General features: G+C 37.6%; 1 protein-coding gene and 1 pseudogene across 2 annotated transcripts; one reads left to right on the forward strand and one right to left on the reverse strand.

Annotated features, from left to right (window-relative positions):
• Nucleotides 1-18,415: 18,415 nt before the first annotated feature.
• Nucleotides 18,416-93,065, reverse strand: LOC149263995 (serine/threonine-protein kinase AFC2 pseudogene; annotated as a pseudogene).
• A 12,219-nt stretch (nucleotides 93,066-105,284) lies between these two features.
• LOC149263996 (uncharacterized) lies at nucleotides 105,285-117,137 on the forward strand. 2 transcript variants are annotated; one of them, XM_089427219.1, is made up of 15 exons: nucleotides 105,285-106,259; nucleotides 106,573-106,808; nucleotides 106,896-106,980; nucleotides 107,079-107,203; nucleotides 107,325-107,366; nucleotides 107,480-107,720; nucleotides 107,872-108,361; nucleotides 111,803-111,863; nucleotides 112,093-112,167; nucleotides 112,494-112,776; nucleotides 112,898-112,994; nucleotides 113,118-113,220; nucleotides 113,909-114,274; nucleotides 114,370-114,681; nucleotides 114,833-117,137. In XM_089427219.1, exons 2-15 carry the CDS (start codon nucleotides 106,728-106,730, stop codon nucleotides 116,894-116,896), a joined length of 4,425 nt encoding a protein of 1,474 aa, XP_089283345.1. In that variant the 5' UTR covers nucleotides 105,285-106,259; nucleotides 106,573-106,727; the 3' UTR covers nucleotides 116,897-117,137. The 2 variants fall into 2 exon arrangements, with proteins under 2 accessions (XP_089283345.1, XP_089283352.1); XM_089427226.1 differs by having other exon boundaries at nucleotides 106,896-106,953.
• The last annotated feature ends 27,042 nt before the right edge of the window (nucleotides 117,138-144,179 follow it).

A 144,179-nucleotide genomic window follows, 5' to 3' on the forward strand; every position in this document is an offset into this window, starting at 1 on the left:
TTTCCACCACATAAGGTCTGATCCATCTTGTCCTTAGCTTGCCCTTGAAGTCTTTAAACCTGGAATCATATAACAATGCCCAGTCTCTTTGAAATTGCTTCTCCTTGATGTTCTTGTCATGCCAAATCTTCCTTTGAAGCTGAACTATCTCTGTATGTAGGAGGGTCTGCATTTTAAATTCATCCAAGCCATTCAAATGTAACATCCTTTCTTTCTGTGCATGACTGAGATCTAAATCTAGTTGGGCTGCCATCCTAAATGTGCTATATTCAAATTCAATGGAAAGCACAACCTTTTTACCATAGACCAGCTCATAGGGTGTAAATCCAGTGGTGGTCTTCCATGATGTATTATAGGCTGAGGTGGCCTCAACTAGTCTCTCTGCCCAATCCTTCCTGTTACTGCTCACTACCTTGGTTAAGATGTTCTCTAGTGCCCTATTGGTCACCTCCACTTGCCCATTAGCTTGTGAATGATAAGGAGTGGAGGTCCTATGCTTGATTTTGTGATTGTTGAGCAGTTCTTCATTCATGCTGGAGGTAAACTGGCTGCCTTGGTCTATGACTAGCTCTCTAGGGTACCCAAATTTGTAGAATATATTCTCCCTTAGGAACTCAGCCACCTTCTCTTCTGTTGTTGCCTTAATTGCTTTGGTTTCAACCCACTTAGTCAAATAATCAATTTGATAGGCCCAATGAAGTCCATGCCCCACTTGTTAAATGGCTCAAAAGTCACTTGAGGTTGTAGGGGAATTTCATCTCTTGGAGTAGGCTTTCCCAGCCTCTGGCACTGATCACACTGACTAATATACTTTTTCACATCCTGATGAAGATTAGGCCAATAATAGCCTACTTTCAACACTTTGAATGTTGTCCTTTTCATTACAAAGTGACCTCCACAAGGCCCATCATGATAGGTTAGAAGGATGTCAAAGACTTCCTCTTCCCTTACACACCTTCTTAAGATTTGATCTGGGCCAAGTTTGAACAGATTGCCCCTAATCCAGGTGAAGGGGGTGCTCTTTCTGACTATCTTGCTCTTTTCTTTGGAGGGAAAGTTTGGTGGGAACTGTGATGATACCAGATAGTTTTCTATATCAGCAAACCATGGGGAGAGAACTGAAATAGAAAACAAATGCTCATCTGGTAACTGGTCATCCACCATTCCTTCTTCACCTATAGGCAGATTCATTCTAGATAGAAAGTCAGCAACAACATTTTCCTTTCCAGGCTTATCAACAATAGTTATATCAAACTATTGTAATAGAAGCAACCATCTTATGATTCTAGCATTCACATCTGGTTTGTTCATTAAATATTTGATTGCAGCATGATCATTATGCACAAATTTTTGATAGCCTGTAATGTAATGCATAATTTGTTCAATGAATGCACAACAACCAGGAGTTCCTTTTCAGTCACAGTATAGTTTAGCTCAGCCTTTGATAGGTTCTTACTAATAAAATAGATGGCATAGGGCAATATATCCTCTTCCTGACCTAAGGCTGCTCATATGGATTTGTGTGAGGCATCAGCATGAATATGAAAAGGGAGGGCCCAATTTGGGCCTCTAAAGATTGGTGCGGTGGTTAAACTACCCTTTAGAATGTCTAAGGTCTCTTAACAGCTCTTTGACCATGTAAACTCAGAATCTTTGGCCAACAATCCAAACAAAGGAGAGGCCAACTTGCTAAAGTCCTTTATGAATCTTCGGTAGTATCCAGCCAATCCTAAGAAACTTCTGACATCTCTCTACTTTTGTGGAGGTGGGACCCTTTGGATGATTGCTATTTTGTTTGGGTCCACTTGCAGTCCTTGCTGAGATATTGAATGACCTAGCACAGTCCCTTCAATCATTAAGAATTCACACTTTTCTGTACTGAGAGACAAATTCATTTCAATGCATTTGTGTAATACCTTTCCTAGGTTAGTCAGGGCTTCTTGGAAATCACAGCCATAAGGTGTAAAATCATCCATATAGATTTCCACAGCATCATGTACTAATTCAGCAAAAATACTTAAGACTGCTCTCCAGAAAGTGACAGGAGCATTGCTTAGGCCAAAAGGAAGGACCCTATAAGCAAAAGTACCCCAAGGATAAGTGAATGTGGTCTTATCCTGGTCTTCTGAGCAGATTTGGATTTGGTTATACCCACTGAATCCATCTAGGAAAGAAAAGAAGTTCTTCCCTGCCACGCCATCTAGCACTTAGTCAATGAAGGGTAGGGGAAAATGATCCTTCTTTGTGGCTTTGTTCAACTCCCTATAATCAACACAAATCCTCCACTTACCATTTTTCTTGGGAACTAACACTAAAGGAGAGACCCACTCACTGTCTAAGATAGGGTAAATGAATCCTGCATCTAGTAGTTTTTTCAGTTCTTCTTTGACTATGTCTTTAAGAGCTGGATTCATCCTTATTTGTGGTTTCCTAACTGGCCTAAAACCTTCTTTGATGTATATGTGGTGAGTACACACTAAGGGGTGTACTCCCTTCATTTCTTTATAACTCCAAGCGAAGGCTTCTAGGTTCTCTCTCAACAGTAGCATAGCTTTTCTTCTTCTAAAGCAGAAAGAGATGGGTTGATATTCAAAGTTTTATCTGGGCCAAAATCTATGGTTTTGAGACGGAGTGGGTAGGAATTGGCCAAGCATAAGTCAATTGGATGATTGTTATGGGTTTCTTACTTCTTCTTCTAATGGCAGTGAACTAGGAGTTGGACTCTAGAGAAGGTGTCAATTAAGTCATCCTCATCTTACTTTACTCCTCTTATGATTGCTTCCAAAGTATAAAGTTGGGCATAATAAACCTCATCCTCTTCCTCCTCCTCCAACCATAAAGGTAAATCATGCTCTAGGGTAGGTTGAGCAGGATGATATGGGACTAATTGTTTGGACATATGCCCATTCTTGATTGTCATATTCCTAGCTCTGTAGCTAATGTAAGCATCAAATGTGGCCAACCATGGCCTCCCAAGGATGAGAAGGTAACCAATAAGCTTAGCCTTAGGCTGTAGAACTAGGAAATCTGCAGGGTACTCCCAAGAGTCAATGGGGGCCATCACATCCTCCACAATTCCCTTAGAGGTGACTGTGGAATGGTCTGCAAGTTGAAGAACTATTGTGATCTTCCTTAATGACCCTTGGAGGTTGAGCTTGAGCATGGTGTCCATGGTCATCACATTAATGGCATCCCCAACATCAATCAGAGTGTGTGGGACAATGGTGTCATTGATGTGCACATCTACTACAGGGCTTCTAGGGTCCAAATATTTTGGACATATTACCTGCCCCAACATTAAGTCAGACAACTGCCCAATGACATTAATGGTAGGGGCATCCCTTTTTCTTCTTCCTGATCGTTTTAAGCACTTTTCCTTAATCAGCTTATTGTAAATAGGATCATCTTTGATTGCCTGGAGAAGGGGGAGCTTTACACATAGATTTTTCATTTCTCCCAAAAGTTCAGTTTCTTCTGGGGTAGGCTGGAGTGGTTGGGTTAATCTTTGAGGAAAGGGTGGATTTACTCTAAGGTTACTTTCCTCTCTTTCTTCATCAACCTCCCTATGTGGAGAGGGAGGTTGGTTGTCTGGGAGAATTCTCCCATATCTTAGGTTGATCTCCTAGATTTATACAGCATAAGTTGGGTATGATGTTTCTCCATTTTATGCTTGTTGAGCCTGGCTATTGTTTGGGTTCAGATTTGGTTGGGTAGGCATCTGGGGTTGCTTAGGTGGAGCACTGTGCAGGAGTTGTGGTTGGGTAGGTGGTGGAGGCAATAGGGCTGGAACACTATTGAATTTGGGCCTCCACCCCTGAGGTGGGGTATTCCACTGATGTTGTGATTGAACATAAGGTTGAAATGATTGGTTGGCTGGCTGGGATTGATACTGAGATGCATAGGACCAAGAAGGGGGTGTAGACCAGGATGGATGAGTAGGGGGTCCCCAAGAAGGTATAGTTGTGGTTTGGTTGGGGTTGTAATATGCATGGGATGGCCCTTGCATACCCTGCTAGTATGGTCTAGGCCCAGGAGGTCTCCTTTGGTTGATGTAGCAAAGTTTCTCTGTGACCCCTTCAGCTCCTTGATATACAGCTTTGAGTCCAGGTAAAGAAGGGCACTTGTCTGTGGAGTGGTTTTCTTCACATACTAAGCAAATCTTAATACAATTCAATGGAAATTCATTCCTAGGATGCCTCCTGGTGCATCTAGGGAAAAAGATGGCCAAGGCTCTCTCTGCTTCCTCTTGCTTGCTTTTGATGTTCATGGTGCCCAATTGAAAGGCAAGGGTTTGCATCATGTCACTTTTGAAATCTTCCAGCATATTTCCAATTTCACCCTTGATGGATAAGTTATAAGATGATGTACTAGCCATAGGTTGACTACCCCTACCCTTTCTCCTAGCTGCCCTAGAATGGTTTATAAAGACAACCTTAATATCCTCATAGGGTAATTGGTAGACATCTCCTCCTACTATCATATTTAAGGTATCCATAAGGTATTCCCTTACTCCTCTAAGCAAGACCAGCTTTAGTGGCTCAGGGTCAAGTGTGCACTAGCCCTTTTGTAACTAAGCTGGAATATTTCATCATAGTCTTCTAGGGATTCATCCTAGCCTATGGTCCTCCTAAAAATCTCTTCTTTAGTGTCCTTTGACCTACAGTATTCCCTATATTTGTTGTTAAAAGTATGTTGCATCTGATCCCAAGTTGTGATTCTATCTCCAGGTAAACCCATGAACCAGCGCAATGCTGCATCCTTGAGGGTAGATGGGAATGGTTTTAACTTTTTCTCATCATCTGTATAGTCATAGGTTCGGCATATAATAGAAAATTCAAATAGGAAAGTGTCATGGTCCTCTGTGGTCAGGCCATGGAAATGAGGTACAACAGAGGGGCTTATATTCTTCATCTTAGTGTCCCCATTGGTTTCCCTGATGGGGAAGGCACTCTCAATTCTCTCTCTATCTCCCCTGTCATTTTGGTTTCCGGCCATTGGTTCAGTAGGAATGGTTTCTTCCTCTTCTTCTTCTTCTATAGGTTCCTCAAATAGGTAAGGTTTCTCACCTGAAGGGTCTTCCAATTCACCGTCACTGAAGAAGATAGAAGGTTGCCTATTGGATGCAATGGGGGTATTTGACAAGAATTTCCCTGAATTGTCCCTAATCCTACGAGGCATGAAAGGAAATGTTTTTGGGTGGTTTTTTGTAAGATTTTGCTAAATCTAGAAATTACTTTGCAGAATAGAAAGGAAAGTAGTTAATGACAACTGAAAGAAAGAAAGGAACTAGATTACTTTTTTAGAAATAAACTAATGGGAGAGAACTCAGGATAAGGAGTAAAAGAAAAGAAAATTGAAGACTAGAAATAGAAGAAAGTAGTAATTACTTCTACTTACACACCTCCCCGACAACGGTGCCAAAAAGTGATGAGCCTAGGTATTGCAACAATAATGTTGCAACTCCCAGAGCTACCAACTTTACTTATCAACCTGGAGTTCATACAAACTTGGAGGTGACAGTGTTATATGCACAAGTAGAAGTGAAGGTCCTGTCTGTTGTCACTTTTTGTCCGGAAAGAGACCCCAGGGGTTCCAAGCCAAACTTCTATAGGGTCAGAAGAAGCTTAGTTCTTTGGTGGAAGAAGAGAAAACCTTATTCTAAGAGAGAGCTAATCTACTACAGAAATGAGGAAAACAACATGAAATGCTAAACTTATACCATAACCTAACTAACTAATTAAACATCTATGCTAAGAAAAATTGCTAAATTAACACTAACCTAATGCTAATTATCTAAGTTGCAGAAGTAAAAGCATCAAAACTAGACTAAGGGGTAAGAAAAGGAAACTAAGTTAAGTATGTCTTTAAGCGGAAGAGCAGTCGGAGGACGAAATTGGGGAAAGAAGAACGTGAGGGAGCAACAACAATGAGAACCATTGGATCAATCGGGTGAAAGGCAAATGAACGGCATTAATTGGAATTTTATTTATGAAAATAATGGCAATTAGGAGAAAAGGAAGGTGAAAGGTCACAGGTTGCATGTGAGGAGAAAAATGAAGGAAAATAATGGAAAATGAAGAAAATAGAGGCCTCATTCATAAAAAGGCTTCTGAGGATCAGTTGGTAAGCTTTTTGACAGGTTTTGGTGGAGCTCTCTTCTATTCTCTCTCTCATACTCTTGGATACTTAGAGTTTTCTTGGAGCACTCTTGGAGGGTGTGGCATACTTGGATTTTTGGAGCAAGAAGGAAAAGGAAGAGTAGGAAATTGGAGCAAGAAGGAAAAACGGAAAATGAGTAGGAAATTGCAAATCTTCAATGAGGGCATTAGGATCTCTATCGTTAGCGAAAACCTAAATAGCAGCTTAGGCAATTCATATCAATCGTTGGATCATCAACGGTCCAGATCGCGTCGGCAGCGACAGAAGACTTCGCCGATCAGCGATCGCCGATATTGCATCGGCAGGTCATATCGCATCGGAGTATCGGCGGGTCGGAGCAGCGGAGCATCGGCGGTATCGGCGACTCCATGAGGACCGTCCATCGTGCATCCGGATCAACGGCATAGATTGCATCGCAATATCGCAATCGGCATTATCAATGAGATAGGGGCTTTTATGTTTGCGATGAGCAATCGCCGATATCGCTATCGGCGATTCTAAAGGGGCAGGGCTTTAACATATGTTGTGTGGCGATGCGATGGGCCGGACCCGATAGCAATTCAGCGCTCCATTTCATAATATTTCAGATCCGCGCCCTTCGCGTTTTTAATGTTTTTTATGTATTTTCTTTGTATAAAGAAAATATAAAGGGAAGCCTTGGGCAGATGCCGATTGTGATGGGTTTTGGATCCGATGGGATTCGAAAGTAAAATATATATATTCTTCAAGTCCGCCAGAGCCATTTTTCATGATTTTGCAGCTGTTTTATGTATATTGTTCAAATATTAAAAAACAGAGGATCGGCCAGCTTAAGGTATGCGTCGCAGCCCAAATGACGGACCCGATAAATGATTAAGCCATGAATGAACCTTGTGAAGTCCAAGTGAAGCATTAATGGGTGGGAATGAGCAGTTTGGCAGCGTTTCACTGTTTAAAAGCAACACAGTCATGACTAAGCCGTTTCAATGTTCAGCAGCCACATTTAATCAACATTATGGCCGAGGAGGAGCAGGACACCGCCGATCAAATCAGAGCATTCAATGGTTATGGGTTTCACCCATATTTCATTCCACCTGCCCAAAGGACCGCAGAGAGCCAGAGGGGGGCAAATCCATTTACAACACGGCCAGATTTTTATCAGTGGCCCATATCTAATTGTAAATGTGGTTGGTGATCATTTATTGACTCCTCCATGCATAGCTTAGCAGAGCAATTTTGTAAACAAACTCTATATATACCCAGAACAGAGATGTAATGGATTGATGAGTGTTAGATGAAGAGAACCCTGTTGTAAGGTTCAACTTCTGGAGACTGTAACTACTTTGTAACCTGCAGCGTCTGGTCTTCATTTCCAGCTAATGCAAGCTTCTTTTGTTGTTTATTGCTCACTTTCCACTTCTCTTTCTTGTTCCAGGCTGTGCCTGTTTGCATTTGTTCTATTGCTGTGAATGTTTAGCATCAGAGGGGCTGTCATCCCACCTCTGTGTTAGGATTTAGCATGTATCATAGAACATGTGTGCAGGTTTCTGTTGTTTAATGCATAGAGAGCTGTCATCCTGTCTGTGCATTAGAAACTAGATTTACAGACCTCTTAACTGGTTGCAGCCGGCCATCACAGGGTCCTGTGCATCTGCTGGTGTGGTCAGTCTTCTCCATTATCACCTTATCCTCAAACTATGAGTAATAGGTGGTTAAAAGCCTTGTAGTCTGGGGGTGTTCACCCATGTCTGGGTTCAATCATAGTAGAAGTGGTTATCTGGCTTGAATATGCAGCATTTGTTCCATTCATCCACCATTTATCCAACTATATTTGGTTGAATTTGTAATGTTCCCGAGCATCACCGATATGCAACCTAGGTGAGTTTCTTGGGGTGATAACAAGATCAACAACTACAACAGAGCCTGCAAGGGTTTGGTCTCGTGGCCAGCGAACGGTCTGCTAAGTCGTTCATGCCACTGTGCAGGTCACAAGTTCAAGTCTCGTCTTAACTGAGGGTCGTTCTTGCGGGATGGGCAGTTCCTCCTAGAGGTTATAATGGCAGCCGGTGGGATTCAACCCCATGTAATGCGAGTATGATACCACTGCTATTGCCGATTCCGCTAGTCAACAAAAAAAAAACAACAACAATTACAATAGTTTTTCTTGTAGGTACACAGTTGCATGTATTTTTTCCTCACTAGTTTTGGCATTCATGGCACATGTATGTAGTTTCTTAGTTACGATTTGTCACTGGCATGTAGGATTGCCTAGATTGATAGTGGATTTGCCTAGACTTTCCATTTCTTGAATAGCCATGGAGATTGTGGGTTTATTTCCTTGTTTTGTTTTGGTTGGTTATCATGTTTCCTTAGCTTGGGTTGAGTTATTAGTTCCTAGAAGCCTTGGTTGGAAAAATGCTCTCGAAGCCCTTTAACTGCTTGGGTTGAGTTACTAGTCTCGTAGCATTAGTTGGAAAAATTCTCTCGAAGTCCTTTAACAACTTGGCTTGAGTTATTAGTCCTGGAAGCCTTGGTTGGACAAACGCTCTAGAAGACCTTGGTGGGTTGAGTTACTAGTCCTAGAAGCCTTGGTTGGACAAACTCTTTGGAAGCTCAACAACAATTATGGGTTTAGTTACTAGTCCTGGAGCCTTGGTTGGAAAAACGCTCTAGAGCCCAGAAGCAGTCATGGGTTTAGTTACTAGCACTGGGAGCCGGGTTGGAACAAACAATCTGGAGCCCTGTAACGTTGGGATAGAGACTGATCATATGATGGTTTTGGTGATGTCTGACCATGAGGTGGAATCATTACTTGATGGGTTGAGGTGGATGGCCTCTAGAAGCCCTGAATGGTTTTGGATTAATAAGTTCTATGAGATCCCACATTCATGCTTGGAATATGGCATGGGGGTGAATGGCTGAAAAGAGATTTGGCTCATCCATTCTATGGTCAGGTGGAATGTGGAAGTCGCTTCCCGAGTTTGGATTTTGCATCATTATTGAAAGGTTATTTCTCCTGGTATTCCTATTAGTATTATGATGGATTATATGTGGTTTATATGGCTATGATTTCATGGATATTCCTGCCCCTATTATGCTAGTTATTTATATGTTTTATGACAATAGCTATGTATGGATCTCATCATGTTTGTACTTATATATGAATGAACAATGTATTTATGACCTAATGGATGGAATGGCAGTTAAAGTGATAAGAAAACAATGCTTCATGGTGAATCTTAGATAACTATGAGACCCCTATGATCAGATATGTTATTTACACATGTAGGTTGCAAATTTACTAAGTGTTTGAAAAAATGTTTGCTATGGCTAGTAGGGGTCCAATCAAGGTCTTGAACAATTTTTTTCTCTAGTACTATCATTTCCCTGTTATTTTACTGATTTGAAGAGATGGTTCAATTCTGGGCAGTGCCCTAGGCTCTAGGCCTAAAAAAGTGTCTCAAATCCTAAAGTCACTGACATAACATTGACAAATTGGGTCTCTAGTCATTGTCAGGCAAGCCTATGAGAGTGACTATAGGGTTATAGTCGCATGCATTGCTTGTCATGGGAGTGAATTTGGGTTTAATTCATATAAACATTAGGTTAGCTCATGGGTTGGGCACCTGGAGTGGTGGGTTAGCTCCTAGGGGTCATAAAGCACCTGATGGAGGTTTGTCTGTTGTGTTTCCATTGATTCCATTTCCTTAAGGTTACCTAGGAGGTTGAATCATATCATAGTAGCCTCTTATCGCATTTTTACCCTAGATGGTCGATTTCTTAGGTAGATGTGGGAGGAGGATGTTACAGAGTGGTATTAGAGCATGGTTGTGCTCTCCTTGGGCTATGTGTTGATTATGCTTTCATGTTCATTTCATATGTGTTCCTTATGGATGTAGTCCATGTGATTGTTTCATTTTCATGGTGTTGATCATGGTTGTAGTAATGTCACCATGTGAAGGTTGAAGGTGTTGTTGTGGAGTATGTATTCCTATGTGTATAGTTGATTATGCAGTTGTCATGCACATATTGGTTATAGTTATGCATGCAAAGTAGGTCATACATGCCTTGTGAAGTCATGGTATTCAATTTAGGTCATCATGATGCTATTGGTTGTTATGATGCTAATGTATTGGCTGAGATAGAGCAGGAGATGTAGATCATCATAATGAGGTTGCAGCAGTAGACTTTGGGGTAAGAGAAGATCATCATACAGGTATTGTATGTTTGGCATGTAGGTATGTAAGTTAAGGATTGTCATATGCATTAGGTTTATACACATTAGGTTTATGTAAATGTCTTTTGATGTTATGGTTACATTCATGATAAATGTTAGTTGATTAGTGTATGTATATGCACATGTGTCGGATAGTCAAGAATTATAGTAACATGTAGTTGTATGAATTGCTATTGTTGTTTTATATTAGATAACCTTATGATTATGTTATATGATGTTGATGAGTATGTTATAGGTTAACTTGTTGTTGTTATATGACAGTTAGCTTGAAAATTAGGTTATATGTTGTCGATGAGCATGATATATAACTTATGGTTGTTATATTCTAGTAACTTGATGATTAGGGTTATTTCATTAAGATATTGATGTCATATGTATCATGCTAAATTGGATTGGCCTATGCAGATGGTTAGGGTTACGACATTCAGGTATGAGTTGACTTATTGTGTTGCATTGTGTGTTACTAATCTAGACCGATCGTACATATGTGATTGCTATGCATAAATGATAAATTATTATGAGTTTATGATGTGAACATGTTAGTTAGTTAGTGTTATGGATATTGTGATCTTATTTATGTTTGAGTTGACATGTTGTAAAGTTATATCTTGCTAACTAGATTGATTGTGCAAACAAGATAGCCTCCCCTGAGATACATTAAGGTATGAGCTTTCTTATGTCATCTATTTAGTGTTTGAATGTTTGATTATGTCATCTATTTGGTGTTTGAGTGTTTGGTGTCTATTATGTTGTCTAGTTGATTTATTTAACATGGTATGTTTACAAGTTGGTTGAATGTTTGATGAATTGCATAATATGAGTATGTGTTTATAAGGTTTCTTGCCGAAATGATCTTGTTTTAAGAGGATTGTACTAACACATATGTGTTGAGACAGTTGATATGTACTTGAGTATAGTAGGTGACAGTTGTAGCATTGCATCTAAGGACTATGAGTTGACTATGAATTATAAGATGATTGTTAGTCTTGGTAAAGGTGGATTTCAAATTGATAGATATGATTGTATTGATATTTGGAACATGTGGTTGACATGTGTGAACAGTGGCAAGGTAACATGATAGGTATTAGTATGACAAGGTAACACTTGATGTATTTATATAACTAACAGTTGGGTGATGTGACAGTACATAGTGAGCCTCAATTGCAATAAGGTAAAAAGGGTAAAAGAAAGGAATTGGACAAGAATTCTTTTGGCTATGTTTAGAAACCCTAATTCCAAACGAATTAGTGCCTTGCATACAAGGAATCTTTTGGATATGTTCTATAGTCATGAACTTATACTTGATAGGTATATTAGCCAGTCTCTAGTTGCAGGAGGATCTGTCAAGGGAATTGGAGTCCCTTGAGAGATGGCGTGGATGTGTTCAGTTGCAAGCAATGTGCTTGGAACAACAAGGTAAGGTAACCAGTGTATTGTTATGTTTATTTATGCACTGACAATTATGTGTTGATGGAAGTATGATGCAAGGGATTACATGGCAAAGAGATTGCCACAAAATCTTGAAGAAGGCTCGGGTTGAGCTTTCCTTGGGAACCATGGGGATTGAGTCATGGTGTTTGTTGCTAGTCTTGTGCTTTTGGTCTTTTGGTGCTTTGTTGTGCTTGATTGTAGTTTTGTTTGCATCTTGTGCATGGCCATGCCACTTGGGTTGTGGTGTCATTATTGGTTTCATGGTTTCCTTCTTAGTTGTTTCTTGTCTTGCCTTTTATGTTTTGAGTGTCTTGGGAATTGGTTGGGGAAGAGGAAAGTTGATGGAGCTCGGGGAGAGTTGTGTGGCACCCAACAAGTAATGTAAGAACTCAGATGAAGCTTTGTGCATGAGTAAGCGCAGCGGAAGGTAAGACTATGACAGTCGGTTGGACTAGTTGGGTCCATTGTGGTAAACAGACGATGGCAATACAAACATGAGAAAGGTAACCAGAAAAGGTAAAGTAAATGGACCTAAGATGTTGGATGGCTTGACTAAGTTGGGAATGGTGGTTCTCAATGTTGTGCATGAATAAAGGAAGTTCTCTTAACCTTGACCTTGATATCTAGTATTTATGTTGTGATCATGATTGCTTTATGCTAATGATTATATGCATATATGTATGTATGTAAGTTGTTATCTAATAGGGTCATCATGGATCATGATTTTTTTATGCTAATGTTCATGTAAATGTATGTATGTTTCTATGTATCTATGTCACTATCCGATAGGGTCATCAAGAATCATTATAGTGGAGGAATGATTGCTTCCACAAGCAAATGACATGAAGAGGTTCCTAGTCTTATGAGGAATCAATTGGGAAGAGTAGTCATGACAAATATATGAGGTCAGTATCATGTGGTTAGAGTTTATATTATGTGATTATATTATGTATATGTTGTGGACATGTTATACAAAGGGATACATCAGCGAACTGAAAGCAATGTGGTCTGCGACATGCTAGGATAAGCATGAATAAGGCACTCGAAGCAAGGTTTCTTGGTAAGGACAATGTGGTTTTGGATGTGTGGTATTATTTTTGTGCATATGTTCTATATGTTGTACATGTTGCAACTGTGATGATTGTACGCATGCAGTATTGTGCATATGTAGTGCGTGTGAATGTTGTTTTTGTAATATTATGCACAGGGTGTTAGTACGAATAGTGTTATATGAATGTTGCATATTCAGTGCTAGGTATATATGGTGCTATTTACATGTTTGATATACGGTGTTGTGTACATATTGTACTGTGTGCATGATGAATATGCGGTGTTGTATGCATATGGTTCTTTGCACGTATTAGATATGCAGTGTTGTGTACAAATGATGTTGTGTACATGTTGCATATGCAGTGTTATGTAAATGTGGTGTTGCGTGCATGTTGTACATGTGGTGCTATGTGCATATGGTGTGGTATGCATGATTGTACAAGTGGTGTTGTGTGCATGTGGTGTTGTGTACATGTTGTACAAGTGGTGCTATGTTTAGGTGGTGTTGTGTACATGTCGTGCATGTGGCGCTCTGTACATGTGGTGTTGTGCACATGTCGTGCATGTGGTACTATGTACATGTGGTATAATGTACACATTGTACAATTGGTGTAGTGTACATGTGGCATTGTGTACACGTTGTGCAGGTGGCGTCATGTACACGTTGTGCAGGTGGTGCAGTGTACAAGTGGTACCGTGTACATGTTGTACATATGGTACTGGTGCACGTGTGGTATTGTGTGCATGTCATACATGTTGTGTTGAGGGCATGTGGTACTATGTATGTGCATTATGTACGTGCATGTATTGTATGGTGTTATACATCGAGTATAGATGTATTGTGTTGTGTTGTATGCCAAGTGTAAGTGTATGTATTGTGTTATGCAATAGATGTAGGCATATGTATTGTATTTTATACACTAGGTGTAGGTGTATGTGTTGTATGTCAGGTGTAGGTGCATGTATTGCATGGAGTTGTATGTTGTGTGTGGTTGTATGCCAAGTGTAGGTGTATGTATTGTGTTATGCAATAGATGTAGGCATATGTATTGTATTTTATACACTAGGTGTAGGTGTATGTGTTGTATGTTAGGTTTAGGTGCATGTATTGCATGGAGTTGTATGTTGTGTGTGGTTATATGTGTGTGATGCACATTATGTATATGTGCCTCTGGTTAAGGAGAAGGCACTAGGTGTTTGTTTGGTGTGGCAACCAATCTGGTGTGCGTATGAAATAAGAACAAAGGTAGAAGTAAGGATCCATAAAAGATAAGTATCGGTATTTTATTTCAGCTTTATTATACATGTGGTTTATGATTATGGTTTATGATGATTACGGGCAATCTATGATTCTGGTATATGATGGTTACATGTGAATTATGATTCTGGTTTATGATGGTTACATGTGATTTATGATTTTGATGGTTATGTTTTGAGCTAACCCAATGTGATATTTTTATACATGTTGATTTGGTCAAATATGTTAGTTTTATTTGTTGTGATAGGAAGCAAACAAGATTGCAAATGTACCTTGTTGATGAGCTACCGATGAGGTATGATGTGAATTTATTTCAATTTATTTTAAATCTAATGGAAGTTATGTGCTTGGTATAGGAATGCATGAAATGTCTGGTTGGGTGTTTGAAATCAACTGCAAGAATTTGCAACAACAAAAGGAATTGGAAAATGTAGCAGTATGCTAGTAAAGCATTCAAGAACATGGCCATTATGGGACACTAGTACCCAATAGTGTCCATTGATTTCCATGAGAATGCTATGACCATTATGATGGTTTTAAGGCAGGGATATGCCTTTGTTTTTGTATCTTCTGATGTGAGGAAGCCTTTCCAAGAAATGGATTGCCTGAGATGGGGGTGCCAGCGAAACTTGGAAGGTGAATGACTGCATGGAAGGGGTTCATCAGATTGCCTGAGGGACTGTGTAGCAGAGAAGGGAAGGTCGGGGATGGATTTGTTTTGGTCATTAGAATTTCCAGATGGAATCAAATGCACATTTGGAGGGCGCCCTAAACACAATGAGTTGGTAACTGTTCATGGAGAGGACAAGTGGCGCAGGATTATAACACTGGACATTGGATGCAGATTTGACTTTGATAGTGGATTTTGGACTTCCTGGGAAGGAGGTGAATCTTGGTATTACTTGAGGGTGGAGGTGTGAGCCTCTGGATTCCCTTGTTGTGGATGCAAGCATCGTATATTTTTATTTGTTGGTTGATCAAATGTGTATATGTGTATATTATTGTAAATACTATATCGAGTTGGATTTATAAAGCTCCATAGACAGTATGGTTATTTGTTGGTTGAAGAAAATGTGTATGTGTATATGTGCTTATTGTAAATACCATAATGAGTTGTGTTATAAAGCTCCAGTAAATGGTATGTTTGTCATGTTTTAGCAGATGGTCATTGTAAATACTGCAACGAGTTGTGTTATAAAGCTCCATGGGTAGTATGTTTTGTTTTCAGCAGTCTTGTTGGTTATAGGTATTATTGAACACCAAGGATGGTGTTCCCCCAAGGGGGAGGGTTTTGTAATAGCCCTGGTAAAAACTCATGTAAAAATATATAAAGCCACGGATGATGGGACAAATATTCCAAGATGAATGGTGGGGGAAACATCCTAATGGGTGTTGATTCGATTATTATGGCTAAGGAAATTGGAAAAGGCAATTGCTAAGATTTTGGAAAGGCATGAGGCATTAATTGGAATTTCATTTACGAAAATAATGGAAATTAGGAGAAAAGGAAGGTGAAAATTCATAGGTTGCATGTGAGGATGAAAATGAAGGGAAATAATGGAAAATGAAGAAAAGAGAGGCCTCATTCTTAAAAGGGATTTTGAGGATCATTTGGTAAGCTTTTTGGCAGGTTTTGATCTAGCTCTCCTCTATTTTCTCTCTCTCATACTCTTGGATTCTTAGAGTTTTCTTGGATCATTCTTGGAGGGTGTGGAATACTTGGATTTTTAAAGCAATAAGGAAAACAAAGAGTAGTAAATCACAATAGGGCATCAGGATCAGCAGCTACAACATGTTTTTTGCAGGTACCGAGTTGCATGTATGTTTTCCTCACTATTTTTGGCATGCATGGCACATGCATGTGGTTTCTTAGTTATGATCTCTCACTGGCATGGAGTATTGCCTAGATTGACTGTGGATTTGCTTAGCCTTGCCATTGACTAGTTAGCCATGGAGATTGTGGTTTTATTTCCTTGTTTTGTTTTAGTTGGTTCTCATGTTTCCTTAGCTTGGGTTGAGTTATTAGTTCCTGGAAGCCTTGGTTGGACAAATGCTCTGGAAGCCCTGTAATGACTTGGGTTAAGTTACTAGTCCCATATCCTTGGTTGGAAAAAACCTCTAAAAGCCCTTTAACAACTTGGGTTGAGTTATTAGTCCTAAAAGCCTTGGTTGGAAAAACGCTCTAGAAGCCCAAAATTAGTTGTGGGTTGAGTTACTAGTCCTAGGAGCTGGGTTGGAATAAACACTTTGGAGCCCTGGAAGGTTGGGGATAGAGACCAATCAGATGATGGTTTTGGTGATGTCTGACGTGAGGTGGAATCATTGTTTGATGGGTTGAGGTGGATGGCCTTTGGAAGCCCTAGATGGTTTTTGATTGATGTGTTCTATGAGATCCCACATTCATGCTTGGAATATGGCACGGGGGTGAATGGATAAAGAGAGATTTGGCCCAGCCATTCTATAGTCGGGTGGAATGTGGAAACCCCATCCCGGGTTTGGATTTTTCATCATTAATGAAAGGTCATTTATCCTGGAATTCCTATCAGTATTATGATGTATTATATGTGGTTTATATGGTTGTGATTTTATGTGGTTTTTACTTATATATGAATGAACAATGTAAATATGACCTAATGGATGGAATGGCAGTTAAAGTGATAAGAAAACAATTCTTCATGGAAAATCTCAGATAAGTATGAGACCCCTATGGTCAGATCTGTTATTTACACTTGTAGGTTGCATATTTACTAAGTGTTTGACAGAATGTATGTTATGGCTAGTAGGGGTCCAATCAAGGTATTGAACAAATTTTTTTCTCTAGTACTGTCACTTCCATGTTATTTTACTGATTTGAAGAGATGTTTCAATTTTGGGTAGTGACCTGGGCTCTGGGCCTGAAAAAGTGGCTCAAATCCATATTCCTTGGCATAACACTCACAAATTGGGTCTCTGGTCACTGGCAAGCAAACCTGTGAGAGTGAAAATAGGGTTATAGTCGCATGCATGCCTTGTCATAGGAGAAACTTTGGGTTTAATTCATCTAAATGCTAGGTTAACTCAAGGGTTAGGCACCTGGAATGGTGGATTAACTCATGGGGGTCCTGAAGCACCTAAGGGAGATATGTGTGCTGTTTTTCTGTCGATTCCATTTCTTTAAGGTTACCTAGGACGTTGAATCATATTGTAGTAGCCTCTCATCACATGTTTACCCCGGCTGGCCAATTGCTTATGTAGATGTCGGAGGAGGGTGTTACAGAATTAGCAGTGATATTGGCAATTAAAATCCTTATACTTCAATGCCATTCTCAATAAGGAGAAATGATAATTTAGTTGTATAATAATATGGTTGAATATTTTTTTCAAAGCTCTAAAGCATGAATATAGTAGTGACACCTGAAAGAACAAGAAGTGTTTTCCAAACACCATTTTTTCCAAATAAAATATCAGTGTCCACTCTATTTCCTACCATGCATATATCTACCTTTTTTAGTTCATCATAAAAAGTGATGACTTTCTTTAAACAAAAGGCTACTTTTGAGAAAATCCTTTTATTGTATCAACCATTGAACCACATCCTACCCATTCTTGTGCGTCATTAAAATGACCAACAACTATAGGTTTTAACCCTATATAGAAATTACCTACAAATAGATTCTTAAGACAAAAAATTATACAATGGTGAGAACATAAAATATACACAGATATTTTCTCCTGGAACCCAAACTAAGAAAACTAGATTGATTTTTCATTATATTCCTTTCAATGTCATAATACATTATATGCATGTCAAATAATTCATAAACCCCAATCCATTAACCCTAGATTAATGCATAACCATAGTTCCCTTAACCAGATATACAAAATACCATGGGAAAAAACCATCCTACATGAAAACCATGGGTAGGTTTGCCCACCATCCTTTGTTCTAGCCCCTATCCTTGGGTCCGCATATAAAAAAATAAAAATAAAAACATGGGGCACTACCCCTGACCCCTTGCAAGGGGGCGGTAGCCCCCTACAAATCCCCTTTCAGGGGGGGTGTTGCCTCACACCCCCCCCCCCCCCCCACGCCCCTGTGCCCAATGTAACGTAACAACTCTTAGAGCTAGTTGTGGAAAGAATATAACACAAACCCAACAACAACATCACAATTGGTAGTAATAAAAAGGCATCCCAAGTCTTCTCGAATGCATAGTGTTTCATACAAAATTCCCATAGTCAAGATAAATAATTAACAGATTGAATACTTTCTCTTGAAGATGCTCCTTTAATCTTGTCCCCTGTCAAAAATACTTTGTAGATCATGCATCTACTTTCCTATTTAGATGTTTTGGAAATGGCCCCAATACCTTTTCCATCATGGAAAGATGCTCCATATTTTCATGTATTTGAAACAAAGTTTCCCCCACGCAAAGCTCCACAAGTATGAATCCAATACTATAGAAATTTTCATGATATCTCCATCCAAGATCTAAAATCACTTTAGGTTCTATATAATTCCTTGTAGAAATTATAGAATTATGATTATGGTCCTAAAATGTAGCACTTCCAAAACCACTTAAGCTTTATTACAGTTGATTTTGGAAATCTCATGTAACATGTTACATCTTGTGAAAGCCACGTGAGAGCCTCTTCAATCCATTCTTATAATATGGAACCTTCTTGTACTCTGATGATGCAAAAATTATATTTTCAGTCTTCAAATCTATGTGAATAAGATGCAAGGGGTTCATATATGCCACAAACTCCAAAAGTTATTTTCCAAGCTCCCGAGCAATATCAATGGGAAATGGACAGTAATTCTTTTTCCTTAGAAAATAATATAAACTCGGTCCAAATTTCTCAAGAACAATGCAAATATGATTGTCATAGTCTCTAGTTCCGCATCTAAACACACCTTGTACCACTTCTATCATAATAATAACCTTCATGGGACACATCAATTTCAACCATTGTTGCTTCATGATATCTCTATAATCCACAAACAATTTTGACAGTCACAAATTCTCTTGTTTCCCGATCTCAACATTCCAAAACCTAGCCAAAATTTCCTTCCCCATTTTTGTTGAGTATTTTGTCTGACCATAATAATGGAAAATGTATTTTGTGTGCTATTAATAATGGCAAGTGTCCCACGAAGCTATTAACATTCCACGTTTTTTGATATGGCCCACCATGAAGTAAGACAAGGATTTTGTAATGCATGCCATGGTTGTCAAACCAGATCTTGATCCTTTTTCATGGATGTCCTTCGGAATCACCCATCGATTCCTTATCCATAGTAGTATCCATTAGAGTGTCAATCTCCACTAGGAAGGCCTCCTACATACAACTACCTAAGACAAATATTTTGTGCAATGTTCAAGCCATGAAAATGAATGAATGCTTCTGAATCCATTACGATGACATTCATTCCTTAGGTTTTTGTCTACTATGAGCTTAAAAAATGCATTAGCTATGGCGATCGACTAATAGTCCATTGTTAAAAGTACTATGCGTGTTCATTGGTCCTCCATTCTTTGTAGCTACCATTGGTAAACCATGTGCAGTTGTCTTAATGAAAATGAGATGTTTACAATAGACATTGTTATAAAAAAATAAAAGATCACCCAAAATTTGAATCGAGAACACTTAAAAGAAATTACAAACAAAACTCTTACAAGATTGGTACCACTAGCTAATCTTGTACCTTTCTCTCATATGTTTGTAAGTGTTTTTCAAAACTTTCTTAATTGTGCCAAACCCTCTTAGAATTTGGGTAAATCTAGTGAAAAATGTGGTGTGGAAGCTTAAAGAGGGATATATGGAAAAAATCTGATCCTTTTCAACATAGGATAACATATAGATGAAGATGTCAATAACCTCATATTATTTTTTTTCACAGTGATTCCATAAACACTTGTATTAATGTTGGATTAGCATCTAAATGAAATATAGAAAATTCATTCATTTCACTAACAGACATACCCAGAAATCCCTCAATTATTGTTGGCTCATATATTTGTAAGTGTTTTTCAAAGCTTTCTTAATTGTGCCAAACCCTCTTAGAATTTGGGTAAATCTAGTGAAAAAAGTGGTGTGGAAGCTTAAAGAGGGACATATGGAAAAAATCCAATCCTTTTCAGCACAGGATAACATATATATGAAGATGTCAATAACCTAATTTTTTTTTTCACGATGATGCCATAAACACTTGTATTAATGTTGGATTAATGAAATATAGAAAATTCATTCATTGGTACCACTGGCTAATCTTATAACTTTTGCTCATATGTTTGTAAGCGTTTTTCAAAGCTTTCTTAATTGTGCCAAATCCTCTTAAAATTTGGGTAAATATAGTGAAAAAAGTGGTGTGGAAGCTTAAAGAGGGACAGATGGAAAAAATCCAATCCTTTTCAGCACAGGATAACATATATATGAAGATGTCAATAACCTCATATTTTTTTCACAATGATGCCATAAACCCTTGTATTAATGTTGGATTAGAATCTAAATGAAATATAGAAAATTCATTCATTTCACTAACAGACATACCTAGAACTCCCTCAATTGTTGTTGCCGCATATGTTTGTAAGTGTTTTTCAAAGCTTTCTTAATTATGTCAAACCCTCTTAGAATTTGGGTAAATCTAGTGAAAAAGGTGGCGTGGAAGCTTAAAGAGGGATATATGGAAAAAATCCAATCCTTTTCAACACAGGATAACATATATATGAAGATGTCAATAACCTCATATTATTTTTTTTCACAATGATGCCATAAACACTTGCATTAATGTTGGATTAACATCTAAATGAAATATAGAAAATTCATTCATTGGTACCACTGGCTAATCTTGTACCTTTGGCTCATATGTTTGTAAGTGTTTTTCAAATCTTTCTTGATTGAGCCAAGCCCTCTTAGAATTTGGGTAAATCTAGTGAAAAAAGTGGTGTGGAAGCTTAAAGAGGGATATATGGAAAAAAATCCTGTCCTTTTCAGCACAGGATAACATATATATGAAGCTGTCAATAACCTCATATTATTTTTTTTCACAGTGATGCCATAAACAATTGTATTAATGTTCTATTAGCATCTAAATTAAATATAGAAAAGTCATTCATTTCACTAACAAACATACCCAGAACTCCCTCAATTGTTGTTGAATGTTTGGAAACATTAACTCTGTAATCTACTGATTGGGACTGAGTGGATAGATTTACATACATTAATAGGTAAACCGCCCCAATATAAGTGCTCTTTCTTGGCCAACTTTGGATCAAAACATGCCTTCTCAACCCCAAATCATGAGAATGAAATATTGTTACAGCTACCCTGTTCATATCCTAATGCCCACTGCCTAGAGGACTAATGTCTGATGTAAGGTTTATTAACTAACTTAAGATTACAAAACATGGTTGTTCAAGAATCTTCCCTATTTTGAAAAATTTATTGGTTAAGGTGTTACAAATAAATACATTTGGGGTAATTCACCATTTCAATTTACAACTTGAAAACCTCCCAAATAGTGTAGATGAAATGGTCTAAAAGAAACCCCTATCAACCATTTCATTGGGAGTTTCTTTGCAATAATCATGTTTCAAACTTATCATAAAAATTTAATTACGTTGATCTTGGAAGAAAAGAATAAATGGAATTAACATGAAAGAGGCCCATAGCTCAAGGTTGACATAATTGATAATAAATAATTAATATAATAGGCATTGTGTAGTAATGGAAAATGAAATCAAGTAGGGGAAAGAGTGAAATGACAAGCATACTAGAAGTTGCAAATATATTTCCTTCATCCCTAATAAATTTGAGAATTAAAAGTATTTTACCTCATAATTTGTTTAGTTACTTATAGTTGTTGAATATGACTGTTAGAGGCAAAAATATTAGAAACAACCAATGTAATTAAAGAACGTTGGGTTGATGAAATTGAATGTTGATGTTGATAGAGATATGTTGTTGGTGTCTTAAACTAATATTGAGGTTGTGTACATACTTAAAGGAAAGAATGTTGAAACCACCCTGAAACAAGAGGATTATAAGCTAATATTGGAGAGTGGATCCCTTTCTTTTTTGTTGGCATGTTGTTGCAACTAATGTTAGAATCATGAACCATAAACTCGTATCTAACACAATTCTATCTATGTGAATAATTTTTATTGAAGTTGAACATAGAAATAAATGATTGGATTCCCGACCATTCATGGATGCCATTAACCAATGCAAGACAACCCATCATTGATGTCAATGAGTGTCAACGTTCAAGAGTGCATTCTAACATGTATGAATGGATGTGCTGAAGTTGAGTCACCTATGGGACCTAGAAATCAATATACATTAATGTATTCCCCTATTTTTAGTGAGGAATTCTACCATTAATGTATGCAAACTCCAAGGCACTTAAAAAACATCTCTTATCTTGGTCTTAGATAAGGTGCTTAAGTCAATGGGATGAGATCTATTGGAAGGTAGACCTTAAGGAATCCCACATCAGCCAACTTGAGTATAAAACCAAGAATATTTGAAGAACCATTGAAACCAAAACGAACTTACAATTTATTGTGAAACTTGCATGCCAGTTGCCTGGTTTTCAAACAAGATTCATGTCTAGTTGTGTCGGTGCCTATTTTTCACAACTATACTTATTTTTATCTTTACTATTTTATTCATTTATTTACTATACTGTCCTACACACTTGAAAAAGAACATTCTCCTTCAAGTGTAGGAGTATTTCCAATGAAGCCATGTGTGTTATAGGATAACAAGTATACTCATACTTAGGTTTGAAAGATAGGATTAAATGTATACCAGAGCATGAGAAACAAATTGCAATGGATGATGTGGTGTCAAGAGTTGTTGAAGAAGAGAGTGGTATTTTGGCTTAATGATTGTCTGGAACCAAATTTCAATGTAGTCATAATGCTCCTGGCTCTCTTACTCATCTGGTCCACTCAACATGTCCTCCTTTTTCATGTAATACAGATCTTTTTCCATTAGATGGTTGGTCTCTTTTGTAAATGGTGAATCTATGAATGTTAGGAACTCCTCTTCCTATGTTCCAATGGTTGTTATTCATTAGATTCATCCCATGAATATTTAGTCTCTACAACAAATTAACATGGATGATCAAAGAAGGATTTTAGCTCTTCTAGTAAAGGTGACTCATGGATATCTCATTATTCTACCACTTCTAGAGGGGAAGATATGTTCATGATTGCTACCAAGATTTGTTCTTCCTGAGATGTCGAAAATTTTCCAATTGTTGCTAAAATTCGAGAGATCTCCTTGAGGATCATTCTTCAAACGCTTAATCAATCTTGAGCTCTTCTTTCTAGTTGATAATTCTTTGTCTGGCACATATATTAGTATGTGGGGGGTTCTTACAACATCCAAATAAAAAACTCTTAAAGAAGTAAATGAAATATACTAAAAGAAAACAATCTCAATGAAAATATTGTCATGTATTTGGACACTCTCATGCTACTAAGATCTAGTGTCACTAGTTATTTATTCATCACGAGTTAACTTCTTCCTTCCCATGAATCAAACTAAAAAAAGACACACTTGCACAGAAACACACCAAAACAACACAACGAGGCTTTGGATAATCCCACTAACGTGGATGCAGTAGGTTAGGACCCTTTTCAGAAATTTTGAAACAAGGTCGTCCTTGCATCTTACAGTTTCTCCTCCCTTAACTCATAATTATTAGCAAAAATTAAGAAAATAATACCAATTATTTAATTTATTTATATCACCTCCTCAACAATGATTCCAAAAATGTTGCTCAAACTAAATGTATTATATTTCCAACGTTTAACTATCAAACTATGATCATAATACTTGGAGATGTAAGCAAAATATATGCAAGATTAAATCTGAATATAATATAATATAATGTTGGCAGCTACTACTAGAAATTAACAATCAAATAACATGTCCTTAAAAGGAAAGAATGAATGAGAATCAACACAAACTGAAACTAAAGATCGTTCGTCTGTTCCTGTCTCAAATCCCCTGGCACAACCTCGAAATCCAATCTTTCACTACAAGATAGAGTTCATGCATTTAATAGCAGGTTGGACTTGAAGACATGAAGGATTATAGTTCTTGTGGTTAGTTTCTCGAAATAAAATATTGGAATTAAAGCCAAGGCATAAAAACATAAAGCTATGTGAAAGCAATAAAGACAAATTAACATAAACTAAGCTAACAATATAAAAAGGCATATCATTACCCAAGATTAACAGATCATTCTCAACCTAATTAATGTTGCCAATAACACTTGAATCAACTAAGATTATATGGAAAATATTAGGAACAAGCAACATTCATTAAGGTGAAAATCGACATCGTTTAGAAGAAGGGAAACACACTAGTTTGTTGCCTCCATGAATCTCTTATAACCTACCTATCCCAAACCTCTTACAAAATGAATGAATAACAACTCCCAACTCTATTCTAAATCTTGATATTTGTACAAAGGGGCCATTAGGGTGGATCAAAGCCAATCTCCCAATCTCAAAATTGTCTAACTATGAGATAGATACAAATTAGCAAATTAAATCATCCAAAGTAAGATTGGGTGATTTGCTCCCCAAAATACAAATGAGATACAACATATCATTTCCATAATTCCTCATGGCTAAGATTTGTTCCGCGTTTATGGTGATGACCACTAATTTTGTACTTTCCTCAAATTTGGGCACTATTTTTAATTATGGGAAAAATTATGCATTTTAGGCATATTGATGTTAAAGAACCAAGAATATCTATCAAGCCAAACTGAATTTTGGAAAACGATCTACAACTTAAGCAATTTGTCATACTGGGAACAAAACCCATGTTCCAAAATTGTCATATTCACCTTCATTGCCTCAAGAATAACTCCCAATTTTGATTGTGTGGAAACTTTGACATGTAACGTTCCTTTTGAGTTGGAGATTCACACCTGCAACCTAGGTGTGATATGAATAACATACAATTATTTTAATACCTTTTCCTTCAAAACCCATGTGGAAAAATTTCTTCTAGAATGGTGTAAATATGATAACCATGATTAGGTATTAGAACTGAACTATCGGTATAGGAACTGAGCTAAATAATTTTTCATTAGCAAAAACAGCTTAAAATTCATTTAATATATAAGAGAGGTAGGAATTAATGATTATAAGCAACATTTACCTCAAAATGTGTGTCTAAGGGTTTTGGGTTCAAGTGGCTCAGAATGTGTAATAACATGGGAAATATGTGGTTTCAATTGTAGTTTGTGAGCGTCCCCCACAATGGGTGCTTGAGCCCAACGTTTTCCATTGTCATGATAGGGCTAAGTGGGAGAAAAGACCACATGTCCCATCATTTAAACTCTTTGCACAATTTGTTAAATTCCCCTATGTTCAACACATTAACTCGGCCTTGGTTGTTGTACACAGGATCTTGTTCAGCTTTTTGGCTCATCATTACACTACATCATTACATGGGGAGGTTAATCTCAGCTATGAACGAGAGTGGCATCATGGATAGTCAGCATCCTTCCTCAAACTCATTTTTGTTTTCAGCATGTCATCTTGCAAGTCAATTCTTAGTATTATTTATGCCATATACCTTCATTTCGTCTATACAAGGCCTACATGGATGCCATACTAATAGTATCTTCCCATTCTCTAGTTGGACCATTTCTTGGTCGGTTTTGGTCTTCTTAGTGGTGGTGAGTTAGCATCAAAAAAAAATTATCAACTAGCCACCTTCAGCCTCCCATGTCCGCACGGTGGCTTTGGAGTCTCAGTAGGCCTCCTAGGTTTACCTTCATGTCTCGAATTTCTCGAAGCATTATCTTCTTTCTCACAATTTGTGAGTAATCTTGATCTCATTCAGGCTAAATGTAAATCACTAGTTGGTTTCTAGTGGCTCCATTCCTCGAATTTGGACCTCGACTCCATCTCAATGATTAAAAGCCCAGGGGTCGTTAAGGCTCACCGGGGTCCTCTGTCCTCTACTTGTTTTGGGCTTCATAGTGATTGCAAGCTCAGGGTGGTGGTTAAAGGTTCAACTATATCTGGAAAGAAATAGCAACTCTTGGTTCATGGTTCATGGCTCCTTCATGGGTATATATGCTCAAGTGGAAGAACAAATATAGTGTGGGGTCCACGTGCCTTGGACTCTTGGGCTCTATCGACCTAAGTCCTCGGCAACCTAGTGCATAAAAATTCCAGGTTCCATAATGGTCATAATTATTTTCGTAATTTATCATGAGTAGTTTATTTCTGTTTTGACTCTGTATGGATAGCTCTGCAGAACAAAGCCAGTATGATTGTAACCTCTTGAAGTTTATTATGGGATCAAGCAATTTTTATTTTTGTTTTTTGAACTTCTCAAGCGAGACATATGTAATCTTAAACTACTCAATATGTGCTACTAGGCTAGTTTCCCTACAGGAAAGCCAGTGGTACAAAGAACCATCTTTTGGAATGCTCTCCTTCGGTAATAAAATTTTGAACCTTACACAAAAAAAGTGTTGGTTGTGAGAAATAAAAAGGCTAAATGAAGTATGGGAAAATGTAACAAAATGAGAGGCCAACACCCATAGTGTCTCCACCCAATTTACACTAGAAGAAACTAGATCCCATAGTGTCTCAACCTACAATCTAGCAAGAATCCATAACACACCATGCCTCCACCTAATAGCTCTCACAAGAATCTAGAGTCCACCTTTAAGTTCTCCACCTGTGAGAACACCAAGAGAAGTCCCATAGTACCCAGTGTCTCCACCTGATAAGTATGATTCCAGAGTCCATTTTTGCTATTACTTCTCAATCATCTCAACTTCTCATACATTGATAATGTGCAGATTTATTCCTGCAACACAACCATCTTGCATTGATCTTATCATGTGCTCCTCAACATTCTTACACTTGTTATGTTTTTTTTCCACTACATCACTCTTCTCTTCTCATTTATTCTGAATTACCCGTCACGTGAGAGTCTCACCCCTCTAAATACCTTCCTTGATTTCCTCTTATGTGTTGAATAGTGATCCCCAAAAATGGATAATTATTTGGGCTCATTCAACCTCCTAATTCGAATTAATCCACCATTCTCATTAGTTTATTGCATGTTTTTTATTATATTTATGCTAATAGAGTGAATTGGGTTAGTCATTATGCCAACAAGTCTAATGGGTGCTTTGTGTAGCCTTTTTGGTCAACTTGGAGACAAAATTGAAGGTTTTAATGAGCACTTGGCAGCTAAATTTGTGGGAGAACAAGGGAGAGGATTTGTAGGAAGGTGTCCCCTTCATTTATGGGCCCTTACCTCGAATTCTCCACCATCAGCTTGGAGTTCAAAGGCCACCAAATCAATTAGCACAAGGGCAGCCAAGCAAGTCAAGTAGGACTGCTGTTAACTACAAGTTTTGGGCAGCCGAGTCCCTAAAGTTTAGGAGGACTGTTGGGGTCCTCAATTTGTATAAATATGAAGGCTTATGGCCTCATTTTGGTTAGCTGGTAGTTAGTCATTTCATAGTCTTGTTGTAGTCATTTTGTAGTTCGATTTTTAGGCAATAGATTAGTTTTGCTGTCAGCTCATTTTCAAGTTCTCCTTGTGGACAGTCTTGATGTAACTCTTCATTTCTTGATCAATAAAGATGAATCCAGCTTTGCACCAGCTCTAAATCTCTCTTAGGAGGTTGTATCTCTTGGGGTTGGGCCCATCCCAAGCGCCCAGTACCTCCTTTGTTTACTTTCATGTGTCTTTGCTGCATTCTTAGAGTAAAATCTGCTATTTAGATTTAAAACTTGTTGTGTTATTTAGGTTGCTTTTGATGATTAAAGTAGATTTTCATGTTCAGATTGATTTGGATAGATTAATAACATAAAGGATCCTTGGAAAAAGGGGCTCAAGCACCTATGATCTTACCTCTCCCTCAGTGGGATCGTGAGTTGGGACAAAGGTGACCTTGCTGCCCACAAAAACGCTATTTTGCTTCACCATGCAAGTATTAGTGTTGGATTTTTAGTTGTCAAACTTGATATCAGTTTTGACTGCATGCTTAGGGTTATGATTGCTTAGTTGCATAGTTAGTTCATCTGATTTTGTGCAAATAAACTTCTGTCCCATTTCTTTTGCTATTATCTAGGTCAGATTAGGTCAAGGTAATTAGGTTCTTGATTTTCCAAGTCTTCATTTGTTAAATTCGAAAAATAACTTGCAGAGCACCTGTTATCCTTCTCTATCTACCCATAATCCATCAGATAATCTGCTCCAACCCTTAGTCCATGATTCGTACCCTTCATTTGCCATACTTTCCCCACCTTGCCCTAATTCCTACATTCTTGTGCATCATCGCTTCCTCCATCCTTGAACAAATCCAATCGCTCCTTAGCCTCATCCACCAAGTCCTAGACCTCTTCACACCCCTATTTCACCTCCATACTCATTCATCCATCTTTTTCCCTCCATCCATGCTCCAAAATCCCATTTCGAAACATCCTGTAGAAGAATTACAGAACATCCTGTAGAAATCCTGAACATCTTGTAGAACCCCTGCAGACTTCCTGTAGAAGCTCATAAACATGGTTTCTTGGCAGCCAAACTTTGTGAGACTCTCTGGAAGGGTGTTAGGGACCCCTTAGACCCTCTCTGAACCTTCCCAACCTTTCCCAAGCATTTCTCCTCCTTGATCCACCTCTGCACAGTCAAAAATAGTTAGAAGCACATGCATGATAATTCCAACAACTTAATCAAAAATACAAAAAGATGTTTTCTTCAGATAGTGATAGCTTAGACATTTGCATTTTACCTTCATAGAAGTAATGGCATCTCTTTCAGTAGTTTGCATGCTCTCCTTTGCGTCAGTAGGACTAGCTGGTAGAATTAGGGTTTGCTAGGGTTTGCGTTTCTTTTTGGCTTTCAATTTCTTTTTGCAATTAGATTAGTTTCCTTCGAGTTAGCTTTCATCCATCAATTAAAAAGCTTCTTCTAAGAGCTCATAGAAGTTGGCTTAAGCTCCTAGTGGACTTGTGCCAGCTGACCAAGTGACAGCTGTGGCAAGAGCTAGTACTTGTGCATACAGCACCGTCACTTCCAAGTTTGTTACGAACTACCGGGTTGATAAAATTAAAGAAGGGAGTTCTAGGAGTTGTAGCATTATTGCTACAATACTGGAGCCCACCATCTTTTTGGCACCGTTGCCGGGGAAGCGTCAGAGTATTGGTGATTGCCGCTTTTCTTCTATTTTCCACTACAATCTTCTGCTAAGTAGTTTATTTCATTTCCATTATGCAATTTCGTTTATGCAAAAGTAGATTAGCCTTTCCCGCTTTCACAGATTAGCATTTCAATTCCGCAATTTCATTTCTGCAAGCGTAGATTAGCATTTCAATTCTGCAAGCGTAGACTAGCATTTCATTCCTGCAATTTCATTTGAGCAAAATAGATTAGTCCTTTCCTGCTTTCATTTCAATTCCGCATTTTCATTTTAGCAAGATAGCTAGTTGCAGTTCAATCTATTTCAGTTTTGCAGGTAGAAGTAGAAAAAATCAGAAATCAACCAAAAGGATTTCATTTCCTGCCTTGTAGGAGTAGAGATAAGTTAGAAAAATGATTGCACAACACCCCCACTGCTTCACACAGCCAACATTCTCTCTTCTTCGATGGTTGTGATTAAAGAACCCTTAGGTGGACAACAAGACATATTTGAAGAACCTCAAGGGAAGAAGAAGAATAAACCATTCCTCTAGAGCAAATGGCTACAAGCAGAAATGTTGGGAGCAGTCCCTTGTCCAAAGACGAATTTGAAAATCATATGGAAGATTTCAAGAGTGATATGAGGCAGTTTCTTGCCATGCAACTGGATACCTTACAGATCCAAAGGAAGCAAGAGGAAGCCAAGAGGGCTTTGAACATCTTCTGTCCTAGGTGCACTAGAAAGCATCCTAGGAACGAATGTCCAATGCACTCCCTAGAAGTGTGTTTCATCTGTGAAGAATACCATCCTACGAATCAGTGCCCTTCCTTGCCCGAAATTAAAGCTGCATATCAGAGAACCAAAGGAGCCACTGAATCACTCTGTTATATGAACCAAAGGAGTCTGCATAGACCTAGATCTTACCAGCATGAACTGCAAGGGACACCCAAGACCTATTATGACCTCTATCAAGCCACTTTCATGCCTTCTTGGGGTCCCCCTGCTCATCCTTCCTGGTTCACACCTCCTCCTTGTTCCTTCATAGATCCATATTATGCCCAACCAGCTGCTCATTCGTTTCACTCTTATGCTCAGCCACAGCCTCAGTGGAATGCACCTCATCAAGGGTGGAGGCCTCAGTACAACACTCCTCCCACTTATTTTCCTCCACCACCTGCTCAACCGCAACCATCACCTCCTCCTCCACCAAGGCAACCCCAAATACCTACCCTACCACAACCCCATCCGCATCCATCTCAAATCTACACCCCCACTCAGCTACCCATACCACCATTTCCAAACCTGTCCATTGGAGTAGCTCAACACAATTGCAATGCTGGGACACAACATGTCCAAATGACTCCTCTTGAGCTCAATGATCTTCACCATAGCTCAGGAAGAGTATTGCAAAAAAGAGACTATATTGAAAGCATTGAAGGACCACATCAGGCAAAAGAAGATTCAGAAGAGGAAATCAAAGAGCCATGGGCTTTACTTGATGAAGAGAAGACATCAGAAGCAGAGATAAAGAAAGATCCCTCATGGTTACCATCAAATATTCCATGTATTCAAGAGAAAGATCAGCAAAAAGAGGAAGATGAGAAAGTCATGTTAGAGGGTGACATGAAACATGATCTAGATCAGCAAAAGAACCAAGGATATCAGAGCTATATTGAGATATGGTTTCAGAAGGTCACTAAGTTGCAGCAGTACTCTCTTCTTCAGCTATGTTTGATCCCTTCAAAGTCAAATCATTTGGTCTCTGAGATCTGGATAGCTGTCAAAGCATGCATTTCAAGCCTCCACATCAGTTTATCTCTAATCTTGATGTGCACATGGCTCCATTGGAAGTATTCTTATACTTGAGAACGATTTTGTTTTTCAAGTAGGGTAGGGTAGAAAAAAAGAAAAAAGAAAAAAAGAGAAAAAAGAAAAAGAAAAAATGAAAAAAGAGGAAAATAGAAATCTAAGGTGAAAACCTCCTTGGAGGCGCCTTAGATTGGCTCATTGATTGAAAACCTCCATGAGGCGGTCAATGGGTTGGGAAAAAAGAGAAAAGAGAATAAGATCTCTGGGTGAAAACCTCCCTTGGAGGCGCCCAGGGCGGGCAATTAGGGTGAAAACCTCCATGAGGCACCCTAGTTGTTTTTCAAAAAAAAAAAGAGAAAAAAGAAAAAGAAAAATAAATCTAATTTTCATTGAATAATTTCAAGTTGCAGCAATGACATTGCAGGTCAGGAGGATCACTCAAAACAAAGACAAAGGAGTTTTTGTGCCTTCTAGAGGAAGTTCTATATTTCTATAGGAAACATCCTGTAGAACCTTCAAGCGAGCCATATTTGATTTTGGAAGGGGATCTAAAGCTTGGAATCCATTGGTTATGCCTGCAAGCATCCATGTTCCCATTCCTCACCCTTTTACATCATCTTTTCGACCTCATTGTGCTTCTTCCTTGTGCTTCTACAGGAAGTTCCTGTAGAAATTGTAGGAAGCTAGAAATGGATTTCAAAAAGGTGGTTTGGCGAACATGGTAGCTTCCTCAAGGGTTCAGAATTCCTCCTGCACTTTTCAAACTCCTCCTCCATCATCTCCATGCCTGCATCACAACCCAAGCTCAGTTTTTCATACCATGCAACAAAACTGCAAAATGCCTTGAAGCAAAAATACCTAGAACAGAATTTGTTTCTTCCATAACTTGAAAACCATGCATCCATTTGAAAAACAATTTTACGGGGAATTGTACAGGGGTGATGGCAACATGCCTGAGCAGTTTCAGCCAATTCCGGTGCACGGTTTCCAAGAAATTATCCTCCATCACCATCAGCCATTTTTGCATTTTCTCCATATCCGTGCATCCGTTTCAAAACCTGTTTCATGGGGAGATGCACATGGGTGATAGTAGCCTACCCAAGTAGTTTTAGCCAATTTCGATGCACGGTTTCTGAGAAATTGATCTCTGAAATCTTCAGCCATTTTCCATTTTTCTCGAAATTTGTGCATCCATTGATCACAATTTCGCTATGGGAGGTGCATCATGATGATAGGAACATGCTCGGAAATTTTCAGATCGATCTGGTTTACCGTTTGGGAGCAATGGCGAAAACAAGTTCTGGTCCTGTGAAAATTCAGTAGCAGCAGCTTGAAGGTGCAGATCTGAACGTGGAAATGAACTCCTGCAGCATGCATCCGGCCAGAGGACACCTGCACAAGGAAAACAACCAAAAATTAGCAGCCAAGCCACATGCAACCACAAAAACCAGTGCATGCAGCAAATGACAGGTCACAACAGCCATTTGACTTCAGGTACATGACTAAACTCGTTCCTCTGATTGCATGAATGTAATTTGAAAACTGTGTAAACAATGAGATGGTTGTGGTTAAAAGAATCAGTGGCCAACCAACTGGCCACCCTCATCTAGTTCAACAGCGCTCGGTGGGTGGATACGACACGTGTGCTCAGCCATCTCAGGAGGAAATCTGGAAACAAGCAGTGGTGACCGTTTAAACTTCAGCGTGATTGATGGACGTGATTACAGGCAAAGAACAAATAGTTAAACACTGCAGTGGGGACCGACAGTCTGCATGGGGCCAACGTGTAGTTGGCCAGCTCACCCTCCATCAATGAAAATCTTCATAAACAGCCATCGAACTCTCACAGCTATTGTTTCTAGTTTATCCTCGTCCTTGCAGCTGCAACAAGCTCCATAGCAGCAAACCAAGCTTTCTTGGCCATTTTCTTTTAAAAACCCTCCTGCTTATCAGCGTTCTACAGGAAGAAGTTCTCCAGGAAGTACGACACAGCTTTCAAAAGCAGAGAAAATGGATTTTTCTTCGACAAATTGGAGTTTCGAAGAGAGGTAGGCTTGAAAAACGCCATACCTGTGCATGAAATTTCAAAAGGTGGTAAATTAAATTGTTTGGAGTAGGAAAAGTTAAAACAAGTCTTCCTGTGGGTCAAAATAGCAGTTTACTTGTGGTTTCATGAAATTTCTTCGTTGGTTCTGCATCAATATTCTCCTCCATAGTTCCTGTTAAAACATTTTTTCTCTTGTAGAAAAGATAAATCACTGTTAGGGCTAACCTGTGTGAAAATTGTGAATTTTACATGGTTATATGTATGCTGGTGGGTGTGAAAATTAAGCTCTGCACTCTGTCTGTGAGAGCCTAATTTCATTTTGACAGTCAAGTTTTGGGGCAGCAGCAGCAATATAACCAGGGAATTGGTGAAAAGGGAGATACAAACATCTGAGAAACCCTGTCTTGAGAATCAAAGGAGGAAACCATACATAGAATTCCCCTTCTGATCAGAGCACAAGCCAAAACAGAGCATTATATCTGAATTCTGGCCAAGGAACTCACTTCATCCAGCAGTGAGGAAAGGGAGCACATTGAGGCAGAAGAGAAAGCCAGGGGTAAGGAAACCCAAGACAGACCGCCACAGGAAAAGCCACAGGTAAAGCAACAGGAAAAGCTAGAGGAAAAGCAAGAAAAACGACAAGTTGCTGAGTCCAAAGCTGTGGGTGGAGTAAAAACACAGACGCCAAGGGAGAAGCGGTTGCAAACCCGGGCAGAGAGGACTGAGAATGTCCAAACAAATAAGGGCACACCCAAGGCAACCAAAACACAAGTCAAAGAGAAGGCACCCCCAGCTAAGCAAGCCAAATCAAAGAAAACTGTTTCTACAGGAAGCCAACTGACTGATTCTACAGGAAGCCAGAAAACGACCTCCCAGCACAAGCAAAAGGGTCCCTACCAAGTTCCCAGGCATCCTCACATCCATCCCCTCCATGAACACTCATTTTTTTTAGGGTTCAAGCACAATTTAGTCATGGTTCAACCTTCTACAGGAAGCTACAGGACTTTCTACAGGAAGTTCTGTATTTTTACCAGAAACATCTTGTAGAAGCCTTTGGGCAGGCCAGAATCAAGTATGGAGAGGGATTTGAAGCTTGACGTTTGTTGAGGAGGCATGCAGCCACTCTTTTCTTCCCTCCTCCACTGATTTCATCTCCTTTCACCACCATTGCCACCATCAGATTGAGTATATTTGCACAATCATACCAAAGCTGAGAATTCTCTAGAAAAAGGAGCAAGTAGTGGGAAGAACAAAGAAGCATGGTTTCATGACAGAGAAAAGGACATCACTTCAGAAGCTTGGCATGACAGGGAGGCCACCAAGGCCATCAAAGATGAGGAGATAGATTGGTTGCTCAAAGGATGAGCAACACTTTCAGTAGGGGGGTGATGATGAGCCCCAAAAATGGATAATTATTTGGGCTCATTCAACCTCCTAATTCGACTTAATCCACCATTCTCATTAGTTTATTGCATGTTTTTTATTATATTTATGCTAATAGAGTGAATTGGGTTAGTCATTATGCCAACAAGTCTAATGGGTGCTTTGTGTAGCCTTTTTGGTCAACTTGGAGACAAAATTGAAGGTTTTAATGAGCACTTGGCAGCCAAATTCGTGGGAGAACAAGGGAGAGGATTTGTAGGAAGGTGTCCCCTTAATTTATGGGCCCTTACCTCGAATTCTCCACCATCAGCTCGGAGTTCAAAGGCCACCAAATCAATTAGCACAAGGGCAGCCAAGCAAGTCAAGTAGGACTGCTGTTAACTACAAGTTTTGGGCAGCCGAGTCCCTAAAGTTTAGGAGGACTGTTGGGGTCCTCAATTTGTATAAATATGAAGGCTTAGGGCCTCATTTTGGTTAGCTTGTAGTTAGTCATTTCATAGTCTTGTTGTAGTCATTTTGTAGTTCGATTTTTAGGCAATAGATTAGTTTTGATGTCAACTCATTTTCAAGTTCTCCTTGTGGACAGTCTTGATGTAACTCTTCATTTCTTGATCAATAAAGATGAATCCAGCTTTGCACCAGCTCTAAATCTCTCTTAGGAGGCTGTAGCTCTTGGGGTTGGGCCCATCTCAAGCGCCCAGTACCTCCTTTGTTTACTTTCATGTGTCTTTGCTGCATTCTTAGAGTAAAATCTGCTATTTAAATTTAAAACTTGTTGTGTTATTTAGGTTGCTTTTGATGATTAAAGTAGATTTTCATGTTCAGATTGATTTGGATAGATTAATAACATAAAGGATCCTTGGAAAAATGGGCTCAAGCACCTCTGATCTTACCTCTCCCTCAGTGGGATCATGAGTTGGGACAAAGGTGACCTTGCTGCCCACAAAAACGTTGTTTTGCTTCACCATGCAAGTATTAGTGTTGGATTTTTAGTTGTCAAACTTGATATCAGTTTTGACTGCATGCTTAGTGTTATGATTGCTTAGTTGCATAGTTAGTTCATCTGATTTTGTGCAAATAAACTTCTATCCCATTTCTTTTGCTATTATCTAGGTCAGATTAGGTCAAGGTAATTAGGTTCTTTATTTTCCAAGTCTTCATTTGTTAAATTCGAAAAATAACTTGCAGAGCACCTGTTATCCTTCTCTATCTACCCATAATCCATCAGATAATCTACTCCAACCCTTAGTCCATGATTCGTACCCTTCATTTGCCATACTTTCCCCACCTTGCCCTAATTCCTACATTCTTGTGCATCATCGCTTCCTCCATCCTTGAACAAATCCAATCGCTCCTTAGCCTCATCCACCAAGTCCTAGACCTCTTCACACCCCTATTTCACCTCCATACTCATTCCTCCATCTTTTTCCCTCCATCCATGCTCCAAAATCCCATTTCGAAACATCTTGTAGAAGAATTACAGAACATCCTATAGAAATCCTGAACATCCTGTAGAACCCCTGCAGACTTCCTGTAGAAGCTCATAAACACGGTTTCTTGGCAGCCAAACTTTGTGAGACTCTCTGGAAGGGTGTTAGGGACCCCTTAGACCCTCTCTGAACCTTCCCAACCTTTCCCAAGCATTTCTCCTCCTTGATCCACCTCTGCACAGTCAAAAATAGTTAGAAGCACATGCATGATAATTCCAACAACTTAATCAAAAATACAAAAAGATGTTTTCTTCAGATAGTGATAGCTTAGACATTTGCATTTTACCTTCATAGAAGTAATGGCATCTCTTTCAGTAGTTTGCATGCTCTCCTTTGCGTCAGTAGGACTAGCTGGTAGAATTAGGGTTTGCTAGGGTTTGCGTTTCTTTTTGGCTTTCAGTTTCTTTTTGCAATTAGATTAGCTTCCTTCGAGTTAGCTTTCATCCATCAATTAAAAAGCTTCTTCTAAGAGCTCATAGAAGTTGGCTTAAGCTCCTAGTGGACTTGTGCCAGCTGACCAAGTGACAGCTGCGGCAAGAGCTAGTACTTGTGCATACAGCACCGTCGCTTCCAAGTTTGTTACGAACTACCGGGTTGATAAAATTAAAGAAGGGAGTTCTAGGAGTTGTAGCATTATTGCTACAATACTGGAGCCCACCAAATAGCACGCCCATCCCATAGGTCTGGCTCATCCTTTTCTGAGGAACCCATACACCAATTTTAATGCTTGTACAACCATTTTTAAATGCAACAAGGATATAGGTGGAGATAAGTTGCAACATTCAAAGTTTGGCTATTTTTCCAAGCCATTCCCAAGCAACTTCTCCTTCCAAGCTCTGAATATATGTCCTCTCTCTCAGTCTAGTCATCATTTATAATTTACATCAATTTACATGATCAAATTCCTATAATAATATTTACATAAAATGTGAAAAAAAGGGTTGTTATAGACCCCAACCCCTTAGAGGAACATCGTCCTCGGTATTATATACTAGAACATAATTCAACCATTCTCTATACCAAACACAAAATTCACAGTGAACTTTATACACAAACAACTCCCTTTACATTTTCTTACTTAGAAAACAAAAATGGTTATGATACCCTCATTTGCTTAGCCATCTCCCAAGTGGCCTCATCTAGTACAAAGTGCCTCCACTGCACCTTGACTTGCTCAATTACTCAATTCCAGAGCTCGATTTTCCTCTGATCCAGAATGCACATTGGCTCTAGTTGGAATTCTCCCCCAAATTCCACCTATATCATAAACTAAATAACAACATGATTAGCATCATGTACATAATTTTTAAGCAAAGAGATATGAAAGAAATCATGAGCCTTTACTATAGGTGGCAAGGCCAATTTGTAGGCCACTAGCCCCACTCTTCTAATGATTTGAAATGGTCCACAAAACCTAGGTGTTAGCTTTGCACAAGACACAATATTTAATGATATTTTCCTTGGTCTGGTGTGGAGGTAAACATGTTCCTCCACTTGGAACCTTTTGTGCATTCTCTGATGATATGCATAGCTCTTTTGCTTGTCCTAAGTTGTTTTTAAATTTTTTCTGATAACACGATTTCTTGTTCCATTTCCTTTAACATATTAGGCCTGATGTGACTCTATTCACTGGATCGTTCTAGCCGATAGTTGTGTTGAATTTTCTATCATAAACAGCCTCAAATGAACTCACCTTCAATAATTATTGGTACGTGTTGTTGTAGAAAAACTCTACCACGAGAAGAATCACTTCCCACCTATTTGGTTGATGCATGAAATACATCCTTAGCATGTCTTCCAAGACCCTATTAACTCTTTTAGTAAACCCATCTATTTGAGGATGGTGCGTTGTGCTGAAGGCTAACTCTGTCCAAAAACCTACAGAAAATGCCTTCCAAAACTTAAATGTGAACTTAGCATCCCTATCTGAGATGATCTTCTTGGGTACATATTTTAATCTCACTATTTCTTTTATAAAAATATGAGCAATATCACTTGCCTGATCAATGAATTTAATAACTACAAAATGAGCTACCTTGCTCAGCTTATCTACCACCACCATTATGGAATCATGTAGCTTATATGTCCTTGGCAGTCTGGTAATGAAGTCCATTGAGATGACTTCCCACTTCCACTTAGGAACAGGGATTGCCTGTAGTAATCATTCTATATTTCTTCATTCCATTTTTACTTGTTAGCACTCCAGGCACTTGTAAATGTACTCCACCACATCCTTCTTCATGTCTAGCCAATAGTACATATTTTTCATGGTTGTTATTATTTTTTGATAACCCAGATGACCGGAATATGGTATTTTATGAAACTCATCATAAATGAGTTTTGTCGTGTCACACATACAAGGTATGTACCATCTTCCTTTGAACTTTAATAGTATATCCCTAATGAGAGAGTATTTCTTTCTCAATGCCCCTTATAGCTCTTTTTGTAAGCGTTCTTACACTTGCAAGTAGTGTTCATCATGCTGATTTACCTCTTTAATCTTTTCTCTAATGTCAATTTCACATGTACTAATAACTGCCACATAAGTTATTTGAGCCTTTTGTTGAGTGCATAAACTACCTTATTTCCTTACCTTTGATGTACTCGATTTCAAAATCAAACTCACTAATTAAGGCTAGCAACCTTACCTATCTCGTATTTAGCTTGGGATAATCAAATAGATACATCAGCCCTCCATGATTTGACATTAGGATAAACTTTCTTCCAAGGAGTTAACTCTCCCACATTTTTAGTGCATGTATTATTGTTGCTAATTCCAAATCACGGGTGACATAATTGCACTCATGTTAGTGCATCTTTCTTGATTCATAACATACAACCTGTCCTTCTTGCATTAGGACTCCATCAGGCTCTTCCTTTCAGGCATCCATGCACACCACATAATCTTTCTCTGGGTCTATTGTCCTCCATATCAATGCATGTGTAAGAAAAATTTTCAATTGCTCAAAATTGGCTTCACATTTTCGTGTCCATTGGAATTTAATTCCTTTTCTTTGCAACATTATGATTAGATGCCCAATATTTGATAGGTTGCAGATGAACCTCCAATAATAACCGACCACTCCCATGAAGGATCTAACTTCTACCACATCTTAACGAGTAAGCCACTCCGTGATGGCTTTAATGGTTTGTGGATCCATTTCTACCCTTTCTTTGGAGACAACGTGCCCCAAATATTGAACTTGGGACTAGAAGAATTCACACTTCCTAAGTTTGGCATAGAGCTTCTTCTCTCTTAGAAATTGCAACATTGCTGCTAAATATTTTTCATGCTACTCCATGATCTTTGAATAAATCAAGATGTCATCGAAAAAAATAGTACAAACTTATCCAAATATGGACCAAGGACATTATTCATTAAACACATAAATGTTACTAGGGAATTTTTTAGTCCAAACAACATAACCACAAATTCATAGTGCCCACACTTGGTTCTAAATGTCATTTTATGAATATCTTCATCTTCGATGAGTACTTGATGGTACCCAGATCTCAATTTGACATTTGAGAATACTACAACTCCTCTCAACTAGTGAAATGGATCATCAATCCTTGACATATGATATATGTTATTGATTGTGGCCTTATTGAGTTGTCTATAATCAATGCACAACCTCAATTTTTTGTCCTTATTCTTTATGAATAACATAGTTTCTCCCATGTCGATACACTAGATATGAAATATCCTTTGTCTAGCATTTCTTTTAACGGTAATTTTATCTCTACCAGTTCTGGTGTACTCATTCAGTATGGAGCTTTTAACATTGGTGTTGATCCTAGCATTAATTCAATTGAGAAGATTATTTCTCTTCTCAGTGGTAGTCCTTGGATCTCTTCAAGGAACACATCACTAAAATGTTTTATTATTGGGTGTTCTTACTCTGTCTCTATTGACCTCTAATTCACTAATCACTTGAATAGTAAATAGTTCACACCCCTTCCTGTTGCACCTCTTTAGTTGCATTGCAGTTGTTTGTCTCACCGTCACAGTTTTTATTTTCCCCTGCAATGCCGTATTTTCCCCTTCTTCATTAAGACACTCTATCAACTTGTTGTAGCATTCAATCTTGGTTTTGTGGGCCATTAGCCAGTCTATCCTTACCATCACATCATACAAGTGCAATGGTAACATGTTTAGATCTGCAGTCATGGCAATGTTATCCATCACAACTATTCATGATTTCACTAGATGTTCAACTCGTTTCTTAGTCCCCGTTGCCAACTGGACTAGCCACGACCTCTCATGGGTTGTGTTCTATAATGCACAACTCTCTCAAATCTTGGGGATAATGTAATTGAAATAATAACTTGGTTCTATCAAAATTGAAGTTGGATGGTTATGAGTCATACCTTCCATCTCATTCATGGATGATTGGTGATCAAACTGCCTTGTTTCCAACGCAGCATAAATTTGTGGCACACTCTGAGCCACACCCTTCAAGGTCTTTGCTTCGTATACATTTACATCCTGGGACCATTCCACTGTCGTTGAGGACTGTCTCTCTATCAATGGTTCTCTCCACGCATCCAAAATTGCATAAATCCTCCTTTGAACCTCTCGATTTCAGCTTTGGCTAGCCAATCGATTCTTATCAGCAATAGTATTTTTCTGTTGATACCCATCCTTGGTGGAAGTGGTAAACTTCACATTCCCTCTTGTAGACTTCCGTCCTTTCCTTTTAAAAATGGGTTTTCTCCTTGTTTTCCAATCACCCCTAAACTTTTCCTTGTGCTTTGATTGCTCGTAGCATTACTTCATTTTCGTGATGGAATCTTCCAATGTTTTAGGCTCATTGAATTCTATTTTTTCCATGAATTCCTAAGGAAGTCCATTGAGAAATCTTTGCTTTCCTTCTCGTGCTTAATGTAAGGTACATTTCTCAACAACTCTAAAATTTGGTTTTATATTCATCAACTATCAACTGCCCAAGTTTATGCTCATAGAATTCCTTGGCCTTGTTGCCATAGTATCTTTTAGATATATACTTTTCCCTAAAATACCTCTCAAATATCCTCTAGGACAACTCTTTTTCTGTGATATCTTTCACATTCCTCAAATCTTCCCACAAGATATCAGCCTTGTCATTCAAGTTGAAGATGGCTACTCTTGCCTTCATCTTCTCAAAGTAATTATGTACTCTGAAATACTTTTTCATCTGTAGCATCCATGCCTCTGCTTCCTCATCTTTCTTCACCTCTCTATCAAAGGTAGGGATTTTTGCCTTCTTAAATTCTTCTAGCATGAGGTCCTTTCCTTTCAACAATGTAAACATTGAAACGGGAATTGTAACGAGTACCCATTTTTTTGAGGTAGCAAAAAATCATCTAATTTTGAAAAGTGTTGATTCAGAATACACATTTTTTTTGCAGCATATTTTTGACACTTTAAATTTTCTTATGTATCAAGTATAAACATTTTTTTTAAATGTTAGTGATTTTCATACTGATTTTGAAAAGTGTTGATGCAACATCAACTCCTTTTTTTATAGGGCTTATTTTTTACACTTTGAATTTTTTAATGTATTAAGTGTGGCTAATGTTTTTAAATGTTGGAGATTTTCATGTGGATTTTGAAAAGCATCAACATTTTTTCTAAAGGCATATATTTTACACTTTAAATTTTTTTATGTCCTCAGTACGTACAATTTTTTTTAAATGTTGACTATTTAACCATTTTTCAAGTTGTCTTATTCTTCTTCTTGTTTTTCATCTTAAGATGTTTGCTTTTTAAGGATTTTCCAAACACGTGTTTTTTGTTTTTCTTTGCAATGTTTTTTTATAATGATTTTTTTAATTTTTTTTCAAAATTTTAAAAATATAATAACACTAATATTTTGAGATTATGATTTTTTGTATATTTATATATCGTTCTTTAATACTTCAATACACAAAAAAATTGCCACTAAAAACTAATAATTTTAAACAATGGACAAAAAATATACATTTTACATATAGATATAATTAAAAATTTTCAATAAAAATAACATGTCAAATAAAAAAATTATGAAAAATTTGAATAAAAATGTTGGAAAATTGACAAATTTAATGAATTTTTTATGCATTTTACATCAAAATATGATGACATTTGAAGTTGATTCATAAAAAAATAAATAAATAAATAAAAATAAAATAATAATAATAATAATGTTTAAAAAAAATACAATTTAAATTATAAAAAAAATATTAATAATAATAAAGCATTAAAAAAATAAATAAATAAAGGTATATATATATATATATATATATATATATAATTAAATAAAAATTTAAAAGAAAAACCCATATTTAAAAAAAAAACAAAAACAAAACAAAACAAAAAAACAACTATGTATTAAAATAAAATAAAAAACCAATAAAGACATTTGAAAGAACTAAAACATCAAATAGATTCATAATAAATAAAAACAAAAAACAAAAAAAACAAAACAAATTAAAAAAAATAAAACATTAAAAAAAAGTAAAAACAAAAATAAAATATTTAAAAATATATATATATATATTTCAGAAAAAAAAAAAAAAAAAAAAAAAAAAAAAAAAAATTTCAGTGAAAATCACATCATAATTCATTTGTCAACTCGTTTCCAGCCAACAAGTACGATTCATTGTTAGGACAAGTTGAAGAACTAGACCATGGTAGCAGTTTAAATAAAGAGAGCGGATCATCCAACGACTATCTTTGACCAAGAAACGACTATATTTTGACTGGGTGGGGTAGGGATAGGGAAATTCAATTACTCCAAAAGTTAGTTTGGTTAGATTAAATTTTATTATATTCAATTAAATTTACTGTTTATATTTAATGAGAATAAACTAATAATAGATTTATTATTATTATTAAAGCTATATAGATAAAATGCAAACAGATATTATTAAATAAATTAAATTTGTTTCTTAGAGGCTAACCAACCTAATTAGTTATATTAAAATTATTTTAAAGTTATTACTTCAAGAATTCTTATTCAATTTATATTAAAGTTATAATGGGATCATCATTCTTTAAATTTCCTCATTAAGGTGAAAATTTATTATAATAATTATTACACTATACTAATAATTAACTAAGGCTTAATTTAATTTTATATAATTTATTAGTATAAAATAATAGATTTATTATTACTATTAGAGCTATACAGATTAAATACAAATTAATATTATTAAGAGAAATTAAAATTTTTTATTAAAGTCTAACCTACTCAGTTAGTTAGAAAATTGACTTAATACTAAAGTAAAGGACCTAACAGAATTGAAAGGGGGCAATTTCTTATTAAAAAATTATTTTAAAGTTATTAAGGAACTATTGAGAGAGAATATGGTAGTTTCTGATTCAATTCATTTATTTATGTTCAAGTTCAAATGGGATAATTGGCATCATTCTTTAAAATTCCTTTATTAAGGTAAAAATATTATATTAATTATTCCACTATGCTAATTAATTAAGTCTTAAAAAGATTTTTACCACCTACATAAATAAATATCTTATTCTAATAAGAGAACAAGTAAGATTAAAATAAATTGTAAATTATTATTGAAATCAAAGAGCAAAGAAGGGATAAAGGATGACACACCGTCCAAAAGACGAGAGAAGATCACAACAAGGGAACAACACACGGGGCGGGGGCGGGGGCGGGGGCGAAGGTGGCTAGGAAGAAAGGGCAGGGATCCAACATCTGTTAATCTTCCAGTTGCCATCCCTATTGAGATTGCTCGGCCTTTTTTCAATTTCTATGGCCTCCCTAAACTTCCGATGATGAAAAGGGGCAATCTTGGCAATAACACGAGCCTCCTCAATGCATAAGTGATGCTTAGTTTTTTCCGCGTGTTCTGCTAGTGCGGAAGACCGGGTCCTCCCATGTTTTTGTTCCCCGCCTAAGTTTCATATATTTCTTGTTCGACGCATTTCGAACCAACAAGTGTGGTTCATATATTTGTTCCCCACCTAAGGTCATGGGGCGGGGGTCTAGCAGTAGTTGCGTGTAGCCCTCGCACCCCCGCCCAATCCCCCTACCCCATGACCTTGGGCAGGGAAATCTAATTCCCCACACAGGTCCGTGGGGCCACGCTTTATTTTAATTTTTAATTTTTTCTCTTTTTAATATTTTTGACCTTTATTATTATTATTATTATTTTAATTTTATTTTTTTAATTTAATCATTTTTTATTAATTTTTCAATGTTTTTTTATTTAATTATTATTTTTATTAATTTTTATTTTCAAGGATATTGTTTTTGTTTTTTATTTATTATTATTATTATTATTTCTTTTAAATTGCATGATTTTTTTTTAACATTTTCTTTGTTAAAAATGTTGAAAATTTACCTCCAAAAAAAGGCGTTATTTTTTGCACAAAAAAAATGTCTTTTATTGGTTTTTACTGTCATTTAAAAAAAATTAAAATTTACCCCAAAACAAAACAAAAATATTGTTATTCCCACATTAACGCTTTTCGTTTTCATGTTGTTTTTCATGTGTTTTTGGGGTTTCTTGCTAGAGTTCTTGTTTTGAGTTTACAATTCCCGTTTCAAAATTTACATTGTTTTTCGTTTTTTGCTAGTAATATCATTTAGTTGCAGTACTAGATAGTTGATCGTGACTACCTGACCTCCTTTCTAAAGTGCTTAGTGGAGTTCCACCACTCACTGTGTCCTAGCTTTCCTACCTATGCTTGTTCTTGGATCTATTGCCTTCTACACCAATAGTCTTCAATTCATGCTTTTCAAGTCCTAGTGGACTTTGCTTACTTTTATCCCTTCCTAGGTGGTTGGCACCTATATCATGTCGCCTTTGCCTTTGCAAATTTGAAAGGCTCTGCAATATAATTGTGTTTACTTATGCTTCTTATTCCTAATCCATGACAATCCTTTCATTGTCAACCTTATAACTTCTCAGCTTAGCTCTTATACTTCTGAGAGGGTTCGTCTAGTCAAGGGAGCCTTCCTTTATCATCTTTCCAATTGACTCTTCTTCTTGACAATGTTGGAATTTATCAGCATTGTGTTACTCCATCATGTTGCTCATCCTTGGTGTCTTCTTATGTGTTGTTATACACACTTAATTATTAGCCAATCCATAATACAAATAAAACACACTCATTATCACCTTGGCAAATATGTCATAAGCATATTGTTGTGAGGCTATCTAAAACACCATATTTCAAGTTGGTATGCAATTCATAATCAAAATGATACAAGTAATACATATTGCACACAACAAAAATTACAAGAAATTACTACATTATGTAGCAAAGCTCTATAATTTATCCTCTTAGGCCCATTCAGTCCAAGTGTTAAACCTCGACACTCTAATACCACTCTATATTTCTCCCTCACACCTCCTTGGACTAATCTCAGCTAAATGGGAGGTGTTACTTTCAACTAACCCAACCTCGATTGGCTTATCATGGAAATGGGGTTCTAAAATTTCTCCTTTCCCCAAAGTTAGTGGAATTAACTTTGGACAATACCATCGTGTTCGCCTCATCAAGGGCTTTCCAACGATATAAATTTTTCCTCAATTTGATGCATGAATCAAAAGTTATTCCCATTTAAAGTTTGGGCCCCTTAACCTTGCCACATCAACAAGGATCATCCATATGGCACCCACCATGTCATAACACCACGACACCACAATCCACTTTTCCAACCTTAAAGAACGATATATTCCAAAACATCGCGCCATGACAAACTTATTCCCTTCAATTGATGGAGATAATCCTTGTTTAGCACTCTCGTTGGACCGTGGCCCTAACTCTTAGGTAACTTCATCTTAACCTCCATAGTGCGAAGTAAATATTCCCACTGGGTAACATAGATAGTCTCCATCTCAAGGCCTCCATATATCCATGATTTTTGTTAACTCGGTGGCCTGCCATAAAATGGTATCACAAGTTTCTTTTGTAATCTCAAGCTTTGCAGTGATGTAGCCCGCAACCACGTGTATCACCACATTAGTATCATTTGACATATTTGATCTAGGTGGCGCCACAACCCATTTCCATGTGTCACCTAGATGCCATATCAATCCAACCTCCATGCTACCTACTTGTACTGTAACATCCTCATCCCACATTTACCCAACTAGCCAATTGATCTGAATTTAAACAGGAACGCAACAAATAATAGATATAACCATAAATATAGAGATGCAGCATAAATAACACTATCTTTCATTAATATCAAAAAATGAAATATGCTTACAAACAGAATGGAAATGAGACTAGCTCGGGCGATGGTAGCTTACCTCTAAGAAGAGATGTGGCGACTACATGCCTCCAAACTGAGTTACAATGAGGCTCAAGGGCCTTTTTATTATTGAACGATAAGAGAAAACCCTAAACAACCAAAACCCTAACCCGAGGAGATGTAACACCAAGAGTTTATGGGCCCTGTTGGGGTTAGTTGGGCAGCCAACTTCCCTGGGTCATAACTTGGTCATATTATCTCTGTTTGACGTGCATGATATACCTCATTAGAAATATCTCTTCGAGGACTACAACTCAAAATGTGATTTCAATGAAATCACTTGAAGGAATATTCCAAAAAGCGTCATTTATGACCTCAAAACAGCTCCGGAAGTTCAGGACCCGAAAAACTGCTAACAATAGTAAATTGTGCTATAATTAAGGAAAATGAAAAACTGAAAGAAATAATGGTGGGGGTCCACGTGGAATAGGTAGGTGGCCACCAATATCCACCTGGATCATTCCTCCCCCCTTAGGAAGCAATGGTCTCCATTGTGTTGAGTTCCTCCATGAGATGAGGAAACTTCTGTTGAACTTGGTCCCTAGTGAGCCATTTTCCTTGGTGCAGAAGTTGGCCATATTTAACAACTTGATACAGTTGGATATTCTATTGGTGAGTGTTCTTGATCTCTGTGTCCATGATCTGATTAGTTACAGCTTATTCCATGCAGTCTGGATTTAACTCTATTGGTGTTAGTCGTTCTGCAATGTCGGATGTGTCTAGTAATGGTGGAAAGTATGGCTGAAGGCAACCCACATTGAACACTAGGTGTAGGCCAAGGAATGGGGGAATGTTGAGCTCAAAAGAATTATCTCCCACATCCTTGGTGATGGTGTATGGCCCATAGTGAAGCAGGCGAATCTTGCGGTAGGGCCCAGCGAGGAGCTCCTTCTGCAAATGTAGCTAAACTTTATTGCCCACCTAAAACTTGTGTTGCACCTGATGTTGATCATGCCGCTACTTGTACTTAGCATTGGCTTTTTCCAATATGTCATGGACCTGTTGGCAGATGTGTTGAATGTGCTCAATGAAGCTATTTGCCTTGTCGGCTTCGAATTGGACATGAGCTGAATCTACCAGAGTCGTTGCAAATGGTATGGCCACATCAAGGGGACATAGTGGCTAGAATCCCAAGCCCACCTAAAAAGGGTTATGGCTAGTCAAGCTGTGGAGAGCCCGGTTATAGCTATGCTAGACATAAGGGAGGCTCTCATCCCATGTGCGTGGATCCTTTGAGTTGTACATGCATAGAATGTGTACGATCATCCTGTTGATGACCTCTATCTAGCCATCATTTTGGGGATGGAAAGTTGTGGACTCAGTGAGCTTGGTGTCCAGAATCAACCAAAGACTAGACCAAAATGTACTGAGGAACCTGTTGTCCTGATCTGAGATGATAGACTGTGGGATCCCAAAGCGTGCCCACACTCGTTCAAAGAAGAGTTTAGCAGTGGCTTCTGCTGTGACACTCTTCTTGCAGGGCGTCATAATGGCCATCTTCGAGAATCTGTTGACGACCACAAAAACACAGTCATTGACATGCTTAGTAGAAGGAAGGCCTGACATGTAATCCATGGAGATGGATTCCTAAGGTCGACAAGGGGTAGGAAATGGAGTATAGCGACCTTACCTCTTTATTGTCAATTTGGCAATGGCACAGGCAATGTAGGATCTAATGTACTTCCTGACATCCTGCTGAAAATTTGGCCAATAGAAATACTTCTGTAGTACTGCGATTGTTTTCTCGACCCCGAAATGCCTAGCAGCCCAACTGTAGTGTGCTTCCCAAATCATCTTTGCACGCTCACTTGAAGGAACACAAAGGTGTCCCAAGTGGCATAACAGAGCATCTTGGAGGTGAAAATCTGGAACTTGCTGACCCTCCAAGAGTGTATGGTATGTGTGGTCAATTTTTGGGTTTCTTTTGTAGAGAAGTGGCCAATCAGAAATCTCGTTCCCACAAGAGTTGAGCACGATGGTTAACGCCATGATCGGTGGTCGGCTAAGGCAGTCTGCAACATTATTTGTGTTGTCCTTCTTGTACTTGATATTCAAATGGAACTTTTGCAGGTATGTGGACCACTTCTGATGGCAATAATTCTGCAACTTCCCTTGCATCTGTATGAACTACAAGGCTTGGTGGTCTGTGTGGATGATCGTTTCCTTCCCCAAAATGTAATGCTTCCATTGTTAGCAGGCCTGTACAATGGAATACATCTCTTTGTCATAAGTGAGATACTTCCAAACTGTGTCTGAAAGTGTCTCACTGTGATATGTGACTGGATGCCCCTGTTGAGTAAGGACTGCCCCAATATCATAGTTAGAGGCATCAATCTCGATCTTGAATGGTTGTTGCAAGTCTGGTAATGTGAGCACTGGTGCAGAGCAAAGGCGATGTTTCAACTTTGCGAATGCCTTCTTTTGAGATTCAGACCAAAAGAATTTTGCTTTCGCTCCTCCTTTGGTGACTTGACTCAAGGGCCAAGTGATATGAGAGAACCCCAACATGAACCTGCAGTAGAAATTAGCAAGACCCAAAGAGTTATGGAGATCAGTCAGAGTGGTTGGGGCTAGCCAATCTCAAATGACTTAAATCTTGGCTGGATCCACATGCACCCCCCATTCATCAATAATGTATCCCAGATACTGAACCTGGGTCATGCCAAAAGTGCATTTCTCCAAATTGGCACACAGCTTGTTTTGCCACAGTGTTTGGAGAACCTATCAGATGTGGTGGAGGTGCTCTTCCCAACTCTGGCTGAAGATCAGGATGTCATCCAAGTATGCCACTACAAATGAGTTGGTGAATGGCCATAAGATGTCATCGATAAGCATCATGAAGGTTGCAGGAGCATTCGTCAACCTGAAAGGCATAACCAACCTTTCGAAAAGGCCCTCCTTAGCTAAGGCAATGTTCCACACATCAGAGGGTTCGATTGGTACTTGGTGATATCCGAACTTCAATTCAATCTCGCTGAAATATTTTTCCCCATTTAGTTGGTCCAGAAGGTCATCAATCTGTGGCACCTCGTACCTATTCCAGACAGTGATCTTGTTCAGTGCCTGATAGTCAATACATAGTCTCCAAGTCCCATCCTTCTTCTGTACCAACACAATCGAGCTCCCACAAGGCAATGAACTCGGCCGAATGTGACATTTCTGCAGCAGCTCTTGAATTTTCCTCTTGATTTCATCGTTCTCCATAACAAAGTGCTAATATATTGGTCCATTGGGTAACGGTGCACCTAGGGTCAGATCGATCGAGTGCTTGACCTGACAGTATAGAGGCACCCCTGCGGGGGAGGTTAAGATGTCGTTGTACACCTCCACAAACTTTTCCATATGTTGTAGTCATGAGGAGGGGCCTTGTCTGGAGGTCGTGGCCACCGTCTTCTTCTTTCCTTGAGGGTGTATCATCAGGAAAACAAATTTCCTGGTTTTTGAAATGAGCTTATTGCATTATTTTACAGTAACCAGAGAGATGGTGGTAAGCGGTGCTACCTCCGATATCTTGTACAACTTATTTCCTAATGTAACAATAACATCGCAAGGCCTTGACTCATACACATCATGTCACTTCCACACGTATGGTTGGCCTAATAAAACATCACAAATATCAAGGGGAGCAACATCACATAATACCTTATCCGTGAAGGGCTTGATGTTGTATGGAAGGCGAAATTGTTTTTCACGCGCAGGTCCCGTCCTTGGTGAAGCCACTCGATGGTGTACAATTGTGGGTGTGTTGTGGTTAGTAAGCCCAGATGCTTCACGACCTCTGATGCAATGAGGTTCTTTTGGATCCTGTTGTCGACAATGAACTATAGTAGGGAACCCTTTACCCACATCTGGGAGTGGAAGAGATGCTCTTCCTCCTCTGGATCTTTGGGTTCCTCCTTCTGGATCTTTGTGGTGGCAACAATGGTGTTGGGCTTCGATCAATAATCTACTTCCCTCTGCCATTCCCCTTGTCAGGTTCTGACTCAGAGTCAGAACATGCATTTGATTTTGAATCCTTCAGTTCGGCCACCAATGACTGCTTGGCCCGACACTCACTTGTGTTGTAGGTGGAGCTCTTATGGAACTCACACCACTCTCTCATGTCCTTCTTCGGCTTCGCAGTGTTTTCCTTTGCTTGTGGCCTTGGCAGGTTGTCCTAGGCCATCCTGTAGGTTTTCTAACCCCGTATAGAAATTACTTGCATACGAATTCTAAAAACACAGAAAAATAAGCAATGCGAGAGCATAACACATAAAACACATATACACAGAGATTTTCCCATGGATCCCAAAACCGGGACTACCAGTGTGATTTTTCATTATGTTCCTTTCAATGTTACAATACATATTTATAAATGCCAAAGCATCCAATACCATGGACCGAAAACCATCGCGTCCAAAAAACATGTGCGAAAATCATGCACAAAACCATAGGTGGGTCCGCCCAACCTAACATAGGGTCCAAAACCAAAATTTTCCAGGGCGCTGCCCCGGACCCCATAAAGTGGGGTTACGGGTGCCCTTCAAACCCCCTGTTAACTACATGGAAAGAATATAACACAACCCAACATTCTCCCACTTGTTGTTTTCTTTCCACAGGGGGCCACAAGAGAGCTTAGTCATTTTCCCAGCCCTGAAATGCCCATTGTCTCTCTACACCAAGAGAACTTCTCAGAGCTCACAGATTTTGTCAATGCATCTGCAGTATTCTTCAAAGTGTCCACCTTTACCAGCAACACCTTTTTGTCTTCTATCATATCCCTCACAAAGTGATACTGAACATCAATGTGCTTTGTCTTTGAATGATATGTAGAGTTCTTTGCCAAGAAAACTGCACTTTGGCTGTCACAGTCTATCCTTATAGCTTCCTATACTAACCCCATACTTGAACACAATCTCTGCAACCAAACTACTTCCTTGCTTGCATGAGTGGCTGCCATGTATTCTGCCTCTGTAGTTGATAGTGCCACCACAGATTGTTTCTTACTCATCCAACTAACTACACCTCCAAATAGGTTAAACACATACCCACTTGTAGATCTTCTCTTATCCAGATCTCCAGCCCAGTCTGCATCAACAAAGCCATGAATATCCAACACTTTGTCCAATCCTGGTCTTCCTTGGTAGCACAGACCATAATCACTAGTGCCAGGCAAATACCTGAAAACCCGCTTCACTGTTGTCTAATGCTCCTTTCCTGGTTTTGACATAAACCTGCTCAATACTCCCACTGCATGTGCAATGTCTAGTCTAGTACAGACCATTGCATGCATTGGGCTACCGACTGCACTTGCATATGGAACACGGGACATGTCCTCTTCCTCTTCTTGTGTCTTGGGACATTGTTCAACAGATAACCTCACACCTACAGGAATAGGAACCTTCCCTGGTTTACTATCTTGCATATTAAACCTCTGCAGTATTGTCTCGACATACTTCCTCTAGTTTAACCAGAGCTTCCTCTTTGTTCGGTCTCTTTTAATTTCCATGCCCAAAATATAGTTTAAAGCACCAAGATCTTTCATGTCGAATTTGGAGGACAACTGGGTCTTCAAATCCTGGATAATTTCTTTGTCATTTCCAACCAGCAACATATCATCCACATACAAGACCAGATAAATAACATGGTCACCAATTAATCTAAAATACACACAGTGATCTGCTTTTCTTCTAGTGAAGCCAAGTCCCCATATAAATGTATCAAATTTTTGATACCACATCCTTGGTGACTGTTTTAACCCATACATAGACTTCTTTAACTTGCATACCAGTTCTTTCTTACCCTTCGCCACAAAGCCTTCAGGTTGCTTCATGTAGAGTTCCTCTTCCAGATCCCCATGAAGAAATGTTGTCTTCACATCCATCTGTTCTACAACAAAATCAAAAGCAGCAGCAACAGATAAAAGTAATCTAGTAGAAGTTACCTTGGAAACAGGAGAAAAAATATCACCAAAATCAATTCCCGGCACCTGGGAATAACCTTTTGCTACCAACTGAGCTTTGTATTTCTCCACTTTTCCTTCTACATTTATCTTCCTTTTGAACACCCATTTGCTGCCAATGGGTTTCCTTCTAGCCGGCAACTCCACCAGATCCCAAGCCTCATTTTTGTGCAACGATGCCATTTCATCAACCATGGCCTCTTTCCAGAGTTTTCCATCCTCTGAATCTACTGCTTCCTTCACAGTTCTGGGATCATCGTCAGTAATAGTTAAAGAAAAATTTGAACAGAAAGCATATGGGCTATACCTTTCAGGCTGCCTTCTTTCTCGAACTGATCTTCTCACAGCCGGAGTTTGTGGCTCTTCATCTTTTGATTCCTCCTCTGTTGTAGAGTCTGATTCTTCCTCCTTTAGCTCAAAGTCTATCTTCTCAGGTTCCTTTCGTTGGACTTCATGTTTAATAACATCTTTCACTTCTCTGAACACCATATCTTGGTTGTACACAACCTTCTGTGTGACTGGGTTCTAAAGCTTATAACCCTTTAAACCATCCTTGTACCCAATAAAGATGCACTTTTCAGATTTACTATCCAACTTGGTTCGTTTCTCCTTTGGAACATGTATATATGCATCACATCCAAATATCCTCAGATGTGAAAGAGAGAGTTTCTTACCAGTCCGTACCTCTTGTGGAGTCTTATCCTCCAACGCTGATGAAGGTGACCTGTTGACCAGGTAACATGCAGTATCCACCACTCTGCCCAGAATTCTTGTCCTAACCCGGCACCACTGAGCATGCTTCTTGCCCTTTCCATCAACATCTTATTCATTCTTTCTACAACTCCATTTTTCTGAGGTGTATATGGAGTAGTCTTCTGCTGTGCTATACTACACTTCTTACATAATTCTTCAAATTCCTTACTGCAAAACTCTCCACCGTTATCTGTCCTCAGCACCTTTATCTTCTTCTCTGTCTAGTTTTCCACCAGAGCCTTAAATTCTTTAAACCTGTCAAAGACTTTAGATTTCTTCTTAAGGAAATATATCCATGTATTCCTTGAGAAGTCATCTATAAATGATACATAGTACACAGACTTACCCAGTGATGGAACCTTCACATGTCCAAACACATCACTGTGCACAAGTTCTAATATTTGTTTCACCCTCTTACTACCAGAGGAGAAACTCACCCGATTCTGCTTCCCATATACACAATTTTCACATAAATCAAAATCCAGAGAGCTATTACTCATACCTTCTACCATACCTTGACCATGAAGTATCCGAAGGCCCTTTTTTCCAATATATCCAAGCCTTTGATGCCACAACATGGTCTTCTCTCCAAAGACCACTAGATTTTCTGCTCCACTTTCAGGAACCACAAAACTATTGCACCCATCAATAACAGTGCTACCTTGCAGTTTGTACAGAGTTCCAATCTGAACTCCCCGCATCAATACCAGTGCTCCCCAAACCATCTTGCAGGTATCCTTCTCGAACATTTTTTTTACACCTGCATCATCTAGCTTGCTAACAGAAATCAAATTTCTGGCTAATGCAGGAATATGTAGAACACCTGGAAGCGTTCTAACCCTTCCACCTTGCAACTTCAACTTTACTTTTACGTGAACAACGATTCTAGCCTTCATGTCATCCCCTAAGATGACATCACCACCATCATATTTCTCATACTCGCAGAACCACTCTCTATGGGGAGTGAAGTGAAAGGATGCACCTGAGTCAATCAACCATGCCTCATGATCTACATGTGTACTTGAAGAAGCCAAGTACACATCCCCACCTTCATCTGAGGTGGTTTTCACCTCTACAGAAGGAGCCTCATCAGATCCCTTTCCTTTGTCAGGAGCTTTAGATTTACAGTCCCTTTTGTAGTGCCCTTCCTTTCCACATTTCCAGCATACCACCTTTACAGGTTTTCCTGGAGATTTAGATCTCCTTTTATATTTAGATCTCCCACTCGATGACTTATTTTTATTTCTGTTCTGGGTCCGCCCTCGTATAGACAAGGCATCACAATTTTGGCTCTCCATATTTTTCCTTCTCATCTCCTCCGTCAGCAAGGATGAGACTATTTCATCAAAATGCAAGGCAGTTGCATTACTACCTGTTGCAATAACCAAACTATCCCACGAATCTGGTAGAGAACACAAAAAACTAATGCACTTATCTTCATCTAAAATTTTAATATCAACAGATGCTAACCGACTTACCATAGTATTAAATGCATTCATATGCTCTGTCATCGAGTCTCCATCTTTCATCCTCAAGTTATACATCTTTTTCCACAGGAACAGTTTATTCACGAGAGACTTAGATTGTTACAAAGTCCCTAACTTGTCCCACAAAGCCTTCGTCGTAGCTTCCCCTGATACATTCAGCAACACTGAATCTGAGACACACAATCGTATTGTGCTCTCTGCCTTCTAATCCAACTTCTTCCATTCTTCATCGAACACTCCCGTTGGTTTAGTACCCGGATCTACCGCGATCCACTGGTCTTTATCCACCAACAGATCCTCCATCTTGAGTTTCCACAACTCAAAACTCAGACCATTAAATTTCTCGATCTCTATCTTTCCACTTCTCGCCATCTTCTTTCACCACCAGAATCGATCTCGCAGATCTCCCACTGAACAGGGTCTACCATAGGCCCGAGTGAAACCCCTCAGCAACAAAGGCGTCCCCTTGAAGCCAAAACTGCTCTGATACCAAATGTAGGTTTTAACCCCGTACAGAAATTACCTACATACGAATTCTAAAAACACAAAAAAATAAACAATGCGAGAGCATAACACATAAAACACATATACACAGATATTTTCCCCTGGATCCCAAAATCGAGACTACCAGCTTTATTTTTCATTATGTTCCTTTCAATGTTACAATACATATTTATACATGTCGAAGCATCCAATACCATGGACCGAAAACCATCGCATCCAAAAAATATGTGCGAAAATCATGCACAAAACCATAGGTGGGTCAGCCCAACCTAACATAGGGTCCAAAACCAAAATTTTCTAGGGTGCTGCCCCGGACCCCATAAAGTGGGGTTACAAGTACCCTTCAAACCCCCTGTTAACTACGTGGAAAGAATATAACTCAACCCAATACATCCCGCCTTGGCTTTTTCCTTTGTTCTATAGTTTGGGGGCACCTTTCCCTTGCTTCAGATTCGCAGATCCAAAGTCTCGCTTCTTCTGTTTAAACTTCTACTCTATCTTGATGGCATATCGGTACATCGTGTCGAGCAAGGAGATGTCCAGGAACTCCATCTCGTCCTTGATGTATCTATGTAGGTAGTCGCGGTACTTGAGTACCAAATGTTTCTCAGAATCATTGATACCCAACTTCGTGCGAAGGGTATGAAAAACATAATAAACTCCGGCACATCTTGGTCCCTTCCCTACCGTAGCATGGTCCACTTTATGTATTTGCCCTCGTAGCTCCCGACATGGTAGTACTGCTCCTTGATGGCATCCCAGAATGAATTCCAAGTGGGAGTGGATGAAAACAATGAGGTCGTACTTTCATCCTTCTACTCACAATAGGTTTCCCACCATCCCTTGACGTGGGGGGCGGCCTTGAGAAGAGAAAAAGTAGTATTTTCTCGACTAAAAGAATCACGAATAAAAAATATCCTTCTAGTAGATTCAACCATTTATCTACTGTGTCTGCATCTATTTGGCCCTCAAATATGGGAATTTCAAAGTTTACTTGTACCTTAAAAGGTGTGGAGCCTCCAAAGTGGTTGTTGGATGTGGATGCGCCGCCGGTGGGCAACCGTTGAAGGATCTGGGCAAAGTTATCCATCATCGCGTTCCTTTGTTTCTCGAGGGCCTCCTTGAGCAATATTTTGATAGGATCTCCTTCTCCCTCGTCTTTCTTTTCTTCCCTAATGGGAGTCCATCGGGATTTCCGAGGCTGGTCTTGCAAAGGTTCAACCAGTTTGAGCCCTAACTCCTTATATCTCAGCCTCATTATGGACATGCAAAGAAAAACAAACAAAGAGCAGACCGCTCTAATACCACTGATCTGAATTTAAACAGGAACACAACAAATTACAGATATAACCATAAATACAGAGATGTAATAGAAATAACATTATCTTTCATTAATATCAAAAAATGAAATATGCTTACAAACATAATGGAAATGAGACTAGCTCAGGCCATGGTAGCCTATCTCTAAGAAGAGATGTGGTGGCTACATGCCTCCGAACTAAGCTACAATGAAGATCAAGAGCCTTTTTATTATTGAACAATAAGAGAAAACCCTAAACAACCAAAATCCTAACCCGAGGAGATGTAACGCCAAGAGTTTATGGGCCCAGTTGGGGTTAGTTGGGCAGCCAACTTCCTAGGGTCGTAACTTGGTCATATTATCTCTGTTTGATGCACATGATACCTCATTGGAAAGATCTCTTTGAGGACTACAATTGAAAATGTGATTTCAGAAATCAATTTAAGTAATATTGCCAAAAAACATCATTTAGGGCCTAAAAACGGCTCCGAAAGTTTAGGACCCGAAAAACTGCCAAAAATAGTAAATTGTGCTACAATTAACTAAACTGAAAAACTGAAAGAAACAATGGTGGAAATCTACATGGAATAGGCAGGTGGCTACCAATATCCACCTGGATCACCAATCAAGGTAAACATGTGGCAAGAGGTCACTATAATGGGATTCAACCCCCTAGGTGACCTTAAGGAAGTGGAATCGACAGAAATCCACAACACAAACCTTATATGCCTATTATAAGACTCCCAGAACCCTTCCCAGTCATCCACATGACCAGTTCCTGGGCCCCCCTAAGTTTTTTATATGATTAAACCCCTCGACACTCCCTTGATATGGACAAGGGTGCGTTGGGAGGCTCTAGTCGCTCCCACAACGAGGCATGAGTGTGTCTAGAGACTTTTCTCCTTAGTCTTGTGCTTACGAGTTTGGGATTTGTGCCACTTTTTCAGGCCCAGAGCCTAGGTCACTGCCCATAACACAATGACACTTTTAGAACTAAAATATAACAACAGAATAATGATACAAATGTATCTACTTGAACAAGGACTTGACTAGACCCCTACTAGCCATGACAGGCATTTCATCAAACATGTCACAAATATGTAATCTACAAGGTTAAACAACATAATTGAGCATAGGGGTCGCATACTTATCTGAGAATCGCTAAGAAGCAACGTTCCCTTATATCATTAACTGCATTATCATCTATTAGGTCATGAATACATTTTTCATTCACTTACAAATAAAAACATGAGGAGAGCCATACATCATCACTGTCATGATACATGCTTATAACCAACATGATAACAACATAAATATGAAGGATACATCAGCCATAGAATCCACATATAAACCAGTACATTTACACATAAGGTACCAAGGAAACAACCTCTTATTAATGAATGCAAAAGCCAAACTTGTATGGGACTACCACGTTCCACCCGAACATAGATTTGCTAAGCCAAATATCTCTTCAGCCAATCACCCTCGTGCCATATTCCAAGCATGAATGTGGGACTCAAACCGAAGGAACCAACCAAGCCATCTGTTGAGGGCCCTAAAATCGGGTCAACAACAAGGGGGATACCCACCCGGTCCGGAACCTGGTTGGCGGCTCCTTGCCCGTTTGGTGTAGCGGGTCCGACTAGGGATAATGGGACCAGTTTCCCAATCTAAGGGGTGTGTGTGTGTGTAGAGTTTGATGATGCTGATATAGAAGTATATTTTTAAGCTAATTTAATTCTAACTTCTAAACTGACTCTATGCTATTGTAATCTAATAAAAACAACACATCTAATCTACGCTAACCCGGGGTAGATTTCCTCTATTATGCGATCTAAAAAGATTTCGAACAATAACTGGTAATAAAGATCATTCAGCTATCATAAGAATAGAAATCAATTAAGATAAACCATTCTGCATAAAAAGTTAGACAGAACAGTTGTGAACAGCATATCGCATAATAAGTTATTCATATGTCAAGCACAAATAAATGACTCCACCGTACAAAAGTGCCAAATGGTAACCCACACATTCATACATTAACATACAAACAACTCGGCTGCATATCACTCTAAGAATATAAGCAAAAATTGGTCAAGAGATAAAAGTACCATTCATGACTGATTTCACTCACAAACTTCAAGCAATAACGATTTATTTCTACTTGTTCTAATATCTACTAAGAGTACAGAAGTGCAACATCAATAGCAGACATTAAAATGCAAACATAAATAAATCTCGATCCTTCCATTCATCAAAACCTCCTCTGAGGGTGCAAAAGTGCATGTTTCGAGGACAAGTTTTTGACAAATTTCTGGACCCTTCTCCAATGCAATGAGAAGGGTTAAAATACTACTTCCTAATTCTAATAATAGTATCATTACAAAATTTTAGGATACGGTTTTCAAATGACCGTCCTTTTTCTAATCTAGTTAAAAGGAAAAAACAACATTCTAAATGAAATCACTTATGAACTTGGTCTTTAAAGTTGCAAGTGTCCAGCATAGGCTTGAGAAGAGTCAGCTGACTGATTTCTGCGCTGAGCTGGGCTGTGAAAACGGCATCTACGAGAGCTGGCGCTAACTTCTCGGCTGCGTTTGAAATGCATTTCACCGTCATCCATTGGCTGTGCGGTTTAACCAAATACGTCCAGTAACATTCCCAATTCAGCCTGGCCAATGCTTGGATTGCTTTCCCTTTTGCCTGTGCTTTCTGCCTCCATTCTGTTTCCAGTTGCAACTTGTTTGGTAGGTACCTCGGGGTGGTCTCTGCAATTAAATTTGCCCTGTGTAAATTCTCATTTACACAGTCGATAAGAATGCTTGCCTGTGTCGCCGCTGTCTCTGCTGCTTGCTCCACCTGCCTGATTTGATCGTCCCATTTATTAAAGAGCAACTCCTTATGATTTTCATTTATCCTGGGTGCACCTGCCCTTTTGCCTTCATCATCATCTTGCCAAGTTAAATATTCTGTCACCCTCTTGTCATTCTGATCATAGTCACTCCGCAAGTCCACCACTTGACTGGTGATTTTGTCGCTCAGCGCACAATAGTGACTCCACTGTGATATTTTACGTCCCAACTCTTCCTGTTGCTGCAGTAGTTGCTCGTTCAAGCCGATAGATTCTGAAATAAACTCTGCCAGCTTAGGCTCATCTTTATGCATTTCTTGCAAAGTCTGCAGTTGTTTTTCTTTTTCTTCGAGACTCCTTTGATAGCCTATCTGCATCTGTTGAAAGTCTTCCTGTAGCTTTTCGAGCTGTCTGGAAGCTTCAGTGTTCGCGTTGGCTTGTTGCAACTGTTGTTGTAGCAGTTGTATATGATTTTCTTGTTCCTTTAATAGTTGCTGAACTTCAGAGGCCTTGTCAATAGTTGCAGAAGCATATGCTCCTACAATCTAAGACAGCTTCGTAAGATTTTCAGTCAGATTATTATTGGGGTCTTTCCATAAGAGGTCCAAATGTTCAGCATCTTGAGACAGTGTATTCTCAAGCTTTCTTTTCTTTCTCTGTCTCCTTACAACTGCTTTGTGTTGGGGACTATAAAATACATCCAGTGGGGGAATTTCTTCTACGTTAAGTAGAAGTTCTGAGGTTGGAGCGATAGGAAGGTGTTCTGCTTATGTGGCACTACTGACTATGGTCGAAATGACTTCTTGCACCACCTGTGTATTATTCACAGGTGTTTTCGGGACTTGCCCTTCAAGATTGATCAATTCATTGAAGGTTTCCCACTCTTTATCTAGCTTTGTTGTGACAAGTGGTGCTTCGATGACAGGAGGGGGGACATCTCTTGGTGGTGAGGCGATAACTTGCTGCTGAGACATTGCACTTGACTGAGCTGTATCTTTGGTTGTTTCTTCGTCTTTTTCTTGGTCGTGAACAGACTCTTCAGGATGCTCAGATACTTCTTGCGCGGCGTTGGACTTAGATCTGGAAGTGCTGGAGTTTTCACTGAGGCTGATGCTTGGAGTTGGTTCTCTAGTAGGTAGTCGCAGCCTCTCTAGTGGAATACTAGCCAGCCTTCTTTCTCTGTATAACGTGAATTTTTGGAGGTCACCTGGAGACAACCTCGACTGAGCTTCCCGCAAAATTTCTTTGAGTGAACTCTTACTCTGAAACAGATCATCAAACAGATCTTTCTTTCCAGAGAACACTCTTATCTTGATGTTCGTTGTGAATTCTTGGGCCACATCATTTGGGTCGAATGGCCTTGCTGGGAACTTAAATAATTGAAGACATGTCACATTCTCCACTTCGCCAAAAGCATGTCCTACATCGAACAAAGAGAAGGCCCCACAAGTTACGGGAAATTGAGGCCATATGGCCTTCTTCTTGTCCTTTAGTTCTTTGGTTAGGCCGCCTTCAGAACAGGTTTGATAAGCGATTTCCCGAGCCAAAAGCTTATCAGGGACATATAAGGGTAGGACATGTGGAGGTACAGTGCTCCCAAAAACTCTAATGTAAGTAAACCATTCTTCCCCGAACCATCTTGCGACGGGGATGATGTCAAGTTGGGCCTCGGGAGAGCACCTTGGGGGGTCTTTATCATACATCATTTTATATAGGGGCAAAATAAGCCCATGGCAAATCTGGTAAAAGTGAGGGGCAAACTGGGAATCCCATAATACCTTATGATAAACATGGATGGGTAATGGGTCTTGGGTAGTCCATTTCCAACCCATAATAGGGAATTCAGATACAAGACAAACAGAATCCATAATATAGGCAGACAGATAAAAAGGAGGATAGACCCTTTGAGACAAGGATCTCTTAGACCGGTAATTGAGAACAGCCGTGTATAGAGTATCAGAAAGGATTTTGGCCCAATCTACTAAGTCGGCATTTGTGGCAGCATCAATTAATGGCAGCCATTCAGATGAAAACTTGTTGATATCCGGCATCCCAAATAACCTACAGAGCATGGCCGCAGTAAAACAATATGGAGAGGTGAGGGAACCAGTGTTGTACATACCATTTTTATCCTTTCTTAGCGGCTCGTCTCTTCTAGACCATTCTTTAGTGGTGTCTGATAGATCTGGAGTCTCCGCCGTGAACTTCTTAACAAATTGTGCATTATAAGTCGCTTGCGGTTCAGGAAGATGATACATAAGCTTCAAATCTTGCGCAACAAACGATCCGACGAGCCCATGTCCATGAACTTTGAATTGTGTGTTGTTCAAGTCTGCATCATCCAGTATCCACTTGATCATGTCTGTATATGGTAGAATTTTGGGTCTTGCCGCTATTCTGTGAAGGAATGAACATGCTAGGTCCTCTAAGGACGCCTCAGAAGAGCGTGGTGCACCTGCGACAGCAGCGACCTTCATTATTCTAGGTTTTTCCTCTTCTAACAGCCTGTACATGCCTTCCCATGTTGATATCCCTGCGTCTCTATTACAGGCTGTGTCTGTGTACAGGGGCGCCATCTCCTTAGTCTTCTCCCTTGCTTCGGAGCTTTGAGCTTTATTTTTCTTCCCCATTTCTCTTTCCGTTTCAGCCTGAGTCGTCTTAGCTCTTTGTTCCTGCAGATTACGAGTGAAATGGAAATGACTGATCCAAAAAGGTGATGGGAGAGTTTTAAATGCAACAGATCAATCAAACATGCCACCTTACGTGAAGTAAATCTCTAGCAAGGCACGCGTCTTTAACCCATTTAATAACTGACAACTAATTCATTTACTATCATTAAAAGCGCATAATTTCGGGTCAGATTATGGTAAGTGGCTTTTCTTTGAATGGCGTGCCCAAAGGATTCATGCTGGAGTGATTTATGATTTGCTGACGTAACCTCACATGTCACGCGATCGCTAATCGCATCATCGCAAATCTCAAGGATGTAGCATCGCAACGATCGCTAATCGCATCATCGCAAATCGCAGAATTTTGATGTTTGTCAAATCTGTTGCTCACTTCTGCGATATGCGATCTAGCGATCGGCGTTATCGCAGATCGGTGAATCTTTAAGCTTTTCTTTATGGGCGCTACTTTGTTGCGATGCGATTTTATTGTTAACACGAGGATCGTGCGCATATCGATTTTTAAAGAGAAATTAAGATATTTCCTATCTTTTTGCAACACGACTTTGAAGATTTTCTTCTCATCATAAACTTAGGCTTAAAATATCCAAGAGGCTTTTCATAAGCATATGATTGTAACTCTAAGAAGAAACACTTGCTTTTCCTAAAAATTAACTAAGGGTCCCCATTCATTCAAGTATCTTGATTAACACTTAAATGAACTAGGGGGGGTGTTGCTGGCCACAACACCATCCTAAGGCTAAACCACCTCACCCTCATTAATAGAAACTAGGCATTACCACAATCCACATTGAATCACTAGGCCAAAACAATAAAAATGTAATAACAGGCTTTACCATGATCTACACTTGATCATTAGGCCAAACAAGCATGGATTGTTACAGGGAAAAGTGTCTATGCAGAACTGCTAATCCCACTAAGGCTGGTAGCTACCTTAGAAACAAACAAAGTAAAACTACTTTCGTTTTCCTTTATGAAAGATAGATGAGAGAAGAATTAAGGAGACCAACCTCTGTCTTGCACTTGGTTCCTTGCTCGATTCCTCTCTCTTCTGACAGTCCTTTGCTACTTGCTTTCTTGTATACTGTTAGGTCCCTATACTACTAGTGTAACCCCTTATTGTTATTAGTATAACCCACTTATTATATTGATGTACCCATGTAGTGCCCATATTGTTACTATTGTGCCCCATAGAAGCCCACTATTGTTATTATTGTGCCTTACATTATTATTGTTATGTCGGCTCTGATTATGTTATGAACCCTTAGACTCCTATATATAGAAAGGAGGTCTTTTCATTTGTATCATCGAAGAATTGTTCATTTATGTAATGTAAAGGAGGTTGCCCCCTCAAAGAGGCTAAATTCTAAGGTGTTGATCTATCTTTTCTATCTTTTCTTGAGCTGGTTTCATAACATTTGGTATCAGAGCTTTGGATTCTAGGGTTTCGCTGCTCCAAACAGGTCATCGTGGCATTTTCGCTATAACTTTGTTTCTGCGACGTTTCAGAAGTTGCAAAAAAAAACCCATTTGAGAAGAAATCGTGCTGAACCTCGGGTCTGAATTTCAAAGCTTTTTGCATTATATTTGTGGAGATATGATCTGAGGAAGTTGGTCTTTTTGCAGACTCCTGAATTACATTCCAAACAGGTGACCTGGGGAAAATCGTCATAACTTTCTCTCTAGGGATCAGATTGAAATTTCGTAAGAAGGTACAGAAAGAGGACGGACTGTAGTTTCTTGTATGCACTTTTCAGATCCAAAGGTCGAAACAGTGACACGTGGCACTTCATACAAGTTCGATCTTCTAGAAAGGTCTATAATCAGGTCATCTTGGGAGATTGTGCATAACTCTTCCTTAGAGAATCCAATTTGGATCAGACGGGTGGCATTAGAAAGAGGACACAGAGGGCTATTATAGATCGCAAGTTCAGAAGTTAAAGATCTGAAAGTACAGAGTTACAGTCGTTTCAAGGTCGAGCTCCTAAAATCAAGAAAAAGCAAGATGAGGAAGTTTGATGGCAAGGATCTGGTAAATTGGATACTTCAGATGGAGCAATATTTTGATCTACATGGTGTACAGAGTACCTGTAGAATCAAAGCAGCATAACACTATACGAGAACATGGATCTATTATCATAAACAATCTAGGATCAGATGTAAATTGACCATACAAATGCATAAAACATAAATCACACAAGAGTATGGAGGAAAACTTGAATAGCTTTATTGATAATCAAGAAAGAGCCAAGAGAGTTACAACAAATCGTTCTGACCCAGCATCATCCTCTCAGCAAGTGGCACTCCTTCACCTCATGAAAAGCTTAGATCACACAACACTATGATGTTGCCTCAAGAAACCAACAACAATTCCTTACAAGATGCAAAATTCCAGCCTCTGGATCTCCGGGATGAGGGATCCATATATAGATGTCTACAAGGGAGATGAGTCAGCTTGTGATTTGATTAGTGTCTTCCCTCTGATATTTCTTGATTCCACTTGGATATTAATGATCTCTTACTCATCCTTGGTCGAATTCAGAGAGGCAAGTGTCACAGGAGAAGTTTCTGGAAGATTCCATGCTTCTCCACGTCGCGGATTGACACTGCCATTTGTCCCTTCTCGCCCATCGCACCCCATAGAAGGGCTTTTTGAAATGCAACGCACCTACTATGTGTATTTAGGTGAGATGCAACGCACTTTGCTTATGGAGCAGATGAAATGGTCCAGTTTTGACCAGTTCTGAGCAGTTTTTCATCGAGAACTTCTGGGAGAAGCTGTAATCAGTTGACCTTGTTCTTTTAGGGGTTGGAACAACACTTTTAGGGACTTAGGAGCCCTTAGTTTATAGACATTTATGCTTGGGGTTGCAGTTCCCAAAAATGTCTATAACAGTTGCCCCCTAAAGCATGAGGTCGTTAATCTTTTTGATGTCGGGTGAAATGCTTTATCATGAGGATCCGAAGTTCTTTCAAGATGGAAGGAGACCTGTAATAAGATACAATACAATACATTATCTTCATAATGTTTTCATGATCTAGCTGAGGCGGGCATTCCCATGCTCAGCTTTATAAATTCATTTTCATGTACATAGGACAGACAATCGTCTGAGTGTAGACTGATGATTCTGGTAGAGCCATCATCCCTTAGATTGGATGATTATCTGTGCAGCAATGATGTACATTTGATGTCTTTATTTTCCTGAATATATATCGCAGCCCAAATGGATGAAACTAGATCCGGGGTCTTCAATCTCATTCGATCTTCACTCAAAGTACAAGTCGATCCATGTGAGAGATGTTCTGGAGTCGAACATGGAAAGACATCGCCTGATTACCAACCAATGATGTAAGCTGTTAACAGGCGCGAGAGGAATCACCGATAATGATAATGATCCTCAGGGTACTGCAGTACAATTCACATGGTGTCAATAAGGGACTTGGCATCGAACACCACGCAAAATCTTTCGGTCAAAGGCCATCGATGTAAACCTGTCGCCGGAAGTGAGAAACTTGCCATTGAGGCATGCAAGCTTCAAAGTACTGAAATGGGTGTTCCTAGATCGACTTCTTGGATAATGAGCTGATGTCGACAAGAAGCGATCCGTCATAGGAGGGCCTTAATGAATCCCACATCAATGACACGGAACGGAGCAAATGATTTTAATGGAGGTGAAAAAGATCTGGTAATATAAGGTTCAGGGTGGCAGTCATCAAAGAATGGAGCGTAAATGTATTGCAGTGGGTGAGACACAGGTGAATTCTCTGAGTGACTTCTCTTGAACATATTGGTGACACTGACATGATGGATTGGTAGCATTAACCCCAAATGTGGATGGTGTGATGTGACCATGGTGATGTGACTCGTGAATGAAACAACCCAACCCGACTTGGATGCGGAGTGAAAGTGTCATGTTCAAGAGCGACTTGCTACCAACAAAGTTTCTTCAAGTTTTCTTCCCAATTTTTCCCCAGTCATTGCTGACCAGTACCTCTTTATTTTTTTCAAGCTTGAGGAGGATAACATATGCTTGTTCTATAATTTTCTCTTCGGACAAACCCATCGCTATGTTTTAACGAGCCTAGCGATAGTGAAACTCATTCTTGTCTGTTATGGACAAGTTTGTCGCTATTAGGTTTTAACGAGTTTAACAACAAAGATAACTCGGTCCTTTTCAATTTTAGAGAGTCTGAAAAGGGACGTAAAGGAAACTCCAAAAATCCTTTTTCGTCATCTAATCCCTTAGGTCCGAAAAAGTATAAAACAATACAGAAGGGATGAATTTTCGGTACTTTTAACGAGCCGAACAAAACAAGCGCTCGATCTTTTTGTGTAATAATCCCTCAGGTCCAAAAAGATTAAAATCTAGAGGAGGGATAGCACTTCCGGTCACTTTAACGAGCTGGTGAGGCCAATGGCTCGGCAATCTTTTCATATTTTATGAGTCAGCTAAAAAGAGCTTAAAGGAGACTCGTTTGTTTAGGAACGAGTGATAAATTCGGGTAGCAGCTGATTCCAGGTAAGGTTTGGAATTTCCCAATCACAGCAGTGTTACAAGGATGGCTAATAGAATCACTCTTCGCAGCTGTTCCTCAAAAGGGGTAAACAATCAAGTGGGGGTGAATGATCGGCCAATATAAAGTGGAGGTGATGATGAGAACACGACCAAGGCTTCGAAGGCTGAAGTACTACATTCACGATGGTTATTTACCAGAAATTGGTTCATTTTTTAATGAGCTTAAATGTTGGGGGAAACATTTGCTCATTGCTTATGTTTATTTTTTAATGAGCATGAAGTCCGCGTTAAAACTGCTCGATTAATCCAGTCGTATAATAAGAATGTCTCATATATAAAAACGACATTATTTCAAAGCTTTGCCCCACATCCTTTCTTTATGCAAGTTAGGAAACGACCAATCCTACGAGTTTAAAGGGTTAGAGGACCTACAAATTTAAAAAAATAAATGGTCGCTCTTTGCTTGCATGCCAAAAGGTTTGCATGCCCCCAGGTATAGAGACATAGAGTTTCAAGGTTACCCCGCAATTTCGCAGACAAAAACATTTGTTTTGCCAAAAAGGCCTACCTCTTTCAGGTTACCAAAGATTGTTCTATTCACACCGCAAACAAAACACTTCTTCAGCAATGTCTATTGAAATAGACAAAGGTGAATGGTGCAGACGCCTCCACTCACATAACTTTGACGAGGGAATCTTGTTCCAGTCCAACCCCCTTTTCCAATTTCGGACGGGAGTGTCAGACTAGTCATATATATCTCGTGGAAACCTATGCTATACCTGAAGTTTTCCTGCCAAAGCAGACCAGGGTGCATGCCCCCTGGGTTTCAGTCATGTCCCCTAAATTACTCGCGCTCATCAGGTGGACGGACTGGGGATTGATGAGACATTCCTTGTGTGAAAAGACCATTCAGGGATGGTATATGAATATTTGCTATGCGTGAACCGGGGAACGAAAGCTGGTCTATGAGCTTGACCACTCTTCCTTCGTGCGGAAAACACATTACTCTAAAGAGTGATGAGACAATGGCTCCCATGCAATAAATATAGTCTCGCCCAAGGAGTAGATTATAATCCAGGGGTCCTTGGACTACCATTACGTTCACGTGAACGATTTCACCTCTCAATGTTATGGGCACATTGGGAAGGATCCCTAACAGTCGATTGGTTTCTTTGTCAAAGCCTGTTAGATTTCTCATCTTAGGCAAAAGTGATGGCGAACCAAGCGCTTTCCAAGCAGTCGAGGAAAGGATACTCACAGAAGCCCCTTCATCTATGATGGTACCGGCCATAACCATTCTATATATTTGAGCAATGATTCGGAATGGTATACTAGCTGGTAAACCAGATCTGCCTAGTAGATTTCAGTCAAAGGAAACAACTAGGTTGCTTGGAGGTGGGACCGAATAGACAGTCGGGTATGACTCTGACGAACTTCCTTCTTGCCGTAAAGGAATGGGTAAATTGACCCCATGTTCATCGGAGTTTGTGCTTACGAAAAGAATTTGGACGGTGTCATCCTTGTTCTCTTCGGTGACTGTATTATCTGAAGATGGAACCTCTGAAGGCAAGACCGGGTCAACTGCCGCCTCGACCTTTTGACTTTCATCTGGTATGGATTCAGATGATTTTTCTTCAGTGATAGATACTTTGGCCGACCACCTGGGCGGGTCAGCTGGATTTTCAACTAGTGACGGACTTGGCAAGAGTTTCTTATATCCAGGAGGGAGCTGTAACGGTGAAACCGGATGGTCGTCCAAAACTCTTTTAGCCTCATCTAAGAAGGGACAATGGTGTACGGCGTGATCGCCTTCACACAGTTTACAAGGAAATTTGCCTTTTCCTTTTTGTCCAGGGGCTTCACTTTCACTAGTCCACGTTGTATTTTCAACATGATCATCAGAGGTTGACGACACCGAGTTGTGCAAACGAGGAGACCAGTCCCTTAAGATCCGAGGGATGCAAGGACAATCTCTATAAAAGTGGTCTCCCTTGCAAATGACACATGGCGATTTAGGCCTGGTCAGTGCAGTGTGTGGATTTTCGCTAGACGACGCTTGGTTACCCCTTTTCGCCTTTGGCTCCTTCTTCTTCTTCTCTTTCTTCTTCTTTTCCTTCTTCTTCTCAGATACTTAATTTTTGGCTTTACCAGCCCCATCAAGCGAAGAGGAAGGAGAGGAAGAATTGGATGAAGTAGAGGGTTGGGGGGTAACTCTGGAATTGTCTAGTTGCCGATTCGATTGTTCAAGAATCGCGGTGTTCTGAATGACGGAGGTTGAGAAAAGCCATCCGGGAAAACCGATTGTCAATCCTGGAAGCGACAATGTGGCCATATGGGGTGCACCAACATCTCCCCAAGAGGAGAAGGGACTAGGATTTCCTCCAAGGGGAACTCCTTGGTTGGTGGACTCCATTTTCCTCAACCTAAGACCAACGTGGGAAAGGCGATTATTATTCCATTTAAAATAAATTTTAGACGCTTTGACACAACTTGTTTTTTCAATTTTAAAGAGTCGAGAAAAAACAAAAGATGACTCTAGTCGCCTTTGATTTTTAATGATCCTGAAGTGACAAGTGCTCAGATGGACCTTTTCCATTAAGGAGTCTGAAAAGGAACAAAAGGGACTGCTCCGAAAATCTAGGCAGAGGGATTACCAAACCAATCGCAAAACTGTAGAATAATTTTTACGGTACAGCAGTCAATCTTCCCGAATGCTGTGTTCAGTGCATTGCGATCGATAGGGCGGCAGACACAGCTTCCTATGGATAAAGGATTAAGCCTATTGTGGTCTCCCAAAATATACTCGACGGTACGTGGGAGCACAAGTCTGTACTGGCACTTATCGTCTCAAAGTGGAGGAATCACCCAACCAACAGTGAAAACAACAGTTACCAGGCTTTACGACGCCGGAATATGTCTCTAGCCTAGACTTCTAGATGTTGTGTGTTAGGTTCCAAAGCAATGTTAGATTCATTAAATTTATTTTATAGTTGATCTTGCTTAAGAAATTTTCCTTTCAGGTTTACCGCATGATGTAGATGTACAATTCCTAAAATGAAATCTAAGATGATAAATAGTCGTTTTATCTTCTTTGTGCAATGAAAATCCTAGCTACTAAGGAAAGAGAGACAGTATTCTTTCAGCAAAGAGCATAGAGCACACACTATATGCACTGTCCTAAATCAAACCAATCAAACAGTCTAAATGCAAATGCACATGCATGTATTTGTTTTCAGCCTTCTTAATATGTGAATGATAAAAAGAAAGCTAATGCGCAAATCTGAATTATTTTTCAAAGCGACAATTACTAACAAGTTTCTTTTCAAAACCAAAATGAAGACAATGACAACACTTTGCGATTTGGAAATGAAAACTTGATTTCGACACTAGAAAAAATACTAATTCAGATCGAATACAATAGTAACAGGGTAATCGACTATCAAGAACAATCAGGTTCTCTTCTATGACTGAAAACGACACTTGCGACACTTTCAAATCAAGAAACGACAGTACAATTACGTTACTTCTTTGTAAAGGAGAACTGAAAATGACTCAAAAAATACATAAAAACATTTACAGTTCTTTGCATAATGGAGGCGGAATAACAACAAGGAAAGGGGTTTCAAACAAAGGTGTACTGACTACAGGTAGCAAAACTCTTGAATAGATCTGAAAAGAGTGAAAACAGAAACCAAAATTTAGGAACAATGCCTAGTCTGATCAACGCACCTATAACACAGTGAAACTGAAATGCAACACACCTACTACACTCGGGAAGTGCGCTGAATTTGAGATTCACATAACAGACAGTGCGCTGGACCAGGGACGAGACTTTGATTGGGTTCCGGGTCACAGTTTGCAGTTCAGTTCAGGGATTTTGGCCGAGCAAGTGGTAATCAGTAAATCAATCACAGGGGTAGATCTAAGGAGGTTACTAGAACCACCACGAGGGAAATTAGAAAGCTTGTAAATCAATTGTTTAATTCATAAACAAAACCCAGAGATTGACTGAAGCAGCGTTGATCTACTTTGCACTTGCATAGCAAATGCAGTTCGAAGGCTAGCTGGCTTGACTTCAGGCTCCATCTGTAAGTTTATAAAGTAAACAAATGTAGATAAACAATCAATCTATTCGCTCCCCAGTGGAGTCGCCATTTTGTTATAGGGAAAAGTGTCTATGCAGAACTGCTAATCCCACTAAGGCTGGTAGCTACCTTAGAAACAAACAAAGTAAAACTACTTTCGTTTTCCTTTATGAAAGATAGATGAGAGAAGAATTAAGGAGACCAACCTCTGTCTTCGCTTGGTTCCTTGCTCGATTCCTTTCTCTTCTGATAGTCCTTTGCTACTTGCTTTCTTGTATACCCAGCTTCACAGAGTACCTGTAGAATCAAAGCAACATAACACTATACGAGAACATGGATCTATTATCATAAACAATCTAGGATCAGATGTAAATTGACCATACAAATGCATAAAACATAAATCACACAAGAGTATGGAGGAAAACTTGAATAGCTTTATTGATAATCAAGAAAGAGCCAAGAGAGTTACAACCAATCGTTCTGACCCAGCATCATCCTCTCAGCAAGTGAGCCCTCCTTCACCTCATGAAAAGCTTAGATCACCCAACACTATGATGTTGCCTCAAGAAACCAACAGCAATTCCTTACAAGATGCAAAATTCCAGCCTCTGGATCTCTGGGATGAGGGATCCATATATAAATGTCTGTAAGGGAGATGAGTCAGCTTGTGATTTGATTAGTGTCTTCCCTCTGATAGTTCTTGATTCCACTTGGAGATTGATGATCTCTTACTCATCCCTGGTCGAATTTAGAGAGGCAAGTTTCACAGGAGAAGTTTCTGGAAGATTCCATGCTTCTCCACGTTGCGGATTGACACTGCCATTTGTCCCTTCTCGCCCATCGCACCCCATAGAAGGGCTTTTTGAAATGCAACGCACCTACTATGTGTATTTAGGTGAGATGCAACGCACTTTGCCTATGGAGCAGGTGAAATGGTCCAGTTTTGACCAGTTCTGAGCAGTTTTTCATCGAGAACTTCTGGGAGAAGCTGTAATCAGTTGACCTTGTTCTTTTAGGGGTTGGAACAAAACTTTTAGGGAATTAGGAGCCCTTAGTTTATGGACATTTATGCTTGGGGTTGCAGTGCCCAAAAATGTCTATAACATGGATGTCACTGGATTTATCCACCTACACGTGAAGAATTTTCGTCTCTCCTATTCTCTAGGCTTTACCACAATCCACATTAGATCACTAGGCCTAACTGAGACTCCACTCTCTAGCCTTTATCACATATCCCATCCCAGGATTACTAGGCCTGATAAAGAGCACCCACCTCTAGGCTTTAATGTTTATCTCGCCATTAACAGGTCGAGGATTCCTAGGTCCACCAAGGCACACAATACTTGGCCTTACCGCAACCCACAGTCTAGTTTAAGGGTCACTAGTCCAATGGCTTTACCACAATCCACAGTCCAGTTCAGGGATCACTAGGCCATGTGTTCTTTCTTTTGGAGATCCACCTAACTCAGCTTCAAATCCATCCAACAATCCAGCTCAACCAAAGCATAGTAACCCTATCATAACATGGCTATCCGGAAATGGCCAGGCTAGGCTGAAAACACTATCACGCATGGCAAAACCCATGCCATGACAACAAACAACCACATGCAATACCATGCATGCCAAATTTAGCAAGGAAATCATGCATGCAAATCGATACCTACAAAGAATCTTGTTGTAGCTACTTGATCCTGCGCTTCCTTGCTTGATCCTTCCTTCCTCTTGCCTTGTTTTCCTTCCTTGGTCCAATGCCAAAGTGCTCCAAGAAAGCTCCAAGTGTCCAAGAGTGAGAGTGAGAGAGAGAGAGAGAATAATGAGAGCGATCCAAAACTCAATTGACAAAAGTTACCAACTGATCCTTAGAAGCCTTTTTATCAATGAGGCCTCTATTTTCTTCATTTTCCTCCTCACATGCAACCTGTGACTTTCACCTTCCTTTTCTCCTAATTTCCATTATTTTCATAAATAGATATGCCAAAAATGCCATTTTTCCTTTCCAAATCTTTTGTCATTGTCTTTTCCAATTTCCTTAGCCATAATAAACCAATGAACACCCACACTAGGATGTCTTTCCCAACATTCAACTTGGAATAAGTGTCCCATAATTCATGGTTATTATTTTTCCTTTATTAATTTTTATTACATGGAATTTTCACCAAGGTTTTTATAAAACCCTCCCCTTTGTGGGACACCATCCTCAGTGTTCAACCACTTCTATACCTCAAGAAAACCACTGAAAAGCAAACATACTACCCATGGAGCTTTATAACATAGCTCAATGCAGTATTTACAGTGATCACCCTGCTAAAAATAAAACCAACATGAGAACATAATAACATGACAACTATAATGACATGACACCCATACCACTTATTGGAGCTTTATAACATATCTCATGGTGGTATTTATATCCATATACATATGTACATATACCTAAACATCACACCAAAACATATGTCAATCATATAACAAAACTTCTTTGCCTCAACTGGAAAACAATGAAGGATACATAACCCGCATCTGATCTGCCATCTCTCATGTAGCTTCATCGGGCCCAAAGTTCTTCCACTGCACTTTAACTTGCTTGATTTCTCAGTTCCAAATCATGAGCACCTTTCTCTATAATATACATTAAGGTTCTAGCCAGAATTCTACATCTGGATCCACCTACAATACCAGCCATTCAATCACATGATCAATATATTTAATAGCCTTCTTAAGTAACGACACATGGAAAACATCATGGACATTCACTATTAGAGGTAGTGCAAGTCGATAGGTTACTCGTCTAGTCCTCTTAAGAATCTAGAAAGGTCCACAAAACCATGGTGCCAGCTTGGCACATGATCCAATCTACAAGGAGATTTTCTTCGGTTTTATGCATAAGTACACATGTTCCCCAACCTAAAACTCCTTCAACACCCTATTCCGATCTGCATATATATTATGCATATCTTATGTTTCCTTTAGATTCTTCTTGATTGCCTGCATTTCTTGCTCCATGTCTGCCAACAAGTCCTGTCCAATCAACACCCTGTTCATCGGATCACTCCAACTAATGGGAGTATTACAACTCTTCCCAGACAATGCCTCAAACAAACTCATCCTCAAGGATTCCTGATACCCATTCTTGTAAGTGAACTCTACCAATGGAACGTACTCTTCCCACTTCCACTGCAGATGCATCACATACATCCTCAACATGTCCTCCAATATTCTGTTGACCCTCTCTGTCTGTCCATATATCTATGGATGATAAGTTGTACTAAAGAACAACTTTGTGCCCATAACCTGCAAATAACTCCTTCTAAAACTTGGAAGTGAACTTTGCATCCCTACCTGACACAATATTCTTCTAAACTCCATACAATTTGACCACGTCCCTGATGAATACCTATGCTACATTCCTCGTTGAGAATGTAGACTTCACTAGAATGAAGTGTGCTACCTTTGTCAACCTGTCCACCACTACCATGATGGAATCATGTTGTCTCACTATCCTTGGAAAACATGTGATAAATTACATGGAAATGACCTCCCATTTCCATTTTGGAATCGCAATAGGCTATAGCAGTCCACCTAGATGCTTACACTTTGCCTTCACCTGCTGACAATCCAAGCACCTAGTCATAAACTCTGCTACATCCTTCTTCAGATTTGGCCAATTATAAAACTTCTTCACTATTTTCAGCGTCTTCTGATAACTTGGATGACCTGAATATGGTTTCACATGAAACTCCTTCAATATCACCTTCTTGAGCTCACTGCTATTTGACATAGATATATTGTCTCTAAATCTGACCAATCCATATGTTGTAAGACAATAGTCCACATCTTGTAGACCTGCACCTATACCACTACCTGTGCCTATACCTATACTCTATTGTAACTTGTGCCTAAGATCCATGTACTTGACATCTTGTTGACCTGCCTACAAGATCCTATCCTATAGATCTGTCCCGTAGGATCTCATAGTTGTTATATGATTCACCTGTATCTGCCTGTTAAGAGCCTCTGCAACCCTTTTCTCATTTCCCTTGATGTACCTAATCTTGAAGTCAAACTCACTAATCATGGCCAACCACTGAGCCTGCCTGCCATTCATATTTGGTTGGTCAAATAGATACCGCAAACCACTGTGATCACTCATCAATACAAACCTCCTACCAAGAAGATAGTGCCTCCACATATTCAATGCATGTATGGTCGCTTTCAACTCAAGATCATGTGTCAGGTAGTTCTTCTCGTGCTCATTTAGTTTCCGTGACTCATATCATACCACTTGTCCATCCTACATAAGGACTCCACCAATTTGTCTCTTACAAGAATTTGTACATACTACAAACTCTTTTTCCAGATCTGCAATCTTTAACACTAGTGCATGTGTCAACAACTGCTTAAGCTGCTCAAAACTGGCTACACATTTCTCTATCCATTCATATTTCTTACCTTTCCTCTGCAATGATGTGATAGGATAAGCAATCTGCAATAAGTTCTTGATGAACCTCCTATAATAACCTGCCAACCCCATGAAATATCTCACCTCATCTACATTTTGAGGAGCTACCCACTCCATGATAGCTCTTACTTTTCTAGATCCATTATTATTCCCTCCTTGGAGACAACATGACCCAATTAATGTACCTCAATCTGAAAGAACTGTGATTGTTGAGCTTAGCATACAACTGATGATCTCTTAATAACCTCAACACTGCTGCCAAATGCTTGGCATGCTCTTCCTCATTTTTAGAATATACCAATATGTCATCAATGAAAATAGTAACAAACTATAGGGATGCAACACACTATTCATAAAACACATAAAGGTAATTGGAGCATTAGTCAAACCGAATAGAACTACAACAAACTCATAATGTCTGTACTTGGTCTAGAAAGCAGTCTTGTAGATGTCCTCTTATTTAATGTGTACCTGATGATATCCAGATCTCATATCAATATTCGAGAACAATGTTGCTCCCTTCAGTTGATCAAACAAGTCATTAATCCTTGACAACATATACATGTTCTTAATGGTCACTTTGTTCAACTGCCTGTAGTTAATGCATAATCTAAGAGTACCATCCTTATTCTTTACAAACAATACGGTGCGCCCCAAGGTGATACACTTGGCCTAATGTATCCATTTTCAAGCATTTCCTTTAACTGCAACTTCAACTCTACCAACTTTGGAGTGCTCATCCTGTATGGTGCTCTTGATTCTGATGTTGCTCCTCGTACTAGCTCAATAAAAAATTCTACTTCCTTGTGAGGTGGAAACTATGAAATCTCTATGGGAAACATATCCTAAAACTGTTGTAGAATTGGGTACCTACTCAAAACATTTACATCCTCAACTTCCTTAGCTTTGCCTTTAGAAATATACACTGCAAATAACACACACACTTTTCTGCGACTATGCTTGGCCTTCATAGCTATCACCATCCTAACTGATGTGGCTTTCTTCTTTCCCTGTAAGACTCCTAGTTCCCCATTGTCATCCAAGCACTCAATGGCTTTGTCATAACAGTCCACCTTGGTCCTATGAAGGTATATCTAGTCCATACCCAATAGCATACTATATGATCCCAACGAAAATACATTCAAGTGAACTGATGTAGACATGCCACTCAACTCAAATGCAAAATCTATTACCCAATGATGAACTCTTTTCTTTGTTCTTGTAGCCAACTACACTAACCAATATTCCGCATGCACCTCTTTATTCAAACCACACTTATCAACCTAGTCAGGACTAACATAACTATAATTAGATCCAGGGCCAATCAAATAGAAATGATGTGATCACGTCCATCTCAGTGATAGATGCCTGATGGTTTGCTTGCATATTATCCAGTGCTACATAGATACGAGGAACACTTTGACCAACATCCCCAATAGTCTACACCTTCTGTGCACTATAGGTCTGAGGCATACCACCTTGATTCTATGGACAATCTCTCTTAAGGTGTTCCTCACCGCATGTCCAACACTCCAATTGTCCAGTACCATCACCTCTATGCTGCTGTTGTGATCCATGTCGCTATCTAGCTACATTGAACTTATTTTGTGGTGCCACATTTTATTTCTATTTTGCATTTGGAGGCCTTGTTCTTTTCGGCTTCCATTTACCTCTACCTTTATCTTTCCCTTTCCATCCTTGCTGAGATTCATTATTACGCTTCGACTGCTCATAGAAATGCTTCAATTTCCCAATAACTTCCTCAAGTGACCAAGGCTTATCATACTCAATATGATCTTTAAGTGTTAATGGAAATACACTGACAAATCATTGAACTTTATCCTTCTCATCTTTAAGATATGGTACATACCTCAATCTCCAGGAACTTGGTTGTATACTCCTCATCTGTCATCGATCCCATCTTTAGCTCATAGAATTATTTGGCCTTACCGTCATAGTACCTTTCTGACAAGTACTTCTTCCTGAAAATCCTCTTGAACTCATGCTAACTCAAGTCCTTTGTCTTGATGTTTCTAACCCGCTTCACATATTCCTACCAGATATTTGCTTTACCTCTCAGGCTGAAGATAGCTACTTTGGCCTTCATATTATCTGTGTACTCATGCAACTCAAATAACTTGTTCATCCCAGGTATCCAAGCCTCTGCATCTTCTGGTTTCTTCAAGTCTCCATCAAAAGTGAGTGGCTTTGCTTTCTTAAACTCATTTGGCAAGTATTCCTTCTCACTCCTCTTGTAAGGGGGGTAATGATGATGATGATGATGATGCCTGTCAGAACCAGAACTAGAATAATACCTATATCCATCACCTCTCCTATCCAGAGTATCCAACAATCTACCATCTATAACCATGTCATCTCTATCTGACCTGTTCCCACCATGAGATCTACTGCCATATGCCCCGTTAGTTATGTCCTCCTACCTATGGTTGATCCGAAGTGGCCCCTATCACTGCAATTCTGACGAACTCTAAAGGAGTATTGCATTCACCTCTGCTTGTTTCTCACATGCCTGCATGACTTTGTCATTGTCCACCTTAAAACTCCTTATTTCTTCCTTCAAGATTCTCAATGTGTCTTCTAAATCAGAAGAGTGCCCAACACCACACTACTCATATGATTCATAGGGAGAATCTTTGTAGTCTACCATCTTGCTAGTCATTTTTATCTTTTTCCCTGCAAGGCATACTATGTTAGCCAAAGCAAATCACAATAAACCAAGATCAACCAAATCAGCATATTATATGTACAAACATAATCATAACAGCATATAGACATATAAAAAAAGGTGTATCAACACATAAACATCATTCTAGCTAGAGTCCAGTCATCAATGCATGACCATGTCAACCACACACCACGACCTCATGCATGTAAAAAAAAACCACACCAATGTACACTAAAAATATGCGAGCATAAACAACATGTAACCAATCATACATTCATGACAACGCATTCCATGACAACACCCTCACTTTCACATGGCAACATCACTACAATCATGAATATCACCATACATATGCAACAAGCATATAGACCACAAGGATGAGTAACACATGTGCAACCAACATGAATGCATGAACTACACACACTGCCCATCCAGTCCAAGGGGTGAACCATGCTCTGATACCACTATGTGGTATCATATATGAACCAAAGAGAGCGCAACTCACTCTGATACCACTCTGTAATGCCTCCATCCCACATCTACCCAAGTAATCGACCAACCAAGGTAAATATGTGACTAGGGGCCACTATAATGGGAGTAAACCTCCTAGGTGACCTTTAGGAAGTGGAATCAACAGAAACCCACAACACGTGCCTTCTATACCTGCTACGGGACTCCCAAAATCCTTCCTAGTCATCCCCATGACCATTCCCTGGATCCCACTGATTTTTTTAGACCATTAAACCCTTGGATGCTCCCTTGATATGGACAAGGGTGCGTCTAGGAGGCTCCATTCTCTCCCACAACAAGGCATGGGTGCATACAGGGAATTTTATCCTCGGTCATGTGCATGTGACTCCGAGATTTGTGCCACTTTTTCAAGGCCAGAGCCCAGGTCACTGCCCAGAACTCGATGACACTTTTAGAACTGAAATATAACAACAGAATAATTATACGAATGCAATCATTTGAACAAGGACTTGACTGGACTCCTACTAGCCATGACAAACATTTCATCAAACATGTCACAAATATGTAATCTACAAGGTTAAACAACATATCTGAGCATAGGGGTCTCATACTTATCTAAGAATTGCTAAGAAACATTGTTCCCGTATATCATTAACTGCATTATCATTTATTAGGTCATAGATACATTCTTCATTCATTTACAAATCAAAACATGAGGAGAGCCATACATCATCATTGTCATAATACATGCTTATAACCAACATGATAACAACATAAATATCAAGGATACATCAGCCATAGAATCCACATATAAACCAATACATTTACACATAAGGTGCCAAGGAAAGAACCTCTTATTAATGAATGCAAAATCCAAACCGGTATGGGATTACCATGTTCCACTTGACTATAAATTAGTTGAGCCAAATATCTCTTCAGCCAATCACCCCTGTGCCATATTCCAAGCATAAATGTGGGTCTCAATCCGAAATAACCAACCAGGGAATCCCAAGGCCGGATCTGGAATTTTATCTAGGATAAAGAATGAAAGGTATTACAGACTCATGTGCATGGAGGTGCCTATGTTACTTTATGCAATGGATCGATAAGATTGTGAAATACATAGACACTTAGGCAATCAGAGAAAACATAACAGTCAAACACGTAAACAAAACAAGTTTAATAAGGAGTTCACCCAATGCTCCTGGGCTACGTCTCCTGGTCCAGCCTTTCAGTGGTGGCCTCTCTATTATGTTTTCAAGTAGAGTTTTACAACAGTGAGCTCAATTCGAGTCTCACTAATAGAATGGAGTCAGTAGGAATGGAGTGCACAGACTCTCCTTACTGAAACTTGACCTCTAAGGGTCACAGTAGTATGACAAGCCTGTATTGAGGAGCTTGCTTGAACCTCTCAGGCCTTCAATGGAGTACACGGACTCTCTGACTCTCTCTAGCTCTGTCTGGCTCAATGTTGCCTTCAGGTCAGCTCAGCTTCTACTCGTTGTTCTTTGCTATTAGCTTTCTCCGTCTCTATGTGCTGCCTCTTTGTATGTTACCTCCTTCTCTGCTTTTGTCAGTTCATGGCTTTAAAGCCAGTCTACTCTTTGACTGCTTGTTTCCACTTCCTAGCCTTCTAGTTTCCTTTCCTCTGTCCATTCGAATTCCTCTGCTCTGCATCATCATCACTAGGTAACGCCTTGCAGGGAGGTGGTCACCTGTTTGCTAACGAACTGGGTGTTAGATTCCCTGAATCATATTTGAATGGCCGTTAAATCTATTTGCTTCAAGATTGCCCACGAACACAAATCGTTTGCCAACTCATCATCCACGTCAGACGTCAAATCCCTGTCATCTTGCTTTTTGACCTATCAAATCTGGTTGATCATCGGGACGCATCTCTGCTATCGATCTGGACCCCCCAGATCCTACAGTCGTCCTTCATATCGGGCGGACAAGTCACACAACGTTTACCCGTTTGATGCGGGCAGTTTTCTCTCTCTTCCGCCAGACACATGTCGCTCGACGTGTGGCATCAGGCGGGACTCAGCCAAAATTGCTTACCGCCTTGAAGCCTTCCGATATCCTGTCGGTTTTGGGGAATCCCATGCTACGGAACTAAAACAGTTACTTTTCCGAGTTTTATAGCGTTTTCAGGTCCGAGCATTTTGAGGCTTTCCTTCACTGAGGGGGACGCCCTGTGATACATATCAGAATCCACCTCTGTTTCCCGAATTAGCCTCCGGTTTTTTACAGTTTTGTGCCATTGCGCTTTACCATGGGCCAACGGTCTGCGCGCTTGACCGAGGGTCCTCGTTGCTTCGCTTTGGCCACAACTGTGATTGTTATGAGGATTCCTTCTGATAGCTTCGATCTTTTCTAGGACATGAATCTTTTAGCATAATTTGAAACAGTCATGAAAGCTTAGAGAGTTTTAGGATCCAATTTGGATCAAGGCTAAACCACCTCACCCTCATCAATAGAAACTAGGATTTACCGCAATCCACACCAGATCACTAGGCCAAAACAAGCATGGATGCCACTGGATTTCTCCACCTACACCATGAGGAATTTTCATGTCTCCTAGTCTCTAGGCTTTATTGCAATCCACACCAAATCACTAGGCCCTAACAAAGACTCCACTCTCTAGGGTTTACCGTATATCCCATCCCAAGATTACTAAGCATGATGGAGAGCACCCACATATGGGCTTTAATGTATATCCCACCATTAACCGGTTGAGGATTCTTAGGCCCAGCGAGGCACACAATACCTGGCTTTACCGTGACCCAGAGTCTAGTTTAGAGGTCACTAGGCCAGTGGCTTTACCGCAATCCACAGTTTGGTTCAGGGATCACTGGGCCATGTGTTCTTTCTTTCTGAGATCCACTGCACTCAACTTCGAATCCATCCAACAATTCAGCTCAACCAAAGCATGATAACCCCATCACACCATGTCTATCCGGAAATGGAAAGGTTAGGCTGAAAACACTGTCGGACATGGTAAAACCCATGCCATGATAGAAAAGAACCACATGAAATGCCATGCATGCCAAATCTAGCAAGGATATCACGCATGCAAATCGATAACTGCAAAGAATCCTATTGCAACTGCTTGATCCTACTCTTCCTTGCTTGCTTCTTCCTTCCTCTTGCCTTCTTCGCCTTTCTTGATCCAATGCCAAAGCGCTCCAAGAAAACTCTAAGTGTCTAAGAGTGAGAGAGAGAGAGAGAGAATAATGAGAGAGCTCCAAAACTGAACTGAAAAAAAAGTTACCAACTGATCCTCAGAAGCCTTTTTATCAATGAGACCTCTATTTTCTTCATTTTCCATTATTTTCCTTCATTTTCCTCCTCACATGCAACCTGTGACTTTCACCTTCCTTTTCTCCTAATTTCCATTATTTTCATAAATAAATGTGCCAAAAATGCCATTTTTCCTCTCCAAAGCCTTTACCATTACCTTGCCAATTTCATTAGCCATAATAAAATAATGAACACCCACACTAGGATGTCTTGCCCAACATTCAACTTGGAATACGTGTCTCATAATCTGTGGTTATTATCTTGCCTTTTATTAACTTTTATTACATGGAATTTTCATGAGGGATGTTACACCTACTGTGACGTACTAACATCAAGTGGACATCAGGTGACATCATATTGCCATGTGGCATTGCCAAAGGGTGCTATGTGTCATCCAAAACTATCCCCTCTAGTCATCCAAAAGGCTATATATGCATGCCACACAACATGTTATCAATGTGCCCTGTTAGTAGCTTAGCCACATCATTCATGTCCCACATATAATTCGCCACCTCAGCTAGATTCAAGGGTCCCATCGGGTCTCGAACCTCTATGCAGCAATGCTTTACCATTTAAGGAAAGGGAGAGATTTATGTTGCACCCTTTGTTAATAGCACCAACATGCCCAACTTGAAAGTACCCACCATCACACCTTTGCGGCACGATGACAATTTCGACAGCAAGTGACAAGAATTTTCCCATTTCATGCCCTCTATCAACAATGCCCCATTTCCCAAACAATCTCCTAGCATTACCAACATGTTGTGACATGAATAATATACAACAGGTAATGGGAATTTTTCAGTCCCATACTCCATTTATTCAACGCCTTAGTAGCTTTACAATGCTTCCTTTGGAAATTATCATGAGTCATTCAACATAATACATGCCTGTCTCTCCGAACCCAAAATTGAAGTATTAAGGACTTCAAGGCTCTGCATAGTCGTTTTTGACATATCTAAAGCAAGATCTCAATGTCACACTACAAATAGAAGGAAAGGTAGCATCCCATCATATGAAACATGATTCATACAATTTTTAACATGCCATAAGTGGCTCTTCCACAATAGAGCTCATCAACTCTATGACACAAAGACTCCTTCTCCATTATAGCATACAACCCATGGATTTACACACATGCCGCAATAGTTCAAAGAGATTTATAAAGTTGTCATGCACAGTATTGACCATAGGCCTTCAACGACCTTTACAAAACAATTGTTCAAGATATTCATGCATATCATATAATGGAAAATCTCACATAGCCACAATCAGTTTGTCATGTCAAATAGTGAAACATAAGCATGCATGTAATCATTGCCATTCAGGAGCATACACAACATCATAGGGATTTTCAAGTCCCTTACAACTATGGAAATCATTCACAAACCATCACATTGCAACACACAAGAATACATATCCTCATTGATAGTGTTGATACACCCATTATCATGCAATATCATTATTCATCATTCATATTGCACCAACATGTACAAGATACAAGTAAGCAACTTATCTTGGTATTTGGATGACTAGCAACTAAGAGAGGGACTTCAACTCTCCTCCCAACCATAGGCCAACTACACTACTATCTTTTCATGTAGTTAACCATCCTCGAGCCAGATTCAGAGTCTATGGAGTGAATTTCTCAAGGGAATTTCACACTAGTCAATTCATAACACATGGGAATCTAAAGCATAGACTATCTCCACCTGACAACTAAGAGTCTAGAGAGCACAATCTCTCCACCCAAAAAATCACTTTCGGGAATCTAGAGCACACAATGCTCCACCAAACAATCACTATAAGAATCCAATGCCCACGGTGTCTCCACTCGCTTTACACTACAGTAAGGTAGAGCCCACAGTGCCTCCACCTACAATCCAGTAGGAATCCAGAGCACAACATGCCACCACTTGATTGCTCTCATGGGAATCCAGTGTAGAAATTTTGAATAATATGACACTTATTCACAGAGATTATCCTGATTATACACTATTGCGGAATACATGCATAATACATAACCTCCTCTACGTTGATCATCAATTTTGCGGAATTAAAAACAATGAAACATTAATCGCATGCGCACATTAACACAGTATGTAACCCAGGGAAAGCATACAGCTGAAAACCCCACACTATCTGTATATTATAATGATTGAGAACATGTAACAATACATAGTACAATACTCCTCACAAGTACTCAGTACTATCTCCACCTGTTACACACAAACTAGCTCAGATCTGATGCCTCAAATCTCCTCCACTGTTTGCCTGCCTCCACTGCGCAATCCTGCAAGAGAATAATGATGAATGGCTGAACCAAACTCGTATTTCCTTGGCTGAACCACGCAATCCTCATTGGCATTACTCAATCCCACTGATTGTGCAAGATCTCATGCACAACTATAGTCACAACTGATAGCAATCTCAACCTCTAACACCTATCTCCACTGAACTGTCCATGCATTGAGTTAACTGATGTATTCTTTAGTTGCTTTATGAGTTAATAATTAGTGAATTAATTAACAATTAATTCACATCACTCATCACTAGTGTATTCTGTAGTTAGACTAAATACAACTAGTTTAACCAAGTCAAACTGAACACAACTCCATCAACTCCTCAATCAACTCCACCAAAACTCAACCACTTGAGTTCTAACTGAATTCCACCATGCAATAGCTCAACTGACCCACAAGAAAAGTGTATTTCCTTCTGACAGCTGCATGTGCCACATCTGTAGCTCAAACTGAAGTGCTCCAAGAGGATAAGATAATGTTTATAGTCCAAATATTATTATGAGCTAATAATATTCAACTGTTCTATTTTTAGCCTGGTAGTCTAAAAATAGAATCCGCCTATATGTCTAAAAATAGAAGTCCATCTATTTTTACCAACATGACCAATCATCCACAAATAGCATCTTGCAACTCATAAACCATGATCCATATGTCTAAAAATAGACTTTGGCCAAAAATAGCCTACGGGACCACTTAGTGAAGGCGACTCCTTTCCACTAAGCTCCATCATCTTGTTGCATTTTCAACACTCCCTCTCAACAAGATATGGATTATCTTCAACCCTTATACTGCAACTCTGGAATGTTCTGCATGCAACACATTTTCCCGGTCCACTTGCTCCAACAACACTTGGAATAAAAACACTCCCAACTGACCACTCTATTGGGCTAGGAACATACTCTGATGCTGAAGCTCTACCTGCTGCTGACAAGTGCTCCCTCTCTGACATCTGCGCTACTGCAACATCTCCATGCATCTCGCACCATTGCACACTTCTCTATGCCACCTAGCACTGTGCAAAACACTTATGCCTCTCGCATTGCTGCAGCCTGCTAGCTATGCGCTGTCCTGGGATTCCCTACACTGTCGCTCTCTCTGCCGCTCCATTCGCCTCTACCCAATCAGTCACTTCCTGCTACTCCACATCGGGGCTCCCGTAGCAAGGTCTCATCCAAGAGGTTGGGTACCTCAAGGATCCTGCCCCTCTTCCTTGGGACGATCACTCTATATTGCCCCACCTCCTACCTGGAGGTATGGCTGCATGTGATCCCTCAGCCACCTGGCTTGAAGTTTCCCCCTACTGGAGGTCTCTGCATGAGTAGATGTCTCTACTCGATCTCCTCTCAGCTTCCCTTGTTGTGGCTGCTCCACAACCTCCTGAAGCTACTGCACCAATCATGGCTCCTCCACAATCGTCTGAGACTTCTTCTGGCTCTGCATGTTGAGAGGTAATATACGCTCCCTCTCAACCACCAAGTCTCCATCAGTTGCCTCGCTGCTGAAGGCTTTGCATGCATCTTGAACCTCAAGAGCATACAGGTTCTTGACCCGTGAACCAATCTACTTCACCTGTCCAGTGATGATGTGTCTAAGGAAAACCTTTTCCTTACTGAAGACTACATCATAGCCTCTGTCTTCCAGCATCGCGATCGACACCAAGTTTCTCTTCAGTCCTGGTACATACTTGACATTGGTCAAGGTAAGGTGAGCTCCATGCTCCCTCTGAAAAATAACCATGCCTACACCTGAGACACTATACTTCTCATCATTACCCATCGCTATGAGTATCTGGAGATATTTCTCCTCCAAAGTACTGAACAAGCTCTTGTCACCGGTCATGTGGAAAGAAGCTCTACTGTCAAGAAACCAACCACTTCCCATCATGGATGAAACCATGCATGAGAAGAGTGTGAAATCCAACTCAAACTGTGAAGCAAGTGCCTCACCTTCAGATCCTTCCCCGGATCCCTTCTTGGATTTCTTCTTTGGGAAATTAGTAGCATAATGGCCCAACTCATGACAATGAAAGCATCTCACCTTCGACTTGTCAACCTTCTTCCCATTATTGGAAGAACTGGCCTCGGAAAGAGAACCCTTCTCCTTCCCCTTCTTTGCTTTGGCAACCAAAGCACAATTTTCTTCATCAGATGCCTTTGATGAAGATCTGTCCTTGGTATTCCGCCTGATCTCCTCTTGCACAAGATCTGACCAAAGTCTCTCCCATCCTGGCAATTTCTCTCGACCATTGATAGAGTCCTGATAGGAATGCCAACTCTTCGGAAGACCAAGGAGAGCCAAGCTGACCAAGTCCTCATCATCAACAGTTACCCCCACACTTCCCAACTCATCCCGACATTGGGTGAACTTCGTGAGATACCTGGGCATACTATCTCCATTCTCACACTTAATGTTTCTGAGTTTATCCTTGAGCGCCAACTTCCTCTGGTCGCTCTTTCTTTGGAATAGATCTGTCAACGCTTTCCACATCAAGTATGGAGAAGCCTTTCCATGCAGGCTGGATATAATGTGATCCTTCACGCCCTCCAACAGAATCCTTTGACACTTTGTTGTCTTCTTTTGCCAAGCCACAGCTTCAGCAGCATTAGTAGGTTTTGGGACCTCAACCTCTATGAACTCCTTCAACCTATTGTCATCTAACACCACCTCCATCCTGTCTTTCCATGCAATATAGTTCGAGCTACCTTCAAGAGCATACTCCAATCGCAATCCGTTGAAAGACATTTCAACTTTGACACCAAGAAAAACACTACTGCGAATTCGAATTCCACCAGCTCAAAACTCAACCGCTTCTGATCTAAAATTTGTGAGAACAAAGTATTTCTCATACAGAGATTGACTGTATGGGCTTTTACCGGATATTTCACCTTCCAAAGGAAGGATGAATCCAGAGGCTACCTGGCCCGATTACAGACTCTGCCTGAAGAAATAAAATGTAATCACTTTCTGAATAATAGATCTGATGATCAACACTGCTCTGATACCATGTAGAAATTTTGAATAATATGACACTTATTCACAGAGATTATCCCGATTATACACTATTGCGGAATACATGCATAATACATAACCTCCTCTACGTTGATCATCAATTTTGCGAAATTAAAAACAATGAAACATCAATCGCATGCACACATTAACACAGTATGTAATCCGGGGAAAGCATACAGCTGAAAACCCCACACTATCTATATATTATAACGATTGAGAACATGTAACAATACATAGTACAATACTCCTCACAAGTACTCAGTACTATCTCCACCTGCTACACACAAACTAGCTCAGATCTGAATCAATCACAGGTTCAAATCTCCTCCGCTGCTTGCCTGCCTCCACTGCGCAATCCTGCATGAGAATGGCTGAACCAAACTCGTATTTCCTTGGCTGAACCACACAATCCTCATTGGCATTACTCAATCCCACTGATTGTGCAAGATCTCATGCACAACTATAGTCACAACTGATAGCAATCTCAACCTCTAACACCTGTCTCCACTGAACTGTCCTTGCACTGAGTTAACTGATGTATTCTTTAGTTGCTTTATGAGTTAATAATTAGTGAATTAATTAACAATTAATTCACGTCACTCATCGCTAGTGTATTCTGCAGTTAAACTAAATACAACTAGTTTAACCAAGTCAAATTGAACACAACTCCATCAACTCCTCAATCAACTCCACCAAACCTCAACCACTTGAGTTCTAACTGAAGTCCACCATGCAATAGCTCAACTGACCCACAAGAAAAGCGTATTTCCTTCTGACAGCTGCATGTGCCACATCTGTATCTCAAACTGAAGTGCTCCAAGAGGATAAGATAATGTTTATAGTCCAAATATTATTATGAGCTAATAATATTCGACTGTTCTATTTTTTGCCTGGCAGTCTAAAAATAGAATCCACCCATATGTCTAAAAATAGAAGTCTATCTATTTTTACCAACATGACCAATCATCCACAAATAACATCCTGCAACTCATAGACCATGATCCATATGTCTAAAAATAGACATAGTCTAAAAAAAGACTTTGCGCCAAAAATAGCCTACGGGACCACTTAGTGAAGGCGACTCCTTTCCACTAAGCTCCATCATCTTGTTGCATTTTCAACATCCAGAGTCCACCTTTAGGGTCTCCACCCATGAGAACACCGAGAGAAGTCCCAGAGTACCCAACTTATCCACCTACTAAGTAGGAGTCCATAATCCACTATCGCTCTACCTTCTCAATCGACATAACTCCCCATGCACCGCTAATGTGTAGTCTTTTTTCTTATAGCACAACCACTGTGCTTTGATATTCCTATTTGCTCCTCAACATGCTTGCACTTGTTCTCTCTTTTTCCTGCTTTATTGCTCTCCTCTTTTTTTCTATGCTAAATTATCCCTCACGTGAGTGTCTCCTCCCTCTAAATTCCTTCCTTGATTTCCTCTTACTAGTTGACTAGCAGGATCATCCCACATGATTGACTCGTCCTTTTCTCACCCATCAATATGCCAATTTTAATGTTTATATAACTTTTGTTTAATGCAACAAGAATATAGGTGGAGATAAGTTGCAACGTTCAAAGTTTGGCTATTTCCCCAAGCCATTCCCAAGCAGTTTCTCCTCCCAAGCTCTAAATTTGTGTCCTCTCTAAGTCCAACCATCATTTATAATTTAAATCAAGTTACATGATTAACTCATATAATAATATTTACATGAAGGGTGACACAAAGGGTTGTTACACACATATCAATCATGTGGTGTGTGATGGTCAATGTCCATCCTTTGTTGGTAGGGATAGAGCCTGAACTACCCATGGTGAGAGCGAATGTAATGAGAGTGTTGGTTCCTAAGATAACATGGATTGATGATAGAATCATTCTCAAGTTGCATATAATTATAACAATAAAGATGAACCTTAAGAGAAAATGTCTTTCCTAGAAAAACCTAAGCATGTGATATCTACAAACCTCATCCATAATTACTTTATGGATATCTCTTTTAGATATTTATGATCAATAAGAAAGGCACTAGATAGTGGAATATTGTTGATATTTAAACCAAAAAATTATAAAAAAAATTACAATATTTAAATACCAAGAGCGTTGGTAGTTGTGTTTAGTTAGATACATGGAATGTTGAAACACAAGGAAACTAAAATCAACTAATTAATAGAGAGATAGTACAACACGATGATAATGTAAAACAATACCTAAGTGATAAAAAATAAACCTCAAACTTTAAAAAAACAATATCATGAAAAACTAAGTTCTTAAATCTAATGAATTTAGAGAGCATGGAAATGAAGATCTTTCCGCATATAATCATTCTATTTATCAAAATCTAATAAACCATTCTATTTATCAAAATCTAATAAACCAAATCCCTCATCCATATAATGGAATTAGCAATAATCCCTCATCCATATAATGGAATTAGCAATACAACATTATGGACAATATTAGTTTACACCAAATCCCTCATCCATATAATGGAATTAGCAATACAACATTGTGGAAAATATTAATCTTAAACTAAATGTGGAAAATGTTATTCTTAAACTAAATATATTGATGCCAAAAATGATAACATATATGGTTAAACGCATTAAAACATCATAACCTTTACTGATTTGATTTTAAAAAATTAAAACTATAATGAATATTAATTTAATATCCAATACCCTCTAATAAATATAAAATGTCTTAACATCCCATCTCTTTCCCTTTTAATAAAAACGAGTGTTGGAACACTCATTTTGAGAAACATGGACAACCACATCAATAACATTTTTTTATGTTATAATCTCCTAATTCATAAAAATGACAAAAGTCAATGAGAATATCCCACTATTTTTTTAAACATTTAATTATATGAGACATAAAAATGACACCATTTGTGAAAGCATGATAATAATGATAACACATTAACATAATATTTAAATTATTTTATTTTTTTAATAGATATTGTTTTGACTTGTTGACACATAAATGAAAAAGTGATGGATTTGAAACGTGTTTTAAAAATATTTTTATTTGGTTAAGAATTTGTATTTTTTATTAGTAAGTAATTCTAGATAATATAGTTTTTTTAATAAAAATAAAAGTATTTTTCTATATAAATTATTAGTAAGTAATTTTAGGTAATATAGTTTTTTTAATAATAATGATAAGTCAACTTGTCGGCCTGGAGTATGCCGTAAAACTGCTTCTGCTTGGCTAAGAGCTCGTCTTCCTCGGACGTAAGGAAACAGGTTAACGGCCCAAGACCCGAAGGCATCTGGCAGGAGTGAGAGCCTGCTCCCGATTACGGACCACCAGCAGGGTTATGTCAGGTGGCGTGGTTTTCCTATTTAACAGTGATGAGTCAAACCCAGCATTCGCGGATAGCAGCCAGAGATGGCTGTCCTCACTGTTGGTTTGACACCTGAGTTGATAGGTTTTACCACCTTCGGAAAAAAAAAAAAAAAAAGAAAAAAAAAAAAAAATGATAAGTCAACTTGTATTAATAAATAAAAACCAATAATAATTATTCTCATTGTAAATTTGAGAACTAAATTAAAATAATTTTTTTTTATTATTAAAAAATAATAATAAATTAAATGAAAAATAAATATAAGTAATAATTATATTAATAAAACTAAATTCTTATATAATAATAAGATAAAGATAAATACTTATATTTACAAATTTCTCAAAGCACTAACGTTGTAGAAGAAAAAGGTGTTATAAGTTTGTAGTGTTCTTGAATATATCTATTTTTTCCACAATGACGAGGGTGATCAATCATATAAGATTAAGGGTGTTCGTGGGAGGCTTATTGCTTAGTGCATGGTGCTCCACCTTAATAGTGAAAACATTAATTTAATGTTTCACCTTCATTTCCTCTTCCTTGAATTGCATATAAATTAATAGATTTAATTTATTCTAAGGAAACTTTTTATGGTTTCTTTATCAAGGGCAACTTATGACATAATATGGAAAGAGAAACCATGAAAATTTTACCCAATGTCATGTTGATTTATAAAAGCTACCTCAATTTAAAAAAAAAACCTAAAATGTGTCATTTCAACTCCTAGTTAAGCTTTTAGGTCGAAGCATTACAATAATTTGGAGTTTATGGCCTAAAGCCAACCCACCCAATGATGTTAGACTAATAAAAACTTGTATCTTTGGTCCAAGGAAGGGTTTCAAGATAGTTTGAATGTGAAAAAAACATGATTTTTTTGGGGCGCGAGGATTTTAATTTTTGGATATTTGAGCATGATACTAATTTTTGAGTTTAAACAACTAATAAGGTTATATTTTTCTTAAATACTTTAGAATGATTCCAACACCAATATCTTTACCAATGAATTTAGGCTTATAACCAATTTTAATGAAAAGGTTACTAAAAGTAAGGGTTTTCAAATTTCTAGGCCAATTTTAATGAAAAGAAGATGCCAATTGCATCTAGGAGTCCTTTGAATTGAGTTTATGTGGATTTGATCCTCAATCATGTGGATTATGGGCCCACAACTTGACTGAAACATGTCCATGGGCAACAATAAAACTCCCAAAATTATTCCGTTCAAATGCACCTTCATTTCAATGGCATCCCCCTTCAAGAGCCTTCCGTGATGTTCATAGGAACTTTACCCTTCACAAACCCCATCTTATATAGGTCTTATGCCCCTTCCAACACCTTAGCATTCCCATTTCCAACGCTTACTATCCATCGTAAGACCTTTGGCAATCTAGTTCTCCACTTCTTATCGCATCACATATTATCATCTCAATGGATCGTCATTGATCCTTATAGTGATCAACGATGGATCCTTTCATGCATTGGAATACATCGTTTCCTCGTGACTTCAGACATGCAACATGTGGCTCTTAGCCTCACACTCACACATGCTCAGACTCACACATTTACACAAGGTTTTTGCACACAATATTAAACACACACAGATTTAAGGATGCACATAATACACAGATTTATTTTAAGTTTGAGCTCGAGATTACATCACATGACCTCTCAGAGCCTGGATGACCTCTTAGCCTGGTCTACATTTCTTTCTCTCTCCCTTACAACACCTGTAAGCTAATATAAATAACAATGAATACAACAAGGATAAGATCATTTTAGATTCGATATACTCCCATCCTAGATGAATGTTTTTTGGATTAATCACATCATTAGGATTCAGTCGACGTTTCGAACCAACTAATGTGGTTCATCCTCAAGGCAAGGTGAAAAAATCATACAATCTTCATGAATAAATAACAGGGATGCATCATATCCCAAGGTCAGCCTTTGAAAACTAGCCGTTGGAGAATATTTAAACAAGTAAATAGAAATTCTAAAAAGTTAGAAAAGAATTATTTAATATTCTAAATCTAGTTATAAATTATTTAATAGTCTAAATTTAGTTATAAATTATTTAATATTCTAAATTTAGTTATAAATTAGTTGTTAGGAGTATGAATAATAGTAATATATTGTTAAGAAAATTAATAAGGGGGATAGAATAAGTTCTTAATAAAATAGTTGTTAGGAGATTATATATAATATTAAATAATAATAAAGTTTTAAGGGGGTTATTAATAAAAATAGTAGTTATATAATTTTAAATAGTCATGTTATAAGGTTTAGTTCCAACATATTATAACAAATAAGGTTAAGAGAGGTTAAGAGCAGGTTTCAAAATATTTTAAAAGGGATAGGAATTATTTACTATTATAAATTTAGTTATAAATTAGAATTTAGGAGTACGAGTAATATATCATTAAGAATACTCCATAAATTAATAAGAGGGTTAAGAATAATTTATAAATATTAATAAAAACAGTTGTTATCGTTAAGAATACTCCATAAATTAATAAGAGGGTTAAGAATAATTTATAAATATTAATAAAAATAGTTGTTAGGAGATTATAAATAATATTAAATATTAATAAGGTTTATAAATAATATTAAATAATTTATAACTAAATTTAGAATATTAAATAATTTAGTATTTAATACTTTAGACCTTATTAGTATTTAATATTATTTATAATCTCCTATTTATAAACCTTATTAGTATTTAATCTTATTTATAATCTCATAACCACTATTTTTATTAATATTTATAACTTATTCTTAACCCTCTTATTAATTTATGGAGTATTCTTAACGATATATTTTTTTTTTCTGAATATGCTTAAATCTATTATCATACAAATCAAAAATACAAAATAGAGTACAATGGGCAAGGCTGAGAAATTTTGCCTGTCAGCCCTTGCCTTGCCCTGTTATCTGATCCAAAATTGAAAGGATTCAAAATTGGAATTGTAGCCGACACAGTTACATAACATAGAATGACTGGAACAACACCAAGACACCAGGACACATGGACACCAGGACCATGAACAAAGACAAACAGACATCTGGACAAAGACAATGACACCTGAACCATTACAGTTAACACCTGAACATTACATTCGACACATTGACAAAGATAATGCCGCCACATAGCCGAGATACACATCGAGATCCCAACAAAAATGACAGAGATTACCGGGACGAGTTCAATCCTCATCAGTAGTCTGGGGCGCCTCTGCAATTCGACACCCAAAGCGGAGCGCGTCCTCTGAATCTGAAAGCTGGATGACCGCATCTGGGCTTCCCTCTCGGGCTGGCCTGCTCGGACCAGCATAATCAGCATGCCTAGAAGGGCCAGCATCCGGGTCATAGTTGATGGCAGGGCGCTCAAGATCCAGCCCGCGTTCACGACCAGACGCATACCAACTCGGCCCAGGTTCTCGTCCATGTGCCGACCAGCCCGTTCCAGCTCCAACCGGAAGGCACGCAATAGGGGAATTCTCCCTGCTGGAGCGCTCCCCTTCCGGCGGAGGCGCATCCTCTACATTCTGAGTGAGTCCAGGCTCGACCTCGATCGAAATAACCAAAGTGGAATTGACTTGAGGGCAGGGGAGCCGATACCTGAGCATGGGGGGCTCCCGCTGCCCTTCTTCAGAATTCGGGCCTATGCCATGATGCCCTCCCTCTTCCTCATTGCTGCCCTGAAATCTCTGAGGCAGCGAAGTGACCTCGAGTGAGGAAGAGGGCGAATAGTAATCGGTCTGCGGGAGGGCCCTGCCCTGAATTCCCCCTCTTCGGCTGCCCATACGCGGTCTTGCTCTCGGCATTTCTGCGCTCCCTCCTACACAGGCACTCTGAACTTCAACAGCGACCAGAATTAATATCAGCCCCAAGAACCAACACCAGCGCCAAGAACCGACCCCGGCTCCCAGAACCAACATCAGCGGCAAGAACCAACACCAGCGCCAAGAATCTACACCAGGCTTGCAAACCGGCAGCACATCTCTCAGTTCCTCCTTCCCATTTCCGTCTGAGCGGAGCAGGGTCTCCTTACTATGCTCACTCATACTCGCCTGCCGAGCCATCCTACACAGTTTAAACCTCATCACAGCGTCGAACTCCAACGTTCTCCCTCGAGCCGAATAGACAGGCATTAATGCCTTCCCTTCATTGCATTCAAGCGGGTTAAAGGCCCGCTGCGCGTGGTACCGACGGACGCCATGGGCATGCCACCTGCCCACGTGATGGCACGTGCCATTCCCATAGCTTTTATGCACCCGCATCCGGGATATTCTTAACGATATATTACTTGTACTCGTAAATGCTAATTTATAACTAAATTTATAATAGTAAATAATTCCTATCCCTTTTAGAATATTTTGAAACGTGCGCTTAACCTCTCTTAACCTTATTCGTTATAATATGTTGGAACTAAACCTTATAACCTGATTATTTAAAATTATATAGCAACTATTTTTATTAATAACCCCCTTAAAATTTATTATTATATAATCTCCTAACAACTATTTTATTAAGAACTTATTCTACCCTCCTTATTAATTTTCTTAATAATATATTACTATTATTCGTACTCCTAACAACTAATTTATAACTAAATTTAGAATATTAAATAATTTATAACTAGATTTAGAATATTAAATAATTATTTTCTAACTTTTTAGAATATCTATTTACCTCTTTAACTATTCTCCCACAACTAGTTTTCAAAATCTGACCTTGGGCAATGATGCATCCCTGCTATATATTCATGAAGATTGTATGATTTTTTCACCTTGTCCAGAGGATGAACCACATTAGTTGGTTTGAAACGTCGACCAAATCCTAATGATGTGATTGATCAGAAAGACATTCATCTGCAATATGGATCACAAAAGTCTCAGATCTAATACTCTCATCCTATCACTAATATCTCTCAAGGATATCAAAACAAACCCTATCATTTACACAATTTTCAAGGAAATCATGCTCCCTTGACCATTCCTTCCTTCCAAAGGTTTCCAAATATCGATTATGATTTAGGGGGGTTTATGCCCATGCATCAAACTCCCACAATAGAAAATATTCATGATCTCTTCATCACGTGTTGTTATTATTGCACCTTATTCATCTTCAATCTATGGTCTTCTTTTGATCCAAATGGAAAATGGCATCAACCGATGGCATTCATCCACCCATGTTATTTATCCACCCATGGTATTGTAAGTGGCATCCACCCATGGTATTCATTCACCCATGATATTTGCCCATGGGGAAAATGACATCAACCCATGGTATTCATCCACCCATGTTATTCATCCACCCATGGAATTTACCCATGGTATTGTAAGTGGCATCCACACATGGTATTTATCCACCTATGGTATTGTAAGTGGCATCCACCCATGGTATTTATCCACCTATGGTATTGTAAGTGATATCCACCCATGATATTCATTCACCCATGGTATTGTGACATCCACCCATGGTATTTTCCCGTGGTATTATGACATCCACCCATGGTATTCATTCACCCATGGAATTTCCCCGTGGTATTGTAACCGAAAATACTATAAGTAACAAGTCACATGTTGTAAAAGGACAATTTTGTTCGCCATAATGTAGCTTTTACAATTATTCTCTGTTTTAATAAAACAGGTTTTTTGTGGTTTTGTTTACTGGGTGTTCTCTCCTTTTCTTTCTGACATTGCAAATTTTCAAATCTTTGGAGCCTCCCCCCCACAAGATCCATTTCAATATTTCAGATCTTGGGGGTCCTCCCCCCAAGATCTGGAGCAATGGTATCAGAGTAAGTTATGATTCCATGGGAATGAGGGTTTGATGCATATTTCAGTTTCAAATTTCACAACAATATTCAACAAACTTCAGGCATGTGCTACGTCCTCCATAGAGCAATTTCTTGGGCCAAGTGGGAAGAATTGTTTTTTTTTCATTTTTTTGCAGGAATGTTTTTGGGCAGCGAGTTTGCAGATCATATCTGAATTTTTTGGTGAAAATTTTACAAAAATAAATAACATATCTGGATTCCTTGCAAAAAAATACCCAAATTCAAAAAGAAATCGGCCGAATTGGAGCCTGGATGAGGGAGATATCCCTGATTTAAAATCAACTATGTTGCAGAAATGTTTATGATGGCAATTTGTGGACGACTTCTATCCTATCTTTTTTTGCAATTTTGGTTCAAAATTTCACAAAAGTGATTGTATATTTGAGCTCCTCTCGAAAAATTGCTCATTTTAAAAAAAAATTGGGTCGAATCGGAGTTCAGATGTGGGAGATATTGTTGATTTAAAATTAGCTATTTTTTCATAGCAAAAAAGTTGCAGCACGAATATGAGATTCTAGAGTGTCTAGATAAGGATTTCCAACACATGGGAAGATGAAAAATGGTCCTTCTGTTTCCAAGACTAGGTTATAATAAATATTTTGAGTTATATTGACCGAGTTATGTCCATTTTAATTATGGAGCAGCATTCAGAGTGGGTTCCATTTGGAGATGTGCCCTCCCACACCGCTTTAGTAGGCACCTGCTTCACATTCATCAGTTTTAGCATAACATCACTTATTTTGGGTTCTTTGGAGACATGCCCTCCCACCCCAGGCTATGTAGGCACCTACTACTTCATCAAAAACCAACATCATGGTTATGGGTCAACCGCACAAAATCCTTGTCATCGAAGTTCATTTGCTAGGCCGCACACTGTTAGTATCACAGTTGGTCACAAGCATTACAGGGTATCTATATCCTCGGATCTTTGTTTGTCATGGTTATGGGTCATCCACAAAACCACACTTCATCGAAGTCCATTTGCTAGGCTGTACACTATCAGTATCACAGTTGGTCACAAGCATTACAGGGTATCTCTATCCTCGGATCTTTGTTCATCAAGGTTATTGGTCATCCACAAACCCACACTTCATTGAAGTCCATATGCTAGGCCACACACTGTCAGTATCACAATTGGTCACAAGCATTACAGGGTATCTCTATCCTCCGATCTTCGTTCATCATGGTTATGGGTTAACCACATAAAACCCTTCTCTTCAGTGGCTCTTCATATTCAACAAAGGCTTCGCAGGAGGGAATTTCACACAATGGGGACCATTGCTTCTTAAGGAGGGAGGAATGATCCGAATGGAAAATGGTATCAACCCATGGTATTCATCCACACATGTTATTCATCAACCCATGGAATTTACCCATGGTATTGTAAGTGGCATCCACCCATGGTATTTATCCACCTATGGTATTGTAAGTGACATCCACCCATGGTATTTTCCCATGGTATTGTGACATCCACCAATGGAATTTACCCATGGTATTGTAACCGAAAAATACTATAAGTAACAAGTCACATTTTGTAAAAGGACAGTTTTGTCTACCATAGTGTAGCTTTTACAATTATTCTCCGTTTTAATAAATCAAGTTTTTTGTGGTTTCGTTTACTGGGTGTTCTCTCCTTTTCTTTCTGACATTGCAATTTTTCAGATCTTCGGGGCCTCCCCCCCACAAAGTCCATTTCAGTATTTCAGATCTTGGGGTCCTCCCCCCAAGATCCGGGTCATCGTTCTCCTTGTGTATTGCTAAGCTTCTTCATTCTCAAAAGTCTCTGTAGTAACAAGTTTGTTTCATCCTGCTACCAATACCTCACTAGCTTCTCTCCCTAGACTTGGTCTTTTGGTATTCCTAGTTCCTTAAGCTAGAACCTTTTGAGATTCCTCTACTCTTCTCGGTTTTTGAACCTTCTTACTTCTCCAACAAGTAGGAAATCTTTCTTTGCTCTAATACCACTTGATGCCAATTGCATTTGGGGGTCCTTCAAATTGATTTTCTGTGGGTTTGATCCTTGAACTTGTGGGTTATGGGCCCACACCTTAACTATAACACATCCATGGGAAACAATAAAACTCCCAAAATTATTCACTTAAAAATGCACCCTGATTTTAATGGCATCCCCCTTCAAGAGCCTTCCGTGAAGTTCATAGCAACTTCACCCTTCGCAAACTCCATCTTGTACAAGTCTCATGCTCCTTCTAGCACCTTGGCATTCCCATTCTAATGCTCATTGTCCATTGTAAGACCTTTGGAAATCCAACTTTGCACTCCTTCTTTTTTCACATCTTATTGTATCAATGGATCATCGTTGGTCCTTATCATGATCAACGGTGGATCTTTTCCTGCATTGAAATACATTGTTTCCTCACGACTTGGGACATGAAAAACATGACTCTTGGCCTCACAGTCACAGTCACACACACTCAGACTCACACATTTACACAGGGTTTGTACACACAATATTAAACACATACAAATTCAAGGATACATAAAATACATAGACTTATTTTAAGCTCGAGCTCGACATTACATCACACAACCTCCCATGGCTTAGCCACCCTCTCGACTTGGTCCACATTTCTCACTCTTCCCCTTACTAAGATCATAGGCTACATATAAATAACAGTGAATACAACAAGGATTAGATCATTCTAGATCCGATCTACTCTCATCCTACCGCCATATCTCTTAGGGATATCAAAACAAACCCTATCATTTATATAATTTTCAAGGAAATCATGTTCCCTTGACCACACCTACATTCTAGAGGTTTCCAAATATCAATTATGATTTGGGGGGGTTTATGGCTACATATAAATAACAATGGATATAACAAGGATTATATCATTTTAGATCTGATCTACTCTCATCCTATTGCTATATCTCTTAGGAATATCAAAACAAACCCTATCATTTACACGATTTTCAAGGAAATCATGTTCCCTTGACCACACCTACATTCTAGAGGTTTCCAAATATCGATTATGATTTGGGGGGTTTATGCTCCTACATCGAACCATTACCAAGGACAAGTTTTTTTTTTCTTTACCACAAGAATATGGAATTCGTTAGAGTGATATGAGGTGGGCTCAAGATCAAATTAACTAGTTTCCATTATAACCCAAGAGTATATTAATAGATCAGAAGCCAGATATACAAATAACTTGTGACTTAATAAGGACCAAAGCATTTCAAGGAACACAAGAATGGACCTCTATTGAGGGAGCATCTACCTTTCTAGCTTTAACACAATAAATTAAAGTCTCATAAAAAAAATGAACCTAAATGAAAAGAGTGCAAGATCCAGTGCCCAACCATCTCATTAAATTATTTCAACCCACAAAAAAACAAAAAAAATTATTCTCTCCGAAATCAATCTAACTAAATCAACATTAAATTTTAACCCAATCCAATTTTCTAATAATACACCAGTGATTGGTTCAAAACATTGATTTTAAACATTTATAAATGCGATATATCCAGAAATTATATTAAAAAAAAGATATCTATTACACACCGCATCTTTTTTATTCTAAATTTCTAAATACCATATTTAAACAAACAAAACAACCCTACACCTTTCTTTTCTCTGACTCATTTTCACTTTTGGTACAATGCCCCTATGTTTGAAAACCAACTTGGCAGACGTATGATGGCCCTCGCTCCTATTTTTGGCAGGAATTTTCCACAAAACAATAAACAAATGCATTGATGAGAAAGGAAACCTTGGCAAGCATCAAAAGTACTCATTTTCATGTCAAACAAGGTGAGTGATTTTATTCTCGATGTTATTTTCTATGATATATGCTTTGATGCCCATGACATTAAGTAATTGAATTTACAAGTATGCAATGAATGTATATACTATGAAGTCCATTTATTAAGTAGAGTTGAATATATAAATATATAATCAATGCATCAATTATTATAAATAAATAATAATGAATAGATTTATGAAATATAAAATAGTTAATTTAGGTAAAAATCCATATATATTAAATTTTACAAGGTATCTTATATAATTTTGATAAATTTTCATTTAAAATCTAAACTCATCTTAATCTAAACACAATTTAATCTATATTAATAATCATATAAACCATAATGAATATAAAGATAAGACACAAGTTTTTTCATTTTCGCTAATTTTTTTTGGTTTAATTATTTATATTTAATAATTTATGATTTAATTTGATTCCTATATTTTAAATAATATATATTAATTTAAGTAGGTCATGAGATAATTTAGTTAACATAAAGTATTATGTAAATCATGTAATTTAAATTTCAAATTCACAAATAAATAAAAATTATGAATACAAATTATTGAAAAAAGAAAATAAGTATACAAATAAAATTTAAAGTATAAATTGTTAAAGAAAAATAAAATTTTATAATATAAATATATATAAGATAAGAAATATATATATATTTTTAAATTATAATCTATTTTCATATAAATAAAGGAGTTGTCTTTATTGAGATTTTTTGGAAGCTTTTCCAGTGGGTTTTTCTGGTCAAATTTCTCTAAAATCTGGCAACAATTTATTGAAATCGCAAGTTTGATAGCTAATTTCTGCACAATCAAAGTGTCCTAGGGGTTTTTCAGGTGCTGAATCCAAATATACAGTTAAAAAACCATTTTAAATAATACAAATCAAGATTTAACCTCAATTTTTTTGACGGAATCTCCAAAAAGTAAGTCGCACTAAAGGCAACTCCATAAATTAATGCTATTACATTTTATATTAAAAATATTGATAAATACACATTTTTTAATTATTTAAAAATATTATAAATGAGTAAATTTAATTTAATAATAATACAATTAACCCAACACATATTTTAATTTATTCATAAAATTAGATTCACTTAAAATATTAAAAATAAAATAAGATAAGATTTATTTACAATATCATTTTTTTCATAAGTTTAAATTAATAATAAAAATTATAATATATATATATCTATATCTATATATATATATATATATATATATATATATATATATATTATTATTATTATTATAATGTTGCAATTTATTTTATCTAATATATTATGTTTTAGTGTAGTCTAATTTATAGACGAAATGAAATAATAAAAATAGTTAATTTTAATTAAAATCCAATAGAGATTTTTAAAAACTTAAATTTAAATTGTTTAATTTGCATAATTCAAGTGCTCAAGTATTTTCAAGAGTGTGGAATCTATTTATGCATTCAAAAATTTATTTTAAACAACAAAAATTGCGAGATTTAAGTGAATTTATATGAAAAAATTATTTTCTTTTATAAATTAAATTACGCCATTTTTATATCACAATTTAAACATTTTAATACAATAACAACATACATTATGAAAATTTAAACAAATTTGTTTTTTACTTAGTAACCAAAATCTTAATATTTAAAGTACCCAAAACCTTAATATTTAAAATTTTGGCATATGACAATAAACATATATTAATACTTCTCTTTCTTCTATGTTTTTTCTAACCAATCAACTCTTATAATTTATTTGATGTGTATTAAATAAAATTATAAGAAAGTAATGTTAGAATTTTAAAGTATTATTTATTTATTTATATAAATTCTGTATAAGATATTTTTATTTAAAATTTATAAAATATAAAATAATTTATAATAAATTATTTTGTTAAATTTATTAGTTTAAAACTTTGTAGATATAAAAAATCCAACTATGTTAAAGGTTGACATAGTGGAGGTTGAATGTGATTCCATTTAATTTTGACGATTTACATAACCTAAACCAAAGTTTCTTATCAAGAGGTTATTCCAAGTCACAAATAAACTAACAAACAAAAAAATATTGTTAAAAGTTTCTTGTCAAATATTTATTTGAAGTCACAAACAAACTACCAAACAAAAAAATATTGTTAAAAAGAAAAAAAGAAAAAGAATATATATATATATATATATATATATATATATATATATAGCCTATATGATTCTATAAAAATTGCAATTTGGGAAGTTTCTAATCTAGATAAATATTACCCAAATGCGTATGATTTTAAGATTTTGGCAATTTACAAAATTTTATCTTTTGAAACATAGGATCTACAAAAGGAACCTAATAGTCTACAAACTTTAAAATATATTCAAAAGATGGAGAGGAAGTTCATCTATCAAAAAGATTTTGTTTTACTCGATAGATTTCTTGTTCTTAAGAGTTATGTTGAGGAAGTGACTAGCGTTGAAGAAGAAACTAATGTTGAAGAGGTGTTTATTGCTAAATTACCTCATCATTTATAGTCATAAATGCCTCCTCTAGTGATGCAATGACAAAGCTAAACAAATGTCTTACAAGGAGAGGAAGATTGTGACCTAGAGAAATCTCTTTAAGAGGGAGATGCTTGATACTTTTATTTTCCACTTCCAAAGTTGAGATTCATTAAGTTAATTGAATGAGGATAGCCATGACAACTTCATTGTAATGGCTTCTTTGAATTGTTGGCATGGTATGGGTTTCCACGACATGAATTGGGTAGTTAAGATTGGCAAATCTCAATCTAATATGTTAGTGCTATCTTCATTCTATGTTAGCATTCTTGTAGCTCTAAGTTCTAAGAAATCCAACACTGCTTCAAAGTCCCATGTAGAACACCGATATATCTCTACTCATTTTTCTCCAGATAAAAGGGGAATTCACGACATTTATAATCCTTTCACCTAAATTCCCATGTCAATAAGAGGGTTAGACGAATTTTGTGCATAATGGGTCTCCATCCTAGGTTGGAGTGACACTAAGAACTACATGGGAAAGACATTGATTGGGGGGCCTAAGCAACTTCAATTGAGAGAGAAAGGGCGTAGACCAAGGAGAAGAGTTGAACCTAAAAGGAAAAGGGAAGTTTGATGAGTTAGCAAAGAGGCTCCATAGTGGGATTTTCTACAGAGCCAAAATAGTACGACTGAGACTGGGTTGAAAACTTGACATTGCTTACCACCTTGTACCATAATTCCCATCCCACCCATGCCTCATCTATTAATGTTGAAGGGATCATAAATGGAAGTTGAGTGAGGAGTGAACGTGTGAGGAGGATGCGACGGTCTTGTCGACTTGCTTTACACTTGGTCATCTTTATTATTCATGTTGCAATCCATGTGTTGGTGCAAAGCCATGCTATGTTGCAATCCATGTGTTGATGCAAAGCCATGCTACTTGAAAGTGGATATGACAATTAAGAGATAGGTTGCTCATAATCCTTACTGTTAGTCCTGATACACCCCATCCATGTATTGATGCAAAGCCATGCTACTTGATAAGTGGATATGATAATTAAGAGATTGGTTGTTAATAATCCATATTGTTAGTCTTGATACATTCATAATCCTTTTTGTGTCTATGTTTAATTATTTAACTAGCTAGATTATTCATTCTCTAATTTAGATCCCTTAATACATGAAAATAGGTTAGATTATTCATTGTGCATTTTAAATCACTCGTATGCAAGTGATTTTTTCACCTACTTTATTTGTTTGAACATGAAACTAAATTTATAATTTGAAAAATTGAAATTAAAATTGAAAAACATGATAATTAAAAAGGAGTAATCAATCACAACTACTTTGTAGCATTAAAAACTTTCATTAACTTCAAACCCTAAAGCAATAAGGCATAAACTTCGATCACATTGCTATGGTACAATAACTTAACATATAAAAGTACATTTATATTGCATAAACTTCCACCACATTACTAGATATTGTATAATGATTTACATATAAAAGTACATTTTAATTCAAATCCTAAAGCAATAAGGCATAAACTTCCATCACATTGATGGATATTCTACACTGACTTAACATATAAAAGTACATTAATATTGCATAAACTTCCATCACATTGCTATATGTTGTACATTGATTTACATTTATATATAATAGTACATTTTTATTCCTAAGAATTTTTATTTATTTAAGGCCTCACATGACACGAGATTGACTTCCATGGGTACTATTATACCTTTGGGACCTATGACTTGTCCTCCTATCTATAATTGACTTCCGAGTTGGTTTTAGTGCGACTTTTTGGTAGCTTTTCCAATGGATTTTTCTGGTCTAATTTCTCTAAAATCTGGCAGGAATTTATTGAAATCACAAGTTTGATGGGTAACCCCTGCACAATAAAAGTGCCCTAGGAATTTTTCAGGGCGATGAATCCATATATACACTCAAAAGACTTATTTTAAATAACACAATCAATATTTCACCACAAATTTTTCTCTCTGATTCTCAGCACTAGAAACTCCAAAAAATCACACTAAAGACAACTCTATTGACTTCCATAACTACTATTATACTTCTAAACCTACTACTTATCCTCCTCTCCATAAACCTACCACTTGTTCACCTCTCTGTAAACTTAGTACTTTCAAAATTTAAACCTTAAATTTTTTAATTTACACAACACTCCATACCACAAAAATCACCAACTAAACTACCACTCAAAGAAACTATTTCCGAAAATTAAATAATTAAATAACTTTCGATTTATAAAATATATAAATAAACAATCATCCTGAATAATAATATTTATGATTTCCAGGCCACTTTTTAAAATAAATAAATAACAATTTTACCTTTCAATATAACTTTTCATGAAACTATTGAATAAGCGTAAACTACAAAATTAGTACACAATATTTGCCTTTCAACATGTCCCCTTGTAAAGTGGGTACCACGTCTTCCAATTAGGGCGAGGAATATGCCATCATAATCATGCGAAACGCCATGGCCATCACTATCCATGGCGAGAAGGTCGCTTTCCTTTTCTTTATACGGCGATTCTCTCTGTGTCTCCTCCATGGAGACCATCCGACGGCTCACATTTCGCCAACAAAGCACAAACGGACGACCCAGCGCAAATCTCTTTAACCCCTAAAGCGTAACCAGTTGAATCGCGCCACAGCCGTCCGATCCATAAGAAAACTGAATTGACCGTCCGATCAGTACTACGGGTCACAGGAATATGATTGATACAGGAATTTAATAATTATACCGGTGGTCCTTTTATCGGGTGTAGGTTCGGTATTTAGGTTCGGAAGGTTCCGTGGTCCGAACTTCAGCGTCTCCCGATCTAATCGATGGCCACGCTGTTCCCCGAAGCTGACGTGTACTGTCTGGTTCAACCAAAGCCGAATTTGGTCGGGAAGCAAACTGAAAATGGGATAGGTAAAATCTGGTTAAATCGGAAGAGGACACGTGGCTCCCACGCGTGTCTAAGGCAGGTGTGAAAATCGAACGGGTGGAGACGAAGCTCGGAGGAAAAGGACAATCAGGGCCGTTGCCTGTTGATGCTGACGTAGGCCGAGGGATCGCAGGGTCGCCAGCGTTTCTGTTGTCGTAATTATTATTATTTTTTTAATGGGAATTAATTTTTTGGATTTATAAATTATATGTTGTTCGGTTTTGGTAAAATTCCGGGTCTTTCTTGAATCTGAATTCGAGCTCTTGTGCTCGCAGGAATGGCCGGGGAGCATCGCGAATTGCTCTAAAATGTTTGATGATAGTGCAGATTGGTTACAGTGATTGCGTTTTGATGTTTTTTCTGAGCATTTTGACCATGATTTCATGGTTATTTAATGATTTTTTTCGTTTCAAGAGGATTTATTGAAGAGGATTTATTTAAGTTGTGCAGTTGAAGACGTTTTATGAAACATGTGGAGAATTTAATGCATTTGAAGAAAGAATTTTTGGTACTTCGCAGTAGAATCTATGCCGTAAAGCAGGAGGGGACGATTTTTTAGTTCCTTTTCTTTTGGAGTTTTAAAGGTTTTGGTAAAGGGTTGAACGTGTATTCGCTTGAAGATCGTTTTCGCCGACATTAGGATTTGAAGTGGGGAAGTTTTGCAGTTAGAAAAGCCGTTGAAGCCCTGTGAGAAAAATGTTCTGTTTTGCAATGTTTTACATTTAAGATTTGAAGCAAAAGCTACGCATGATGTTGTGAATCAGCCAGCAGTTTGCGGTTCAGCTTCTGGCGTCTGGTGTTTTTACTTCGTTTTGTAATGCTCTTGCGTAACGAATCCTTTCAAGATCAACATTTTGTGGTTTAACGAGCCATAACTGTAGGTCGTCTTTTTCGCTACTTAGATATTTCGCATGACAGCGAATTTCGGCCGGACTTCAGATACAGAGGCCGGGAAATCTGGAAATTATTTTGTGAATGTGGTAAAGCCTGGGATTCTGGGAAGCATGAGGCTGTCAGAAGCCGACTTCGTAGCCAGATTTACAGATGGATAAAGCTGGATGATTCTTGAAGTTCGGAGTTTAGTTTTGGCGAAAATTATTTCTGGTCAGCTGCATAATAGATTTCATGGAAAGGAATCGTGAAGGAAGGCGTGGGGAAATGGCAGTGCAAATGTTTCTTCCAGCCGCCGACTTCGAACATCCACAGTTAAAGACGTTTCCGGTACGTCTTAATCAACCAAAACGCTCAATTAGGCCTCTGTTTTTAGATAAAAACATAATCTTAATTTCTGAGGCAGATAATGCTAAAGCTTCTGCTGTTCTGTTCTGTTTCGGCCCATTAATCTCTTCGGCCTTTTTGGTCATTTGAAAAATTTTGCGATGTCCGGCCATTGACGGGAGCCAGAATGAGGCTTTCTAGCTTGACTAGATTTATATGAGTAGTAATTTTATGCCTTTCTTGGAAATTTAGGGATCTGGTTTTGCAAAATTTTTAGGCTCTGCCTGAGTGGTTTACATTTCCGATGCTTTTACAGAAGACGAGAGTCAAAATTCTAGATTGCAGAAGTCGAGGAAAGGCGGTCTATATTCTCGGAAACGAAGGAATTGCCGAAGTTCCCATGAGGAGTCACAACAATTACTTCATACCGGTCAAAGCGATGAAAGGGATGAGAGTTTTGAAGACACAGCAATGGCTGCTTCTGAAGACGATGCCGATCTTCAGCCACCTGCTATTCGTCGAGGGTCTGGGAAATTGAAGATCCATATGAAGGTGTGAGGATTTTATTGCAAGCACTGTCGTAGTCGTTTGCTATTGTAGAATCACGGAATCATTTATATGGTTTCGTAATGGTTGCAGGCTCGTGTGGATGTCAGCACCATCGATATGGCTGTAGTTCCTCGCAAGCTGCGAACAGGTCTGATGCATTTCAGACCCCATTTATGTAAATGACGGCCCTCTATATTTGAAGACTCTTTTTTTTCTCTTTATTTAGATTCATATATCAAGACTTCTAAACCTACTGTTATTCTGAATAAGCAGCTATGATGAGACGTTACCCTGAGTTAACTTCTCCGCATGATACTGAGACCCGAAATGATTCCAACATAGATATTACAGCAGCACCAACCTATTCCACTACATCTCTGAAACCTGGTCGGAGGAAGGTCAGAAGACCGCTAATAGCTTACTTTCTGTTCATTCGATGAATTTATTTGAGTTGTCTCTTTGCTATTTATTATGGTGGCTTTTAGCATAAGTTGATGTTGCTATTCTCTTTTCTTGCAGAGGCCTAACAGTCACAAACTCCGGCTTGCCAAATTTCGGAAGGTCTGCATTTTGAATTGCCACCAATTGCTATTTTCCAAGAGAGTATTTCAACGTTTATTGGGTCGGTTGTTGCTTTGGATATGGATTGTTAGAATTTGGACTCATGGCTGCAGGTATCTCCAACAATGATATCGGAGCAGGAAGCTGAAGTTGCGGAAACGTTGTTTGACCTTGCAAGAATGGTCTCAAGTCAAGCAATAAGCTCAATATCTGAAGTAAAATCCGAGCGCACTTCAGAGATGAAGTTAGTACCATCTCCTGCGGTGTCTCCTCTTTCACATGTACAAGATTGTTCATCTCCTGCTGTTACTGCAAGCTCCCCATCTTTCGACCATACTCTGGGGGCTTTAGGAGGTATGGCATTGAAGTTTGTTCCTGTTGAATGCAAACATACCATTTTCAATTACATTTGCTCCTGTTGAATGCAAGCATGCCTTTTCTCAATTACATTTGTTCTAATTATACTGCAGTGGTGATATTATTGATGTGCTTTTTGTACATGCAGGTTCAAAAGGAAAACAGCCTCAGGCCAGTTCAACGTCAGAAGACGCTGAACAAGCTGTGGCGGGCAGCGAGTCTACAATAAATGGGAACAGCTGCTTGTTGACAAGTTCAATGGGAGTGGGTACAGAATTGGCTGACCCGGAGCAAGCAGCTGATGGAAATCGAGTCCAGATAGAGGCTAGCACCAGCCATCCAGTAGCATTCTCTATGATTGCCTCCACAGCAGTCTTCACAAGCACTAATGTCTCTCTCGCACCCCCACAAATTCCTCAGACTATTGATAAACCTACTTTTCAAGACAACAATATTCCACACGTAGAATCCAGTAATGATAAACTGATAGAGAACGTTCCCAGCACTTCTATGTTGGCGCAGAGCAATGGTTCTCCATCCAGTCTTGGTGACATCAGAAATGTATGTGAAACAGATATGCCAGCTGTTGAAAGCTCCATTGTAAGAGAAGCGTCAACAGAAGTTGGGGTTGAAAACAGGCAAGTTCATTATCCTTGGCTTCTCATGATAAATGTGTTTTCTAAGAAAAGGCATATTACTGGGCATACGAAGTAGCGGTTAGGCTAGGAATTAACCACTTACTGATGATAAGATAATTTTATTAATGTCCAACAATTGATCAGATATTAGGTCAATAGGACTAAAATGTACAATCCATGAGAATTCAATGTGGGTGGGCTAAAGTAACTCAGAGGTCAATGCTGAAAGCAAAATGGTAAAGAACTAAATGCCTGGCTAAGAAGGAATAAGCTAACACTAGCTAAAAGATATAAGATATACTGTAAATACAGTGATACAATCAGAATGCTAGAGACCGGAGATCTCTGTGCCGAGCAATAGAGAGAGGATGTCAGGCCTTATCTGATGGCCCTGGGTGTCGAAGGGGACCAAGATGTAGGCTCACTGTCGGAGTTATCAGTCACAATAAACGAGCAAATGTAATGTCAGACGGTATTGTCGGGTTTTTTGGTTACCTGATTTAGAGCGTACAAAAACAAACTCTATGCTGGATTTCTCATGTTATATATATGGGAAGCATTTTTCATGCTTATGTTGTTATTATTGTCATTTGAACATTGTGCATATTTGGTTATTTGATTTAGAGCGTACAAAAGCAAACTCCATGTTGGATTTCTCATGTTATATATATGTGAAGCATTTTTCATGCTTCTGTTATTATTGTCATTTGAACATTGTGCATATGCTATGTAAAGCTTTGCGCCACTGGTTATTGAATAGCTCTGTTTTATACTCTGACTGCCTATGTTTCATTTATGCTATGGTCACTTAGTACATGTTTGCTTATTCTTCTTGTTATCTTGATAAATAGTCATTTGGATTGTCGTGAGCTTGTTGTTGGCTGGGTTCGTATTTACTTAAGTTTTTCTGAACTTGTTAAAACTTAATGGTTTAGACTTTTAGCTTATGACAGCACATCCATCAGAGGACCCAACATTTTGGGGGGAATTTCAATACAGGTTTTGGCTGCTGACAAGCTTGACAACCTCACTCTGGCCTCGTTTATTCCCAGAACTAGTGAGAAACCCACGGAAGAGATGATCTTAGAAGTTTACGAGGTCCACAAGGATGTATGGATGCCCTGTGAGAGGACTAGCTTGAACGAGTCATTGCAGTGCTCATAACAGCGCTCATATGCACATGAACATTATTGCGCAGAATGCCATGAAGGAGCTAGAGGCCAAAAACACTGCAATGGAAATTGCTTTGTAAGTTTGTATTTGAAGGTCTTAATTGCAATTTGCTGCATCTCTTCCTTCAAAGGATGTATTCAAACAATGTATGTGCCCTGGTTTTTGCCAAAGGTCACTTGTTTGTTTCATTGGACGTCTTATCTTATCTGACCTTATTGCAGCCCTTCTCCCAATAAAGCAGAGATGATCTGCTGTACTACGTGATCCCTTGTATATTTTGCACATATTGTATGTATAGTTTTTTTTATAATTTAAGTATTTTCTCAAAGAAAAATTGGGCGGCAAACTCAACTCCGAATTTCGTTAACTGGAATAATATATAGTGAGATATGAACAACATGAAGCTTTACAACAACTATTAATCCATCTACTCACTACCAACCAACCAACGACCAGCCCATTTACACTCAAGTTAGAGGGGTATATTAAAATTAAATAATCTACTAGGGAATATAAGTGATTCATTTTAAATTAAATATCTTTACAAATTTTGTAAAGAGGAAGAGACAGAGAGAAGATGATCCATTGTGGCTGTTCGGCTTTCACATGATGATGAGCTGTCCGTCCATTAGCACCAGCGCACCTGATGATGAGCTGTCCATTTGCACCAGCACACGTGCATTGTTTGGTTTGCGTGTTTATGACAAGTATTAGCTTATGAAAGTAGCATGACGAGCATAGCACAACTGAATTTGCTAACTGAACGAAGATATTGCACTGCTGTAACAGTGCATCTAGGAATATTAGCATGTTTATGCCAGAATGCCAGTTTTCCAATTCGACACACGTCGAAGCTGTCCACACTGATATACATACAATGGCCAAATCTGAATACCGATGCTTAGTCAATTTCTTAGGGTGAACCTATCTTTAGTGAGACAATTTCTTGGGGTGAACCTGTCTTTAGTGCAACTTCTCTAGTCATGGACTTAGTGTCACCCGGATCACCAGAATTGAATTGCTTTGTAGCCAATGGAAAAACTGTAAGCAGATTGTATTGGATTGGAGTAATCACTCTGCAACACTTACAAAGCATAGAGCAACAGCATAATGCACAAGCCGATTCTCGGATTCGTAATAGCAGAGCATAAAATGATGAGAAGGTTGAGGCTAGAGGTTGATGAAAAATCCCTAGTGACAGAAAGGATGATCAAAGCACTCAGGGATTAACCCTGACCACTCATTTCAGTGAATTGTATGATTTCTACACACAGAACAGGTTAGTTATTTTCCACCTTACTGTATCAGAAAATGTTGGATTTGTGCAACATAATAACAAGTTCAAGAGGAGCTGAGAAAGCTCTAGTTGCAATTTCAATAATGAAAGGAGCCCAATAAGATTATTTCGGTAAGGTTTGCTTGGCAACAACATCAATCAGGTCATTTGAGGCCAAAAGGAATCACAAGGACCCCTACAAAAGCTGATCTCAGTCTATACTATATAGCTGTACCCGGAAGATTGTTTTGATGGATCATAAGGCGCCCATGCTCGAGGAAACTGCAGATGCACTACTATGAATTTTCTGAGATCATACAGGTGGTCAGTAGGACATAGTATACTCGTACCATGGCCTTCTACAAGTTTTCTTTACTTGGGTGTTTTCATGGAAGCTTTGATTCCTGGAATTTTTTTCTCAAAACTAGAGGATTTTTCCAACGAAGAAATTCTTAAATTTTGCCTTAGTAGGCCTCTCTTCAGACCCTAAAGCTTAACCATAATGTAGCCAAAACACTGCCATTCTTCCAGGTATGGATATAAATTGGGCATGGGAACAAGCTGTTTAAAGGGGAGAGATAGAGAGAAGAAAAGAAACACTAGATTATGTTTCTTATGCTATAAATATGTGAAGCATTTCTGATACTTATGTTGCTATTATAATTGACATTTGGACATTATACGTATGCTGTGTAAAGCTTTGCGTTATTGAATAGCTTTGGTTTATTCTCAGTTGACTGTTTGTGCTTCATTGATGCTATGGTAGTTCAGTACATATCTGCCCTTTCTTGCTGTTATTATGCCTGCCTTTTCTTGATGTTATTATGATAAATAGTCATTTAATTTGAAGCAAGGTTGTTTTTGGGATCTTGGATGTGCATTTACTGAGGTGTTTCTTAATTTGTAAAACTTGACAGTGCATCCCCTAGATGAACCAGCATATGTAATGTGCATATGTGCTTGTTTAATGATCTGATCTGTGCTGTCTACAGGATACAGCAATATCCTCCAGCTAGAAGTGATTGCCCTGGCAACTTTGAAATTGATCTGATGGTAAACTATTTATAACCTTCATTTCATTAAAACTGACTATGCGTTATTTGTATTAAAAACTAAGAGATAGATTTAATTCAGATATGACTACATTCCATTAGAGCTTTTAATCTTTGGGGTAGTGACTTCTGAGTTTTACGTCTTCTGATTTCCATGTCAGAAGAGAATTCAAAGTACTCCATTAGATGGACTCATAAAAGATCCATTTCTTTGAACATTTCATTTGCAGGCTTCTCCTAAATCTGTTGATGAGATCAATGGCATTAGAGATTCAAATAAGATTGACATCAAGGAGGAACAAGAGGTTTGTCTTATGAAATTTAATCTGTATACTAAACAGGAGATCTGTTTTTTATCCATTTTGCTGGTATTTCTGTTGCTGAAAACCAATGAATTGTAAATTCCTTTTGCTTTGACATTTCTTTAAGTTTTGGTAGTTATTGTTACCAGCCTGTGTGTTGTATTAAAGCCTAAATAGATCATCGCATTTAGACATTTCGATTCCAATTCAGCTTTGTTTCTTTATCTCTTGAGTTTTCATGATGAGTAATTGGTATTCTCTGGTGAGACCAAATGCCCTTACAGATGGTTTCTATTCACTCTTCTAATTCTTAGGATGTTCATTTACAGGTGGACTTGCCAACCATTCCTACAGATGAGAATTCAATAACAGATGTGCAGAGATGTGAAAAGATAAATGAAACTAAGAATGTTCAAATGTTTGAATGGGAAAATCCAATCATTCAGAAGGTAGAGCCTGGCTGGAACAAAGATTGGGAAGCTGAAAAAACTATTGAACAGTGCAATGAGATGCCCAATCAAAGCCATTGTTTGAAGGACAAACCTAAACAGGAAATAGAAACAGCCAAAAATACCAATGGAGATTCAAGAGTGCAGATAGGAGATAGACCTGGTATGTTTGATTTGCAAATTGGACATATGGAAGGTAGATGTTTCTTTCAGTGACCATTTCTCTTTCAGGTTCTCTGACAATCTTAGGTGTCATTGTGTGATCACCTTTGAGTTTCAAACAGCCACAATAATGATGACCACATCAAATACTATGACAAGCACGACATTGCCCATATCCATGGGTGTGACTGGCTGGCCTGGAGGGCTTCCTCCGTTAGGGTATGTCCACAGAATTTTTTATTCAGACATTTTCAGTTTGTCTGCGTATTTTTGCAGCATGTTGTAGTATATTATTCCAATTTATCATGAAGTGAATCTCTTTTTGTTCTTATGTTGTGGCAGATATTACTCCCCCATGGCAGCAGCAACAGCTGCTGCATGGAGATCATCTTTACCTCTTACTGGACCTTCAACAATTAATAAGAACATCACACCATCACCACAGGTAATAGCAAACTTTTTTTTTGTTTCCTTTTGACAAAGAGACACACTTTTTTTGTTCACAAGGAGCTATGAACCTCATTTGCATTAGCATGGAAGCCATGTCAATGCAGTAAGCCTGTCAAACTCACCATCAGGGCTTTAAACCCGCTGAGATTGAACCTAGGTCTTTGCATGGCGACACCCCTTCTCAACCATTTGACGACAGCTCAACGGACCAAATTTTATTTTTAATATTTTGGAAGAAATACTATGTAAATTTTATTTTTTAGACTATGGTATAGGCCCACTTTTGGTTAGACTCGTGAGAGATTATTTATGGACTTGGATTTTTATTTCTAGGTTTCAGATAGTTTTTCCTTTCCATCTTTGGACCAGATAATTCTCATCCAACACATTATCTGATGATAATAGAGGCTTCTTTAAGTTGTTTACAGATTAGTGAGATGATTCCGTGTTTCCAAAGATGATGCCATTGTAGGGAAACAATCTCTTGGTTGAACCAAATAAACAGGATTGAAATAAGAAAATTTCTTCCATTGGTTTTTAAAGCATGACATAATATGTAGCACTAGATGTGCAAATAGTAAACGGTAGAAAATATGTTTAATGATTTACACATATATGTCTGGTATTGTAGTTGTTGGTTAAACAATTGCTCTTCTGATACAGTTATCAATGTTTTGGTGTAGGCTTTTCTCCAGATGCAGCAATCTCGAAAGCGCTCTGCAACACATGTATATATAACTCTTTTTATTGATACTCATCAACAGTTGATGAAGAACCCTTTGTGGGCAGCAGCCTACGGAGCAAAAGCTTATAATTTAAATATTCCGATGGCTCCAGATGGTTTAACGGGGGTATCTGTGGGTAGTGCTCTTGGGCCTGAAATTAGAGCCACAAGGTTTGCTGCGGGATCTATTAATGGAAGTGGATATGGGATGTCAGCAGTTGCAAAGGATGCCTCATTTAATACTTACATAGATGTAGCTGGGAGACAGCCTCTTTTGCAAGAGCAAACACACACATCACAGCAAGAGCTCACATCATTTCCCCAGGTTGGTTGGAAGCTTTGATTTTAAGCTTGTGTCGACTTTTTGCTCATGGACTTTTCATTTAAAAAATTTAACTACTGCTTGTTTTCTTTATCCAGGCAGGACCTGTTTTTGTGCACCCTGCTACCAGTTCAGCCTCAGTTTCTGCAGCTGGAAACAAAGCAGCAGGAGGAAGTGTTGGGACAAGTGAAGAAATATTGGGCAGGGGCAGCTCTGCATCCCACCACGGTTCATCAGTTTGTGTTGTTCCAGCTAATGGTGAAGGTGCTCTGTCAAACGGGAGTGTTGATAGTGCTGCAGCTGTTCAAACCCAGCACTTGCATTCTGTTATTGGACACAATACTTTTCCTTATTCGTTTTCTCATGGTCAATTTGGACCACTTTTCAATGGACATCTATCTCCACAACAGGTTGGTTGTATTGAATTTCCATTAACCATTCTTTGACAATATTGATATGGTGGTATACATTGTAGGCTATTTAAACTAAATTTGTTATGAAATCTATTTTTCTCAATTTGATTCCAGAGCAAATCTCATTTTATAATTTGTTATCTTGCAGGTTTCTCAATACTACAGTAACCCTTTTGTTGGCCCGCATTTTGTGCAACCTTTACCTCCTCCACAGCAATCTCAAGGTGTGTCTAATTTGATGCCAGAGGTAAGTGTTTCCCAGAAGCTGAGGGATTCCCAGAGTGCGAGCAGGTTGCCTTCTTCAGTATCTGCAGATCAACATCACCACTCACTTAGTACCAATGGAGATTCATTGCAGCATCTGGAGCACGTTAGCAAAAAGGAAAAAGTATCATTAAATGGAATTTCTATGGCTGAAATGAAATCTACGAACCCTAGAAATATTTATGGTCAAAATTTTTCGTTACTGCAGGGGCCGAGCATGAACTTTCCTTCAGCAATCCTTGCTGCTGGCATGCCGACATTTCCAGTGCAGCTTCTAGATTTAAATCAGATGGGATCCTTAACAGGCAATCATTCAGGGAAAATGGATCAGCAAGCACAGACAGACTTGCAATCTCACTCCCAGTCAAAACTAACATTGCAGCAACAGCAGCAATACCATACGCAGGCACAAGGACCCTTTGCGGGTGGTGTTGAAGACATCAAAATAAGTGTCACAGAAGGCAGTTATAGTAGTGGATGTAAAGAAGACAGAAAATCAAATGGTAAGCATGAATTAAATCAATCAAATATGTCAAGAGTGGACTTGGAGGCATCTCCAACAAAAGATGCGTGTAGCCTACCAAGCCTTGCTGGTTCACATATAAATATTGTGGCACCGATTTGTTCTATTGTATCTACACCTGACAAACAGTTTTATCAGAGCTCCAAGCATATGGTTAATCACAAGACTTCTTCAAGCTCATATAAACCGTTAGCACCACCTGTAGTAGAATCATCTGTGGCTTCACTATCAGAGAGAACACCTACTCTGTCACCTACCTATGGTAAGATGCCTCCTGGACAAGGATTCCTGTTTCCAGGGCATAGTGTAAGTTCCTCTGGTCAGGGTGTAAGACAGGGAGGTACTTTGCAGCAGCAGGGAATACTTTCTCAGCAATCACTGGCTGGATCACTAATGCCTGTGGCTGTTACCTCTGGTTCTCCATCTCAAGCCACACTTGCATCAGTGGCCAAAACCCAGGGACTACTGCCAAAGAGCTCACAATCTGCAACAAATGTAATTCCAATTTCAAGGTTGCCTCCAGCTTCATCCATCTCCTCTCCTGTTGCCACTCCAAATGGACTTTCTGTCAGAGACTCTCTCTCAATAAAGTCTTCATCTGGACCCACTGCAGCCAAAAAAAGCTCACTATCATTTACACCAAATACGGCATCAGTTTTGAGTTCTGGTCCTCTAGCTCAAAACTTGCCATTAAAGCCTTCACAGGCACATTTTCACCAGCATCTACCCTACCTCATGTTTCAGCAAAACGTACAACCTATGGACTCTTCTCAGCAGCAGCAGCAATTGTCCCTGGAACAACAACAATATCCTTTGCCTTATAATCAGCACCAAGCCGTTCAGGTACATAACCAGTCTTTGGCACAGGAACCGCAACTCCAGTTTCGACCCCATCTCCTCACACAGCAAAACCCACAATATTTACAATTGCAGTCCTATATACATGAACAGGCTCCATCTCAACCATCCATGATATATCTACAGAAAACAGCACAACAAATGAACCAACAATCTGGACATATGTCTTCTCAGCCTCGACATCTCGGTAATATGCAGCAGCAGGCCCTTGAACTTCAGCAACAGCAGCAAAAGCTGCCAACTCCTACTTCATTTAGTATTGCAACAAATGGTTCTTTGCCTGCTACTTCGTCTCTATGTTTACCGGGAAATAATCCCGAAACTATGATTTCTTGTGGAGCTGTGATATCTCAGGCAACATCGGCAAGACCACTGACACCCACAAAATTAACTAGTGAGATTAACATGTCTGTTTTACAAGAAGGCAATAGTGCTGGGCCTGCTTTTGCACTTATCCAATGTGATCAATCTAATTTGGCTCCTTCGAGTCAGCAGCAGATTAGTAATAACTGGACAAATTCTGACACGAATGGAAAACTTGGTGAAAAGCCAGTGACAGGCAACTGATCTATATTACTCGAAACATATTTGTAATGTTACCTTCGCAACATTAGTGTTGCAATTTTGGGGGGGAGGGAGAAGGGTCTTTCAATAGCTTAAAATATTCTTAATCGAGAAGTAAATGAGAATGGTGCTGCTTGTTACGGCTATTGAAAAACTAATTACATTGTTGTTGTCCTTGAGACTGCTCAGATATCAACCAAACTGAATATATGGAGAGGCAAACTTCGAACAATCATCATGGGAATTACGCTTACAGGCCCTGTTTTATTGCTCATATTCCATGATGAAGTGCTTCCTCATATGGTTGGCCACAGGTGTTACAGCTATAGTCTGTATTATTCCTTGGTTCGCTCTGTCACTTTCCGGGGCTGCTTTTCATCCCACTCACTTGTACTTAATGATAGTTTGCAGGTTTAGACATTCATAAATAACTTTAACAAAGGTTACAAGACCTGCTTCAGGTCAGCGAAATTGGAAGGCAGCCTTCGTTCTGAAAGAATCTGTTTCATGTTAAGTAGGACCAGACTTCTCTCCCTCGAAGAAAGCAGCAAGGATATAATGGGAAAGGTTCAGAGATCGGATAAATAAAGTTTCAAGACGCCAATTTAGAACCAAATCGGATGTAAGCTCTTCTTTTTCAAAAGCTGGTTTTATGGAGGAATAAGCAAAGGAAGTAGCGAAAGTTTTGTAATTAAATGTATATGAAATGGAAAAGGTAATTATTGGCACTTTTCCTAACAGATATTTTGGTTTATTTTGTATTACAGAAGTTTAATTCTTTTGTTTAAAGAGTAACAGGTGGCAGTTTTTTTTTCTTTCTATGCAAGTATCTTTTCTGTCAGCTTGTCATATTTTCATAAGCAATACTGTCAGCTTGTCATATTTTCATAAGCAATAATGATTCTCACCAGGTGGAAGTTTGATCTATGAAAGCATCTTTTCTGTCAGTTTTTCATAAGCTTTAATGATTGTCTATGTTGTGCCGCAAATTCTGATCACGAAACTGTCGTGACAACTATTTTGTTTTTGCAATTTTAAGGTTTCTTGACGTGTGGCTGAACAGGTTTAAAAGGCTGTTGGTAATAGAAAACTTAGTCAACATCATTTTGTATGGTTTTGACAAAGTCAAACAATTATTTTACAAAATTTGTTTTAAAGTTCATTATATATGTGTGTGGGGTCGGGGTCTAGTATGGATGTTCCATGGGGAAAATGGTTCAAATCTCACTTACCAATGAAATCAGTGTTTTATTTAAGTTAATTGTTGATTCAGTGTTTTTAAAAGTTAATTGGGATCCATAAGTTCTCAAATTTATTTTTTCTAAGATTTCAATATTTTAAATTAAGATGGAATATTTAAATTAAGATGGTTATATGAAAAAGAATTCATAAATATATAAATAATTGGTAAAATAATAATAAAATGTATTAGAAGCAAATTATCTTTATTGAATTATAATATAATTTAAAATTTTCAATTGGAATGTCAATTATATTATTCCAGAGTTTAAATTCTACTGGGTTAGGTTGATTATATAATATGAATAGAATAGTTGGTAAAATAAATGTTTTTGTGAATTAATTATTGGTTAGGATAATTAATTGTTATTTTTTTAGGATTTTAATATTTTGAATTAAGATGATTATTGGAGAGACAATTTTATTATAATAGTAATATATGAATTGTTGGTAAAATAAATGCATTAGAAGCCAACAAAAAATATCTTTATTGATTTGTAATATAATTTTAATTTTTTAATATAATGTCAATTATATTATTGTACGACATAATCTAAAAATTGAGTTTAAATTCACTTTTTGAATTAGTTTTTTTTAGTGAGATTGTCAAGGTATTTACAACTCATTTTAATTAGTTAGATAACTCTATTATAAATATATTGGAAGTAAATTATCATTGTTGAGTTGTAACATAATTTTAATTTTAGGATATAGACACAATGCAATGTCAATTGTATTATTGCATAACAAAATGTGTAATGCATAACAAAATTTAATCCGACTTGTTATATGTTTTTCAATGTTTTTTTAGTTAATTGTTCTTTGAAATTAACAAGTTATCAACCATTTCATTTAAACCCTTCAAATTTTCTTTACTTAGTTATTAATATTTTAGATTAAGATGAGTGTGAGAAAGACAACTCCCTTATAATATCAATGTAAATAGTTGGTAAAAATAAATGCATTGGAAGCCAATCATCTTTGTTGAGTTATAACACAATCCTAATTTCATGATGATAACCCAAATCCTAATATCCTAATGCTTGTTGATTGTATATTATTACACCAAAGAATCTAGCCACAAACTATTTTTATGGAAAATATTATATTAGAAGTTTTTATAGTTGAACATATTTACACACAACTTCATAATGAGATTAAATTGAAAATTACATAATTTTGGGCTTCTTTGAAATAAATGATTATATATATATATATATATATTTTATTTTATATAATTTTGTTAAATTATACAATATTTTATGGTACGTTTATGATAGTTTTAATTGGTTTAATTTAAAATGTTTATAAAAAATACATACTCTTAAATCTAAAATTTCATATAACAAACCTACAAAATTTCTATATTTAATAATGTTTACAAATATCTTAACTTCCATATCAAGTACAACTTTTTTATTTTATTTAATATATCTCAAATCTGTGAAGGCCCTTGATCATTTACTTTCATTCATAACCATTAAATTAATTATTATTATGTTGGTTTAAATCATTTGCAATTTTAACTAAGTTATGTGAAAATGGTTAATTTTCTCATTTTCCAAAAATTAAAAAATAGTTTTCTAATTTCTTGGAAATCTTATCTCTGATTTTTGATTGGCCTAACAAGAAGGGGATTCCAGAGAGCTTGATAATTTATTTAATAATAATAATAATAATAATAAATTCTTAGTGGCTATTAATAATAATAATAAATTCTTAGTGGCTATTTTGTTATTGAGTGGTTTTATTTTTGGTATTTGTTAGTGCTTGATAATTTATTTAAAAATAATAATAATAAAAAATTTAGAGTGGCTATTTTATTTTTGTATTTGTTAGTGCTTGATAATTTATTTAAAAATAATAATAATAATTTTTTGGTATTTGTTAGTGCTTGATAATTTATTTAAAAATAATAATAATAAAAAATTGGGAGTGGTTATTTTATTTTTGGTATTTGTTAGTGCTTTATAATTTATTTAAAAATAATAATAATAAATTTTTGGTATTTGTTAGTGCTTGATTATTTATTTAAAAATAATAATAATAATAAATTGGGAGTGGTTATTCTTTTAGTAAGTGGTTTGACATGAACACTAACCTTGACAATGTTATGGTATTGCTCTTCCCCATGATGACAAAACTAACATCGTTGCAGGTTGTGCACAGATATTTTCATAAATTTTCATATTTCTAGATTATATATCATATGAATTTTTACGAAGGACAGAGTATGTGTGGGGATTTTACTGTACGGAGTACGAAATATGTGCGGGAGATCAGTGGCATAGAGCTTCAATTTTAGAGCTATGAATCTTAAAAAATGATCAGATATGTGTGGGAGAACCTAATGATTAACCATAGCACTAACATAGCCTTGTCCCGCAATAGCATGTCACATGGATTGAAAACATAGTTCTCTTAATATTGCATAGTAAGATTAGCTTTTATAGTCCAATGATTATCCTCGTCAGTGTTAGAGCACCACCGTCTATGCAAAATACCCCAGTTTTTCTGCACATTGTTATTCACACAGTAAATGTTCCACACAACAAATTTGTACCAACTACCACATCGTTCATTAGTGTCACAACACTCACTATGTAAATCACCCTAGTTCTCCCCCACATACTTTGTCCTCTACACAAGGAAACATAATGGTATTAATTCGACATTTGTTCACCCCCCCACAGATTGGTGTATAGGGTATTGTTAAACTATTAATGTTAGTTTGCAAGATTTTTTTTGCAAAATAGATTTGTTGTGAAAAGAAGCGCATATGTAGGAGAACGAGGGGTTTCACAAGTGCTCTAACAATGTGTTATTGCTCTAGCATTGGTTTTAGAATTGAATCTTTGTGGATGACGAGATATGTGGAGGATTTCATTGTGCAGAGCTTTTATATTAGAAATTGAATAGGGTATTTTCGGGAGAACAAGGGATGCGTAGGGAAATTAATGTTAAACTATTAATATTATTATATTAATATTATTATGTTTCATTTTGCGGGGCTTTGACTATGTGGAAGATAGGGTATGTTTATCGATTTCTCGAATTTAATATTTCGTTGTGCGGAAATATTTTTACAATTTTCCAAATCATAAATTGTATATCGTATAAATGTTTACAAAGATCAGAGAATATTATTATATTTCATTGTGCATATATTTTACTATGTGGAGTACGGAGTATGTGCGGGAGAGCGAGGGGTTTCATGAGTGCTTTAACATTGTGTTATTTCTCTAAACAGGGTATGTGCAGGACATTTCATTGTGCAAATATTTTATATTGGATACTTTATTTGACAGGGACGAAATTAGGGACTTTATTATTTTTCATTGTGCAAAGCTTTGGCTGTGCAGAAGGTGAGATATGTACGCCGATTTGCCAAATAAATGTGTATGCTAGCCGAAAAGGAAAATCAATAACGATTCACTTTGACGTAGAGTATAGGCAACAAATTAAATATAACAATACAAATAAATTTCGTGCATGAAAATTAATTGTTATTTTCAAATGCAGCCACAATTTCTTGTTTTAATGTTACAAAAATCAAAGAAGGATTAATACTATTGACAATTGGGCTATATAAGCTATTCTAAACTGATTTTCTTTACGGAGGACGGGGTATGTGCGAGGATTTCATTGTGTGGAGTACAAGGTATATGTAGGAGAGTAGTTGTGTAGAGCTTTAATTTTAGAGCTATGGATATTTGCGAAGGACCGGGTATGTGCAGGAGAACATAATGATTAAAACTTTTAATTCCCACATCGTTGACCAGAGCACTAACATAACAGTGTCCTACAAGCACATGTCACACTGATAAAAAATACGGTTTATTTAATGTTTCATAATAAGAGTAGCTTTTAGAGTCCAACGATTATCCCCCGTGAGTGTTAGAGCAGCACCGTCTATGCAAAAGGCCCTGGCTCTCTCGCACATACTTTGTCCTCCGCACAATAAACATTTTGCACAACGAAACCGTACCAATTATCGCATCATTTCTCAGTATCACAACACTCACTATGCAAAAAAAAACACTAACAAACATGTAAATTACTACATATCCTTGATATCAGAAGCGACATGAGCCAAAATATTGAGATGAAAAATCAACATTTCGTTTTCTAATTGTGGTGGCTCCATCTTCAATTTCAATATTGCTATTTTCTAGTTTAGAAGGCCAAAGTGGATGTGTGCTTCAGATTTAATCATTTCAGAATGCTTTAAGACCAAATCAATGAGAAATTCCAGAGCATCGATTATTCTAATTAGTGAAGAATTGAACTCTTGCTCTATAGTTCTAGAAAGGGGCTCCATAAGCTTCAATCTGTGTTAAACTTGCGAATAAACTAGGTGAATTATGGTTATAATCCCTAACTCTATGTTTGCAAAGTCTATCTAGCAATGAAAATATATCATCTATCTAAGTTTCCTTTATTTTAAGCCTATGTATTTCCCCTTAATGTTGCCTTTGAGTTTGCACTGGTGTAAACGTTCATTGTCCGAAGGGCGTGCGAAGAATGACGTAGGCGAGAAAACGGGGGTGCAGAAGAAAATTTATGTTATGGACGTGTAATTAATTTAACTATGAACAAATTTAGAATTAGTATTATTTTGTTTTCTCTTGTGAAGCTTTCCTTGTGCGAAGCTTTTAGTATGCGGAGGATGGGTAATGTATGCAACAACGGGGTGCAAATGGAAAATTAATTTTAAACTATTTTTCATTTAAAACTTTTACAGATTTAGCTATGCAAAATCAAGGATGTGCAGAGGACAGGATATGTGCAAGAGAATGTAGGTGTAGAAGAAACTTTATAACTTTAATCCATAATGTAATGGTGTTTCACATTTGCTAATTACATATATACAAATATGCTTAAGGTAAAGTTTTTTTTAGTTTGTGTTTTCTACAATAAAATATTCGATTCAATTTTCGTGCTTCAGATAAATTTCATTTTGTGGATTTTTTCTTCACTTGGTAGAACGTTTAGTAAATTATTTAGCATTCTTTAGAATTAAAATATTACCAATAATATATAATAATAATAATGTTGAAGAACTGTGCGGAAATAAAAATCTTACGAAAGTGGAGAGCTTTCTTTATGATAACACAATCTTTAATCAGTTAATTAGCAAAGTCTTTAGCGCAAAAGAAGTTGATTATGCAGGGGTGAACAAAAATCACTATTGTGCGCACTTCAACAGTGCTTCATAAAGTGTGTTAATAACATAGTATTGGGGACCAACATGAAAGGTTTCTCCACACAATGGATTTTCTTTGCAATTTGGCACATATGCCTACTGACACAAAGATAGCCATAAACAAAGCTTTTACTGTGCGGATAGCACAACCTTTAATCAGTTGATCAACAAAGTCTTTAGTGTAGAAGAAGTTGATTTTGCCGGAGTTCGGAAACCATACTCAGTCTGCAAGAGGTGTTCGTTGACATTCATACTTAGGCGGAAATGTTCCAACGGATAGATTTCATTGTGCGGAGAGGTTTCAATGGGGATACAAAAAGTCTATAAACATTAAATAAGAAACATAACTATTTTTCTTTTAAATAGACAATATTGATTTATTGCAATAAGGACTTTATTAATAAACATTAAATAAGAAACATCAATATTTCGTTTTAAATAATATAGAACCTATTCATCATCAATAATTTCTAATCTTGCATGTGGATCATTATTTTGCAGGTGGATCATTGACCAAATTGTTCATTTTGTCAATTATAATGTTATGTGCTGAGAATATGGGCATATGATATCACAATTAATAACAAGTTGATCAAAGTGTTCATTTTGTCATCTAACAATATTTCTGGTGCATTGGTAGTAAATCATTTCCCCATATTGCCGTCACATAACATTATGATTGAGTAGGGCCTTCTGGTAATTGTAATGCTTCTCTTCGCAACGTCTTGGTGCGATAGGAAAATCTAAGCTCTTCTTCGTTGTAGCTATTACTTTAACTTTTGCCTGAATTAAGAGCACGACTTTTTCTATGGTGCGAATATTGTGCTACTTTCCTTGTTGCAATTGTAGACTATTCTATTCTGTCGATCTATCAATTTTTTTGCAGACTGATATGAATTTTCATTTTCGATAGACTATTATTACACTGGCTTTATCATTAATATTTGCAGATCCAGATCAATACACTTAAGTGTGGCAAGTGTGTGAGATATTTTTTAATTGAACTTGAAAATGATAGCATACACATGCCACCTTTGAAATTTATGTTGGAAATAATACTGAGAGGGGGGGTGAATCAATATTAGTTAAATCAATTACTTTTTCTTTTCATACTCTGATTTATATACGCTACTTCAATGAAGGTAACTCGCGTGTACACGCAATTGTATTTAAGGCAACCAATGTATATCCAACAAACTTATGATTTAGTTAACTCATCATATGTTGATCTTTAATCAATGCATCGATACTTCATTAACCATATAAACAGTAACCATGTGCAGTAATAACAAAACAAACCATCACACATAAGAAACACACATGAACACTAAGATTTAAGGTGGAAACCCAATGCGGGACAAAAACCACCTGCTGTTGTCTTCTTTTAAGAAAAACTTGTTTACAATCTTGTATTGGTGCAGACTCATACCAGTACGCAGGCACCCACCTGCAGAAGGCTACAACCTTCTCTCATTCTCCAGCTACTACTGGAAGGGAGCTACAACCCCCTAGCTCTCATACTAGCCGATCCGTTTACTAGTACGTAGGAACCGGCCTACATAAGGCTCCAACCTTCACTCGTTTTCCAGCTGCTACTAGAAGGGAGCTCCAACCCCCTGGCTCTTGTACTAGCCGATCCATTTACTAGTACATAGGTGCCAGCCTACAGAAGGCTCCAACCTTCACTCGCTTTCCAACTGCTACCGGAAGGGAGCTCCAACCCCGTGGCTCTTGTGCTAGCCAATAGGTTTACCAGTATGTAGGCACCGGCCTACAGAAGGCTACAACCTTCTCTCTTCCTCCAGGGACCACATTTCATAAATTTTCAGACTGGATACTCCTGGAACACAACACTACAATCTGAAAGCCTCGTTTCATCAAATTTTCATATTGGACCCATCAATAATGTTGAAGCTCAAAATCAATCACCACTGCAATACAACCATCAAATACATCTGCATCAAACAATCACTGAAACTCAATCATCACTCTTTGAATCAACCATAACGGAATCAATCAATCACTGACAACCCATCATCACTGAAGCAAATCACAATCAATCAATCTGAACATTTAGAACACTGTCACCAGAATACAGTCATCAAAACACAAAGCATAACCCAGAACTCTGCATCAACAACCAGAACCAACTGCAACTTTAAACATCATATTTCATAATGTATACGCTACTTCGATGTGTCGAACCAACATGTATACATGCTTTAACCAAAGTGAACCAACATACAGATCTGCAAATACTAACCTAAAACTTCACAGCTATTCCAGACTTCAGTCATACCCAGATCATAACATTTACAGAATAAAAAATGCATCAGTATTCAAATCTAGACTATCTATGATCAAACCACATAATGATAATTCATTTCAAGCCTTATGATGTCGATCCATCATCCATCATCAACCACATAGGTGCATCCTTAGTTCAGATCAAACAAAGCATCAGAAGCCCATAACCTGCATATTTGATCTAACACTTCATAAGATATTTAATACTTTCACACATGGCCTAATGATCTTCTCCTCCTTCTATAGTTTTAGTCCTTTCTCAATACCTTGGACCAAAACCACTTAGGACCAATACCTCGGACCAAGTACCCTGGATCACTACCTTGGACTAAATACTTTGGACCAAAACCTTGGTTTTCCAACATGTACGCGCTTTTCTTCCTGTGAAAGTGCGTGTATACTTATATGCACCTTTTGTTCTGTTAACCCGCGTGTATACGTTGCTTGGACAAGGTGAACTAGCGTATATTTCTTAAACTACCTTACATCAACCTTTTCCTTTACTTTCTTTATTCTGATTAGTAGACCTAAGTTCCATCTTCCTGTTCTTCTATACCAATGTCCTATTACTTCTGAATAGACCTGTTACACTGTAATTTTCCATATTACTTCTGAAATGATTCCTTTGAACTGCCATGCATTCTGTCACATCTGATATGTCTCCTGTAGATTCATCTAGTTACCATATACAAGTGAGTTGTTCTGCTACAAGTGGGTTGTCATCAAGTACAACACATGTATCATAATGCCAACAATACCCCCCTTTGGACTTGATGGCAACCATGTTGGTGTTGATTACTGCAAGCTGTAGAAACTATTTAGAGATAACAAGAAACACCAAAATACTCCCCCCTTTGACATCAAGGGCAAAGGGCGGACCAAGATATTCTCCCCCTTTGATATCAAGGGCAAAGGGCTAACCAAAATGAAGACTTTTATATCTAAATAGCTGAATATGAACATTGATCATACTCCCCCTAGGCACATGCTGAATTAGCTGATTAAACTTCCCCTTTGTACATGCTATCCATGCTCCCCCTGAGCACATGCAGAGTCTACAAAAATATTTTCCAAAGAATAACATGACACTATAACTCAATTATGTGAGTTTGACCTTACTATCACCAATGACTCATACATACATGAATCTCCCAATCAAATGGGGATATACCAAATTTGACTCATCCACCCAACCAAATGGGGATACACCAATTGTTTATACATGACAGAAATACAATAAATATTACATCATCCATCCCATGCAAAGTGGGGATATGAATTATATCACTTGTCCAATAGGACTCATTCAAATGTATGAGAAGTCATATCTCACCCTATACTTTACATGATTTAAGCAACAAATGGTATAAATATCTGAAGCCATAGCTGGACTCAGCAACCATAATGCCAACAATGCAGAATGCGAGTGAAGGCTAATGCTCCCCCTGAACCTGTGCTACCTGTGCATTGTCAACAAGTCATTCATCAAGGCATCTTTGTTAGTTAGATAAAAAGTAATGAACAAAAACATATCGTCAGACTGTAATCATCAACATCAGATAGAGCGCCCATATCAGAGTCTGACCCACTATTTTTCCTGTCAGAAAAACATATACGCTTCTTCAGCCACAGAAACCCGCGTGTATACGCGACTATACTTCATGAAACCTGCGTATAATAACCTTCCTCTGAAAAACTGGATTTAATAGCAGGATGATGCAGCAACTACTCCCAACTTTTGTCTGAGATATTCAAATGTTTCTTTGGGCAGTGGTTTAGTGAATATATCAGCAACCTGTATATGTCCATCATTAGTTCCCAAGATATGACAATGTAATTATCATCAACCTGTGACAAAGTATGCTACATATAGATATCAACTCATCCTCTTGATCTCATCAAGATCAACTTGCTCTGTTTCCTTAGTAGAAATAGCCTTATCATAACCTTCCACGAATCAACTAAGAATATGTCATATCTCCAAGTAGTAACACAAAATCATATCATATGTATGTGAAAACACCATAGTCATCATCTATGATAATAGCATCATCATCAGAACTGCATGATCTTTCCACAAGAACCCTCAATATATCAACCATGTATCATCACTAGGAAACATATCCTATCTGATAAGCATCAACCACGATAATCAACATATGTGAGTATCAACTTATCATCATAAGGTAAGAAGTCATCATCATTATGCGACTCAGTAAGCCATGTCTCTGAATATCCATGTCTTCAAATAGCTATGTCTTCATGAGACCTGCAATAACACCATTCTCTTGTTCAACCAACGATATTTATCAATATGCAACTTAAGTAATCATCCATGTATCCAACATAATGTGTATCCATCAACTATGTATCTAGAAAACCATGAGCTCATAGTCATTTGTCAAGCTTTATTGATATCATCAACAACAATAATCCTCAACCATGTAAGAGCCAAGAACTATATGAATCCTGCATCATAACTGCACCATATGGACTTTATGCATCTTTGAAGGCATGCTGACACCAAAGAAATGAGTGGCTCATCATCAAATAATGAAGTTGTGTACTCAAGCTTTGTACTTCTTCTTGTCCTTATGAAGATCACCGTGTAAGAAACATATACGTACTATATGCATCATCAAAAAAAAAATCATCCACAATCATCCATAAATCTGATCTGAATAACAACTATGTAACCCCAAGCAATACAAGTATCATCATCATAGGCAACTTATAACCGCAACATAGCATGATGTATCAAAACACTTTAGCCACATAAGCATCATCACCATTGATAAGAATTATTTGATACCAAAGACTTCTAAACATAATGCCAACAATGTAATAATAGAAGCCTAGCATATTCTCCCCCTAAACCTGTGCCACCTGTTCACTGTCAGATCTGATCATTGCATATATTAGTAAGAAATATTAAGGCATCATCATCAATTAGATATACATCAAGTTATCAACAACTTATGAGGATCAAAAGCACTTCTAAATAACATCCACAGACTGTAGTCATCTATCATCAAGACATAAAATATAATTGATAATTGTCTGAATCATATCAGATCATTTTTCTAAGTCTGTCCCACTACTTCTTCATTAAGCCAACATATACGTGTCTGTGCAACTTATAACTCACATATATACACGATTTGTCTTCATGATAACTGCGTATGAGAATTAGGACACTGAAATTTAATACTTTCAGTTCCTTCTGAGTTTGTTTTGTCTGTACACTGAGCTATGCCACATCTTTCTGTCTGTGATTCCTTCTTCTTCCATACCTTGGAGTGTGATGATGTTTGTTCCTTTTGGTATGTTGGCCGAAATTTTCTCCTGCATTCTTTTGCTATATGCCCAAACTTGTTACAAGCATAACATCTTATATGTTTCATATTCCTTCTAAAGCAGTCAATGGCTTTGTGACCAAACATATTGCAAGAAAAACAATATCCCTTGAAGTACCTCGAAGCTAATGATGTTTCAGTGTGATGTTTATTAGCTTGAACCATTCTACTTCTGCATCTTGCTGCAACATGTCCAAAATTATGACATACAAAACATTCAACATTATTCATCAGAGGAAAGAACTGATTATCACTTCCATAGTTAGGAGTAAATGATTTTATTTGAAGTATTTCTTTCCTTGGTTGTTGATGGGGTTGACCTCTTATCTCCTTGTTGAGCATTTCAAATTTAGAGTTCCCTGCCTCATCTTGTGAACTAGATTCACCTTCAACAGTTTCATGAAAACCAAGACCAGATTTGATGGTAGGAGACCTTTGACTACTAAGAATATCATCCAAAATCTTAGTACTATCTTGAAATCGTAAAAGTTTATTCTTTTCTTCTAATTTACCTTTTAGGATATTTACCTCAACCTGATATTATTCTTCCTTTTCAAGATACTGCTTCTTCATGATTTCTTCAGCTTTTCTTCCTTCTTCCACTTGTTGCCTTAATTCGAGAACTTCATTTTTTTGTTCTTCAAATGCTTGGAGTAGTTCTCCATTCTGCTTATTTGAATTTTTGAGCTCTTCTTTTATAGAAACGACCATAGCTTCAAGACCTTCACAGTAGCTGGTTCTTTCTATAAGTTCCTTGGTTGTTGTTTCCTTTTCATTCACTTCATTTCTCAATGATGTCACTTCATCCTGCAGCCTTTGACTTTGATCTTCCTTTTCTTTGTACTGCTTCTTTATTTTGTTTCCTTCCTCCAATTGGGATTTTAACCTGGTAACTTCCTCTTTGTAGGCACATTCCCTTTTATCAATTAGATCTTTTTGATTTCTAATTGTGTCTGTGAGCCTTTTAAATTCTGCCTCTATTTGATTTCTTTCTCTTTCACCCATAAGAGCAAATTTAGTTGTTTCGCTGTCACTTTCATTATCTTCAAATGAATAGAGAAATGTATCACCATAGGACAAAAAAATCATACTTGATAGTTCTTTTGCTTGTTCATCTTCATCCTGAGGTGATTCTGAAACTGAAGAGTTTCTTCCACATAAACCCCAATCGTCTCTCCCACTGTCACAGTTCCTTTGAGATGCCTTCTTCTTTTGAGGTGCTTTATTCTTTAGCTTTTTTCCCATTGTTTCTACGGATCTCCTTCAAGTGATCAAGCTTCTGCCAAAGGACTTGCTCTGATACCAATTGTTGGAAATAATACTGAGAGGGGGCTGAATCAATATTAGTCAAATCAATTACTTTTTCTTTTTATACTTTGATTTATATACGCTACTTCAATGAAGGTAACTCGCGTGTACACACAACTGTATTTAAGGCAGCCAACGTATATCCAACAAACTTATGATTCAGTTAATTCATCATATGTTGATCTTTAATCAATGCATCAGTACTTCATTAACCATATAAACAGTAACCATGTGCAGTAATAACAAAACAAACCTTCACACATAAGAAACACACATGAACACCAAGATTTAAGGTGGAAACCTAATGCGGGACAAAAACCACTTGTTGTTGTCTTCTTTTAATATAAGAAAAACTTGTTTACAATCTTGTACTGGTGCAGACTCATACGAGTACGCAGGCACCCATTTGCAGAAGGCTGCAACCTTCTCTCGTTCTCCAGCTACTACTGGAAGGGAGCTACAACCCCCTAGCTCTTGTACTAGCCGATCATTTTACTAGTACATAGGCGTCGACCTACATAAGGCTCCAAACTTCAATCATTTTCCAACTACTACTAGAAGGGAGCTCCGACCCCCTGCCTCTTGTACTAGCCGATCCATTTACTAGTACATAGGTGCCAGCCTACAGAAGGCTCCAACCTTCACTTGTTTCCCAGCTACTACTAGAAGGGAGCTCCAACCCCCTGGCTCTTGTACTGGCCAATATGTTTACCAGTATGTAGGCGTCGGCCTACAGAAGGCTACAACCTTCTCTCTTCCTCCAGGGACCACATTTCATAAAATTTCAAACTGGATACTCTTGGAACACAACACCACGATCTGAAGGCCTCATTTCATCAAATTTTCATATTGGACCCATCAATAACATTGAAGCTCAAAATCAATCACCACTGCAATACAACCATCAAATACATCTGCATCAACCAATAACTAAAACTCAATCATCACTCTCTGAATCAACCACCACTAAATAATCAATCACTGACAACTCATCATCACTGAAGTAAATCACAATCAATCAATCTGAACATTCAGAACATTGTCACCAGAATATAGTCATCAAAACACAAAGCATAACCTAGAACTCTGCATCAACAACCAGAACCAACTGCAACTTCAAACATCATATTACACAATGTATACGCTACTTCAATGTGTCAAACTAGCATGTATACGCGCTTTAACCAAAGTGAACCAGTGTACAGATCTGCAAATACTAACTTAAAACTTCACAATTATTCTAGACTTCAGTCATACCTAGATCATAACATTTACAAAATAAAACATGCGTCAGTATTCAGATCTAGACTATCCATGATCAAACCACATAATGATAATTCATTTCAGGCCTTATGATCTCGATCCATCATCCATCATCAACCACATAGGTGCATCCTTAGTTCAGATCAAGCAAAGCATCAGAAGCCCATAACCTGCATATTTAATCTAACACTTCATAAGGTATTTAATACTTGCACACATGGCCTAATGGTTTTCTCCTCCTTATATAGTTTTAGGCCTTTCTCAATACCTTGGACCAAAACCATTTAGGACCAATACCTTGGACCAAGTACCTTGGATCACTTCCTTGGACCAAAATACCTTGGACTAAATACCTCGGACCAAAACCTTGGTTTTCGAACATGTACGTGCTTTTCCTCCTGTGAAAGTGTGTGTATACATATATGCACCTTTTGTTCTGTTAACCCGCGTGTATATGCTGCTTGGACAAGGCGAACCAGCGTATACTTCTTAAACTACCTTAGATCAACTTTTTCCTTTACTTTCTTTATTCTAATCAGTAGAGCTAAGTTCGATCTTCCTGTTCTTCTATACAAATGTCCCGTTACTTCTGAATAGAGCTGTTACACTGTAATTTGCCATATTACTTATGAAATGATTCCTTTGAACTGCCATGCATTCTGTCACATCTGATATCTCTCATGTAGATTCATCTAGTTACCATATACAAGTGAGTTGTTCTGCTACAAGTGGGTTGCTATCAAGTACAACACATGTATCATAATGCCAACAATTTATACCAATTCCTGCCAGTGAAAGGATTTTTGGTTACATCATTTCGATATGCAATAAGCTGTAATGGTTGTTAGCGTGCTTTTTTTTGGGGGTGGGGGAGGGGAGTGAGAGTATTCTAACGAGGGGTTACAATTGTGAAACAAAAAAATGATTCTCCGGGCAAATTTGTGGTTTTGATAGACATTGTTTTCTTTTTTCCTTTTCCATCAACGTGTGATTAGAGAATAACACTAGTTGTTTTATTTCAATCAAATTGTGATTATTATAGAAATTATGATTATTCTTTTGTATTCGGAAACAAGTTGCATTACATTGCTTACTGTTTCATTCTTTTTCTTTTCCTACTAACACATCAGTTATCATTGAGAAATAGTTCATAGTGAAATTAATATTTTTTGAAATGTAATTGCTAAAGCATCAATGAACATGCATGTTTGAAGCGTCATTGCTGGAACATCAATGGAGAATCATTTGTTTACTATGGAAATGAATGGAATGGACACAATAGTAAGACAACATAATCTATTTCGTTTGAACTATTTTGCATATGTTGTGACAAATTGAATATTCGATAGTATGCGAACTCTATTGCATGTAAGATACACACCAACATAATTGTGTGAAGGAACAATAGAACATTTCAAGAATTGTTTACAATAATTACTCTAGACCATGATAGCACTAATATCAACAGGTTTATTTGCGTACTTTGTTTTACATGTAGGATTAATAAAAGTCGTAACAAGTAAAAATTATTTTTATATTATAACAATCGTGGACTTATATTTTTTTGCAAATGTCAACTCCGAAAAGTTTATTGTGTGGAAGTCAACACACTGAGTGGAACTTCTGCACATTGAACTGCCTTCCGCACAATAATTTTCCTTCTACACTATCTACTTTCACGAAACTCGAAATGGAATTTTGCATGAGAGAGAGTTACTTTAATTAAATGTCATATTCTTATGAACCAAACAAAACAAAACATTAAAATTTACATAAGTAAAAATATGTAAAGAACCTTTATAACTTTAATTGTGTAGAGGATCTTCACACAATGAACTTTAATAATAATATTTTAATTCTAGATTATTTTAGTAATAATACTTTAAATTTTCTAACTGGTAGTGACTATATAAATGAATTCAATATCAAAAAAATAAAACGAATGCAGAGGAAGTTCATTGTGCAGTGCTCAGTACAATGAACTTAGAATGAACTTCTTCCGCATCATTGAGGGATCTCTTACTATTATCAACTTCAAAGCTAGGAAATTAACCTTGCTAAAGTGTATACTAGTATTTTAAAATAAACTTACATTTAAATGTTGATAAGCTTTATAGCTTTATTGCTAAAAGTTTATGTCAGATTTCTTATTGTCGCTTGTGCATTTATGTTCTCATGAGCATACTCTGTCTTTGGCATATTCTTCATTGCGGATAGTTAAAACTTTTTTCTTAGCTTCGATAACCATTCTTGTGTATAGCTATATCTTCAAAAGTTTTGAATGAGAAATATTTTAAAAATTAATTAACGAAATTCTTTTTCCTAGTGCATAAAAGAGCTATGTTTTCTTACAACTATTAGCAAGTGCTTATGCGAAAAACTTTCACTTTGCAAGGAACAATAACAGTGGTTGACTGAGTGTTGGCTATTTTCTAGATTTATGATATATTTCAAAATACATGTTCGATTTTAAATTGAGCTTGAATGACATCTCCAATATGTATTAGATTTCACTACTTTATGCTCAACCTTTTCATCCGATATGTAGAGATGTCATTTAAACATAATTGTAAGTCGAAGGTGCGTTCATCTATGCTTCGGTGTCTCATGAAAATCCTCTATTTTGCATAGATTTAGAGCTCTATGCAATTGTTTTTCTGGGTATGTTTTATAAGGCTTCTCTTCCACTAAATAGAGAGATGATGGCTCAACGAGGCAAAAAATCCTAGTGAATCGAAATGAGGAAAAAATCATTCTAGTTGTATTGTGAGGGAGCTTGACGGAAAGGGAAAACCATAATTTTCAAAGAGTTGGCTATATTTCATATCTATGATATGTTTCAAAACACATATTAACAATGTTCTGAATGTCATATGACTATATATTTCTCATTTCCGTATATAATGACTATGTGTAACCATTTTGCCTGTGACAGGTTAGACATGACAAATCATATACACATACCTAGGGTGAATAACATAAATGTATGAAGTTAAATAAATATGAAATCGCATGATACATTATACAAAGTGAGGATAATTAGTGGTTCCGATGTTTAAAAATCAGTATTATGCAGAAGGAAAGTGTGCAGGATAACTGTGCAAGGGGGAAGTGAATGCGGAAGTATGAAACTTTTCCATACAAATATTGCGTTTGTTATTTCGCATACTTGTTCTTTGGCGTAAATCATAAATTGAAGGGTCTAAGTTTTATGAAGCCTTTGTGACATAATAATAATAATAGTAAGTAACAAGTCACTGCCTTTTTCTCATTAGTCTAAGAATGATAAATCAAATGTTCTAAGTTTTATAAAGCTCTTGTGGTGTTATTTTAACATGTAACATGTTGGTAGTTGCATTAGCCAGGTGTTGATTATGCATTATTGTTTTTCAGGATGCATGTTACCAATGCATATTGATATATGTCATAGTGCCTCAAAGTGTCACAAAAGGTAGTTATAGTAGTGGATGTAAAGAAGACAGAAAATCAAATGGTAAACATGAATTAAACCAATCAAATATGTCAAGAGTGGACTTGGAGGCATCTCCAACAAAATATGCCTGTAGCCTACCAAGCATTGCTGGTTCACATATAAATATTGTGGCACTGATTTGTTCTAGTGTATCTACACCTGACAAACAATTTTATCAGAGCTCCAAGCATATGATTAATCACAAGACTTCTTCAAGCTCATATCAACCGTTAGCACCACCTATGGTAGAATCATCTGTGGCTTCACTATCTGAGAGAACACCTACTCAGTCACCTACCTATGGTAAGATGCCACCTGGACAAGGATTCTTATTTCCAGGGCATAGTGTAAGTTCTTCTAGTCAGAGTGTAAGACATGGAGGTACTTTGTAGCAGCAGGGGATACTTTCTTAACAATCACTGGTTGGATCACTAATGCCTATGGCTGTTACTTCTGGTTCTCCATCTCAAGCCACACTTGCATCAGTGGCCAAAACCCAGGGACCACTGCTAAAGAGCTCACAATTTGCAACAAATCTAATTCCAATTTCAAGGTTGCCTCCAGATTCATCCATCTCTTCTCCTGTTGCCACTCCAAACGGAATTTCTGTCAGAGATTCTTTCTCAATAAAGTCTTCATATGGAGCCACTGCAACCAAAAAAATCTCACTATCGTTTACACCAAATATGACATCATTTTTGAGTTCTGGTCCTCTAGCTCAAAACTTGCCATTAAAGCCTTCACATGCACATTTTCACCAGCATCTACCCTACCTCATGTTTCAGCAAAACGTACAACCTATGGACTCTTCTCAGTGACCACAACAATTTCCCCTGGAACAACAACAATATCCTTTGCCTTATAATCAATAACGAGCAGTTCATGTACAAAACCAGTCTTTGGAATAGCAACCGCAACTGCAGTTTCGACCCATCTCCACACGCAACAAAATCCACAATATTTACAATTTCATTCCTATATACATGAACATGCTCCATCTCAACCATCCATGATGTATCTATAGAAAACAACACAACAAATGAACCAACAATCTGGATGGAAACTCAACGTTTCATTTGCCAATTGCAATCGCTCCATCTTCAATTCCAATATTGCTATTTTATGGTTTAGAAGGCCAAAGTGGATGCGTGCTTCAGATTTAATCATTTCAGAATGCTTTAAGACCAAATCAATGAGAAATTCCAAAGCATCAATTATTCTAACTAGTGAAGAATTGAACTCTTGCTCTGTAGTTCCAGAAAGGGGCTCCACAATTTTCAATCCGTGTTACACTTGCGAATAAACTAGGTGAATTATGATTATAATCCCTAACTCTATATTTTCAGAGTCTCTTTAGCAATGCAAATATATCATCTATCTAAGTTTCCTTTATTTTAAGCCTCTGTATTTCCCATTAATGCCACTTTTGAGTCTGCACAGTGTAAATGTTCATTGTCTGAAGGATGTGTAGAGAACGAAGTAGGCAAGAAAACGGGGGTGCAGAAGAAAATTTATGTTGTGAACGTGTAATTAATTTAATTATGAACAAATTTATAATTAGTATTATTTTGTTTTCTCTTGTGAAGCTTTCCTTGTGCGAAGCTTTTAGTATGCGGAGGATGGGTAATGTACACAAGAGTGAGGGTGCAAATGGAAAATTAATTTTAAACTATTTTTCATTTAAAACTTTTATAGATTTAGCTATGCAAAATCAAGGGTGTGTGGAGGATAGGATATGTGCGAGAGAATGTAGGTGTCAAGGAAACTTTATAAATTTAATCCGTAATGTAATGATGTTTCAAATTTTCTAATTACATATATACAAATATGCTTAAGGTCAAGCCTTTTTCAGTTTGTGTTTTCTACAATAAAAGATTTGATTTGGTTTTTGTGCAATGGACAAATTTCATTCTGTGGAGTTTTGTCTACACTCGGTAGAACATTTATGAAATTATTTAGCAATATTTAGAATTAAAATATTACCAATAATATATAATAATAATAATGCTGAAGAACTGCGCGGAAAGGAAAAACTTATGGAAGTGGAGAGCTTTCATTATGATAACATAACCTTTAATCAATTAATTAGTAAAGTCTTTATCAAAGAAGTCGATTATGCAGGGGTGCGGAAAAATCGGTGTTGTGGGCACTTCGACAGTTCTTCATAAAGTGTGCTAATAACATAGTAGTGGGGACCAACATGAAAGTTTGCTCCACACAATGGATCTCCTTTGTAATTTGGCACATATGCCTACTCACACAAATATAGCCATAAATAAAGATTTTGCTGTGTGGATAACACAATTTTTAATCAATTGATCAACAATGTTTTTAGGGTAGAAGAATTTGATTTTGTTGGAGTGCGAAAACTGTACTCGGTCTACAAGAGGTGTTCATTGACATTTGTGCTTAGGCAGAAAGTTTCCATCGAGTAGATTTCATTGTGCTGAGAGGTTTCACTGGGGATACATAAAGTCTAATAAACTTTAAATAAGAAACATAACTATTTTTATTTTAAATAAACAATATTGATTTATTGCAATAAGGACTTTAATAATAAACATTAAATAAGAAACATCAATATTTCGTTTTAAATAACATAGAAACAATTCATCATCAATAATTCCTAATCTTGCATGTGGATCATTAACCAAATTGTTAATTTTTTCGATTATAATGTTATGTGCTTAGAATATGGGCATATGATATCACAATTAATAACAATTTGATCAAACTATTCATTTTGTCATCCAACAATATTTTTGGTGCATTGGCAACGCATCATTTCCCTATATTGCCGTCACATAACATTATGATTGAGTAAGTCCTTTTGGTAATTTTAATGCTTCTCTTTGCAACATCCTGGTGTGATAAGAAAATATAAGCTCTTTTTCATTGTAGCCATTCCTTTAACTTTTGTCTGAATTAATAGCATGGATTTTTTCTATTTCTGGTGCGAATGTTGCGCTACTTGTTGCAATTGCAGACTGTTCTATTTTGTTGATCTATTAATTCTTTTGCAAACTGATATAATTTGTCATTTTCGATAGACCATTATTACACTAGTTTTATCATTAGTATTTGCGGATCTAGATCGAGACACTTAAGTGTGGCAAGTGTGTGAGATCTTTTTTTATTGAACTCAAAAATGATAGAGTACATGTGCCACCTTTGAAATTTATACCAATTCCTACCAGTGGAAGGATTTTTGGTTATATCATTTCGATACGCAATAAGCCGTAATGGTTGTTCATGTGTTTCTTTCTCTTTTTTTTGGGGGGGGGGGGTGGGGAGTGAGAGTATTCTAATGAGGGGTTACAATTGTGAAACAAAAAATGTGTGTGTGTATGTGTGTGTGTGTGTGTGTGTTTTTTTTTATTTTTTTTATTTTTAATTTATATATATATATATATTATTTTATTTTTATTTATTTATTTATTTATTTTTTCGGGCAAATTTGTGGTTTTGAGAGACACTGCTTTCCTTTTTCCTTTTCCATCAAGATGTGGTTCGAGAATAACACTAGTTGTTTTATTTCAATCCAATTGTGATTATTATAGAAATTATGATTATTCTTTCATATTCGGATATAGGTTGCATTACATTGCTTACTGTCACTTCCACTAGTTGTATGTCATTGATATTGCATCGAAAGCATTGGGACGATTAAAAATCTAGAGTAGATTTGTTACAATTCAATTGCCATTGTTATAACAATTATGGAAATATCTTTGTATTCAAATACAAATTGTGTCAAATTGCTTATTGTCACTTTCGTTGGTTGTACACTGTCAATGATGCACAAAAGGCATTGGGACAATTAAAAATCTAGATAATAGTATATCTATATCACGATTATGACAATTAAAAATCTAGTCGTAAATCTTTCATTCTTTTGCTTTGCCTACTAACACATCGGTTATCATTGAGAAATAGTTCATAGTGAAATTAAAATATTTTTTGAAACGTAATTGCTAAAGCATCAATTAACGTGCATGTTTGAAGCGTGATTGCTAAAACATCAATGGAAATGAATGGTACATATGCAATAGTAAGACACCATAATCTATTTCATTTGAACAATTTTGCATATGCTGTGGAATATTGACTATTCGATAGTATGCAAACTCTATTGCATGTAAGATACACGTCAACAAAATTGTGTGAATGAACAATAACAAATTTCAAGAATTGTTTACAATAATTACTCTAGACCATGATAACACTAATATCAACAGGTTTAATTGCATACTTTGTTTTACATGTAGGATTAATAGAAGTCGCAACAAGTAAAAATTATTTTTATATTATAAAAATCGTGGAATTTTATTTTTTTGTAAACGTCAAATCCGAAAATATTATTGTGTGGAAGTCTACACAATGAGCTAAAATTCTGCACATTGAATTTCCTTTCACACAATAATATTCCTTCCACACTATCTACTTTCACAAAACTCGAAATGGAATTTTGCATGAGAGAGCATTACTTTAATTACAATGTCATATTCATATGAACCAAACGAAACAAAACATTAAAATTTACTAAAGTAAAAATATCTAATGAACCTTTATAACTTTAATTTTGCAGAGGACCTCCACACAATGAACTTTAATAATAATATTTTAATTCTAGATTATTTTAGTAATAATACTTTAACTTTTCTAACTGGTAGTGAATATATGAATGAATTCAATATCAAAAAAATAAAACAAATGTGGAGGAAGCTCATTATGCAGAACCCCATACAATGAACTTAGAATGAACTTCTTTCGCATCCTTGAGAGAACTGTTACTATTACCAACTTCAAAGCTAGGAAATTAACCTTGCTAAAGTGTATACTAGTATTTTAAAATAAAATTACATTTAAATGTTGATAAGCTTTATAGCTTTATTGCTAAAAGTTTAAGTCGGATTTCTTATTGTCGCTTATGCATTACCGTTCTCACGAGCATACTCTGTCTTTGGCATATTCTTCATTACGGATAGTTAATTTTTTTTTCTTAGCTTCAACCACTGTTCTTGTGTATAGCTATGTCTACAAAAGTTCTGAATGAGGAAGATTTTAAAATTAATTAACAAAATGTTTTTTCCTAGTGCATAAAGGAGCTATGTTTTCATACAACTATTAGCAAATGCTTATGCAAAAAAATTTCACTTTGCGAGGAACAAAAACTGTGGTCGACCGAGTGTTGGACGTTTTCCAGATTTATGATATATTGCAAAATACATGTTCAATTTTCAATTGAGCCTGAATGACATCTCCAATCTGTATTAGCTTTTGTTGCTTTATGTTCAACCTTCTCATCCGATATTTATAGATGCCATTTAGACAAAATCGAAAACCAAAGGTGTGTTCATCTATACTTCAGTGTCTTACGCAAATCCTCTATTTTGCATAGATTCAGAGATTTATGCAATTTTTTTTCCAGGTATGTGCTATAAGGCTTCTCTTCTGCTAAATAGAGCGACGATGGCTCAACGAGGCAAAAAATCCTAGCAATTCGAAACGGGGAACAAAATAATTCTAGTTGTATTGTGAGGGAGCTTGACGGAAAGGGAAAACTGTAATCGTCGAATAGATGGTTGTCTTTCATATCTATGATATGTTTCAAAATATATATCAACGATGTTCTCAATGTCGTATGACTATATATTTCTCATTTCCGTATATAATGATTATGCGTAACTATTTTTCTTGTGACAGGTTAGACATGACAAATTATATACACATATCTAGGGTGAATAACATAAATGTATGAAGTTAAATAAATATGAAATCATATGATACATTATACATCGTGATTGATATTTAGTGGTTCCGTTGTTTAAAAGTTAGTATTATGCAGAAGGAAAGTGTGCGGGAGAACTGTGCAAGGGAGAAAGTGACTGCGGAAGTGTGAAACTTTGCCATAGAAAGATTTCATATGTTATTTCACATACTTGTTCTTTGGGTAAATCATAAATCAAAGGGTCTAAGTTTTATTAAGATTTTGTGACATCATAATAATAATAATAAGTAACATGTCACTGCATTTTTCTCATTAGTCTAAGAATGATAAATCAAATATTCTATGTTTTATAAAGCTCTTGTGGTGGTATTTTAACATGTAATGTGTTGGTAGTTGCATTGGCCAGGTGTTGATTATGCATTATTGTTGTTAGGGATGCATTTTCCAATGCATATTGATATATTTCATAGTTCTAGGAGCATGTTTTACTATAGTTGTTGGAATACACGAATCAGTTCTATCTATATCATTTTACTTGTTTCCTTGTACATTGTTTATGTTGTGCTTGTCATTGAGCAATAGTTCATAGTGAAATTAAAATATTTTTTTGAAATGTAATTGATAAAACATTAATGAACAAACATGTTTGAAGTGTGATTGCTAAAACATCAATGGAGAAGCATTTTTTACTATGCAAAAAAAATGGCATAGATGAAATACTAACACAACATACTCTATTTCATTAATTTTTGCATATGCCGTGGGAGATTGCCTATTCGATAGTTTGCAAACTCTATTACATTCTAGATACATGTCAATATAATTGCGTGAAGGAACAATAAAACATTTCAGGAATTGTTTACATGAGGCCGAAGCCACACTATCTTACGAATGTAAATTGAATATAGATGCATTAATACATATGCATGGTTTAGATAGAACGAATGTTTACTTGGAAAAGATTACAAAATCAACGTCAAATACTCTGGATGTGGAAGAACGAGGAATTTGGGGGGACATATTTTGTATACATTAGTTATTGAACTAGCTAAAATTCCCATAATACTTTGGTCAAAGACAACAACGAAAAACTATTTTCATTTTAATTCAGATTTATGCGAAGAAAGTTATGACATATTCTTCCATGATGAGAATTCAATTTCCAAACATTTTGAATCACTCCTACGCAATAAAAAAAATTCAATAGGAACTGATCATGAACGTATAATAAATATAACAACATACGAAGAAACAAAACATAGATGGATGTAGATAGATAAAAGAATGGGCAGACACATGGTTAAGAGATTTTCCAGGTTAAGGAGTATTTACAGTGAAAGATGTTTTGAAACAATATGCCAATTGATGAAGAATGAGTATGATGTCCCATATTCACAATGAAAAATGAAATGTACACTTTTTCATTTGCACAATTTAGCATAAGCATAAAAAGGATAACTAGAGTGTAACAGATGCAAAATGACAAACTTGTATGTTAGTAGGCAAATCAACATAATGATAGATTTACAACTACATTTTTAATCGGACTTATGTTTTCTTGTGTGGAGCTATTACTATGTAGAGTACTTAGCATGTGCGGTAAATCAATTGTGTAGAGCTTTGATTTTAAAGCTATAAATATTTGCGAAAGACCAAGTATGTGTGGGAGAACATAATGACTAATGTTGTTCTTTTCCATTGTGCGGGGTGGTGCATAGGGTTATATTGTTAAACTATTAATGTTAATATGTGAGAATTTTTTACACAATGGATTTTCTATAAATCAGGCACATATGCATTTGTATTATATTGGAAGCATATGTGTTTTCTATATTGGGATGTTGGATTGCTATCTAGATAAACTGACATATGGTTTTTTAATCATCTTAATTTCTTCGATACAATATTGATGATGGATGTAACCTTCACTCTGTTAAAATATTTATGCAAAGAGAATCAATTAATTAGCGGAAATATCATAAATCTGTCATTTTGTTGCTTTTCGTACAAATTCACGATATGTCCCTAGATAGATTGTTATCTAGATTTTTAATCATCCTGATCATTATCTAGATACACAGTTATCTAGATTTTTAATTGTCCCAATGCCTTCAATGCAATATTGACAACATACAACCAAGGCAAGTGACAATAAGAAATTTAATGCAATATGTATTTGAATACGAATGAATTACCATAATTGCTATAATAATGGAAATTGAATTGTATGAAAATAACCGACGTTATTTTTGAATCAAAATTTAATCATCCTCATCATTATCTAAATACATGGTTATTTATTCTAGATCTTTAATCGTACCAAAGCCTTCGATGCAATATTGATGATGTATAGCGAACATAACTTACAATAAGCAATGTCACACAATTCGTATCCGAATATGAAACAATTACCATAATTTCTATAATAATCACAGTTGAATTGAAATAAAACCACTGACATTATTCCCAAATAACATGTTGACAGCCAAGAAAAAAATCGTTGTCTACCGAGACCACAAATTTGCTCCAAAAGTCATTTTTTTCGACGGAATCCAACTATTTTTTTTTTTCAAAGAAAAATCAATCATAGGAGTGTTTAAATCGTTTTTTGATGGTGGAAATGAATTTAGCTCTATCACTCATATTTCCCAAAATCTCTTTCAAATTTTGATCAAAATCTTGCTAGGATTTCCACTATTTTTGGGAAAAATTATGGTGGTAGGAATTGTTATAAATTTGAGAAATGGCAAGTGTAAGCTATAATTTTCAGACTGAACTAAAAAATATTTCATGTACTTTCCACACATAAGTTTATCGATATGGATTTGCAAGTACTAATGATAAAGCCAGTGTAATAATTGTCTACCGAAAATAACAAGTCCTGTGAATCTGCTACAACTATACAACTACAACGAATGGAATGAACCTAGAAAATGAACCATGTAGTGCAATAATCACACCAACAATAGATAATTCCATGCTATTAATTCAGAGAAGAGTTATATTATATAAAACGAACAAGAGCTTACATTTTTTGTCGATTTGCTATGATTCAAATGCATTAGGATGCTCCGAAGAGAAGCCATACGATTAACAAAATTCCCTGCTCGATCATAATGTTATGTGTTGAGAATATGCACATATGAAGCAATGCCAATGCACCAAAAATGATGCACTTTTCATGATTAATGGTGTTATCATGTCCCCATCTCTTAAGCGCATAAAATTATAATTGAAAAAATGAAAAAGTTGGTCGATGATCCATTATACTGATTGAATGGAAGTAAGTTTTACGAAGTGGAATCTTATTAATAATTTGGATCATAACATTATGTGTTGGAAATATGGGAAAATGATGCACTACCAATGCCCCAGAATTCTCGTTGGACAATAAAATGAACACT

The sequence above is a fragment of the Pinus tabuliformis genome, chromosome 6 (assembly GCF_031772625.1).
Source record: "Pinus tabuliformis cultivar Carrire ecotype Pingquan chromosome 6, CPIR1, whole genome shotgun sequence".
Lineage (NCBI taxonomy): Eukaryota > Viridiplantae > Streptophyta > Pinopsida > Pinales > Pinaceae > Pinus > Pinus tabuliformis.

What these genes read in the sequence shown, in the direction of transcription:
- LOC149263996 (XM_089427219.1), top strand. Translation starts at nt 106,728, where the DNA reads ATGGCTGCTTCTGAAGACGATGCCGATCTTCAGCCACCTGCTATTCGT. An exon ending in TGAAACCTGGTCGGAGGAAG is followed by an intron (nt 107,204 to 107,324) that starts GTCAGAAGACCG and finishes CTTTTCTTGCAG; the next exon opens with AGGCCTAACAGTCACAAACT. An exon ending in AGCTCACATCATTTCCCCAG is followed by an intron (nt 114,275 to 114,369) that starts GTTGGTTGGAAG and finishes TTCTTTATCCAG; the next exon opens with GCAGGACCTGTTTTTGTGCA.